At 41.0% G+C, this 144,179-nt stretch overlaps 3 protein-coding genes across 6 annotated transcripts; 1 reads left to right on the top strand and 2 right to left on the bottom strand.

The window, feature by feature from the left end:
- Window positions 1-9,450: 9,450 nt before the first annotated feature.
- On the bottom strand, window positions 9,451-42,998 carry TGFBRAP1 (transforming growth factor beta receptor associated protein 1). The gene is made up of 12 exons (XM_039549186.1): window positions 42,915-42,998; window positions 39,530-40,231; window positions 31,956-32,150; window positions 30,829-30,983; window positions 25,097-25,179; window positions 19,092-19,433; window positions 17,680-17,737; window positions 16,181-16,324; window positions 15,062-15,208; window positions 13,583-13,742; window positions 11,552-11,985; window positions 9,451-10,929 (listed from the first exon to the last, which is right to left on the bottom strand). The coding sequence occupies exons 2-12, from the start codon at window positions 40,212-40,214 to the stop codon at window positions 10,741-10,743; spliced, it is 2,592 nt and encodes an 863-aa protein (XP_039405120.1). The 5' UTR covers window positions 40,215-40,231; window positions 42,915-42,998; the 3' UTR covers window positions 9,451-10,740.
- A 3,635-nt stretch (window positions 42,999-46,633) lies between these two features.
- C1H2orf49 (chromosome 1 C2orf49 homolog) lies at window positions 46,634-58,786 on the top strand. Its single transcript, XM_039549197.1, has 4 exons — window positions 46,634-46,796; window positions 48,659-48,825; window positions 53,954-54,323; window positions 57,251-58,786. Exons 1-4 carry the CDS (start codon window positions 46,656-46,658, stop codon window positions 57,305-57,307), a joined length of 735 nt encoding a protein of 244 aa, XP_039405131.1. The 5' UTR covers window positions 46,634-46,655; the 3' UTR covers window positions 57,308-58,786.
- A 2,100-nt stretch (window positions 58,787-60,886) lies between these two features.
- On the bottom strand, window positions 60,887-115,183 carry FHL2 (four and a half LIM domains 2). Of its 4 annotated transcripts, none has more exons than XM_019282936.2 (6): window positions 115,128-115,183; window positions 74,062-74,236; window positions 67,124-67,298; window positions 63,318-63,487; window positions 62,497-62,683; window positions 60,887-61,767 (listed from the first exon to the last, which is right to left on the bottom strand). In XM_019282936.2, exons 2-6 carry the CDS (start codon window positions 74,215-74,217, stop codon window positions 61,616-61,618), a joined length of 840 nt encoding a protein of 279 aa, XP_019138481.1. In that variant the 5' UTR covers window positions 74,218-74,236; window positions 115,128-115,183; the 3' UTR covers window positions 60,887-61,615. The 4 variants fall into 4 exon arrangements, with proteins under 4 accessions (XP_019138481.1, XP_019138480.1, XP_019138479.1 ...); XM_019282935.3 differs by lacking the exon at window positions 115,128-115,183 and adding an exon at window positions 112,853-113,659; XM_019282934.3 differs by lacking the exon at window positions 115,128-115,183 and adding an exon at window positions 98,413-98,510.
- Between the last annotated feature and the right edge of the window lie 28,996 nt (window positions 115,184-144,179).

Here is a 144,179-nt window from a genome sequence, read left to right on the forward strand (position 1 = left end):
GAGGGCCACTATGTTTGAGAGTACAGCCCAAGACTTGCACGTGGGATGAGCCAAGGGGAAGAGAAGAGACAAAAAGGGGAGAGATTTCACTTGGCTCTTAGGACCACCATTCTCAATGCCCCAGTGGCAGATGTGGGTGCCACCAGCCAGGAAGGGAGTCCTAAAAGCTGAGTGGGCACTGAGGGAATCTTATTTGTCCTCTGCCTTTTATTTCTCTTGTTCTGTTGTGGCTGTTCTCCTGCATTCTCTCTGTAAAAAATACAACCTGAATTGTGCTAAACCTTAAATAATAAATGTAACTACTTAAAGCACTGACACTGTTCAGGTACAAATTTGTTTTTAAACTCAGGCTTGTAAGCTCAGGGCACTTGGACAAGACCCCTGACATTTTCTGTGGGCATAGGGTTTTTTTCAGAGTTTCTAAAGTACTGTTGATGGGAGAATGTAGTGTGACCTTTTTTTAAACACTATTTAAAGGGTGAAACACTAGATATATTGATGCAGTGTGCATAATTTAAGAAAGAGTGAATTAATCAGCTTTATGTGTTGGCTGTGCAAGAATGGAACTTGCATTATTACGGACCACACACTTTAATATATGGTACTGGAAGACAGCAAATAGAATAGAAATGTCCCAAAAGTGACTAGGGCAAGGAGCAGGGAGGAAGAAGACGTGCTTCCTGGTAGCATAATTCCACAGTGTTAGAGCTCTTTTCCAGCTAAGGCTGGAAATTTATTCTCCATGATTACATGAGAGGAGAAATGTACTCATCTTTTGGGGCACATACTCAGGTTTTAAAATTTTCTGGTAAGAATCCACATAGAGTGACAAGCATGACCTGAATAAACATCACCTCTGCATAGTATTTACCTCCTTATGCCATGAAAGATAAAGCTGCCAGTCTTTTTTATTGTGTGGATTTGTTCGGTGACCTTCACTGGTGCCACCAGCACATGTTGCTCCTGAGGCCAGGTTGGGTAATTTGGTGGAAGAAACAGCTCAAGTGCAAGAGTGGTTGTCTGGGGCATCACCAAGTTGGCTGAATGCTGTGAGTCAATCTTTCTCTCTTTTATATAATATTGTCATTGCTCTGCTGTAGGGTGTGTGAGACTGAAGCTGGTACCCCTCTTTGATGCATCTCTTTGTCGCTGCACTTTAGGAAGAGCAGTGTAGGTACTGAACAGGTCTCCTCTTGGGTGCCCAGCCTCCCACCTGCTGCTGGGCCTGGCTCAAAGAAAGTCTCTGTCAAAAAGGCCAAGTGAAGGACAGCCTTGGCACCAGCAGGTTTTGCTGCACAGCTGAGCATGTGGTACATTTGCCTCTGACTTTTGTGTTCCACAGTGCTGGAGCTGCTTCTCTCTCTCCACAACATGGGGCATCTGCAGGGAGCAGAGTTATACTGGAGAGGACTGGTTATACTGGAGAGGACTGGCTATACTGGCAAGGATGGGTTACACTGGTGAGAACACACATGTTCTGGTGCTGCCTGCTTTCTTTACATTGTGGTTATATCACCTGCTGGAAAGTACAGTCAGCAAGAGCACAGTTTGAGAACCACCACTGTCACTTCACAAGTAAGGCATGACAATATTCCAGGAGAAATGAGGTCATTTTCTACCTGGGTACAGCTTTCTTCCCCTTAAATGTTACAAAGAACAGGAAAAAAGCTCTTTGTATGTCAGAGCATTCCCAGTGCTCTGACAGCAGGAGGACAGTTGTGTAAAACTGCAGCAGGTAATGATGCATAAAATAAGCATATCAAAGCTGCTAGGTTTTCTATGATTTTCATTGCTGGGACTACCAGAACAAGGCATTCTATGAGTTTTCTGGGATGGGTCTGACCCGATGCTGCAGGTAGCATACTACACTTAGGTGCTGGGTTATACAGCACTCAAGTATCTAGATAAGACATGATGGATAAATATGGATAGGGCTTATCTTTTCCTTCATGTCCCCCAGCTTACCCCCACCAGAGATACTTGCTATTTATTGTATGATGCAAGTCAACAGGCAGCAGGGCTGTGTCCTTGGCTTCCTCAGATCTCTGAAGAGCTGGACAGAATGTGACAGACCTGCTTACAAATGCCTTCAGACTCCTTTTGGTATTAAAACACTAAGTCGATGCATTAGATATTGCTTCCTTAGTAAAATTGTTAAAGACAACATTTCACCATAGAGACTTCATTAAAGTAGTGGGTGTATGAAAACATTTAAACACAAAAAGATATTGCTACCAAGTAAAGAGACCATGAATTGTTGTGTTAGAGCACAGCTTTGCTTTTATTTAATGCAACATTGTTTAATGAAGTCAGGAATCTCTGTTTAGTTTTACTTCATTTTTATCTTCTAGCATTTTACTAAAGTTTAATGTCAAACTGCATGAAGTTGATAGAAGACCGGAGGGAAAAAGTCATCAAACCCAGGCAAGGGAGCCCCTGAGGCAGGGCCCAGCCTGCACTGGTCCAAAAGCCACAGAGCTCTGCAGCCAGGAAGACATAGAAGAACAAGGTGTGGCCAAGTAAGGAAGGTGGCCAGGGACCAACAGAAGCCTGGGGACAGAGCAGACTGGCAGCCCCTGAGAGCTGGAGGAGCATGGTTCATTCCCAAGGGGGTGAGAAGCGGGTGAGTGGACTGAGCTCTGCAACTTAGGAAGTCATTGAAGTTTGTTCTGCTTTGACAGAAGTGAAAACCTGACTTGACAAGACACAAGGTGGGGAATTTGCTTGCAAACCTCTAAAACTTTCTCCCTACTCAACTCCTGAGCTTTTTCCACTTTAAAATTGTTCTGGCTCATGATTTCATGAGGCCTGACTTTTGCATTCAGAGCCCTCTTGGTACTTTTAAGGGCACTTGTGTTGGAAAAAAGGCCCTGTCGTCTTTTTGGCTGCTTTCAAATTTTGTCATGGCATGGCTTCAATTAAGAAAATCTTCCCCTTTTCCCTTCCACAGGGAGGGAAGTTATCAGCACAAGTGATTATTTGTATGAAACCCTACACACTCTTGTGATTTGATATCAGGCAGATAGGAAAACTAAAAGTGTAGGGTATTGAGGCATTGATAATTAACAGCAGCTTAACAAGAGACTCCTCCCTCCTCTGGGACTGAGATTTCTTTGGTTTGTAGTTTTTAGTTTTGACCATCTGTGCTGGTTTTGGATGTGATAGAGTTAATTTTCTTCACAGTGGTTGGTATGGGGCTGTGGTTTGGATTTGTGCTGAACACAGGGTTGATAATACAGAGATGTTTTTGTTATTAGTGAGCAGGGCTTACACAGGGCTGTGTGGGGCTTGGCTGCTGTCTGGGGTTAAACCATGACACCAGCACAGTTGTATGGCCATTCACATTACAGAGTGAGCAACTGTGAGGAGAGGTACTGCTGACACACTGACTGGAGTATCTGGAGGGGATGTACTGAGTGGCTGCTATCCAGAACAAGAGACTTCAGGAAGGTTTTGAAGCAGGAACACTAAAACTTCTGCTTGACAAATCAGCATGTCACAAAAGGCCATAGAGATGCTTTGAAATGAGATATGACAAGTTAAAACCTAAAGATGGATCAAAAACGTACAGAAATGAAAACCTCCTTTCGCTTCGCAAATATAAATCCCCAGTGAATGACATCTTTTAAAAAAGCAGATACAAATCCATCCTGTACTCCTCCCTCCCCATCTTCAACTGCTTGTGATTCAAGTAGAAAAACCCCTACTTCTGTCACACTCTGAGATCTTTCTGGCATGGCACTGCAGAGTAACCTTGTATGTTAGAGGGACTAAAGGGATTGAAACATCTTTGCATGCTGTCTGTGACCTTCAAACAGATATCAAGAACTTGCATTTTATTTGAATATACTTCTCCAGGTTAGAGAGGCACCAAGTGCATAATCTTGAATCTGTCACCAGTAACTTGCTAATTTTTAGAAATTCCCTGTTTATTTAGTCTTTCTGTAATATTTGAAAAAAAATAAAAACCAAAACAACAAAAACCCAAACCACAAAACAAACTGAACTATTTATTCAAGACAAATGTACCTTTTAGCCTTTTACCTTTCTTTACCAGAGAGTATTTTGGATGTTTAAGCAATATATTCCTCTGGCAAAGACATGACAAGAAGACACTTGGACCCTTCCCAATTTGGTTTCAAGCTTGTCAGCACTGGTCTAAAACAAGAGAAATAACCCGATACAGGGTGACCCTGAATCAGATTGGGCTTGGACAACACCACCTCTGAAGAACCTAGCCAGCCTAGATTTTTCTAGGATTTTAACATGCATTGGGATGGTCAGACCCCGCTCAATGCAAATACCACGTTGACAAAGGTGGTTATGGGACAATATCTTCAGGGGGTTATTGGCAATTATAGGCACTGGTAATGATGTTCATGACTGCTATTGGACTTTTAGGCACTATAATCAGCCTTGTTATCTACTGAAAACCTGCCATGTGTTCAGCCATCAGCTTTCTGCTGGCAGCCCTGGCCTCTGACCCTATGCTGTCCTGCAGCTACAGTTGTTGCAGTGAACTGGACCTTTGGGACTCATTTCTGCCTAAACTCAGCTATACTCTATTGATTACTTGTCTTGGAAGGAGTTGCCATCTGGATGATTTGCATGGACCATCTTCTAACCACTGTCTAGAGGCAAAACTAGCTGAAATCCCACTGTGCTGGAGTCACAACTGGGTTTTGGGCTTTTTTTAATGCTTTCTGCATTACCTTTCGATGGATGGATGGATGGATGGATGGATGGATGGATGGATGGATGGATGGGGAAAAGCAAACCGGGCCTCTCCAGGGTGTATTTCCTGCTGGCTGAGCTAATAAAGTCATGCTTGTAGCATTAGTTTTTCATTCCTTTCAGCATCATGCTGCACTAAGCATCTGCAGCCCAAACACCCTCTGTAAGAGCATCCTGAGGACCCACCAATGTTCCCGCAGCCTTCGCTTCAGCCAAAGGAACAAACTTCACCTCATAGGCTGTAGAAACCTTGTCAAGTGACCACAGACCTAACTTCACAACAAGAGCCCTTCCCTGTAGCTCCCACTGTGTTGGATTTTTGCCCCTCTGGATCCCCAGTTATGCTGTGCACACAACCCGTCCTCAGCATCCAGGAGATGCCTGCAGCACTGCCAGTGCCTGCACTGCCTGGCAGAGTGGGGCTGGAGAGCAGCTGAATTAGGTCACACCTGCATGTCCTAAGCACTCCTTTAGCACTTCTCCTTTGCATTCCTCTCTCCCTCCCCTTGGAGATCACACGGGTTTCCTTGGCTTACCACAGACTCTTTACCAGCCCTTACCACCCTTCCTTTCCTGGGGTTTCCTTACCAGCAGGTCCTATAGTGCCACTGTGGTGGCTCCTGCCCCTCTTGCTGGAACAGGGGAGCACTTGGTCCTTTGGCCCTGAAGCCAGGGCCATCAGTCCTGAGTGGTGAGGAGGAAGATAAGGAACACTGCTGCCTTCTGCAGGGTATGTAAGCACCAGCCTCACTTCCACATGTCAGGGATCTGACTCCTCTGTCAGTCACCCTGATGAATCCTCTATTTATCAGTAGATAATCTTTTCCCTTCACTTGGACATTCACATTCCAGGGTTTATTTATCTATGAATCCATGACAAATGTAATTAAAAGATTTTTTTTTATTAAAAATCAATATATTTATACATTTGTACATTCCACATACTGCTGTGTATGTTCACCAATATAACCACTAAGTCCAAAAGCCTTAACAGTACAGACTTCCATCTGAACAAATTTACTGCAGGGGAACTTCAGTTTTGAAATCAATCATACATTACAGAATGTTATTAACTTTTCTTCTTTTCCCTTAAAAAGTAGCAGCACATTTAATTACCAGTGTTCACAAGGCATAAGCCCCAAAGTGTTGTACAGCAAAATTAATTAGCAAATACAGGCAATAGGAAGAGAGCTCACAATGAAAACGTATTAGTTGCTGCCTGTTATGAACAGCAGGATGTTAATAAAACACTTAGAGCCACGCTGAATAAGACTGCAGCAAACCGAGAAGAGTTATAAAATCAAAAATTCCTTCTTGATAGAACTGTATAAAACAAAATATTTTTAATAGGATTCAGGATAGGAGTCCTGTGAAGAACAGATGTTGTTATAAAGACTCAGCAGTCAGGATAATGCTTGTGTGTTTAAACATGTAATAAAGTTCTCAGAAAACATACACATATTCCATCCCTACCACCACCTTTCCACAGCTCACATTAGTAGGGCTTCATGTGGCTGAATAATAAAGCGACATTTTACTGAAAACAGATGTGGTCCTGAGTCCCTCAGACCTCTCAAGATTTGTACCCATGTCAGTTAAGTGCTAGAAGAGTGACATTAATCAGGTAACAAGGGCTGGAAATTTTCTGGAGATTGGGAGCAAGGGAACAAAGAGAGAAGTTCTCATTGTACGCTGGAATCTTGTGCACACCTGAGCAACCTCAATACGGGCTGCCTGAACAAGTCAGTTCATAGGTACCTGTGGTGTGCTCTGTGTAACAAATCCCAAATGCTTATTTCCCCCTGGCTTAGACAATATTACAAGGATACTGATCTCAATGTGACAATGTATCCGTTTAAATAAAAAACAGGAAGATGTAGCCGAATCCTTTCTCATGAATATACAGCCATGAATCTTATTTTGAGCTGAGTGCCAGATTCTGAGCAATTTTTTTATTAGGGTTTTTCCTCTTTTTGACTTAAAGAGGCAAAACCTGCATATGATGATGTACACACGTCATAGGGAATTTTTATGTGAGGAAGCGTGGAGATATGAAAGTGTAGAAGAAGGTTCAACAAGTGCTTTTTGTATGTACCATCATATGTTACAGTGGATTACTAAAAAAAAAAAAGTCAGAGCTGCAGTATTTCGATGACTGGAGGCTACATGTTAGACAAATGTGTTTTGGTATCTGCAGAGACATCAGTGTAAGAGACTAATCTCATTTATTATGTCCTGAATCACAGACACGGTGTCACATTAAAAAATAATCTGCACTTCTGTTTTGGTTTTCACACATACAAAGCTGGAGGAGACTCATTGGAAAAAGTGAGAGAGATGAATTACAAATAATTTAGCAACAGCTAAATTAAGGAGAAATATTCTGGCAGAATCTCCAGTCTCCAAGGGCAGGTCTAAGACACCACATTCCCTAACTGGAGATAAAAAGATCACATCAAGCTTAAACTTCCAGAAAGCATTTTATTTCCAAACTAGAAGAATGCTCAAAGAAATATTCCTCTTTCCTGCCTCTCCTCCTTCACAAATGCAGTCATGCAATTAATAACCAAATCTGGTTCCTTCCCTGTTCATTCCCTCCGTGCTGCTGCAGCCATACCAGAACTTACCACAGTAGCAATGCTGGCCCAGGATTGCAGGGACATAAACCAAGAATGATCAAACTGACAGTGCCAAAACAAAAGAAGGAATGAGCTCAGGTTCCCCAGAATGAAGCTCTCTTACCCAAGAGGTGTTCAGTTGTCCCACCTAAGGAAATCTGAATGCAGACCTTTCATAAATTTCCTGGTGACAAAGCACAGACCACCACACAACCACTCTGATGTGGGCCGACATCTCCTCTGGTCGAGAATTATCCCAGTTGCTCGCATACTGGACACACACGGGAAGAGGATCGTCCACCTGCCACCTCCCTGCTGAGCTCTTGCTCTGCCTCAGCCTCACACTGGTTTCCTTTGCTTTTTACTTTAATTACCATGGGATTTCCATATAAATTATTCAAATGAGTTCTAGTATAAAACTTAACAAAGCAACATATGAATACAATATCAAGTTTTCCAGTCCACGCTTTGGGGGGACTGGGCTTAAAAGAACTAGATGCCCCCAACTTAAATATTAATCACACTTTTGATAGCAAAAATGCTACCTTGCATTATTCTGATTTCTGTATTTGTTCTATACATACAATTATTGGTTTTGCTGCATTTTAGCCAAAGTACATATCTGCAAAAAGATATTGACTATTAATAAGGAATTGTTTAATCTTTTATGGGCATATCTTTTCATGCAATAGCAACTGAGAACTTTCCTGAGGTCTGGAATGATATGATCTTTATTCCATTGCAGCAGTAGTTCAACACTACTAAGTGGCTAGAATTACTCTAAATCATGGAGAGGGGTCTTTGTTTTAGTACCTCCTTACTAAATAGAAAAAAAAGAGAATACTGAGGATGCTGGCAGCAAAAGAAATTATTTCTTATGAAATGCAAGCTAGTGTACACAAAAGGTTTATAGGGTCTTTTTAAAAATTACTTCCACTCTTATCAGCAAGTATTTTGAGGACAGGGGACTACAGATTTTTCTACATCATCACTGTCAGTTGTATACACGATGTTCAAAACCCATGACTACAAGACAGTGAATCTGCTTATACCAGTGTCACAGCAGAATCACTCATGCCAGAATTGAGTCAGAAATGCCCACACTTGACTTCTTTCTAAGTGTCTCTCACTAAACTTGGCTTACACGTCTTAGTACAAAGCACTACAAAATTCCTTAGTCAGGCTTTTAAAAATAAAAAAAATTCAACACAACAGTTATACCTTCCTAATTTCAAAATCAGGAAAAAGAAAGACGCAAAGGTCTTTTGCTTTAAAGCAAAGTACTCCCCACCTTGAGTACAGCTCTGCAACCCACAATACAAGAAGGATGTTGAGCTGTTGGAATGAGTTGAGAGTAAGGCCACAATGATGATCACAGGGCTGGAGCACCTCTCCTATGACGACAGGCTGAGAGCTGGGGCTGTTCAGCCTGGAGAGAAGGCTCTGGGAAGACCTTACAGCACCTTCCAGAACCTGAAGAGTGCCAGCAAGGGAGCTGGAGAGGGACTTTGTACAGATGCATGCAGTGATAGGGCAAAGGGGAATGGCATTAAGCTGAAGGAGGGCAGGTTTAGATCAGCTATCAGGAAGAAATTCTTTACTGTGAGGGTGGTGAGGCACAGGCACAGGCTGCTCAGGGAAGTTGTGGACACCCCATCCCAAAGTGTTCAAGGCCAGGTTGGATGAGGCTTTGAAGAACCTGGTCTAGTGGAAGGTGCCTATGGAAGGGGGGTTGGAATAGATGATCCTTAAGGTCCCTTTCATCCCAAACCATTGTATGTTTCTGTGAAAAAGAGATGGATTTCTTTTTCCCCTGGATGAGGTCTGGTTACCCCTCCTTGGAGGCAGCACTGCACTTAGAAGGCAGCTTTCTAAGCCAGCCTTTCCGTACAAGGAGGCTGCATATGGACAACACTGAGCACCATGTGGGGTGTCCTGTGTGGGGCCAGGAGCTGGACTCAATGATCCTGATGCACCCCTTCCAACTCAGCTTGTTCTGTGAATCTGGAAAGGATGATGCAGACACTCTATTCTGCTGAAAGCCTCCACTGATTCGGAATTCTGAAATGGGGAACAGCGGTACTAACTCAACTGCATGCTGGTCAGTAAGCCTGGTATTTATTAGAGCTTTACAGAATTAAAAGAAATGTTTTCACTTTGCAATACTTCACTTTTATTTAAAGTTGTCATTTTTTTAACCTCTCTTGGGGGAAGCTGTATCTTTTAAATTAACTGTTTTAAAATAGTTAAATAGCAATGTGAACACATATGAGGGCAGTTAAGTAAGGGGTTTGTGTTATTTGAAAAACTTTAGTTTACAGAGTATTTAGTAGACTGTAACAAATCCAGTATCCCTGTAGTGCATTTTTGTAGATTTCTTACAATTTTATACCTTCTTTCTGTAGTTTTGATTGCACAAAGTCATCCATAAGCACTAAAACCATTTTTGTGGAGTTCCAACCTGCCTAAGTTATGTTATAGCAAACACTTAGCACATAATCTGTACACTTATGTATCAGCTACATCTTAATCCTCCAAAGAAATGCTAGAATGATAAGATCAATTTATTCAACTGTATGTACAGCATATTTGCATATCAATAAATAAATCAATATTAAAGTTAGGATCTCTTCCCCCATATAAAAGTGACTACAGTCTGACCAGACAATCTTTCTTTTTTTTTTTTTCTTCCAAGCTCACCTGTGTGTTTGAGGCTATTGGTTTCCACTCAGTATGTTACAGTAACTGCAGGAGCAGAAACCTAACAGAGCAGTGCTTACGTTTAAATTTCATATAGCAGGTGGATCGGAGGGAGGTACTAAAAAGTGCATCAAAAGCCAACATTTTGTAGAGCAAAAAAAATGAAGTTTATAATGTGATCCTGGGGAAGAGAATCCAGCCCAAAAGAAGACATGCTGCAGCAAACACTATAATCGATGCACATTTCTGTCTTCATAGCAAGCTGCATGATGCTGATCTTGTCCCACCACTCTTCAAGAATTCCAACTCTAATAGATGCCATCTTCCCCTCCACAAATTTACCAACACCACAGTCAGTGCAAAGTGACAATTCTTAAAATAACTGTTTGCCTTCACTCTGTAACATTCATCCTCACTGTGAAGAAAAGGCTCCTTTTCTCTTAAGTGTTTATTCCTATTCACAGAAGAGCCCATATTTGCACCTCTCCATGTCTGGTAGTGAATTTTCTTTTCTATCTACATTCATTAGAAATCAAAAGGGTAAGTAGCAGTATTTCATATTTACTGGAAGTCTTCCCATTAACCCAAAAACTAGCTGTCCATCTTGATTTATACTTAAAGTAGCTGCACTTTTGTCTTTCCAGACCACTTTCAATGGGGTATAAGTCATGGGAATTGTGGGAATATTTCAAGTCTGATTGCTGGAGCTGGGAGAGTGATGAGTCACATTGGAATTGAGATGTCTGTTTGCAGCACAGTGTGTGTGGGCCATACTCCCATTCGGGTATCTTACAAACACAGGCTCGCAGAAAGGATTTTGGCACACCTGACACACCTTCTTGTCTGAAAGAAGAATTGGGGATCCTTTTTGTTTAACCTAAAGAAAGGGGAAAAAAAATCCAAATGTGAATCTAACCAGAAAGGAAGGGAAATGATGGAGCATAATTGCCACTCTACCAAACAGATAAAACAAAAACAATTTTAAGAATCTGCTGTGAACTCTAAGCAATATTGCCCTAGCTAGGAATAGAAGACAGCTTCACAACTGAATTTACCATTAACAAAATCTACTAACAAGCTTCAATTAATACTAAGTGCTAGATAATTTTTTTAAACAAATTTTGACAGGTGACATTGTAAAAAAACTGAATTGGAAATTCTGACACTCCCTCCTAGTGAACAGAATGCTAACTCACATTTGTTAAAAGTTTCTGCAAGAACTTTGTTAATCTGCAAATCCCAGATTCACTTCATATTCAGCCCAGAAGCTCACCAAGGTTATTCCTATTTCAAGGCCCCCACTTTCCCTTTTGTTTTACAGAGAAAACATACAATTAATTTTGAATCTAGTAGTCATGGCAAAAAACCCCTAATAAATGCCAAAGACATGAAGACAACTTTTGTACTAATTCTTCAAACTTCTTTTGATGACTGTATATCAAAGGACTTCATTGTAAAGCTTCAAAATGCTTTTATTTTAAAACACCCCAGTAACCTACCTTCTCGTGCTTGTAGATTAAGTTTTCAGCTTGTGCTAACCCAAGTGCCACCTGAGTCATTCTTTTTGTGTGAATGCTTTGTCTCACTGCTCCAGCCAGGAATGGGGAGAGGAGCTGCACTGACCAGCTGTCAGGCACCACCTGCAGAACTAGACCTGCATCAAATTCCGCAGCATGGTTATTCAAGAGATCCACAGCAGCCATGACAAGTGCACAATCTGAAGTGCCTGGAGTTAAATACACTGACAGCAGCATATGGAAAAGCCTCTGTCTGTACTGCACATCTCTCTTCTCAGAGTTCCATATACAGTATTCTTCAGCAGCACGGAAGTCCTTCAACTCATGGACAAGGATATGCAAAGCCTTCTCGTGTTCTTCTAATTTCCCATATAAAATTGCACTTTCCATATGAAGGTCTGTGCCCTGGATTTTTTCTGTTAAATGAGAAACAAGGCAATATTTGCTCAGTGGAGTAGACAACTGCTCCCTCTCCCAGTCAGTGCAACTGTAGAGAAGACAGATGCTTGTAAGTATAGGAATGCCCAGATGTATGGAAACACATAAAATCAGAGCACCACAAAATATGGGACAAAGAAATTACTAAATAATAATGATGAACCAGTGTCACTGACATCTTTTAAATTCTAGCAGACACTGCTACCATGTATAATGAGCTGTGAGATGAAGCTGCAATATTTTTAATCTCTGCTTCTCCCAATATAGGAGGTCACAGAATAAACTCCATAAAAGACAATAAAAATCAAATAGTACATCTCTTTAAGAAAAGGGCACTACGAACCCTTAATCCAGTTTAAAGTTTAAGTGTCACCAACAGGCAGATAGAGTGGCAAGTTAATCTGACATTTCAAAATTAAGTAGAAAATCATCTAATTATTGTAAAGGTGATAAAGATTTGGCATAGGCCTATGTAAAATGCATGGAAATACCATGTTTTTCTCACCAAAATGTTTTGTTTATCAGGGAAGAACACACTAGCTTGCACTGATCTCACTTTTATGTAATGTAAGAATTGTCAGGTAAGAAATCCTTTATTTTGGAGTACATGGATTTCAAGAGGGTAGTCCATTTTGTAACTCTTGCCCTGAAGAATTTGCTTAAAAACTAACTAAAAGATGAAAAAGAACAAGAGTTTCAATGACTGTGCCTCAGTGACTTGTACATTATACATCATATAACATTTTGCTGCCTGGAAAGGCAAGGAAACATTAAGCATTGGTAAATTATTTTGGTCTCTACTCAACTATTTTGATTTCCACATACACTGGATTTTTTTCCACTGAATTTCAAAAAATCATTTCACATCTTTCAGTTCAATAACAAGTCACTTCCCTTTCATCCACTATTCCATCATTCTTCAGCCATAATCCTCCATACCAGAGAGGATTTAATTTAAACACCTGGCTTGCTTAATTGCACTGTATGTTTGCATTCCAGTGGATAAAACATTAAAAATTAACCAAGATAAGCATTGACCAAGGAAAATATTTAGCTGAACTGTTGTTTGCCTTATACCAACAGTAATATGTATGTCACACTTCTCACTTAAGAAGATGCTCATATTTTTATTTAACATGAACCCCAGAGTGAGTTTCAGGGTTATGGATAACAAACAAGTCCTTGGCAATTAGATTCCTCAAAGTTTCACTTCCATTCACTAGAAACAGGCTGCTAAATAAATAGACTTGTAGGTCTTTCATTTGCAAAAGGTTGTTACAAGTTACATGCTCATCATTAAACAGAAGGTGACCATTAAGGAAATTATATTTGTTCTGGCCAACTGGTATTCTGTCTCTGGTGCAGTGGCAAACACACCAGTGGAGCTATGGAGACCAAGGACAACACCAACAGATATTCTTTCTAAATTAACCTGTGTCTGTTAGAAACACAGCCTATCAAACAAACACACATAGAAACCCTAGATCTTTTAGTTTTCTATGCTTGCAAGGACTATTATTTTGTGTCCAGCTGGAAATGACATACAGCATTTACAACAGACAACATGCAACCTACCTAAAATAAAACGAATTCTATAAAGATCAGATTTCTGAAGCAGACTGCGAAGTTTCAACAGCAGTTCAGTTGTTTCTGTACAATTATCTGTGGTCACAGATTTTAGCTGAAGTATTGCCTCCAAGTACAAGACAGCTAGATGAGTATGGTACTTTTCTTTCTACAGATGAATAGAACAATGTTAGCTCAGTTTGCAAAGACGATCTCTTGTCCCCAGCAATAACACTGATGAATATTTACTTAATTACATAGAAATGTGGTTTAAGTTATTTAATTTGAATTAATCGCAAAGTATTTTGTCCCTACAGATAGATAACTTATTTCAGAGCAGCCTCACAAACTACATTGTAAATATGGGATCCCTCATATTCAGGTACGTTCTTTGACCTTTTCTATTTCTGCAATAAAATCTGACAAAGCCACCAGAGGTAGAAAAGCACTCTGAAGGCACAGTGCTTTCTTTTGTTATCCACGATCAAATATTCATGAAAACAAGCTAATGATTTGACTGTTTTAAACATTGTCACTAAAACATTCACAATAATCTAGTAATTTTTAAAGACCAAATTGATTTATAACCCAGCCTTTACTAGCAGATAGATCTAATTGTAAAATATTTTCACAAATATTCTACAAGGTGCTGTGTTTAACTCAAAAAGTTTGTTGGGAAATATCCACATCATCAGAGACTAATACATTCATCAGTCATGGTATAACACACTTGCAATACCAATAAGGGGAAACCACTGATCCGATATGTATTTGAAGAATGTGAATTAGTGCACTGACCATCAGTTCTGCAGAGTTCTTTCACTGTTCATTTCCTTGCTTTATTTCCAGGTTAAAAAACTTCTGTGCTTAAAATGTCTCATAACCAAATACATAATTTGGCTGCTTTTGTATTGAGCTAAAACCCCCAAAGGTGTAATACACTGTCACTTAGGACTTGTGAATGCATCTTTTGGGCATTCAACATCAAGAGTGGTTTGGAATTCTAGTGAAGGGTGCATGGTTTAATTTGATTGCTAATTGTTCAAATCTCTCCAGAAAGACAGAATAAAACATTCTCACTTGTAAAACACTGAACTAGCAATTTTAATATATTGCTGCCACAGTGCAATAGGATCAGCAGCTGCTCAACCTTTTGTTGATCATTTCCCATGATCTTACCAGAAGGAGGTTTGAGCCCCATCAGTGAAATAGAAAATTATGCAATAACCATATGTAAAAAACCCCCTACGTCTGAGGGAACACAAGCAACTGTCTTGCTATCACAAGCATTGAAAAATTCAAAATAATGAAGGTATCCATGCCTCACCTTCTAGTTTAATCTTAAAAACACTCCTAGCCTACTCTGAGTACTTTTGAAAGACTTCATATTATGCCTGTTTCTTCCAGACATTGCCTATTTTCAGGCTTGTTGATTATAATCTGCATTCTGAATCCTATGCCTACTTTTAGCATTCTCACAGAACTCACCTCTATTTTTCTTTCCAGTACTAGATGTTCTAGATATTTGACACGTGCTTTAGGATATTTGTTAAGGCAACTGACTATATCATCTGGATTAATGTTGTTTTTCTCCTGTTCTTCCAAAGGTCTTTTAGTGAAAATCTGTACGCCAACCTAGAAAGAGTTAATTGCATTTAGGAACTCAATGGCAACCATTTTATTAAATAAATATTTAAAATGAAAAAGGAATAGCATTTGTTAATACATTGTTCAGGAAGATAAACAAAACCCTGCCCAACACCAGAGAATTACACTACTCTGTGCTTATCATGGTCTCACTCACTCCTATCTGCACTACCTCAATTTGTAGACTATACATTGTCCAGCTGATAAACTTTGGCTTGGGCACAACTTCCACAAAAAATATCGAATGGATCTGCACAACAGAGAGACCAGAATGTTCTAAGCCTCTTCACATGTGATGACATAGACGGAGCAAGAGACTTTTGTAATTAAACCAAACCAAAAGCTTAGAAACCTGCCACTGCGCAAAGTAACTAAGCTTAAAATTAATAAAAATCAGGCAGCAACAAGTTCCAACAGCACAGACTGTCTGATACAGCATCAAACATCCCACTTAACAGCACACATACTGATGGATGTTACAATTATTTTGTTTTTTAATTTTGGCAGATTAATTTAATTCTTTTAGCAATGAAGTTTCGTCTTGAATGGGGGCTATTTAGTCCATGTCCTGGTGTACACAGATACCACCCATCCCCTTTAAAATAAGAAGCAGCAGCAACAGCTAACCTGTCAGGTGATTTATTTATTTATTTAAAGATTTGAAAATTATCTCAATAATGAATATCTCAATATGAAGAAAAAAGATGACATGCTGTATTTTTCCTACCCTAAACTTCGATTTCAGAATAAAAAGAGGCAATTTTCACTAGCACTTGCTAATAGAGGGACTTGGAAGAATTGAGAAACCTGCAAGTTTTCTTCTGCTGATCACTGTTTGACTGGCATTAAGTATGCTGCAAAAGGTCCAATCAGCTATCAAGAAAAACCAATATTAAGGGAAAGCCAAACACCACTGCAGGGAAATACTGATGTTCTGTGAAAAGTGTATCACTCACAAACCTCTTCATTTTTTTGTAGAATCCATTCAGAGTACTTCCACACTAGGTCCTGGTCCGAGCAGAATGTAAGGAAGTCTACTATGTACTCATAGAGATCTGAACGTGTAGAATCTTGAATATCTCCATCAACTATTTTCACCCATAACTGCAACAAAAACACACAGATTAAAGTGATTAAAACATGTACTAGCTCTTCCACCTCAAAATTTATGTGAGCTACTGAAAGACCTAGTATAAGACTTGTGGAATTAGAAAGAGTTGACAGGAACGCAAATTGCAAGGAACATCGCTGGTCACTCGCTTTTGCCATCACACCCTTTTGCACCTGCCATATTCACCCAATTCAGACCCCATATCATGTGGGCTCTCATTGTGAGAGCGACTAAAGGAGGTACACTAATCACAAAGAAAGCTTTTATCAAAAGTTCTTTTCTCCAATGCATAGTATACTTTTCATGTGTTCTGTGTGTGCAAGATGAAAAGCAAATTATACAAGCAATTTGGAAGAAAAACTGGTTTCTGCTTTTCTTTCATTTTGACTGAAGAACTGCAAGTTCCATGTGATATTGTTTTTATGTACATTATAATTGCAATTAAAATGTGCCACACCTAGCTGACCAGTTTAGCAATAAACCTTGTTTTTTCCAGCATCAAGATTCTTCCAAGATTTCTTACACATGACAAATGTACATACTGTTTTTGTTGCCCTTACTGGTTTTCTGCCCAGGTCATTATTACTATTTATATAACTGACCTGAATGCATCTGATGGGGTTACTGTGATTAATGTGTTCAAGAAGCCACACAATAAGGCAAACTTAAAATACTGGATATGGTCTGAGACACATACTATGCACTCATCAAGAATATACTGATTTCTCCAGATGAAGTTTTGCAGACAGGAACAACAGAATTATTTAGTCTGCAGTGTACAGGCCACTGCTAGTATTAGTGACATCAGCTGGAAGATCCCCAAAGGGATTACTAATCCATCTAAAACCCATAGATCTTGCAGAATGTGTTCACTCTTCATCACCAGATAAGGGAGTAAACTCTCAGTCGCTGTCAGTGTCTGCCATTAGGTTACAATGCTGTTTTGCTGTGTGTATACAGATCAGTCAGCACAGGGCATGCTCCTGGAGTCCCATAAATATCTTTTAAAGTGAGTGCTTGATTATTTTAGCACTTCTGTCCATCTTTTAGGAGTATAAACATATGTTCTGGTATGTACAGTTTTGCTTTAAAAATATGATACAAGCATCTAAATAACTGCCAACTTCAGTAAGCTCTTCAGACTTTTCACATTTCGCATATTATTTTATTCAAGGAAGTCTTAACATAAGTTTCAAGTTATAATATATTTCTCATATACACACACACATATATACATACACATCACAACTTTTCAAACAGATAAACTAAGACCTCAAATTTTTTTATCTCAGACCTAAAACAGTATTTTGGAATGGTTTACAGATGATACTAAAAGCTTTATTCTAACCTGCAGTGCTGCAGCATCCTGACCATTGTAGTGATACAGGAGACCAAGTGCAAAATACCTGTAAAGAAAGAAAAAATTAATATTAAAATTGCTAGAACTTTCCCACTAATTTCATTATGGACTGATTAGCACAGAGTACAACAAATAATGGCTTACAATGACATGTACATGGCCATGTCTGTACTTGAACAAGTCTCTGTAGGCTGTTTTTATGAATCAAAGGAGAGAAGTTCTGCCCTAAAAGTGTGTCTCTGTCACTCCTGTAACTAGAACCTGTCTTGGGGACTAGAGCCAACTTACACTAAGTATGTGCCCAATTAGAGATATTTCCCACACCATTCTGTCAATTTTATGCACAGACTTAACACCCACCTCCAAGCAACTATTGCTCCAATAGTTCATCAGCTGTCATTAAATCAAATTTTATTATGTGTTTATTTAAAACTCTGTTTTACTATCAGAAACTTTTTTCTTTACTGTGGCAGGGAGTCGAGTCAGGCAAAGAAGAGCTTTGTATGGTGCTATTACAGAGTGGGCTTTGTGTACTCTAGGAAAAATACAGCCAAATTCTGTAATGGCTGTCCTCACAGAACAATGTTCTAACATTCATTCAATTCAAAAGTTTGCCACGCAAACCACACTTACCGAAAGGTTTTAACAAAACACCTAAAATAAATGAAATTACCCTAAATACAACCACAATGAAAGATTCTGCCTCACCACTATAGCTGCTACTACTGCACCAGACAGTTTAAAGCTAAAGAAAGGAAAAGCAAGATAGACATACTAAGGCTGGAGTTTGTATTTTACACATTTACTACCTAATGTTTCCTGCTTAATGAGAGTCAATTCTCTGCCCACTGGCATTTCTGGTTTGAAGTAATTTGCAGTCATCTTAAGGAACCTCTTTTTGGTCAATCAGTGGAACACAAAGTTTGCAATTCAGAACTAAGAGCTCTTTCCTTGAATAAGCAACTACAATTTCAAAGCCACTAACTGGTTAATAGCTTTTACCCAAGGTAGTGCACGCTTTAAGGCATCTTTGCATTCTGTGTACAACTGCTGCAGCCATTCAACTCCCCCATTATCACAAGGGCAAACAATTAACTTTTCCCTCCCAAGCTTGTACCAATTCTTTATTTTTGTACTGGATACAGAAACTTCCATGGAGAACTCTGCGTTTCATTTACCAGGATAAGACAGAATGCATTTCCTTTACCTCAGACTGTCAATTAATAGCTTTTCACCAATATTTTTAAATGCTAACAATGTTAATTCAGACTGAGTCGTCTTTTGGACAAGTGTAAGCACAGAAACTACAAGTACTCAAACACATTGTTCTAGAAGCCAAGAGCATCTAAGACAATTTTTCCTCTGGTCCAGAAGGCGTGATAATGAAAAAATCCACTCACTTTTTGTGTTTTTCCAGCCAAGCAGCACTATCTGTTAGAAGACAGAAGTTCTCTGAAACTAGGAGATCCAGCAGGCTTTCATGATTTGCCTCTGCATACAGCTTGAGTAAAGCTGTGTCGATATCCTCCTTGTAGCCATTTGCAACCTCAGTGCTGCGGACTTCATTCAAATAACTCATGAGGAATCGTTTGCATTTTGTCATCTTCTCCTGGTCCCCTTGGGTCAGCTGGTTCAGGTCCGCGTACTCGTGCAGAGGGGGATGAGACCGGATAAATGAAGAGGAAGTAGGCAACAGGAAGGGGTAGAGAGAGATCAGCTCCCGGACATCAAGCTGGCCGCTTCTGCAATTACAGTGTCAAACTAGATGAAGCAAAAAGAAAGAAAAAGTATACATAGGCACAAAAAAAAATGTGTGCTCACATATGCTTAGAGTCAGGACACTAACATGTAGTCAGTTTCTGGAGTATTTTTTGCTGTATCTATATTTATTTGTTTATCATTGTTCTTACTCCTCTAGACATTGGCCAGTCTCCAAATTCTCAGAGCTTTCAGCCTTTTGCTTTTGACCTTCCACAGCTCCTCTCTAGCATCTACAAAAATCAGCTGAACAGCCCTATAGCAGTCCTAGGACTGTCCTAGACTTCATCCATACATTGTGGGAGCTAGTCTTCTGATGGCAGCAAAAAAAATATAAATGGAGAAAGTGAACCCTTTCAGACAAGCCACAAAAGACTGTCAGTGTAATTCTGAAGAAAACAGCAACTTCCTGTACAAAACTGAAGCTTTCAGAACATGTGTTTGGATAATGAAAACATCTCCCCAGCCCTGAAATGCACCAGATTCCTCATTTGGCTCTCTTCCTACAGAGGTTCTGTAAACAAAGCACAGATACCGATTATGCATCCGTTTAATCAATAAGTCTGTTGTACAGGCAGAGGCCTTGGGTGCACATCTATGGAGGCTCCTCTGGAGTGGCTTTTCCACTTCAGGTGTGAAGGACACCCTATACTTTTATTCTGCAGCAAGTTGTAACATAGATACACCACAAAAAACATTTTTCTTTCAGCCTAGACTGAAATTCCTCAGGCTTTTAAAGAATGCTTGTTTTGACAGAGTAATTTTTTTTTTTTTTTTACACATGGTAAATAATCCCTAATTTTCACAGCTAGAGTGAACCCTCTTTCCAGGCCTTACTTTAGAAGAACAGCAAGACATCAGAATTTATATTTTATAGTATTTTATTTCACTGTCAAAGTTTTTATTCAGAATTCACCTTTAAAAATTAATGCTCCTGAAATGCAGGAAATACTGTCGCTGAAAAAAAAAAAACCAACATTAACTTGACATTAATCTTTCTCTAAAAGAAACCCTGTTTAGTTATTTTGTTGCAAATAACTTTTTAAAAATAATTTTTATCTATCTGGTGATCAGCAAACTCAAAGACTTTCTCTTCACAACTTTGATTGGAATGAATTCCAGGAAGAAATAAATGAAAACGCAGAAGTAGAAAAGCAGCAGATTTCTACAGGCAATAAAGTGTGAAAGATCATCATAAACAGGCTCATCCCTTCACTATGGGCACGCCGTGCATCGTTCACTTCTTTCTAGAGACACAATTCCAAAACAATCCAGGAAATATGAACTAGTAGGAACCATCACCATGACAATCCCTATTTAGAACTTTTCTTTCAAGTTAATATAGTCCTTTGGCTCCAAAAATCTATACGAGAAGAAGGAAATTCTGGGAGACAGCAGCAACAGCAAATTTAAAAGCAGCATCCTCTCCTCCAGAACCTAGTGACTGCAAAGCACAGGAGTAGCAACATAGCCAATAAAGAACCACAACAGACAAAAATGGGAAGCCTTCCCATGAGGAGAGGTTTGAACAGCAGGTTTTCCCAATTCATACACAGGAATCCTACTGCCTAAAACCTACCTCCACAGCAGAAAGGCCTACCTCTAACCAAGGGTAAAGCATTCAGGTCTACTTCACAGATTTCTGCAGTTCAAATTTCTTTTAATCCCTCTTTTGGGATTTGGCTTTGAAATTCTTAGATCTACATTATGGTAAGAGGCAGAATAACCAAGCAAGTTCTGTCAGTGTCATGACCTGATGGTTTCAAGAATATTTGAGTTTTCAGTATGAACTTAATACAGTAACTTAACTGCAGTTTTAGCTACTGCAACTACTCTGAAATTTCAAGTCCTGAGGACCACCAGATTAAATATGAGACACATCACACTAGAAAATTAACCCTATTTGAAGAAAGAAGAGATTTTTTCTCCCTCCAATCCAAATGAATCTTCTCTGATTTGTTTTAGAACAAAAGCTAACCCGTAACTTGAATAACATCCACAGGCTGCTCAAAATTTGTGCAGAAACAAGGAGTCTTAATAAATCTGGAGAAATTCAGATACAAACATTGGTTCCCTTGCTGGTTATGCTGTCAAGTATTTGGAGATGGCCTAAGATTGAGTTGGAGACTATGACCATGGAGATGGATGAAGTTAAAAAATGCTGTATTTAATATGCCACTTTTAATACATTTTAAAACATTTTCTAACTTCTACAGTAGCTTCTGAGTCCTTTCATCTTACCATCCAAGTTTTCCTAGATGATGAAGTAGTCAGCTACTTTACCTCTGACTTCACAGATTCTGGCCTCAATGATAATCTGTTTCCAAAAGGAGAATGAGCTTTCAACCTGGGCTAGCCTAAAGCCAGGGCTGTGAATCATCTGTGGTTTTCTCAGCAGGTCTAACTCGAGCTCAGCTGTACAATTTTGTTCCCCTCACAGCAGTGGTAAGCAGCAATCAAGCAGCCTCCTAAAAGCACCACATCATCCACAAGCTTCTTCAGAAAAATACTAGATACTAAACAATGACCCCACCTGCACGAATGGCTAACATTCAACTCAAGACTTATGGCTCCTGGGATTTGTGGATGTCTTGTGGACCTTTTCATCACATCTGGACAAGACCCTTTTAGAGCAGCTACAAAGGATCTCATCTCTTTTGAAAAACATGTCTGAGCCTTCAGCTTCTTGCACCTCAGGCTCAGCAAAATACAGACAGGAACTTATCTCACAGTAGAAAACAAACTCCTAAGTTGAGACATCAGTGTTGTGAGGCAACTTCCCTTTGAGCAATTCTGCATTAGTTCTCTTTGGGCTTCATATATATAGACAATGCAACAGGCAGAATCTACAAGTTTTCAGGAAATTTAGGTCTAAATTCAGAACCCCATATCTACAGATATCAGAGATGCCAAAGAAGCCGACAGTGTTAGCTGTTTTGCCTAAATTGATTGTATTGGAAGCTTATATTCTTGAATCACATTTAAGATGCAAATTCCACATCATTCCTACTTCTTATTTCTCCAGGTGTAAGTACCAGCAATTTTTTAACCTCTTCAGTGTAGGAGAGACCTATACCTAAAGTCTCTCTATAGGCTTTCCAAGGTGAGAAATACTGTGTAAAGAGTTAACATTTTTATTTGTTAAAAAGAGCAAAGTTCAGAAAAGTTCCAGTATCCAGTGTGTCAGAAGGCAAGCAATATCTAACCAGTAAACACCGAAGAGAACTGGTTTCCCTGTGACAACTGCCAAACATCTCGGTAAGGCATGTAAAATTCAGCAAATGGCCTCCTAAAAAGCACTGTTTGGTATAGCTCTAATGACAGCAATGTGAAATAGTATAAATCACAACTACATAACACAATCACAATTTTGTTACTGCTAATAACAGATTTTTTCAGACCAAAGAAGCCCTACTCTTACTTCTCACTCAGTTTTAAGGTTAATGGATCTAGCTGAAGAAATTTATCCTCCTTTTGTTGAACTATTTGAGTTTCAATAAAGCTACCACTTTCTTCTTTTTTGTCAACCTTCTTCAGTAATCAGAAGCATCGGCATTAACCACAAGGAACTTGGCAAATTATTCCTCTTAAAAGTTCCGGTCTTTAAGAACGATGAATTCAAGCATAAGATATAACAGTTTCTTGACAAGGTTATCCAAGATGGGTAATAATGCAAGAAAATGAAGACCTTTAGTATAATTCCCCCTGCTAACCTGTAACTGTCAGATATTTTCCAAGTAGTGAGATAATCTCACCTCATATTTAGACAGAAGCAGGCCCACATACCACACCAAGAACTCTGAGGTACTGCTGCTATCCTGTTTCACTGCTTAAATCTGTCTTTTCTCAGGTACCGAATTTCCCTTTGACATTAAGACTGAAGTTATTTCTAAGACAAGGTTGAAACATCTGCAGAGCAACACACCGGGATGGGAGGAAGTGCTTTCACAGACTGCCACTCCCTTTCCCATTTTTCCTCTGAGCATCAGTAAGTTTAAAATGAACAAGATTGATTGAGACTGTCTCAGGGCACACGGCGCACCCAGCTATTACTCTAGCTCGGTGTGCCCACCAGGGCTAAACATCAAGGAACATGAGCTCCATAACAAGTTTTTTCAGAGTCACCAAAATACTCTGCTTAGCTGATGTATGGCTGGACAGAAGAAAAGCACAGAAACTTATTCTGGCTTTCTTCCCTGAGCAGACACCAGCAATTCACAAACCGTTGCTCTGCTTTGGAGTTGCAGCTTTTAGAGGAAGGGAACACCCTGGGATGCTGATTCAGCTACAAAATTTGTGGCTGGACAGCACATTTTCTCATGAAGCACATTTGTTTCTACAGAGGAGCTCCCACAATCCTATTCATTAAAGCTTGTTTGTCAGATGGACTGATAGTGGGATGGAGGATGTGTAACAAATCTGGGCTCCTTCCACCTGCGGTAGACCTCCCCACAGGACACATTTCTCTCTTTTCACTGTTCTTAAAATAGTTTTAACTATGTACAGCTTGTACTTCTGCTTCAGATACACAACCCAGGGGTCAGATACACAAGTGTCTGAAAGTTCATAAGGGTGGAGAAAGACTGCAAGTTGCTCACTAATGACAAAAATTACTAGGTGATAAAAAAACTGGTTGTGGCCAGAACAAATTGTCATTAAATGCTGTTCAGGCCTTTCCTGTCATTCCTTCATCTTTCCTCAGTGTACACTGCTCAGCTAAGCCCAGTGTCTCCCATTATGAGCAGGAGGAAAAATGGCAAAGTCCCTCATGAGTAGCAACATTCCTCAAAGCTTTACTTTCCTCAACGCATTTCCATAAACCCAAGGACAACTTTTTTCCTACACTGTAAATATGCTTGCGATATACTGAAAATCGTCTAACCTTAATCCTATTCCATAGACTCTAAACTGATTTAAAGTGAATTTCAGCAGATAACAAGGAGAGTTATTTTATGTGGTCAGCATGCATTCCACTAACTACAGAGAGTGCCACATCACAGAATGAGACATGGCTAGCAGAAATGAAATTATCAGGTAGAATAAAGATAACGAGCAGCATTTTCTGAATGAAAGTGGAATATCAAGGTCAATTTATAAACAAGTGACTGCTGAAATGGCTAAATCGGCAAGGTTAATACGGACTTCAAGAACAAATCTGTCTTCTGGAAAAGGTCTAGCAGAACAAGTGTTAAAGCAAATTCAATATCAGCATCCTCATAAAAATTAGTGCAATTGTGTCAATAATATTTAAATTGTAACTAATAGGTAAATTATACCTTTTGTTAAAAGTATTAAAAAAGAAAAAAGGAACAAAGCAATATTCATGCTGTAAATCACAGCACAGACTCAATAATAAAGCCTTGACCTTCATGGGATAAATTTAAAAAATTGCCATACATACAACACTCAAACTCTTAATGCTACTATATGTTAGCATCTCCAAAAAAAAAACCAAACCAGTTGCATTAACTCGTCAGCTCTAAAGTTGTTTCAATGCTATTCTGTTCTTAACCCCAACAAAACCATTTTATCACAGTGAACTCACATCGACATCAAAAAACATTCAAGCAACTAAGTTTTTCAAACCAAGAACACTAACTCCTTATTTAAAGAAGGTAAATTATTAAATTTCTTGTCACACAATTACCTGAAGAGTTCTTTTGCTTCAAGGAACTGAAGCTGTGCAAACTGTATAAAACCTGCTTGCTGCAGGATTCGTTTGTACATTACCTATAAAAAAGAAAGAGGGGGAGAAAAATATTTATTATACTTGTATTTATGCAGTGCTAGTTACTACTGCAATAGCTGCCTGCCAAAAAACACCAAACACATGATCTTCAACCACACCTGACAAGTCACAAGCAAAATAAACCTTGATCCTCTACATTTTAATTTATGTACCTGAATATATTGAGTCTGCTGCCCAGACTCAGTTTCTTACACAAATGTGTGTGAACACAACACTGCTCACGAATACTTAGTAAAAGCAAAGTCAACAAACAGCAAGTTTAAGTTTTCTTGTTCAAATAATGACTTATCTGACATCATGCTGACTTGCCTCAAGTTTTTTCTTGGGTTATTTGCAAACATAAAAGCCAATGGTTATCTTTGAAGTTCCCCACGATTCAGTAAGTGCAAGAAATGAAGATGGTCCCACTTGACCACACACAGCCACTTCCTTCCTGTCTCATCTCTCTGGTGCAGCAACCTTGCTGGCAATTTTCATAATCTCATCTCCAGCTGATGGCCATATTTCTGACTTTCTGCCAGTTTTGTTATTTCGATTTTTTTTTTAATAAAAAATTCTTTCAAAGCAGTTCAACCTATCCAGTATGTAGTACATTATGCAATGTACCATAAAAATATGGTTAAAAACCAAGTAAACCATATGGAAAGTTATTTGTTACGAAGCTTTATTGTTAATGTCACACCTAGACAGAAAATGTTTAAATGAAGCTCAGTAGAACGAGAACACAAAAACTACTTTAAATGATAGGTAGTTATTAAATCTGAATGGTCAACCAATTACAAGATTAAATGAAATCCTTGTGCTCAGAGTATTTCCAACAGGAAAAGAGAAGTACTAAAAGCCAGGAACCTAAACTGTGCTCTGCAGAGCATTCCCATTTATGACAATGCTGGTATTTTGGCAAATACACCCAGCTACCTTCACATGTCCTCAGTTTGTCTCTTCAACTTGCTCATGAATACACAGCTTTCTAATGTTTCACACTGTACATGAAAGCTGTTACTAATATTAGACTTTAAAAAACGATTTTCAATAAAAATATCCAGAGAAACGACAATACTATAGGAACATATTCCAGACAGGAATTGCTGAAGAGCACTAAGCCTCAAGTACAGTGGGACTGACACTCTAATTGATGATTTTTCACCTTGATTAAAGGTTATAGATTTGCCAACAGAAAAGCTTGGCTTCAGTCCATTTAGTCTGTGAATGCTTTACTAATGGTTTGTCTTAAGGGAATACTTAATCTCTGTTGTTTGCAAGTCTCTAAAATGCTTTGTAAGTTTGTGGGACTTTTCTTGCGTCCCCAGTGCCCAGGAGAAAAGGGTAACAGAGAAATGTTACCAGGCACACTTTTTCAGACAAATACAACAATATAAAATTAAATTAACAATACTTCATGGCATCTTTATATTAACTAATGCTTTACATTCAAGTGTAATAATTAAAAATAGAGTTAACTAAAGCTAATAGAGAATTTAATTACAGTTACAAAGTAAAACTTCTTTAGGGGATTAACTCACAAAATAGCCAAAATATTTTTGATTTCTGACAGTGTTATTACATCAATACACAGTAATGTGTGAACTGATGAATACCCACTTGGTCATCTTCCTAAGGACACTGCTGAAGGATTTCAATCTGCAAATATTTGCATCTCGTGGCAGCAGAAAAATGTTAAAATCCAGCCTGACTTTCCAGGGAAAGACTTCTCACCCTGCTGACTAGTATCAAAAGTAGATAGGCTGGATTCCCGCCCTCCCCGCCCCCCCCCAACCTGTTTTCAATTTTTGCAATGGAGTGATCACTAAAATTTACATATTTAGTCAATTATGATATTGTAATAAAATTTGAAATAATCTCACTGAAAGCATTGCTTTAATTGCAGAGCTTAGTCTGCACAGCATTTTTTTAACAAAAACTTGAAAAGAGCTCATTGATAGTGTAACTATAGGCTGAAGGAACCAGTTTTAAATTTGAACTGGTAAAGTAGTTATTCACTGTCATTTAAATGTTGACATATCTTCAATTTTCCTTTAAAGACATGAAACAAAAAGTTGTGGAATATCTACAGACACTTTCAGAACTTTTTAAAGATGTAATGATGAGATAAGCAGTATCCAGGTAGATTTTTAGCTGACAGTATAAATACTAGATATTAAGATGCCCTGGGGTAAAGATTATGGAAGAAAACAGACCAGACTGTGGAAAATCCAGTATTCCCCCTTCTGACAGATTTTTAAGAATGGGCTAGACCTACATGTCAAACACACACAGTTAACTTCTGTTTATGACAGAAAAAACACCTTCTGTTCTTCCAGATCCGTTTGTCAGATCTGGAACAGGCTTCTTTTCAAAAGGTTCTAAGCCACACCCAGTCAAAATTCAACACGTTGTTTAGTCCTTTATAATTTCTGAAGAACCACCATAGGACTTGCAATTCTTTAGGCAAATTCTGCACTGTTGACTGAATTCACAGGAAAAAAACAGTAGCTACAAAAACATGACAAAAGTTTTGTATTAATTCACATCTGAAAAATCAATAGGAAAAAGAAAGGTGACTACTGAAGCTGTGATTGCTGTAGTGAAGTCTTAATTCTCTCAACTACTAAAAAAGTCTTTTCTAAAATAGTCAGAATTACCAACTATATTGTCCAAAAGAATTTTTCTAGAATGCCACTTTGTCTTTTGGTCAGATTTGGGTGCAGTTAATATGTTTTTTGAAACTAAAAAGAATTAGGAAGAAAAAAAAAAAAGAAAAGAGAGATACCTATGCAAGATGTGTGTCAATCTAACCAAGGTCTTCACTACCATCAACCATGATTTCTGCAAACGTCAGCTGTCCTGAAAAATTAATAAGTAGTATTCAGTCATTTCATGGTGGCATGGTAGAAAGGCCTTTGTATTCTTCTATCAAAAATGATATCCAGCAGAGTCATCTCCTTGGAACACTTTTGCTTAGCATTTTTCACCTAGCCGGAATTCCTGATGCTCAAAAACAAAGAAATTTTCCTCTGATATGGCGGAGCTAAATTTGCAGTCTGCAGGGACCACAAGTTAAATAACAGGTTAGAACTACTATGGCATGACCTGCTACTTTCCAGTAACTAAATATTGACTGTACAAATAATTCTGAGAGTACAGTACTTCACTGCTGCTATTCCACCATCATTCTGCATTACCAGCATATATTTATATATATTTATGCTGATATACAGAGGGAGAGCATGCACCCATGTATGCATGCAATGACAAAGTTTTGAACTGTAGGGGAAAAAAAAACCCCCATGTCCTCAAGATCTGCCCTGCAGCACCCTGAGTTCAAGTCACTCATTAGATGGCATCAGCCATTGCAAACTGCAGAATTAAAGCATCACGTGACAAAGGGAACACTACACTTCATGAAACAGACAATAATAATCACTATTACGTATGGATAGATTATAGTGCCTGGATCAAGTGCCTTAATGCCAACCCTATGCACTCCTTCCTACTGCTTGTACAAAATGGCAAAATAAGGCCTTTAAAGTGTCAGCGGCTCAGGATTCAGTAATGGTTGCAAAACAGATACCTGAAGATACCTATTAGAAGATACCTATTATCTAATAGATATCTATTATCTGCGGATAGCTCTCAGAAAGGAGTTAGAAATGAGTGACTGTGTGATTAAAGTATGCCAAAGAAATGTTTCAAAGACATATGTAAGGCATTTAATTTGTTGAGCTCCATCAGATTTGTATTACGTAAGACTACAGTAAAGAAAGTCTGACGTGCCTGTAACAAACCTGTAACGACAACACCAGGTACCAGCGTCACCACAGAAAACATGTTACATTTCCAGCTACAGATAAGCTCTGAAAAACTGGAGTAATGTCTCAACAACTAAGCCAAGTTGAGCCATTTTAATACCAGTCAGTGGGAGACTCCACCAATTCAAGTTGGTTAATATCAGTTTGCAAATACACTCCAGAAACAGAACAGGCTATTTTGCTCGCAAGTACTATGTTTTCTGGTTTTCAGCTGTAGCATTGACTTAAAGCAACTGAACACCCTTAAAAGCACACTAAGTTAGAAAGAGTTTACAATATTCTAGGAAACAGAATAATTTCAGGAAGACCAACACTGTGCACTTAAGACATTTGTGAAAAGAAAGTAACTTATTTTAGAGACTGAAAAATTCTAAACACAAGAAAACTAAGATGGAATGAGATTCTACGTCATGTATTTTAGATAATGAATTGTGGTTCATCCTGTGGCAAAACACAGAAAGTCATCTCCCACACTAAATCCACGTAAACTGTAAAGAAATAATTGGAAAATTACAGTTCATCACACATAGAAGACATTGCTTAGATTATGCATCCTGCCCCCACAGCAAGAGTTTTGTTTGCTTCTTTAAACAGATTGGAAGGGAAAAGTTGGAAGTGAAGATGCAAAGCAAAACACGCTGGAAACTGAACTCTATATTTTTCTAAGTACTTTTCAGCTTCAAGTACTTTCAGGTAGTTGGACTTTCACAAAACAATGGGAAGACTTTTCTCAAAAACTTTTTTGGTTCCAGCAATCACCTAGCTGCTCATTTAAGAGAGGAGTTACGGATCAAAATGAAAGCTGATACAAGTTTCATTTAATTTAATGATTGCCTTTCAAGTGCCTTGACTGAAACTGAAATGAAAAAGAATTAGAACCTTCTTGAAATAAAAAAAAAAAAAAAATCCTGACAGTCTGAATAACTTTGAACCATTGCAATCCTGTAACTTCCACATGTTCCAAACTTTACACCTTTCTAAACAAACCAGAAGTAACACAACTGTTTTAATGGCAAAAAAATGCTCCAAAGTATATTAAAAAAAAAAAACCACAGATTTTTCTGCAGGTCACAGATCAAATTTTTCTTTTACAATAGCAAAGAAACCAAGCCAAATATTTATTCACCTACTCTATGAGTAGAGATGTCATGCTGCTTTTTACAATTCTCTAAATAGGAGCGAATACAGTAGAACATGTATTGCAATATAAATCACAGGTAGAAGGGAGTGAGTACAAATCCCTAATCAACACTCTAATCAGAGAGTTTGTAAGACACTTTGCCACACAAAAACCTTTGAGTTACACAGCAGTACAAGTGCTACTTGTAAGAGCTTGGAAGTAGGATTTATTTGCTTAAGATTTCCCATCACTTAACTTCGAAGGTAGGTGCTACTGTGGAGTTTAGAATATGATGAGAATCTTCAATAAAAAATGACACAATTCTAATTTGAAATAAAGTATACATTTTTAAACAGCAATAGCAAATAATAACAATCTAGTACTAAGGAAGAATCCCACTGGATTTTCTCTCACTAGGTTTTTTTGTTTTGCTCTGTTTTCAATTCTCTCAAGTCACACACTTGAAAAAATTCAACAAAACCCCAGAAGAACAACAGCATTCAACCCTGCCAATGTCACAGCCTCTACAAGTACAAAGCAATTTAGCAGAATACCTATTTCCTCAGGCTGAAATCATAACAGGTATTACAACTTCTCTACAATGTAAATCCCTCCCCCACCCTCTCCAATCACTTGGCCAATGGAATACATGACACCACTGTGAAATTTACATTTTCATGAAAATTAAAGGAAGGACAGACCTGAAATTTCTCTTTTGGAATATTCCTTCGAGCTCCTTTTGCTAGAACAAGGGCTTCTTCCACTCTGTGGCTAGCTAGAAGATCCTGAATCTGTTTTTCCAAAGGTAGTGGAACCAAGATATACACACCCTTGTTAGTAGCAACAATCACCTTTCCTGGACAGAACAAACAGATATATTCAATTTACAGCCTCTACAGAAAAAAAAAAAAAAAAATCAGAAACAGGCTTTAAGATACACAATTTAAGATACAAGAACCTAAACAGTGTTAAAGTCCCAAAAGTGACCTTTGCTGCTTACCACATTTACTACATAGTACAGTTTGCCTATAAATTCCAGCTCAGAAATACAGAGATAATGGTAAATTTATTTAGTTACAGCAGATTTTGTTCTACTCTAAGAGAAATTGGCTAGAATCACTCATGATGAACTAAGCTGGTAAGGTCACTGAAATTAACGCCAGATTCCAGAGAGTAGGAACTTTTAACTAACAGGTACTTCCCCAGGCTTACATTTGAAAATTTTAAGCTGTACACCAAATCTAGCAAGTAATATACAGTTCACAGTGCTAGAGTTTGTAGCTTTTCTGGAAAAAAAAAATGTAGTAGCATAGTATATTCCACACTTAAGAGTTCTCAATTGAAGAACGGATCAATAGAAATTTTTGTACTTTTTTGTTTAATAATTCTATGTGAAAGATCCAATTTTAAACCTCTTACACAGATATTTCAGAATTTATTATTCTTTTGTATTCCTTTTTAATAAGTTAGAAATTTGTCAAGATAGTCAATGGACAAATACCTGTAGGTCACAATTATTGAGTTGTAGCATTAAATTAACATTGCTCCTTTGAAAGAAACAATCAAGTTACAAGATAAAGCTCTAACTCCAGAGACTCCTACCCAACAATTAACTTGACAATTACAGCACATTTAATGAGCATACATTTTGTTAGAAGTGTGGAATTTTGGATTACTGAAGTCTGCAAGGAACGTAACCAAGAAAGCATTTGCAATAAAAGTTTCAACAGTAAACATACTTGTTAGATACTTTGTTTAAAAAACAAACCCAAGTGACTGCAGCTGTTGTTCCAGAATTACTGATGCGACAAAGTGTCCTTTTTAATACCTTCAAAGTCCTGTAGAATGTGACCTTCTTTAAAAGGCAGGGTTTGCTTTTGCTGCTGGTCCAGCATGCTGTGCACCGTAATGAACTCATCATCGAGAGCAACCACGTAAGGAAAGCACAAAGCTGCCCCAATCACATTCTCCGACCAGTGCACTGGGGCACGCTGCGAAATCCCATCTACAGTAGCAAACATGCCTACAAAAAGGGAAAAACAAAGCCTGAGGCTCATGCTAGTTGAAGACTGTTGTTTTCCCAACAGAAAGCATGGGTACCAAGGTGCAGCAATGGAAAGTCTCAGAGCAGATGCAGTATCAGGCAGCATGATAACAACACATCACACCTCCCTGGACCTGAACTGATATGTTGGTTAATTCAGTTCAATTTTTTTTTTCATCCTCTGTCAGCACAGGAACAGACAATGCCAAAAACTGAGGAGAGATGAATACTGAAACAAACTAGCAAGAATTATTCAAGTTTAGTAAGTTTAAGAGCTTTCTTATAGGAATTATGCAATGTAGTTCGAATTCATTTCAGAACAGTAACGCTTATTGAGATCCAGCTTCCAAACAATCTTGCCTTAGCAGGAGCTGTAGACCTGCACCACCTGACCAATCCAGCAGTGCAGATGTGTTTGTTCTTGTAGTGTCAAGTGTCTAAAGAGCATTTTAGTGGACACAATTGTTTACCACACTTCTTCACTTTTGCTACAGACAACATTTTCCGAGAACAAGGGCCCATCTCCTTGGGATGAGTCACTTCCTGTGAAGCATCTGTGTTTTCAATCATTTGAAAAAATGCAGAGGCTGTGTATAAAGCAGCACAGAGTAAAGACTTTCTATTATCCCAGTGATAACTCCTATGCTGTCTTCAGAATAACCAGATTAAAACTTCAGTTAATTTGCAGGGTGGTTTTTTGTCACTACCTTTCTTCATATCTATTCTGTCCTCCATTCTTCTCCTACCTTAATAGACTTTTAAATTGCTTTGGGACCATATGCCACTGGTTCTCTTCATGCTACTTGATACTTCCCAATTCTGAGACATTAACTGAAGAAAAATTTCAGTTACAATTTTCAGGCCTAGTTCAGTAATCATTTACCAGCTGAGCCATACTGAAGCACAGTGTAAACTTCTGTTCAAAATATGAATTCACACCTCTTAAAACAAGTATTCTCATGCCATTAAAAAGACATGCCCATGAAAATTGATCTTTGGCAGCAGTGAGCCACTTGACAGCTGGCAGAATAAGTCTGAGCTCTAAAGAACAGAAGAGATTAAAAGATTATGTTATTCAATTTACAAAATCTCTTCCAAACAGAGGATAATGAGGCAAGGCGAGCTGAGTACAAGGACCTCCTTGGAATGAAAAAAAAAATAATAAAAAAAGGAAAAACAGAGAAAACAAAACAGAAGGTTGTAGATTTGTACAGAACTACAGTATAGACACTAAGCTTCTGGATCCCTTACAGCAGCTTTCAAATGATCAGACCTTTCCCCTTGACTAAGGGTTCTTTTTCACTACAATGATCAGCTTTTCAACCAGAGCACCTTACAGAAAATACTTTCTGGGTCATAATACATAATTCCTAATTTACTCTCTAGATCTTGATATTCTTATGACTCAGAAGTAAAATTTTATGTAAGGCAAAATGTACTGTCCAGTTTTAATGGCTTTCAGTTGTTATTCCATGATATAATCCCATTTCAAAACATGGGAGAAAACCTGTACTAAATACATACTAATCAGGAGTAAACTTAGGGCTTATTCTATTTGAAAGACTAATTCTTAGGCTTTTCTATTTTTATGATGTTCTAACACAAATAATTATAAACCCCATACTTTTTTAAAATGAAAAAGTTCTTTTTTAAGTAATTTTAAAAATCCTTATGGAAGTGAAAGGGTATGCATTCAAGTCAATGTCTCTCTACATCCCTCTGCATTCAATAGCTAGGGCTTCTGTGGCAGAATGATGCATTTTCTGTCTTCATCCAGCTTTCACCTAAGGATAACAATAAACATAACTACAATCAGAAACCACAACCTTTTTATAGTACAGGAATGCATTTGATGAAACTTGAGATGAGGCCAGAAATCAATTCCGTATTAAAAATTGCGCAGGCTACACAAGGATTACAAGTTACCCAAAACAAAGCTACACTGCTTTCAGCACCAAGAGATACAGAAATGTTTTGTATCATCTGCAAACTTGTTGAAAGTGTGCTCTTCCCTACCAGCCAGGTTGTTGAAATTATGTTAATATTGACCGCGCATTGGCCCCCTAGGGTACAAGACTAGTGACTGGTCTCCAGCTGCACTCTGACTCCACTCTGCACCGCTGACTATGAATCTTCCAGCCAAGCTTTCAATCCACCTCAACTGTTTCTCCAGCTCATTCTTCATCCATTTGTCTACAAAGGATGTCATGGCAGAGAGCATCAAAGCCTTGCTAACTTCACAGGATCACTGCTGTCCCCTCATTTGCCAAGACAGCATGTGATCACAGAAGATGCTCAGTCTGGTCAGGCCATTTCCCCTTTTTAAATCTACACGGATTACTTCAAATCACATTCTTGCCTTTTGTATATTTGGAAATAGCTTCCAGGATTTTCCCAAATCACCTTCCTGAGGATTAGGGTACAGCTGGCTGTAATTCCCTGGTTCCTCTCTCGATCACCTAAGGCAGGAGTGAAAACATTTGTTTTCTTCCAGTCCTGAGGAACATCCTCTGATCTTCACAACCTTTCAAATATAATAAAGATTGGCCTCACAATGACATTGACCATCATCCTCAAGCATTCATGGGAACATCCCATCAGGTCCCATGGATTTGTCTGTCCAGTTTATTTAAATGTTCCATAACCTGATCCTTCTCTGCCAAGGGCAGGTTTTTGTTGCTCCAGATTTTCCCACTGTTCCGAAGGGCTGATGATTCCTGAAAGAAGGTCATACCAGTAGACTGACGTAAAGAAGGCATTAAGCACCTCAGCCTTTTCCATGCCCTTTGGCATCAGGTCCTCCGCCCCACTTACCAGTGGGCTTCCATTAGACTTCCTGTGCTGCTTATATGCCTGAAGCTCTTTTTGTTGCCCTTCATGGTGCTCAGCAGAGCCAATGCCAGATGGACATTGGCCTCTGCCCTGGTTTTGGATAGAGTTCATTTTCTTCTTAGCAGCTGGTGTTTTGGATTCAGTATGAGAACAATGTCGATAACACACTAATGTTCAACAGAGCACACCCCTTCATCAGCTCCTCTGCCACCATCAATGCGCTCCAGAAAACTCGTGGACTGCTTGTCTTTGCTGTGCGGCCCCTTTAGCAGGTACTGGAGTGGTTCAAGTTTACCTTAAAAATCAGGGCCTGCAAACGTAGATCTCTTCCCGTTACCCAAAGGTCTCACCTACACCTTCTTCCTGATGAAGTGGTCCATTCCAGGCACTCACCACAATGTCAACTATGTTAGTTTGCTCTCTAACCCAAATCCATAAACTCTCATCTGCCTCCTCCTTTGTTCCAAGGCACCCCACCACATCTTCCTACTGCTCCCATGTAAAGGGTAACCCCCATTTCAGCTCTTAACACGTACCTGTGCTGATTTCCCAGAAAAAGTGAGAGTTTCCACTACCATGATGTTTTGTAAAGACTTCTTTCTCTGCATATGCCTGAAACAGAACTTCTTCAGCTCTGTTTACTGCTCATGAAGTCCCTAATCACACCATCTTGCACTGATTTGCTTGCCAACACAGTCTACCACCATCATGCCTAATCTAAATCCAACTCACCATGTTGCTCAGACAAGTCGGCAAAAACGCTTTTGCCTCACTTGACCTGGGGGATCCCATCTCTTCCTTAAAGAGGGATCCATAGTCCTAAAAGACAAACCCCATTACCACAAGTTGTACAATTGGTTGGTGATCTGCACAATCCACATACTCCTCCTCAAGATGTTCTTCCCTACCAGCTGGCTGGATGAGAAAACCCCCATCTCCAGTATGAGGGAATCTCCCACTACTATTACTTGCTAATTCCTCTGGTGCTCCTGTATTGTTCAGGCTCAGATGATTTGTTGGACAGAACTTCTGCTTTTCATCTGCTACTGTAAGCACTGAGCATATTATATAGATGTAGATCAGCAAGCAGAGAAGGAGAATTCTTCCAATTATGAGAAGTCATGAGTTTCCAGTGTCAGCCATCACAGAACAGCAGAGACAGCCTGTCCTTCCTCTCTGTACAGATGGAGGTTGAAGGCTCATGCCTGGGTCCTGGAGAAGACTCAATTTCCTTTTTGCCATCGCTGGTGTCATGTATTCTGCTGACTTCCTACTGCATCTCGTTTACTTGGCAACAGAAGTCCTCAATCAAGTACACATCTCCCATGGGCAAGGACAACATTTTTCCTTGGTCCAGTCTCAGGAAGAGGTAGGAGGCGCTCTGTTCAGCTCAAGGTGTGAGGAGCTGCACCCTCCATTGGGAGCTCAGCCTGAGCCAACACCTCTGACCTTTTGGGGCAGTTGCTCCAGCTGGTGCTGGGAAGCATATCCTGTGCCAATATCAAGACATGTCTGCTGTAATTTTAAACACTTAAAGCCTCTCTAGAGCACGAAATCTTATTAAAAACATGCAACAAGAGCTTCACCAACTCGAAAACTGAATTTTGGTATGCAGTTTCATACATATCAGATAGAATTGATTTTCAATTGTAAATTAACTAATTACTGGACAGAATGAAGAAGCACCAAAAATGAAGCTCCTCCTCCTTTTGGAAGAACAAGCTAAATACTAACTGCAAGTAAAGACAACAACGTACCAAATGGCTAAGGATTTGCTATGAACAATTCTAACAATCAGTTTAAAATCCAGAGTCCAGAGAAAGAAAAAGGTTACATACACAATAAACTCAGAGAAGTTTTACTTTATCATTTTGAGCACTTGCTTTTTGCCAATCTAAATTCCAGTCTTAATTCAAAAGCAAATTAATATAAATAAATGTCACTTCAAACACTCTAAAGCCAAATATATTAATGCAGAATATATCCACCTCTGTAAAAGAGGCTGAACTTAGCATAGATGCTCTACCAAGTGCCAAACCAGCATGCCCTAATCAATGAGGCATATGAAAGCAAATCAAAATCAGAACTGAAGATTTACATCAAGCCTTTTCAAGTCCATTCACTTTACAGCAGAGGCCCACCTGAGATATCAAGATGCACAACGCTTATCTATTATAAAGGTGCCCAACCATGTTCATAACTTCAAAGAGACAAGTGTTAAAGACACTAGGAATTCTACCAAGGAGGAACAGTAAGATGGATAATACTTAGTCAAAACATCAGTGGGAAGGCAATAGAGAACAGGAGACAAAAAAAGATTAATTAAGCAAGGAAAAACTATACTATTGACAGCAAACACCCTATAAGGTCTCTGAGGCAGTACAAGAAAGAGTTTGCCTGTATCATGAAGAAAAGAGTAGTTTATAGCATGTTTACAGCAGCAGAAGTGCACTTGCTTAAGATCTCCCGTACCAGACATTCTAACCCCAGGACGTTCTACTTACACAAGGATGTTGGACTTTTTAAGTAACCTTTTTTTCATGTATCTCTGTTACAGGACACCAGACAAAAGCAAAAGTCAGACTAAATAAAATTCTGATTTCTAGCTAAATACAATTATGCTTTTGAAATTATATTCTTAAAGGAAAAAAAAAAAGGAAAGAAAAGAGAAATTACTTAAACAGAATTGGTTTGACATATCTAAACAATTTTTAAAAATGAAAATAAGAATGGAATCTTCTTATAAAATCAGCTAATTCACAAATTTTAACTTCCCTAGCACTGCTAAAAAGTTGATGTCCACAAATACACGTCCACATTTAAAACAACTAAGAGCTTTAATAGGACATGGACAGCCAAAATGACTTAGAAAAGTTCTGTATGCAAAAAAAAAAAAAAAAACCCAAGTTCATCTTGGAACATCTTTAACTCACATAAACTCAAATTCTACTGAGAGTCTACTTCTTTAAAGAAAAGCTGGTGAGTTGATGTACATCTTGCATTCTGGTCACAAAGCAAAACTTCAATATAAGCAACTGATTTTCTTTGAAATTTATATTGGACACTTGATTCTCTTTGGAATTTATATTAAAAAGCCAGAACCCAAATTAAGAACCTAAATAGCTGTGAACTTTGTGTCATGCTATTCCTAATGTTTCAGGGAAAATACATAAACCACACCTCCTGAAAGGAGAGTCATATGGCAAACAGCATGAAAGCCTTCTGCCTGTGGTCTGTCAGCTCTGGGATACTGCAGCTTTTCCAAAAAAAGCTCAAGATTACCGACCTCACAGCATATTGTTGATTTAGACAGATTACAGTAGTCCTTACAGTCATCTCTTAGACAAGAGCATGATTTCACATGATCTAATTTTAGTTTTGCAATACTTAAACTATCTGTAACACAGAGCTGAGAAATACTATTAAAAAACTAAGCAAATGGGAGCATTAAAACTAGTAGTATCTAATAACATCTACAGTTAGGACAGCATTTACTATTATAGGAGTTAGGATGCAACTTGCTTCCACTAAAATTTCTTACTAACACTGTAGTACAACATACCTACTTGTGAATCTGTTAAAAGCTATAAAATACACTTCATATTGATGCCTTTTCCTGGTCTTAAAATCAAGAGTCAAACACATTTAGAAGGGGAAAAGGGATTTTACCTTGGTATTTATTTTAGGACCCTTAGGTGCACTACGTCCAGGTTGAATGCACCCCAATGCACACTGCAATGCCCACACCCACAACAGATCTGCTACAATATTATAGGTCTTATTAATCAGCATATCTATCAAAGATTCCCCAATGAGAGGCTCGAGTGAGCCCCCCTCTCCAAGGAACCTTCCCCTGGATGGTTCTATCTTAGTTTACAGAATATGTTCTGGAGAGGACCTTGGGGTCTGGGGCACACTGATCCCTAACTACGAAGCTTCTAAAATGTTTAGTTTCTCAGCTTGACAAGTAAGTCCAAGAATGCAGGCAAAAAGCACTAAGAATACAAAAGTCATAAAAAGGTATAAAAGAAAAGGCAAAAAATCATCATGGCATCAATATGAGCTCCTCTGAATAGCAACTGAGGAAAAAATTAACTCATCTACACTAATGTAACAATTTTGTAGCAACATGGGACTCCACATACCAAGACCCACTAGTCACTACAGACTGTGTATCAATCTCTGAAGTTTCACTTGGTACCCAACAGTTTTTTTACTAAGGGCTGCAAGATACAATGAAATGAAGCTTTCTACACACATGATGAAAATAAAAATAATCATAGATTTTTGTGCATTAAAAAAACACTTAGTGTGGTTTTTTTATAGTTATAATAGTATTATAGAGTTATAATAGTACTAAGTACCATCTCCCTTTTTATCTCAACATTCCAATATAGACCTGTGAAGGAAAGCATCATTACTATGCATAACACTTAATTAGTAAATCTTTGCTTCAGAAATTCAGAGAAATTAAGAGAAGTTAAAAAAAAAAAAAAAAGCAAAAAAATTAAAATCCTTAGTCTCACCTAGGCCTCCGGGGCCAGCCAACAGAAACTCTTGTCTGCCTATCCTTTTCACAATTGGCCGTTTCTCGTCACTGCAATATGGAAATAGGTCCTGGGAGACACCAGTATTATAATTCAAAATTATATATTGTGTAGTAAGGGCAAGGCATAAGTAGTAACCATCTACAGCCACAGCACAGGGTTGTTCTGGAGTAAACACTTCCTTCACTATCTGGACTCTGTCTTCAAACACCATGAACATTTGAATGGTCCGACGTTTGACCGAGATAATGCAAACTTCAACGCAGAAAGGATCCCCACTCACAGGGTTCTCATTCAGTGTGAACGTCACAGCTCCTTTGATCCTAGCACCAGTGGGGACAGGTTCCAAGTTGATCATGTTCACTAGTGTTATCGTGTTGTCACAAAGCACAAGCAGTCTGGTGAGGGCAGAGGCTGCTTTCAACTCGCTCACAGGCTTCTTCAAGCCCAGGTATTTGTGTAGTTGCTTGGTGGCAGCAAAAGTTATTTTTCCAGCTGTCGATACCTTTTCATCCAACAGAAAGTGATAGATAAAGCAGTCATTGGTTCCAATATAGAGGTTCTTCCCACAACACTCAATGCACTCGATGTTGATGTAATTTTTGTCTCCCATTAACATCTCCCGCTCAATAGCAGAAACGAGCTTGAAAGCTTTAACGCTCATTGTGTCTTCTGGGTGATCTAATTAAAGAGAAAAAAAAACTACTGTTTACCTCTGCACTTAGAATCAAGTATCAGAGGTAGCAATTTAACATTCACCAATACAAAAACTTTAACAAGTGCATTTTTTAATAGCCTATACTCTATTTCCAACCCAACTACACAAGCCGGTGCAAGCACATTAATAACCACAGAAATTAATCAAATGGTATGCTTCCACTTCTAACCTATTCTGAAACAGATTCACAACAGCACCCAGCTATTCTGAAGTGATGCTTTCTCCACAAGTAACCAGCATGTTATTGGCTCTCTCAGACACTCTGGTACTACAAGGGGTTATTGCCAGTACTTAGTCACTTATAAACCTGTCATGCACAGGTTTCTATCACCTATACACAAAAACAGACAAGCTTCAGGTCTTAGATTTCCTAGGAGGCTGCAAGGCATTTAGCGCTATTAGTTAACATCTCATGCTGCTTTACACTCCATTGTAGGCCTATTAATACACAGTCTTTTCACAAAATATCGCAGGTGTATTCCATTTTAGCATATATTTTACATTCCTTACTCTCCAGCAATCAGAAATACATACTTTCCAAGCCAATTAAATAATAACTTATACAAGGTATCATCCAACTCATAGTAAAAGTTGTTGGCTTCGGTTGTAGCTTGTTTGGGGTTTTTTTTAAATATCTGCAGAGTGCACAGCCCATAAAGCATTCATTAAGCTCAAGATGCAGTATCACAGAAATTTAGAGTGTTTCTGTTCTCCACTATCACAGTCATTCCAAAAGTCTGTCTTTAAGTGCTAAGCAGCACATCTAATATTTATTCTACAAACTATACCTACCCTTCTGCAATCAAGCACCATCAAGGGAGAGATGCAATTTATGAAGCAGATAATAGTGTTTTAAAAACAGTCCATGCAATGTTACTATACTCCAGATATATATAACTTCTGTTATAAGAAACCAGCAGACAACTGTGCTCAACACTCTAAAGAAGAGCAGATGAGAAAATGCTGACCTTGTAACAGTCACTTAGCCAACACAGGGGAAGACACAACACCAAACATCTGGAACATACACAACTACTTCTAGTTCACAGTACAATGGTGATATAAAACATCAAAAGAAATCTCTGTGGACCAACAGAGAAACCAACATCAACAAAATACTCCTGTGAACAAAACTGAAACTAAACACAGTCAAAACAAATTTAGTTTCCAATTATTACGTCTAACAAAATTTGTTTTTGCAAGAGAACACTAAAAACCATGGTAAAAAAAGTTCATAATCGAGTGAGAAAAGGTAAGGTACACAACTTGCAGGTAGCCATGAAACAAAATTATATAAAACTAAGATTATGGCTAGAAGCAAACCATATTACCAAGATACAGCATTAATGCCAAATACTTCCGAGTTAGTTTTTTGGGTTTTTTTCAGAAATCAAAAAGATTTTAGTTTGGGCTTCCAGGACATTTTCAAGTTCCATCCTTACCTGGAGTGTGAATTACTGTTATGACCTTCAACAAAAAAACTGCAACCAAACAAACCCAGGAAGCACTAGAGAAATAGCCAAAGGTAAAATGATAACACAAGTCTGGCAACACAGCCATGTATCCTCCAACATGATCAAAAGAAAAACAGCATTCTAAGTTAGAGAGATCTATCCAAATGTTGACTGCCAAAACAACCCCAACAGTTCTTAAGAGGCCATGTGTAGCCTGAAGTGATACACTACTGTCTGCAGAGGTCAGGCAGCTTTCATACCTGAAGTTGCCAAGGACTTAATTAATGTTCCTGAAGCCCAAAGTAAGAATATTAATGTATGCCACTGAGAGAAATGCAGAATTTGGCTCCTGACCAAGATGTGTTAAAAAGTCCACACAAATTTCCTACATGAAAGTAGATGAAAAGTAAAAGTATGAAAGAACTCTTAACAGATACATGACTCCTGAACAGAAAAAACAAAAAAATCCATACTGCTACATAAGTCTGGCAACAAAGAAATAAATACATCCATTCTAGGAAAAAAAAAAAAAAAAGCCATGAGAAAAAGCTTTTAGGAACAAACAATGCCAGCACTCATGACCTGGCTGTAACTTTTTTTTTAGCATTTATCTTGTTCTTATTTATGAAACCTTAGGGGCCTGTGAGCACTGTAAAGGAACAGGTTCTGCAGAACATGCTGTTCCTTTGAAGTGGAAGAGGCCACCCCATAGTTACAGATAGCACTTTTTATAGTACATTTGTATGTTCAGAATTCCGGAAAACAACACAATGGGAATGTTTTGCTGTCAAAGAAAAATAAAGCAATAATCAAGTAAATTATCAGTCTAGTAGACACTGATCTGTAAGCGCAATAACAACCCCACACGCACTCATTTCCTGCAAGAAGTGGGAAGCAGCTCTCCCCCGCTCCAGTTAAGCAATAACCTTGCATTACACTGTGCTGGCCCCTGCCTTGGAGAGCAACACCCTGCCTCCCTCACCCTGCACGCACTCCTACACCCTGTGCGGGCTCTAATTAACCCGTGGACACGATTCTCCCGAGCCGAGGAGCCCCCGGGAGGACAGGGATGCGCTGCCCGTCCCCTCACACACACCGCGCGCAACCAGGCCCGCCACCGGCCGGCCCCGCCGCGCCCGCCTCCACCCGACCCGACACGGAGCCTCTCCCGCCGCCCGCCCTCCCGCAGCACCTGCCGCGCACAGCGGGAGCCGGGCCCGCCGCTCCGAGGCCTCGCGGTGCGGTGGCGGCGGCCGGGGCCGCCTCGGGGCGCGCTGGGATCCGCCGGCGGCGGGCGGGGGGGAAGCGCCGCTTCCGGTGCGGAGCCGGCCCCGCCCCGAGCCCGCGTCACCGGGACGGGGAGCGGGGGAGGCCGCGTCCGGTCACGTGCGGGAGAGGCCGCCCTCACCGGCCGGGAAGCGCCCGAAGTGCTCCTCAGGCAGCTCTACGACCTCGCATCCAAGAGAAGAGACTAATATAGATATATAATATATTTATAATAGAGACATAAGAGAGTCCAAAGCCTTGGGATTGTTGGACTTAATAACAGCGATAGTCTAAGTCTCAGATCTATTGTAAAAGATTTACAATAATGCTATTTGTATATAGTATATAAGTGTCATATATTATAAGAGATTCATACCATTCCTATTATTTATATATATATATATAACTCTCAAGTATTATATGTTAAAAAGATAAATTACTTGTCGGTAGAATTGCTTGTTAAAGTTTAGAGCTTGACATGCCTCAGTGACCTAGGAGGAGGTTAACAAAGCTTAGAGAGAAGGGTGAGCTACTGATACAAAGAATGCAGACTTTATGTGCCACAAATATATTTGGCAGAATTCCCAAGATAAGGAAGAAACTAACAAAGCCTGCTTAACAACTCCGCTGAAATCAGCTCCGACTGGGTAAAAGGTAATTCCAGCAAGGGGGAGAGCTATGATCACTGACTCACGGCCACTGGCCCAAGAAATTCACTGGCTCAAGCAAAGAGAACCACTGAGCGTGCAGGCTAATTAGCCTGAGAAGTGAGGGGATCATTAACCAATAGAAGACTAATTAATAAAAGAACTATGTAATTTGTAGCCAGTGAACATTAATGCCTTTGTTTGCTAAAGTATATAAATAATGAGAAGCTTTGATGGTCGTCATGCTGGCTTTGTGGATTTGCTACCCAGCACGCCTTTCTGCACAGAACTCTAAATAATTCAAATATCTCAGTTCTCTGTGTGTATTGGCCTCTTGCACACTGGGTGAAAGAAGCTATTTTGGGAAAACACATACAGCTGCTGAACACATACAGCTAAAGAGGAATGTATTGGAATGATGTAAAGCATTCTTTTTCTGATTTTAATATCTCAAAAAGAAAAATAATGGGAAATGGTACCTGGTATCATTTATTTAAAATTACCCTATTGCAGTTACAAAAAAATACCCAAAAAATCTCTGCTATGAAATGCAATAGGATCACTCAACAAATCTATGAAAATAATATTGCTTATTAAAATTCTATTATTTTTACAGCGATTGGAAAAGAAACATTACATTTTTATCAGACTGTTTACGTTTCATCCCTATCAGAACTTTATTGTGAGAGGACATTCTTTGGTTAACCAAAGAGGAAGTATAATTTTGGGTACAAATGCCTACAAAGTAAATAGTAACATAAGAAAATCACAGGGTAAAAATCTTGATCAGCACAACTAATTTGGTTAGCAAGGATATGTTTCTGTGAGGACAGAACTTATGAAGTACTTTAGGAAGAGGGAGATGATCCATGTAATTTAGAAGAAAGTAATTTCATTCATTGAAATAAGCGCCAAAATATAGGCTGAACGCTCACCCTAGAAGCTATATTCATTTACAAGATTACTTGAGTTCAGTTGATTTTGTGACATAATTGGCTGAAGTGAGAAATGAACGAGAAGATGAAAATAGAACTAGTCTGTAGTTGTGTGCCTACTAGGCACAGAACTATAAAGTTAGGGCTTTGGGCAGTTGGCAGCGCCAGCACCCAGCCTGTGCTTCCCCTTGGATGCAGCTTCCCTGAAGAGGAAAAGCACAAGGGAACAAAGTGTATATACTGCCAGAAGACACTTTTGAGGAAGCCATATGACATAATGTTACTACTTACTTGTACACTTAAATGATTTTTAAATATTGAAAATTTGAAATTATGCCCTTTGAAGTGCTGCATCTATGTAGCTATAATGTGACTTGCATAGTCATATATCTGCAACTCCTTCCACGTGGATGTACTTTTATTGTGTTACATTGTTGCCTGTGCCTTGTAATTCTGTAAAATGCGTCAAGTACTTCAAATTATCTTGTAATTTTATGTTGTAACAACTACATGGTTATTTACTCATGTAACCATTTGTAATTCCCTATTCTTCTTTTGAACATGTGAGCAGGTGACAAACTCCAATGGGCAGGCAGTTATTGTACTTTCGAGTTACAAAGCAACTTTTGTTACTGCATATCAAGTGGCGTTAACCAGTGGGTGTCGCAGCTATGGGCAGGACGGAGATCCTGTTTAATTCCGTAGCAAAGTGCCGGCATGCAGCAGCACAAAGGCTTCATACTCTTGTATGCTGATAGAGTGACAATAAAATAGATGTTCTCCCAGTTCAATGCTATCACCTGGGGGTTGACCTCATCTTATCAGCAACACCTAACTCCCTCAAGGGCAGAGAAGCCTTGCAGAGAAACCCAGACAAATTAGAGAGCTGTGCAATCACCAGCTGTATGAAGTTTAACAAGGGCAAGTGCTGGATTCTGCACCTAGGATGGGATAACCCTGGATGTACAGACTGGGGAACAAGAGGCTGGAGAGCAGTGCCATGGAAAGGGACCTGGGGGTCCTGGTGGATGACAAGATGAACATGAGTCAGCAGTGCCCTGGCAGCCAGGAGGGCCAAGCGTGTCCTGGGGGGCATCAGGCACAGCATCGCCAGCCGGGCAAGGGAGGGGATTGTCCCGCTCTGCTCTGCACTGGGGCAGCCTCACCTCGAGTGCTGTGTGCAGCTTTGGGTGCCACAATACAAAAAAGACATTAAGCTACTGGAAAGCATCCAAAGTAGGGCCACGAGGGTGGTGAACGGTTTTGAGGGGAAGCCGTGTGAGGAGAACCTGAGTTCACTTGGTCTGTTCAGCCTGGAGGAGACTGAGGGGAGACCTAATCGCAGTCTACAGCTCCTCATGGGGGGCAGCGCAGGGGCAGGCACTGATCTCTTCTCTGTGGAGACCAGTGACAGGACCCAAGAGAATGGCCTGAAACAGTGTCAGGGGAGGCTTAGGTTGGATATTAGAAGAACGTTCTTCACTAAAGGATGGTCAGGCACTGGAACAGCCTCCCCAGGAAAGTGGTCACAGCACCAAGCCTGGCAGATTTCAAGAGGCATTTGGAAAACGCTCTCAGACATATGGTGTACTACTTGGGGCTGTCCTGTGTAGGGCCAGGAGCTGGACTTCGATGATCCTTGCAGGTCCCTTCCAACTCAGGATATTCTGTGATTCTGTGGGATTCCCTGCATTTCTCCTGACCCAGCTGCCGCGCCGCCCCGGGCCCCGCTCGCGCCGCCCCGGGCCCCGCTCGCGCCGCCCCGGGCCCCGCTCGCGCCGCCCCGGGCCCCGCTCGCGCCGCCCCGGGCCCCGCTCGCGCCGCCCCGGGCCCCGCTCGCGCCGCCCCGGGCCCCGCTCGCGCCGCCCCGGGCCCCGCTCGCGCCGCCCCGGGCCCCGCTCGCGCCGCCCCGGGCCCCGCTCGCGCCGCCCCGGGCCCCGCTCGCGCCGCCCCGGGCCCCGCTCGCGCCGCCCCGGGCCCCGCTCGCGCCTGTGACGCCACTACGCCGCGCGGCTGCTCTGGAGACGCGTTTCCCTCCCCGCGCGGGATTGTGGGAGTCCGGGAAGGGGCCGCCGGGGGAAGAAGATGGCGGCGCAGGGAAGGGGCCGGCGGGGCGGCGGCGGCGGCGACGGCGAGGAGGAGTGGGGATCTGGGCATTCGGAGTCGGAGCTGTTGCTGCACCCGGAGCTGCTCTCGGAAGAATTCCTGCGGCTCACCCTGGAGCAGGTGCGTCCGGGGAGCCGGGCCGGGTGGAGCGGCGGCTCCTGAGGCGGGGCGAGAAGAGTAACGGCGCACAGGGAAAAGCAGGCATCAGGTCGTGCTCTGGACACCACAGACTTGCAGAGAGGAGGCCCTGGCGCGGGAGATGTCTCTGTGTCTGCAAGGGGGCTGTATTTGAACACCGAAGCTGCTAAAGAGCAATTTGCCCAAATCGAGACAGTGTCTGTATATAGTAAAACTGGCGGTGAAAGGAGCTTTACATTGAAGTTGCCACGTCCATACCCAGTGTATCCTGCTCTAGATGATCCTGCCTTTGCAGGTCAGTTGGACTAGAAGATGTCCAGAGGTCCCTTCCAACCCTAATAATTCTGTGGTTCTGTGAATTAACGAAATGCAGCCTATGTAATCAGTCAACCTAATGCTTAAATGTGTAAGCATTATGTTTATTAATACTTGATAATTGAAAAAAAAAAAAAAAGAGTTTGAAAGTGAGTTATAAACAGTTTAGGACCATACAAAGCTTTAGTTGATGTTGTTTGGAATACTACTTACTGCCTTGGCTGAAAATTTTGGGTGCATGAGACAATAGTAATCAAAGTTTCAGGGTTTTGTATAAATTCAAAGAATTTTCTTACGCTTTTGTCCATGGAGCCTATATGGACAGGTTTCAGGCCAACGTCGGAAGTCATGAAGCGTTGCCAGAACCAGTAGTGGCAGAGGCTTGACCTGCTCTCGGTGACCTCGATTTGTAGGATGTTAGTGGAGTTCTTTTGTCATTCCATAAATTTGGCATGCAGTACCATGAAGTGTTCACAGCCCAATACACGATTAGGAAGAAAACTACTGATGGTTCCTAGAATCACAGAATAGTTAGGGTTGGAAGGGACCTCTGGAGATCATCTTGTCCAACCGCCCTGCCAAGGCAGGGTCAGCAAGAGCAGGTGACACAGGAACACATCCAGGTGGGTTTTGAATGTCTGTCTCCAGAGAGAGACTCCACGACCTCCCTGGGCAGCCCGTTCCAGTGCTCTGCCATCCTTAACATAAGGAAGTTCTTCCTCATGTTGGGATGAAGCTTATCTCCATTATTCTTTGGGAACTGGGAAGAAAGCACAGCTCTACATCTGTAAGTCTGACTTGCATTACATTCTAGTTGTCTGTCTAGTGTGAAGAAGAGCTCTGCTATTGTAGTTGGATTCAGGGAAGTGTGTTTAAGAGTGCGTGAAAACATCAATCATCAACAGTATGTCTATCACAACTTTTCCTTTTTTTGGCTGCTACTTTCCTTGGGAAAACTTGGCAGAATTTTGGGTAGAGAGGGGCTGCAGAGCTGACCTGTGTGGGCAAAGGTGAATAACTGCTCAGTGCTGGTCACAGCTGGATCCATGTGTCTCTCACACTGTTGAAGAAAGCAGCCCATCACACCCCAGAATCTGAAGCAGAGCTGCTCCTGGCACCGGTACTCAAATGCACTTAAAGAGCAGCAAACACTGGGGGCAGGAGACTCCCAAGGCACATGAGGAGACGTGAAGACGTGAAGAAATGCACTTGCAGGTGGTGAAAAAGAAACCACTAAGCACTGACCAAAACATCCTGTGGTTCCCATTACCTCACTGAAGGGATAGACTGAGTGTAATCCACACAGAAAATGAAGGACGTTGACAGCAGGAAGGTAGGAGACCAGGCTGTTGATGTCACTGGGCAGTTCATGGCCTCTCCAAACTGATCACCCCAACCAGCCCTCCACTTCTGGAACCCTGTCCCAATACAGTACTTTACAGTGGATTTTGAAAGAAGGTGTTTGCCACTCAGATGGTTGAATATTGAATTTGCCATAAAAATAACAATTTTTTTTCTGTTCCCCACAGAAAAATATATTAGTTGAAAATGATGTAAAGATGGACAAAGATGGGCTCACTGATCTCTATATTCAACATGCCATTCCCCTGCCTCAGCGTGACTTGCCAAAAAGTAGATGGGGGAAAATGATGGAAAAGAAAAGACAGCAAAATGACTTGAAAAGTGAGAATAAAAGGTAATTTATCTTTATTGGGCCAGACTTGGACAATTTGGGACAATGCATTTGGTTTAATCTTTGCCTGATTAATGAAGCTTGTACAGCTTTTGGACATTGTTACAGTTTACAGAGAATGCTGTGTTAGATTGCTTGTGTCAGAAGTGTTAGATTCTACTACTGCAAAAATAGGAAAAAGGGGAAGATAATTTTTTTTTTCTTTTGTCATCTAAATGTTATTAATGCTGTCTAGCTTATAGTGCTTCTTTTCACAGAACCAGTGAATGGTTTGGGTTGGAAGGGACCTTTGATGGTCTCTATCTAGTCCAACCCTCCTGCAGTCAGCAGGGACATCTTCAACTCTGTCAGGTTGTTTAGAGCCCTGTCCAATCTGATCTTGAGTGTTTCCAGGCATGGGAAATCTGCCACTTCTTTGGGCAACCTGTTCCAGTCTTTTGGCACCCTCCTTGTAAAAAACATTTTCTTTATATCTAATCTAAATGGACCCTCTTGTAGTTTCAAACTGTTACCCATTGTCCTATCACTACAGACCCATCTTTCTTATATGTCCCCTTTAAGTACTGAAAGGCTGCAGTAAGGTCTTCCTGGAGCCTTCTCTTCTCCAGGATGAGCAACCCCAACTGTCTCAAGCCTTTCCTTTTGATCATTTTTATGGCCCTCCTCTGGAGCCACTCCAACAGGTCCATGCCTTTCTTGTGCTGAAGGCTGCAGATCTGGATGCAGCACTCCAGGTGGGGTCTCACCAGAGCAGAGTAGGGGGACAGAATCACTTCCCTTGACCTGCTGACCACGCTGCTTTGGACACGGTTGGCTTTCTGGGCTGCAAGCACATGTTGCTGGCTCATGTCCAGCCTCTCATCCACCAGTATCCCCAAGTCCTTCTCAGCAGGGCTGTTCTCAATCCCTTCACCCCCAGTCTGTATTGATCCAGGGAATTGGCATTGTTTCTTCATACCCCCAGCATGTGTCGATAATGAATTATTGGTGCATTTCAAGGTACTTTATAAGGAAGAGAAAGGAAATATTTTTTGTTTCACTGTATAATTGCTAATTAGTAATCATGTTTGTAGTGTTTAAGGAAAGTATTAAGAGCATAGTTAACTATCCCTGCTCCTAGACAGGGGTGGCCTACTCTAGAGTGAGGGGTGCATGCTGCAGCAATTTTGTGTGTCTTTCAAAACTAACATTTGCTTTCTGAGAGAAATATTCTGCCTTGTTTTAAAAATCTTTCTGTTTGTATTTGCTCAGAAAGCAAAAGTTTGTTTTACTGAATCTCTTCACTCAACCTTCCCCCTGCCCAAGACTTTGACTTTGCCATGTGATATGCATGAGTGGTGTTCTGATATGTTCAGCAGTAAGTCTGAAGGAAAGGTGGATGGAAATTCCTGTAGTTTTTCAGTATTACACCTTGTTGATGTCTTGAGTCTCTTTTAGCTTTACTGAGGTTTCTAGCTGTGAAGAGCTAAACAAATTCTGTCAAGTGATTTGGGTTTTTTTAGGTTTTTTTAGTTTTTTTTTTTAAATTGTAGCAGTGGCCAGAACACTGAGCTGTCTTATATCAGGTTTATTTTCCATGTGCATAAGAGGTTATAGTACCTCAGTTTGTTTACATCTGTGGACTTGAGGATGGAAGTGTGAGGTTAGTGTTTGGGTAGGAAACTGTTGGTGTGCTGAAATAGGTGCAAAAGACCTTTCTATCAAAGAAATAAAGATGGCAGGCTGGACATTTTGGACAGAAAGAGGCAATTTTAATTTTTAGGTGGGAGGATGGCTTCATCCAGAGTTTATATGTACAGTAAGTTTAGGGGCTCTTATTTTGGTACACTAAAATGCAATAATGGTTAAACCTAGGCCATAGTTTCTGGGAAAACAGTAAGTTTAAGGAGATGAGTTTAATCTACCAGTCTGCTTCTCTCTGCCAGTTGCTCTTTGTACTTAACATCTAGCACATTAGACTTAAGTCTTTTGCTCTGTTTTTAGACAGTCTTAAGATTTTGCAGCAGTTACTGGTTTTGCTTTTATTACCTCTTTCATATTTAACAAATGCACTGGCAAAAACTGTCTAGAAAAATTAATCTTTTACTGCTAGTATTACTAACCCTAAAGAAATGAAGGAACTTCAGTTGTCTTTTTGGATATTAAGATATTACATTTTTCTTCGTAGTTGTGTGCACCACCTAAACAGAACTGACACAATGCCGCTGCGCAGAGGAGGAAGTAGAAGTTGGTGTTCTTGTTTCTAAAAAGAAAACAAAATGCCTAGGTATTTTGAAGCTGTAAGTTATGTGCAAGCCAGGGATGGGAGCTCAGTGTGCTGTTAGTTCCGTTTAGAAATCAGAGAGACTGATGGATTGTGTGAACAACAGGAGTTCTCTGATGAGTTTCTCTGTGGAAAGCACAGCTTTACAGCGTGCACTGCAATTAGTATGAGGCTTGAAGACTTGATCGGCACAGCTCAGTGTGTGTTGGCTTGCCTCTAGTAGTTACAGATAGAAGATAAAAACACATTGAAATTTAAGAGTCAGTGTTGAATACTGCGTTTACTTTTACTGCTGGTAATTAATGTTGTGCTCTAGAACACTTGCTGTATATCAGCTGAGTTGAAGTAACGTGTTATACCTCAGTAACAGAGCTAAATATCTGAGGTTACATGTGATGGTTTATGCATCTCATTACTGAATATCTGAGCTTGCAGGCAATCATACCAAATAAAAACAAGCACAGTCTCTCCAACTTCAGATATTGTTTGTGTGCAGGGATGGTTAATTTTGTAGATCCGCAAGATCATCTTGCCTACTGGAAGAAAGAGGATAGTATGAGTCTCAGAGAGTATATGTAGTTTCTGAAGTGCCATCATATCTGAAGACTCACTGCAAATGCTCAGTCTCCAGGAGCACTGTGCTGTGCATGCTTAGAGTGTGGTCTTGCTTGGGCTCATTATTTCTGCACAGTCACCTAAGAGGCCACTTCAGTGTCCCCTGAGAATTGCTAATGTGCTGATAATACTGAGTTCAGGGTAAAACATTGTACTTCTGACCAGTGTCAGATCTTCGCAGTAAAGGTGAGCACCTGCCTGTTTTGGTAAGAGGCAAATATTTGGGATAATCAGGGTGTGGAGCTAAAGCTTACATTGCTCTCTGGTTTTAGGTTGCTACCTTAAGTTCTAGACTAAGATAGATAAAATTAGGAGCATTTTTCATTAAACTGTCGTAATGATTGGAAGTTGCCCAGAGGCCATCTTGGCTGCATGAGTAATCATGTGAGTGGAAACATATAATGAAGCTTTTGATTCCTCTAGTAAATCTTGTTTTCTTTACCATGCACTACAAAGTAAACAGCAGGGTTACAGCATGCCCTCCATCCAGCCCAGTCCAAAGTGTGGATAGAACATTTCTCTAGGATGTAAATGTACACTGAAATACAGGTTTCGCAGAGGGTGTCCTGCAGAAAGGGACACAATCCCAAAATGGTTCATTTCGGCCCCAGTGTCCTCCCTCAGAAGAGTGCTGGCTAATATGAGTCCTACTCTGTAGCTCTTAAACTGCCTGTACTTGATATAAACAAAGCAAACGTCACACCCAAAGTCCTGTGTTGTTCTGTGAGACATGTATCTAAAAATTGAATGTGACAATTCTTGGTGGGACAGTATCCAAATTCTTCTGGAACTTTCCCAAAGTGTTTCTCTGGGAACGTTATTTGTATTGTGGCATGTGGTCATTTGTACAAGTGCTACAATTCTAAAATTCTGTTTAGCATAGATAACAATCCTAGAATTTTAGTTAGTTCCTAATTTGCCACTCTTCACCAGTCTGAATATATAAAAAAACCCCATCTCCATAGAAAAAGCAGACTGGTTTTGTTAAGGTAGGTGACTGAAAAAAAAGTCTGACTAAGGGCTGAACTTTTTCTTGCTTTATGAGCTGTGACTAGTTTCATCTTTTTTAAGAACCCCCCGATTTTGGTAGAAATTATGCAGGCAATTTCTTAATGTGTGAGGGTTATCAGCTGCTACTAATCTAATGTTGTTCCAGGCCCAACTGATTGAGTCTTTGCTTGTGGCTTAATTTAAAGTCTGTTGAGATACCTAACATCAATATTGTCAGATTCATCAACTGCAAATTAATGGATATATTAATTTGTTGCAAACAGTGTGTTCTACTTTTATTCATCTGTTTAGAATGAGATGGCTAAAGAGTCAGTGTATACTGAAAACTGAAGTTTCTAAACAGGCATATTATATACCTTAATGGTGGCTTGGGTTTTTTATTTGTTAAATCTGCACTTTCCAAATACTTTCTCTTTGTCATTCTTGAGCATTGCTTTTTTGAAACTCTGAATTCATATAGTGTGAGTTATGTTAGCTTTGTACTTTATTTTTTCTCAGTCAAGATGTTTTCTGATAATACTGTTTTGATATTAGCTTGATAGTATTCCTTTTCATGAATCAGTGGTTACTAAACTGGACAGCTCTGACTACACATAGGCTTAAAGGCACAAACTATGAAAAAAAAGTCATTAAATCCACTTAGGGTTCCTGTTTAAAGACAACTTATTTTTAAAAGGTATGCTTTTTTTGCTTAATGTTTTTATTCCTTGACTAACAATCTTTTGGATTTACCGTAACATTATGATTTTGAATAAGATTGGAAACAGGGAAATTAAGAAGTAGCAGAATATGAGATGCTGTTCTTGCAGGTAAGGCAGCACACACTTTCTCAAATACTCATCTGTTGAAATACTTAGCACTTACTGTCTCTGTAGTTACTCTGAAATAGCTACAGTGGTATAAGCATAGAGCTTTTGGTTGTACAGCTGTAATTGTCTGCTTAGGCAGTTCCTCACACAACTCTTTTTGCTGAGGAGCACTGGTCTTCACACAGTCCCCTGTGCCTTTATATTTTGGAAGTGACTTTTATTGCTTTTTATTTTTATTTAAGTATATGTAAGTGTATATAAATGTATTTATTTTTATTTAAGTTTGGAGCATCTCAGAGTTCAATATTAGTATTTTGGGATATATATTTACTTTAGACAAGGTAAAATTCATTTTCGCTTCTCATATCATGGATGTGCTGTTTTTTGATCATCTAACATATGTTTCTGAGAACTTTATGATTTGTGTTTTCAGTGTAACAGTGGAAGGTTTAAGGAAACGGCCATTAATTGTATTTGATGGCAATTCCACAAGTACAAGCATAAAGGTGAAGAAGACTGAGAACGGAGCTGCCGATCGCCTGAAGCCTCCTCCAGCTGGAAGCACCACCAACACAGTTAGAAGATTATCAGTTCCTTCAAATGCCTCAACATACATTTCAGCCTCCAGTTTGTCAGAGGACGCTAAGCTGGGAATAAGGAATAATGAGGCTAAGCAGAACAATATTTCAAAGACTGACAGCAGCGTGTTGACTAGTCTGAAGGTTTACCCTTTGTCTCCAATAGCAGGAACTACTGTTGTGAAGTTAAAGAGGTCTGTTCCAAAAGAGGAATCTGATTTGCCGGTATGTTTGTGCAGTATCTTGTTTTGCAGCTTTTATTTTTTAAATTGAGATTTACAGGAACCAAAGTTAGGACGATTTTATTTTAGAGTAACAGTAGAGTATTTGGAAACAGACAAAAGTGGAGCTAGTTTGGGAAATATCAGAAAGAAAGAAATTTGTACTTGCCCATAGGAAACTTCTGTGTGAGAGATGCAACTCTACAGAAAACATGCATGTAATTTTAAAATGAGTAAGTAAGTAATACTTAAGGTGATGCTGATAGCAGTCAAAACACAAACTAGTTCTACTGGTAGGTCTGAGAGAAAAAACAGGTATTGTAGAAGAATATGAAAACAGCCATGAGGGGAGGACAAGTGATTTGTTTTCTCTAGCAGGGAAGGAAAAATTAAATGATTTGTAGCAATCTCACGTGAATGGTTGAGTCGGACAGGCTTTCATTTGTCAAAGTAAAGGAAGCGATGTTTCAGGAACTGGAGTGAGATGCTGAGAGCCACAGAATATATCCTTAGAGGAGGAATGCCATCTGTTTTAAATGTCACACAGCAATTGGCAAGCTAGAGGCAGGAGCTGGCTGTGTAAATCTGGAGAGTGCTGATTGGTTGTGGGTCTGAATGAGAAGCCATTACAGCAAACCGTATCAGTCGAGGTGAGATGCCAAAGGTCAAGTGCTCTCTTTGAGATGTGCAGAATCCTAATCAGATACCTGGGCTTCTGAAAGTGAGAAAGATGTGCTGAGATCTTGGACACAAAGGTGCTATTCTCACCTAGAAGTCTGATGAGTGAGTTGTTAACCATAGAGGTAAATAGTCACCTCATTTCTGCAAGTTAGGTTTGGCTGCTGACAAATTTTCTGTGCATAAGAGAGCTACACTACAGATGAGGGTAGAATGAAGGTGGTGAGCTTAAGTGATGAGTGTAGAGCTAAGGCAGGATCTGTGAATTCGGCAAGGCATATCTCTGAAGGTGTAGGTAATGGTGCTGAATGTAGCTGCCAGATGGAAACAAAGAACAGTGGTTTGTTTTGATAGTGGTGTGACTAGGCTGAAAGGACTTGTCAGTGAGCAAGGAGCAATGGGCCATCTCTTAAAAACACGCGACGATATAGGAATAGGTCTTAACACTTGTGTTGTATTCATGATACATGATACAAATGAAGGAGTTTTCACATTTCCACTGGAATACAGGAATATCTGGAATGAGTCTGGGCTTCAAAGGAAGAAATAGAAATAGCTGTTGTCAGTTGAGCTGCAGGGGGAGCTTTAGAGATACAGCATGCAGTTACATTGATTAGAATTTTCCCAAGACATGAGACTGAACTTCTGTTTTCTCAATATTGCCTCATGAAAGGCTTTTTAATAATATCTTTTTTAAAATCCTTTAATGAAAGAATGCAGGTAATATCCTGGTGTGTGGATTGGTACATTCCATCAGACTTCTGTTAAACATGAGTACCTAAACACGTGGCTATTCTGAAAGACAGCTTTAGCAACTTTTAAAAAAATCATGGCTGAGGCTCTGAATGGAATTTATGCTTGAGAGGTGTGTTTCCTACTACCTGTATTACTAACTTTTAGTATTTAGAACTCTTCCAAGTATTGCTCAGATCTGAACCTACAGAGCTTTTGAAACTTGTTTAGTACACACCTCTCAGCTTCTTTATATTTAATTTAAGTGCTCTGTAGACACAGTGATGACATTTTTAAGAGCCAGTGTGTGACTGACACTCAGAAGCTGTGACCTCTGACCTTTGACTTTCTATGTTAGCCACAGTTTAGGTTGTTCCAGTTAATACCTGTAAGTTCAGTCATGCCTTGGTTGGTGTTGGTCAGACACATGTGAAGTTAGACAAGTGTGCTCTATGGATGTTACTTTGCCATCTGAAATTAAAGAATGTGCTATTGAATAGTAAGTGATGCAGTCAGGAAGAATCAGTGTACTTGGCAGATGGCTGTAAAGCCTGATCTATTTTTAGTGTAATGACAGTAAAGACAATTCTGTCTCCAAGCAAGTGACTGTTCCTTGACTTGCAAGAAAAACTTAATGAATAGCACAGAACTATCCCTATTATCTTTGGGTCTAATTCCCTTAAACCTTTCAGTAGTTGCAGTCCACAGGATTCCTGTAAATAAATTAACACTGAAAGTCTTTTAAAGAGAAGAGAGATCTCTAGATTGTGCTCCCTGAACCAGTGTGTTGCAGTATGTTCTTGAAAACTCATATACCTGTCTTTGCTCTGCTTATGTGAACTATTAAAGCTCTAATTTCTCAGATTTTTAAAAAAAATATTATTTTAGATGATGAAAGGGAATTAAATATTTCACTGCTTCATCTGCCATTGCTTTTCTTTGGGCCTTCTTGATTTTACAGGTTTCTTGGGGCAGGGGGGCATGAAAGATGAGTTCATCTGAGGCTTTGGCAATTATTTCTCTTCTTTTTATCCAGGTCATTACAAAGGAAGACCAAATTTTCTTTTTCTTTTTTTAATGTTTTTACTATTTGACAAAAGTAAATTGGTTTCCTAGTTGTGTATTTGGGGTTTTTTCCTTACATAATCCCATTTAACAAGTATTTTAAGAAGACAACCTGAAAGAACTTTAGAAGTATGTTTTGAAACTCCAATACGTACCCGTTTCTAAGCTGCATAATTGAAAGAAATTTTTTAATATATAAGAATATTTAATTGTAGGTTGCTAAAAACCAAAACACATGTGTGATTTGCAGGTAGTTAAATTCATTGGCTCTGTTTTTGTCTTCACCAGAGAAGTTCTGTGATATTTACCTTTCTCCACAAGATGGCAATAGAAAGCTGTTGTAGTAGCCTGTAGCAGAATACTGTACTAGAGCCAGATAGAAATATGTCAGATTAATGACTGACTCCTGTTTGCACAGTATCTCTAAGAATACTTGTATATTTTCTTGTGTTCCAGAATGACCTAAAGCCTTCGGAAGCAAAGAAGAAAATCCAGCATGTTACATGGCCATGAAGTAGCTAATGGTGCTTGAAACATAAATATTACTTCCATATTTTCAAATAGATAGGTCATATTTAAACAGTTTAAATAAAATTATTTTAAAACTTACAGAGATTCAGATTGCTGTGGAGTTGTTTAACAAGTTTAACAGCTCCCTGTCGTAAAGCTGGAGTCACTATCACCAGTCACCTTAAAAGTATCCACTCTTGCACACCAAGTAGTTAATTACTTCTTTAAAAGGTGGTGATATTACACTATGCTAAACCCCCCACTCTTAGTTTTCAAGATTATTATAGTTCATCTCCTCCATGTCACTGTGATTCACACATTGTTTCACTAAGATTCAGTTTTGCTCCATGTCTGTTTAAATAGTTAAAATAGCTTTTGAAATTTAGAGTGATTCCTAGAGCCTTCTTGGCTTTAAAAAGGTAATTAATTTAGGTGAGAAAACTGACCATTCTGCTGATAAGATAGTCTACAGCAAATTTGTTTCCTTTTTGTTGCACAGGGGTGTAGAATTTGCAGTTCAAGTTAGGTTGGTAATAAGAGATGAACTATTTTAACAGCATTACTTCAAATTGAAGTTTCTCTTGATATGTGAAATAAGGAATGCACAGATGGAAATATGTGATTAGACTGTTTGATATGAAACTTCGAGAGGAAGTAGTGAATGGATTAGTGCCATGTTCTCTTAAGTACACAGGCATATTTTATACATGCATAAGTGTAAAAATGTGCCAATGTAGCAAATTTGGTTGTTTTCCTGGTTACAATCGTGCTTATAAAATATGGAGAAAACCAGCGGAATGTAGACCAGTGCTTTCTCAGCTTACAAACAGTTGGGAGAGGGATGTGGATAGGAAGACAGAAGTACCTAGAGAGCATTAACAGATGTAATTGCGCTCTAGAAAAAAACCCACAAACCTGTTTTTCCTTCCTTTGATAATTTAAGATGGATTTTGGTTTTCTGTGAAACTTGATGTTTCATCTGGATTATTGGTAGTGCCTTACAGGGCAACAATCCAATTAAGTTGATGGAAACATTTTTATTAAAACTCAGTGGCTCAGGGTGAAGCCAATTTAGATAAGTTTTAGATATGGATGATAAATAACAACAATGCTCCCAGACTTGGTAAAACAAAAAATCAACTTCTGAATCCACTTGGTTAAACCCAGTAAAAGAAGCTCAGTAGTGATCTGAAAGCTTGTTTACATTTTTAACACTGGTTTATATTGAAACCAAAACTGTAGCTTATTTCATTACTCTACAGAAGTTCTCCGTTTACTGTTATGATGTAAAAGGCACTTCTTGAATGCTGTAAAATGGTAAGAATGTGTGTTTTGAAATGGTGTGCTGTTTCCCTTTTACTAAACACTTGTGCAGTTTTTGTACTTGAGTACAGCAAACTTTAACGTAATGTACATTTTGTATGTAAAGACTTGTCTTTTAAGTAGCCTTATCCTATTTAAATAAATTAAATTTAAAGCAAACAAAACAGTGCTGACTTGTTTTTGTGATGTAATTAGGCTTGTTCAGTTTATACAGTTATATTTCAGTGGACTTGAAGTGATCAGCACTTAAAGCTTACAAGATAAAAGGGTCAGTAGCTGCTTCGCAGCTGTAGCAGCAGTTAGCATCAGGTGAAGTGCTGGGTTTTGCACTAGTGTCTGATGGGAATTCTGTTTTGTGGCTGGCTTCTTGTCAGTGGTCTAGAGTCTAGGATGGATTTTACGTAGTTCCAGTTGCCAGGAGCACACGTGTGTTGGTATGTGTTGAGCAGGGGTATGCAGAACTGCACTGGAATAATAGCATGATGCTGCTGTTGCATGGTAGCAGTCCTCTTTCCAGGCTGGGATGCTTTCCAGCCTTGTCATTTTTCACCTACCTTTCCCCAAAGCTGGGGCCGTTTTGCCATCTGTTGTAGCACTTGGGAGGCAGGGTGCAAGCTGTGCTGTTCCTACTGCCTTCTTAGAATCAACAAGGTTGGGAAAGACTTCCAAGATCATCAAGTCCAACCTTCAACTGAATTCCACATGCACACTAAGTTACATCACGAAGTTCCATGTCTACCCATTTTTTGAAGACTTCCAGGGATGGTTGGTGACTCCACCATTCTCTGGGAACCTGTTCCACTGCTTTACCATATCCAGTCAAGGAAATTTTCCTAATATCCAGCCTGAACTTCCCTTGTCAAAATTTGAGGCTGTTTCCCCTCGTCCTGTCACATGCTGCCTGAGAGAAGCAGCCAAGCCCCACCTTGCTCTGATCTCCTTTCAGGCAGTTGTAGAGAGCAGTAAGATCTCACCTCAGCCTTCTTTTCTCCAGACTAAGCAACTCCCAGCTTCAGCCCCTTCCCCAGCACCTCTGCCCTTCTCTGGACGCACTCCAGCACCTCTGTCCTTGTAGTGAGGGGCCTGAAACTGAACACACAACTCAAGATGTGGCTGCTCATCAGTGCCAAGTACAGGGGCACTACCCCTTTGGCTCAAAGTAATCTTTCTTCTCTCAGCAAAGTACTAGAGCAGAGCTGCAGTGTGCTGGGGGATTGGCAGACCCCTGAGGAGAGAGTGTTTGCCCTCCTTTTGGAGGTGTGTATATAAAAGTGATGTTTGTGGCTATTAGCCACAACTTTCATCTTAGAATGAAATCACCAAGGGATAGAATTTATTCACTCAGTGAGTTCTGATTAGCGCAGTGTGCACTTTAAAAATGTCAGCCAGCCAGGTTCTTCAAATGGCATGCAAGAAACTAAATCTGATCTGATACATCTATTTAGCTTGTTGAATTAGTGAGAGGGGAATGACCTGTGAGCGCTTTGCACTTGGTACAAAGAGACAAATTCAAGACTGGTGTCAGAAACTAGGAGCAAACTGTCCCTACCCAATAACACACAGACTAAATATATTCCTAAATCTTAGTTTCACATCTGAAGATTCCTGTTGGAGAACAGGAACACCTGTTGGAGGTATGACATACTTCTTTCCTCGTTTTTCTGGACACAAATGAATTCCATCTGGAAGGTGTAGTGGGACTGTACATTGCATAACATGGCCATATTTCTTGCAGTTTGCTTTGGAAAAAGGTTTATCTTCCTTTGTGTTGTTTCCTTTTGATGTTATTGTCCTGCCAGCATGCTGTTGCTGACAGTTGCCTCTGTGGCAAACATGTAGCAGAAATTATGCTACAACAAAGGGTATTTATGTATCCCAATAGAGAACAAAATTAAAGCATGCCCTACTATAGAAGTTAAACTTCTGGCTTTTGCAAAGATAGATGTCTTTTGAGTTGTCTTGACCTCCTTTCTTGCTGAGAAGAAAAATATTTTGGGTTTGAGTTTAGAGCCTATGAACACATTTTTATCAGCTGCAGTCAGTTCAGTGTTTTCACACGCATGTTCATGTTTGCTGATAATTTTCCCACTGACTTCAATTAGTAGAAGACTATGTTGTAAAGCAGGCCCCTTCTCAGAATTGTCTAAGCTTCACACCTTCAAAAACTGCGTGCAAAAAGGGTTGTGTTTGTATGCATTGTGTTTCTTCAGAATGTGAAAACATTTTTGTAAATATTATGTAAATACAATTAAGCCACAATCACAGTTTTGTCTTAAATGATTTTATTTTGAAAAATACAATGTGCAGTGTGATGTCAACTAACTGTAATACTGACACTGTCGATCAGAACTTGTACTTCACACAACGATCAGCTAGTCATGCAATAAAATATGTACCTGTCATGAAGCACTCCCACTTCCACTGTTTCATCATTGTCTCTTTATGGCATGTCACAAATCCATGTACATTGAAACACACTCTACTTTTGCAGCCCTTCTACAGACTTGACAGCACACACTAGTCACATAGCTCAAGAGCACTGGGGTGAGACCAGCCTTATTGGAATTGAATGGCCTTTGCCATTAATTTCAGTGGGCTGAAGGCTTCACCCTGAATATCCACCTATGAATGTATTGTGTGTGGCCATTGTAACCCTTGAGCTGTATCACTTGCTTGTAACAGGAATATTTTTTTAGGAAAAAAAACACCTTAAAAATAGTATGTTATGTCAAAACCAGCCAAATAGTTTTATATAATGGGTTTTGCATTAGTTTTCGTTACTGATAGAAATCTTAAACCCCAACACTGCTATTACAGATTTTCAAGTTGTTTTCCCTCCTGATTTGGAGAGTATAAAGAAAAAGGTTAAGTAATGTTAATAGTACAGTGAGACACAGAGTGGCAAAGCTAGTTCTGAACATCCATGTGTTTCAGACTATATTGCAAGCACAGCTTTCCTCCCTTCTTCCTCACCTCTTAGTTTGAGCTTTAAATATCCTTCCCACATTCAGGGCAAAGGATGTCATCTCTTTCTGTGAGGAAGCCACGACCCACCAATGAAAGGGAGCACTTCTTACAGTTAAAGCAATCATTATGCCACTGCCGTTCTTCAAAAGAGATGTACTTGGTTCCTCCGAGTCCTGTTTGAAAAGCAAAATCATTACGAGAAAAGAATAGTAGGTCAGCCATCAAGTGATGCAGACTGACATGGAGATCCCACATACAGCAGTGAAAAAATGCCATTGTGACAAATTTGTTTGTTGCTGTGCTAATTTTCCCACCCTTATTCTGTAGTGACTAATATTTTCATCCTCAAATACTTCTGTTGCTTTCAGCAAAGTTAATGAGCAAGGCTGTCATCCCTAGTGGTAATGGCAGAAATGAACTTCCAAGGGATGGCCCTGCAACATACAGCAGAAGAAAAGCAAAGCACCTGCCTCTGAATAGAATTCTGATAGTTTTTTACAGAATGTTTTATGGCATCTGAGTATGTTAATTTATGTTTTGTAGAAGTTCATTTAGATAATTAAAAAAAGTTTGTCATGTATCATGACTTGATTCATAGCTCTGCAGGAAGAATGCCTCAGGAAAAGAAGCAGGTTAGTAAAAAAGCATTCCAGAGTTTGAGGCTATGGCAGTTATCATAAGGTGTATTGAAGTTGTACAAAAGAAAAAAAAAAGGGAAAAATATCTCTTAGGAGTAACTGTGTTTTCCTTAACCTCAAAAATGACTAGCCGGAGTTCTGTGAAAAGATTTAGTTGGGCATATCTTGTACCAGGTGAGACTTTTTGTTTAGTTTTGCTTTCAGTAGCAACTCAACACACAAAACTGCCACGAAATGTAAAGGCACCAGCCATGAGAAACCTACCACTGATTGGGTTTGTGCATCCAGCACACTTTTTGGCGTAGAGGTTGCAGAAGCAGCTCAAGCAGTATGCAAACTCATCCCGGGAGGTAAAGCGCTGTCCGGACAACTGCTTCTTGCATCCAGTACACACGAAGCACTCCTTATGCCATGGCTGCTCCCGGTAGGTAACTCCTCCTGTAGTGATAGCCTGTTTTAGGAAAAAAAGGACAAGAAAGTATTTTCTTAAGGGTGGCAGGTTCATATTTAGATTTGGTAAAGAGGAAAGGTGATGAGGTTTTAGTGGGTGGGAGGAGGGGAAGAAGGCTTAACAACAGCAAGATCATAATTTTGCTTGGAGTTGACCTTGAGATAATCATGCAAGTGCTTTATTGTAATTTCCTAATTTATAAAAAGAAGCCCCATACTAAAAGTACTTTATTCTGCATATATTGTAAAATCTCAATTTCAATTGTACTCTGTTTTTCAAGGTACTCTTTGTATGTTGCTTTTCATATGCATATACTAGAGTTTGTCTCATTACATACCTTCCCCTGTCCCTTTCTTCATGGTGGAGGAATTACCTGATGTGTTTCAACTTCACTGTTACTTTCTTTGGGAAAGACTAGTTTATTTCATATTGAAGTATTTACTTTCTGCTTCTGCAGACTTTGTCAGGGAGTTTTCTCTTACCAGTAACCAGAACTGAAATTATATCATCTCTTAAAATCAGGTAATTCTGAATCTTTTTACACATACATAAATGAGACATTTTACCTACTTGGATATAAAATGGGATGGAATTCAATCCCTTAGGTTTCAGGTAAGCAAAATAATAGCACTACCTTCTTGCACTGGACACATTGCATGGCAAACTGCTTTTCATAGCAGGGTACACAAAAGTTTTGATTGTCCTTAGGGATGAAGCTCTTTGTCCCAATAGGCTGTTGGCAGCGGTAGCAGATAAAGCAGGTCTCGTGCCAGCTGTTGCCCTTGTATTCCATCTTCCGAGTACCTGTAATGAGACCAGAGCATCAACTGAACTTCTGGATGAGATAGATGCAATTCGTAGCTCTTGGTTGCCTGGCAGCTGGCTGTCAGTCAAGAAGCATTGCAGCTATGAGCTAGAGGCTATTTAATGTTCCTAACAGCTTTGCATGACATTTGGTACTATTTTAGGTTTTTGGAGAGCAAGTGGTTCTTCTCCTGCAAAGAAGAGAAACATTTATTGCAAATAGCTATAGCCTAGAACAGCTTTTTGTGGTATTATTAGGCAAATAATGAATTCCAATGCACAGGAAGATTCAAGGGAATTGGAGAGACACCAATAAAAGCTGCTGTTAGTGCTGAGCAGAAGTAAGGCCATTCCTCATTAAAGATTGACATCATTCATTCCACAACTGTTTTGTTTCTTTTTCAAATAGCACCAAGGTACGTGGTTAATTACAGACTCATAGAATTATTTGGGTTGGAAGAAACCTTAAAGATCATCTAGTTTTAAACTCCCTGCCATGGACAGGGACACCTCTCACTAGACCAGGTTCTTTCTCAGAGCCTGATCCAACCTGACTTTGAACACTGCCAGGGATGGGGCATCCAATTCCTGGCAAGCATCTTACCTCCCTTTCCCAATGAAATATAGTTACTGTCTGAGACAAAGGATTATTTCATACCTGCTTGGGGGCCTTTTTCTTGTTCTCACTGAGGTGTACTATAAGTTTGCAATTGTTTCCAGCTGAGCAGCACCTATCCTAAAGGTCTTTCTGTCTCTTGAAACTTGCAGTAAGAAAGAAGCTTTCTCTCTGTTTTCAGTTGTATTGAAAATATGGGTGAAATGTGGCAGGGAGAAAAATCTTTAGACAGTCCTTTATTGAATAGCAGAAAAGTGGTATGGTAGTTAGTAAATTAATGCACTTCTCTAGAATGTGATTTTAAGGTTCAGATAGTGTGCTTTGCAGATTCAGTTTACTGTACGGCAGGTAGACTCTGAGCCCTTCCAGGAAACTGGAGATGCCCTATTATATGGATAAATTTCTTTGGACATGGTATGACTTCCTATGTACCAGTTGGAGTCAGAATATTTAATACTGGCCAGAAGGATAAACAAACAAATGTTGTTTCTACAGTTCTGCATCACTCTTGGAGCCTGTAACAGCAAAAACAAAGTGAAATGCTTGGAAGACTGACAAGCTGGTTGAGTTGGCTGATGATGAAGAACCACACTAATGCCTTTGATGCCAATTCTCCCCGCCCCTATTACTGCAGGGTGAAGTTTTACCTTTTCTCCCCTTCTCAAGCATTAATTCATCTTTGTTTACTAGTTGCATATTTTTCTTCTTTTATGATCTCATTAAATTCTGCTGAGAGGCATAGTTCAGGATTTATTTGGTGTTGGTTTTTGTTTTAAATTCACTTGCATCAGTAGTAAGTGAACTGCTAATTATCTTTCTTTCTGATGCTTACATGCTTGAATATTTCTGTTCCATTTTATTAACAGACACCTTCTAAAAATTATGCCCTCTCTATGCTGGTAAATTCCTATATCATGCCAAGGAGCAAATAAATCAGTCCTTGAAAGAATAATATTCTGGAAAAATGAGATGTAGATGATTTTTTTTGGTAGTCTAGAGTTTTATTTTCAAATTTTCAGCTGTGCTGTCTTTGGGATGGTGTTGTCACTGAAACTCAAAGCAGGCAGAGCCCTGTTTGTTAGCTGCTAGAGTGAAGTCAGCGTGAGTCATGTTTGCAGAAGGACTGAAAGACTAAGCTTGTAATCACTTAAATGGGCACATCGTGATAAAGTTTCATTACATCTACGTGGTACATTTAGTGGCTCAAAGCAAAGGGCAAATTTAGCATTAACAGTCTCCACAAAGGGTATCCAGTCACTTGCTGGTTCTTTCAAAAAGAGTATGCCTCCATTGGTGACCATGTTCCTCTGGTGTAGCTTCTGTACCACCGTGGTGTGCTGTGTAAGTAGGAAAAACACGCTGAGCTCTTCCAATATGGTGACATCTTAGCTATCTTGGGTAAACAGCTAAAGACCAGCAGGTAGTTGTAAAGCTTACAAAAATTAATTTCTTCTCTTTTGGGTTATAAGAGAAGAAGGGATTCTCTGTGTCACTGAATCCAGCCTCCATTACTATGTTATCAATGTATAGCTGCCATAATAGACAAAAAGAGATCCATTCAGTAAATCACTGATAACGGCAATGAATCTGACAAACAGTATTAAAAATATATACACATAAAATTATAGAATCATATACTCACAGAATAGTTTGGGTTGAAAGGAACTTTTAAAGATCATTTAGTCCAAGCCCCTACAATAAGAAGGGACATCTTTAACTTGATCAGGTTGCTCAGAACCCCATCCAAACTGACCTTGAATTTTTCCAGGCCTGGAGCATCCACCGCCTCCCTGGGCAACCTGTTCCAGTGTTTTACCTTACCACCCTCATTGTAGAAAACTTATTCCTTATATCTAATCTAAATCCACTCTCTTTTACTTTAAAACCACTATGCTTTGTTCTATTGCAACAGGCCCTGCTGAAAAGTTTGTCCCTGTCTATGTTATAGGTCCCCTTTCAGTACTGAAAGACTGCAATCAGGTTTCCCCAGAGCCTTCTCTTCTTCAGGCTGAACAATCCCAACTCTCTCAGCTTGTCTTTATAAGAGAAGTACTCCAGCCCTCTTTGTGGCCCTCCTCTGGACCTCCTCCAACAGTTCCATGTTCTTTTTGTGTTGGGGTCCCCAGAGCTGGATGCAGGTGAGGATCTCTCAAGAGCAAAGTTAAGGGGCAGAATCACCTCCCTTGTCCTGCTGCCCATGCTGCTTTGGTTGCAGCCCAGGATACAATTGGCTTTCTGGGATGTGAGTGGACTTTCTGTGTCATATAGTTCCAGCTTTAAAACTAGCACTGGCTATTCCCAAGTATGTCAGTTTTTATTCCTGTGTCAGCAAAAGGGATGCACATGGAACAACAGGAGATGCCTAAACTCGGTCATGAATAGATAGGGTCATCTGCTTTTAAATATTGCAGTCCTATTTCATCATCAAACTTCATTTTTACACCCCAGGAATAAAATGTTTAAAAAATAAAGTGGTTTTCTCCTCTTATCTAAGACAACCAATGTCAGAACTAGCTGACAACGTAACTAGTAATCATTATGGAGTGTGGATGAGGATTCTACAAGTTGCCTTTTAATATTTTATTTCTGCACTGATAGCACTTCAACTTTAAAGCCCTCAAATCTCACAGAATGCTATAGTATTGACATGAGAAGATGAAATTTTAACAATCTATTACTATAACCTCATGTTTCATGTTGAAAAAAAAAAATAGCTCTTTCCTAGTTCTTCACATCTTTGTACTCAAGAAAGGCCTCAGAGGCACTTTGGCCAATTTTTCAATTGTCTGAGAGAAGCTAAATTTAGAGTAATCACACAAAAAGTTTCACATGAATGCAAGTTCTGCCATGAGCCATTATGAATATTACATGTTCTGGTCATGGAAGTGGCCTAGAATGCACCATCACCAGTTTTTTATGCAGTTCACCATGACTAAGCAGAGATAGTCAAGAAAAAACATTTCTCACAAATATTGCTGAATTTGAGCTTGATATTTAGTCCAAAAAGTGAGCATCCTAACCTGGCATAATAGTCTTCTTGCATTCATTGCATTTGGAAGAGTATTCATTGGAGTAGCAGTCAGTACAAAGCAGATGTTCCTCTTTTGCAGCGAAAGGTTTGTCCACCAGTGAATTCTTGCACTGGAAGCAGTGGAAGCAGGTTTCATGCCAGTGGCGGTCCTTGTAAGACAGATCCTATAGAAATCCAAAACCACAGAGTAAGTGGAATGAATAGTTTGCACAACTGGAAGCTCAGAGAATGCAAACACATCCAAATCTGAACTGCAGGGAGGAGCTGGGGCTAATTTGCACTGCTCAAGGAAACAAATGTTCCAACGAAGGTGAACTTACTTTGCTGTGATAACCAAGAGCAGCTCATGACAACTATCAACCCTTTTTCAGCTCAAGGTAACCTTTCTTGTGACAGAGGAACAGCTAGTTTCATTTAGGTATTTCCTTTGGGAATAAAGCCCCACTTTTGAATCAGATTAAAGCCTGTTAACCTTACAGGTGTGATTGACTTCCCCTGTTTGGTTTAACTATTGCTGATTTCTGGTTCATTCCATAGATATTTACTCCTGAACAGAAACCGTTTTTTCCCAATTGCATTCTGGTATTTTTTCGACAGATTTATACCAAGGGTGGAATGAGTCTGATCTCTTTGGGGTTTTTTTCACTGCAACAAATTTTTACTGACTCTTGTGTTCTGGTTTACCTATATTTCAGATGTGGATGGGTCTGAAAAATGCAAGACCACATTGTACCTGCATCCAGGGATCCAGAATACTGGCCAAGGGATTAGTGTGGGCATGTAAGTATTTAAAATACTCTCCACAGTAACTCCTTTTATTATTTAAAAGGAACAATCCTTCTCAAAATTGTGACCAAAATTGTGACTGTGCTTTTTAAAATTTAAATTTTAAGGTGGCCTAATCATGTAACAGTTAACAGTGTCTTTGGACTTCAAACAAAATAGAGCTTGGATGATTCCAAGAAACAGTGTCTTCCCCAAAATATATAGGCTCTGGTTTGGGTTGGAAGTGTGCAAGGCTAGAATTGTCATGAATAGGGAGTATAAAAACTCAGCAGAAATAACTTCTCAGGTTCTAGCTCAAGATCTACTGTGTATTCATTGCAGGCACTAAACAAATTGGATTAACTGAAGGAAAAGAGTGAGTGGCAGAACATCAGATTTTTTAGTCATGTAAAGCATCTCAAAGGGTTCGTACCTGAACTGGCCTAAGCTGTGCTGTGTCAGTCAGTACAGTCACAGGTAACTCCAAACGGGCAATCTTAGCCCAGACCAAACAAAAGATACCACAGATTTAGGCTAACCTAAAATAACATTGTGTCTTTGGGAGCCTTGTTCCCATGAATAGCTAGCAGGAAACACTGAAATAGTTTCATCTAGGTCAGCTGATATATGGTAGCATGTTAAACTTTACTAATTTCTGTCGGAATTTGACCATGCAATTAAGCATTTTTGTTTGGATATCTGTGCTACTCACCTAAATTTTTTTGAATTATTGTGAGTAACAGTTGATACCCAATGTATTTTTCATCTCTGAGATTGCATTCTGTGACAGAATATCTAAGACTTCTAATTTACAACTTTCAGACAGTTGTTTATTCAGCTCATCTAACAATTTCAGCTACTTCCTTTTGAAACAGCATGAATTTCTCACTGTAAAATTTTAATCTTTTCTAATAGCAAATTCAAACCAATCTTCTTTGGAAGTTATTTACAATCTATTTCTTCTCTTTAAGTGAAATTGAATAGCCTAAATCTGATTTCATATTATATTTTCAGCAGAAAAATACGATATACAGCCAACAGTGTTTTCCAAAATGTGAAATTTGCCTTCTAGAAAGTAGAACAACAGATCCGATTGTCTTTCTCTTGTAACATGATGTATTCAAGTACTTTTCCTCACTTGCTGCCTTTTTCTGTTTTTGCAATTTTCAGCAAGCTATTTTTTTAATATCCAAAATTAATGCGCTGATGGCTGCTTATTTTATCAATGAAATTATACCCTGAAGAAGGTGCATGCCTTTTTGAAGAGGAGTAATGAAGACAAAGATTAGGTGTCAATAATGAAAGATTTGATTCCTGAGTCAGTTACGATGGCAAGATTTTACAAGCAGTAGCTGGGTAGGTGACAGCAGCAGATATTTCATCACGATGAAGTGATGAAGCACAACTACAACAAAAAGTACCCAAGATAAAAAGTGGATTGAATAATCTTTAGCTACTCTGGATTACTACAACTACTATTGTCATTGAATGTAGAGAGAGTCTAAGATGTCTGGCTTTGTCAGTAGAATATTAGACTGATGAAATGGATATTGCTTTCTCTCTCTGAATCTGTCACATCTGAGAGCAAGGAAGTCCAAGGTACTGATTAAACCATTTATGCATCCTGAGTGTTCTAAGGTCACTGAAGAGGAGGTTTGGTCTACTTCAGCATGTTGTATGTATTACTGGAGCCTTTGGCTTGTCCATAAGATGTGGATGTATTGATCTGGAGCAGATTCTACACTGGAAAAATGTGCAAAAACTGACTTAAAGCTTTCTGAATATCAGGCTGCTCTTCTGTTAAGCTGAAAGAACATCAGATTTAGTCTAGGCATGTGAATTCTAGTTTATGCTAACTGACTGTAGCCCAAATAAATCTGTTCCAGCAGAAAGTACAAGTGATATACAACTAATTGCTGTTGTATTTTCACTTATTTTCTTTATGTCACCCACAAAGAAAACTTTGACAAGATAACTGTTAACACTGGCAAGATCATGTTTTACAGCTTCTCCATAGTTCTGTATAGTTTTGCTCCAGCACTGTTTATTTGGCCTCTAGGGTGGGACTGCATGTGTCTTAGAAAAGTGTGGTTTTTTAAAAAAACCCAGAAGACTCCCTTAGACTAGGGTTATCAGGTAGCTTGGTTAAGCTTGGGCTCCTAATACCCTGCATTTATATTGTCTTCTCCTCAGGCTTTTTAAGTCTAAGCAAGCTGAAGCCATTATGCAGTACCATTTCTCTTGAACTGGGTTTCAACAGGAACCCAGTAGGAAGAAGGAGATGAGAGAGCTTATTCCCAGAACAGTAAATGTATATGTTGTTCATGAATGAAGACTACATTAGGCTTTTTTTGCCTGCCACAATGGTCTTTTCAGAAGGTTGAATGTAGGAAATGGGCTATGCCAACTAAATGCTGTGCAGATTTTAGCTACACACACCCTGTAACAAAACACTTAAGTATGTTAGACTGGAACATACCCATCAAAAACATGTTGAGAAAAGGTAAAAACGAGCAATATTGTGCTGGACTCAGCCCCTTATGTGTATGAGAAGATGTTAAGATATCCACTTCTTTCACCATTTCACTTTACAACAATTAGTCTGAGATTCAGTAATGAGCTGAAAAAGTGTTGTGTGGCAGGACAGGATTTAAACATTAAAAATGAGAAAAATAATTACTTTAACCCTTTCCTGATCCTCCTTACTGGAGGTTTTATTTTTTTGTTTAGTTTATGTGTGAGACTGATCCTTTTGAGCAATTTTTGGCCTGCATGCTGACACAGTAGCTTTATGTCACAATCCACTTATAATTTAATTTTCACATTTCACAGAGAGAGTTTTCATGCCCTTCATCCTGCCAAGGGCAACTTGTGGACTGCATTAAACACAGGATTACTGTAGGAATTTCCTGTATTTGGAATGGTTTCTATAGCATAGGATCTGCAAGGAAAGTATTAAAAAAGCCAAAGTCCACCAAAAGTAACCCTTCAGCAGTTAAGCAAATGGGTACATGATGGATGGATTTCCAGAAAGAAGCATGAAACTGTAGGTGTGGTGAGCATTCACCAGCAACTTAGCCAATAAAATGCCAATTTTTCCTAGAAAAAGTAAATTTCTCCTATAACCCGTTGGCATATGGATAATGTGTAATAGGTGTGAGAGAAATGGCACCATGTTTTCATACTGCCTGCTGGTGCCTCCTACCACTCAGTATATGAAGCTTTTAATTGGTCTGTGAAAGTTTCATGGACATCAGCCAGAATAGTTTACAGTTAATGAAATGGCCTGTGCCCAAAGGTGTAATTCAGACACACATTAACATTCCAGGATTTTTTGGTGGAAGACACTTGTTCTTTTAAAATAAAGAACAAATTAGTTACTACTCAGTTACAATCACAGTTACCCATAAACTACCTTAAAAACTAGAAAGATATTGAAAGAAATTCTCCCCTGACTTGAATTCAAGGAATGTTTCTCCACAGCATTGTTGCCTTGTGGGGTCTCTGTGCTATAGCTAAAACACAATGTGAAAATCTGGCATCAATTTCATCCTCTCACAGTCCAGTGCTGTCAGAATTCGAGTATTTACCAGAGTCTGAGTAGGCTTAAGCTCAACTCAGGTAAACTGATGCTGTGCACCACTGCTGATGCGCTACAGTAGTGTCAGAGACAGTGAAATGGCTGTCCAGTTCTCAGCACCTGTGGTATCACTCGGGTGTAACCCTGTCAGTGATAGAAGGGTTGATTGTAATTGGGAGGGTGGGAAAGAAGGAAATTAAGAGCATCTGGTTCTCAGGGCAGATTTTCTCAGTGTAGAGAAACAATGATGGCCAAGAAAGTACTTGCAAAGGAAAATCTGATGTGAGAGCTACATGGAACTTCTCAGGTTGTAATGTGGATGTAAGTGTGGACACCACTGCCAGATGCAGAGGCCTGGATGTGACCTTTTCCCATGACACTGTCACTCCATTAGGTTTTTTCTTCCAAATGTTACATTTTTAGGTTATGTCGAGCACACAAACAAATTGGAGTCCGTTTCATACATGCAGTAGACACACTGGTCTCATTCCCAAACATAGTACAATTTATCTCCTTTGTTCAGGTGAAAAAGTAAATACATACATATATGTATGTGTTCTATTTCTTGTCTATTTATATAGCTATGTATCTGTACAGTTTAATGAGAAGAAACCTGATTTTTTGTGACGGTTTCATGGCAGAATTACACTCAGTCACACAGTGCACACACTGCGTTCAATACTCATCTGGTGTCTGAGGCACTTGTAAGGGCTCTCTCAAATGTGTCCTCTAGAGTCTATTACTGTCATTGAAAAACTGCTCTAGTTTTCATCTCAGAACATTCATAGGATCTCTTTTTCTACTAAGTACGGGGGGTTTTTTTCAGAAAACTTGTAGGAATTTAGGTTTCAACTTTTATCCATCTGTCAGAATTTGCTTAAAATTGGTCAACAGCTTCAAAAGCTACAGCATAAAGCATGGACAGGCACAAATAGCAGTCAGAGAAACAAAAAAGTACATGTTTGTTTCTGACACACTTTATAGCACTTTAAGAAATCTTTGTTTACTGTCTCTTAGATGTGTTTTCCACATATAGTTCTGGTTCTTTACATATATAAAATATTCTTAGATTGCAGACAATTGGGGCTTTTTCTTTTTTTTCTATTTTTTCTATTTTTTCTGATATTAGAGTGTGTCTCACTTTAAAGTAAAGAAAAGCAGTATATCAGATAACACCCACACTCCCTAAATACATAAATCTGGGTTGAAAAGTTCAGCCTGATTAATTCCTGAATACTTTGACCGAGATTTGTTGAAGCTGGTCCAAGTTTTTAAATTCTTGACTATCAACACATGGAAATATCTTCTCAGGAGATTAGAAAGAGACCTTAAAACAAAAGCACATTCTGGAACGGGGCAGAAATATTTTGCTTTTTCAGGTCAGGCCAGGCCAGCTGTATCTCTTCTCTAACCTGAATATTTATGAGCTGTAGGAAAGCTGGCAATTTTAGACCTTCTTACAGATTATTGCCAGTTCCCTGTCTTAATGGTGAAACATTTTTACCTTTTTAAGGCTTCTGAAAGGGACTTTCCTACTGATTTGCCAATAGGGTGTTGTAGATTGATTTGGAAGGTGTGAGACATTTCTTCTTTCCAATCTGAGTAAGCATATATTTTTATATCTCTGAACTAGTAATTGAGTGGTAGTATCACTATTAGGAGTTAATTGGTGCTTCTAGAGGTATGGATCAGCAGTGGGAAATCAAAAATCAGATCCCCTTGGGTCAGTGAAGAATCCTATGGCCATGCAATACAAATTGCAGTTCTACCACAATCTCACTCTTTCAGTGAAAATCTTGCCCAGCTTTGAACAAGTCAGTTTTGTGCAAAGGGGGTATATATCAGATGAAGTCTGTTGGTAGCAGTCCAACAGACAATTCACTGGATGGCTCCCCTGTCTTCATCGGGCAGGATGAAACTTGCATGAACTCCAGTTGTTTTGATTAATTTAAAAGAAATGCACATGGTCACACCTGATCTGTACCAGGCAGGTGTTTCCAAGTGTTGTAGCAGTGCATAACTCAAGCTAGCAAGGCGTCTGCTCTGTCCATCCCATTCTTTAATTAGATTCCACTATCGTAATTCTGTACTTAAAAGGCAAATTTTTCTAACTCTATCTGATTTATTGCTTGGGTCAGCATTATCTAGACTTCTGTGATCTCCAGGTTGGCACCTTGTCTTGAGTGTGTCTTGTCTCTTAATGACAACAGAAGTGTGGTCACTGCAAAGCCAGCAGTGGCTTAGCTCCATCTGACCCAAAGGTAGGCAAAACCAGCTTCTGTCATCCTTCCAGATCCCAGCTGGCCCTGAGGACAGGCTCTCCCAACGAGTTGCAGAGAATTTCTTACATCAGAGCCTCAGATCTTTCTGTGCTTTACAGGAACATATTTCTATTACCATGCCTGGTAAAGAAGGGTTTGCCAAGTAAAACAATACAGAACAGATACAGGGGTCCAGAAAACATGCTCTCCCATCAAAAGAAACCCATGTGTAGCTGTTAGGCTGGATCCTTACAGATCTCAGAGCTCTGTATCCAGGCTGCTCTGTCAAGATTTCTATAACAAGACACAAATCTGACATACCTTGCAGTCAGCACCAATAGGTTTTTTGCATTCCTCGCAGGTGTTGGAATAAAGATTTTCATAGCATTTAACACAGTAGGGGCTGTCCTCCTTCAGGATGTACTTCTTACCAAACAGAGACTCTTTGCAGTAGTCGCAGTCAAAGCGTTCAGTCATGTTGGTGTCTGGAGTCCAGCTACAAGGACAGGAACAGGCACATGTCAGACTGAGCTACACTTGACCCAATCCCCCAGGAAAGGTTCATCAATTCTGGTTTATCACTTTGTACCTCAGTTTTAATCCACCTTTCAGTCAAATAAATGAACACAATAGGAAGGAACAGGACTATAAATTTTGCGGTGCAGGGCAACGAAAACAGCCCATCTAATTCAGCCTTTTGCTGATCCATCTTTGGTCAGACCTAGTGTTAGAAATGAGGGGGAGGAGTAAACCCTGAGTCTGAAGAACTCCCGTGGGATTTGTGAATGGAATTTGACCTATAGGTCTGAAAAAAGAAGGTGTCTGCCTAGGGGATGGAGGGAGTCAAGTCCATTAAGAGGATGAGCCAGCTAATCTTCAGAAGCAACATCTCCTGCATAAGGCAAGAGAAAGGTTTACATTGCTTGTAGACTTCAGTCACAGGCAGCCTATCAGGCACCACAGTTATATGCTTCTGCACCTTCCTTCTCTGCATTCTCAGTAAGCCAGTGTCTAGCAATCATTCTCCCACAGGCAGACACTGACCCTCCATCTCTGCTCGTGCATGGGACTATGTGCACAGGAGGTGTAGGGTCAGTGACTCTGTGTCTGATTCTCCTCTGATGCAACCAGACGAGTTATCTAACAGCTGTACTGTATTGGGACACAAATGGGAGCTAGGTGTCCTGGCTCAGACAAATGTCAAACAATGATTATGGAAGAGAAAAGGGAAGAAACTGTTTATGATGTTTCAGCTTGTCTGAATAAGGGACAATCACTGTTTGCTCCCCAGGTTTTGTTACGTCTCTCTCATTTTCTGGATGCACACACAAGCAGCGATGACACGAATGCCTTTGATAAACTGCATGAATATTTATTATTGCCTGGGACAATTTATTTTGGGTTTCATTAGAATCATCACCTTCTTTCTTAACCTGAGGCTTGCAGCATGTGTTACACCTGAAATTTGTTTGGAGGTTACAGCTGGAGCAGGGCATAGCTGCCTGCTTAGGAAAGGGAATTTCCCAAGCAGAAAGTACATGCCACCTGGACTGCATGATCTTCACAGCCTGCTAGGCTGCATCTCCTCTTTAAGCCATATCTGATCTATAAATCCTTAAATGTTTTGAGTACTAATAGCTTAAGTGACTACCTCTGTCTTTCATGCACAAGTGACATTCACAGCAGCTGCAGTCCTATTGCCAACTTCAGCTCTCAGTTTTAAACATAATGTTGTTACTTGCTTAGTGTTCTTGGCACAGGTCACTGGATTCTGGAGTTTGTCCTCTCCTTCTGGCAGCGGGAGCCACCCATAGGACATTCTGAAATCCTGAGTTCTCCTCCAGGATTTCAGTCTTTATTATTATCTTTCATTCTGTCTAGCTGGGATGTGATTAAGGTTTTAGGGCTGTCTGAATGGACAAACTTTATTCTGATGACTAGAAAGCGTTTTGTTTTTTAAATGGTCAGTCAACTGCTGAATTTTGTGGTGACTAGTGCAGACTGAGGGGTGAGTGCTTTTACATGTGTGAAGTAGGTAAGTGATGTCTCAAATGCTGGAAAGCCTTATGAATTCCAAGTAACTACTAAAGAAGAGAGACAAACTACCAAACCCCAGAATGTGCTTAGAGGAAGCACAATCCTGGCAGCTGGTCATGTTATGCTACTGATAATCCAGGACTAGCAGTGCAACTACTTTGGCCTTAAAGATGGTCTAGGAACTAATTAACTTTCTTATCCCAGAGGGGAGCTGGGAGTATGTAGAGTGCACTTTGTCCTTAAGGAGTAGTGAGGATCACAGGACTGATAAGAAGACAGAAAGTAAGAAGACAGGCTGGAGAGAGAAGTGCAATGGCTGCCCAAAGCTCCCCTCCAGCCCATTTCCAACAGCAGGAGCCAGCAATGGAAGTATAAAGCAGGAGAACAGGGACAATAAAAAGGGACATTTCTTCAGCAAGTTAGTCTTCTCTTGAAGTAGCGGTGCAGGCTTTACCAGAACTTTTAAAAGACGATCATAGATTTTCCTCTCTCTTTTGAGCCTGTTTACACCCCTAACCTATATAATATGTTTGGACTTTCCCAGGAAGGAACTAGAGAGGACTTAATTTCCTTCTGGAGTAATTTCAGCAAAATGAATGGAGTCAGATCAATGTCCACTGAGTTGTATGTGTAGATGTATGACTAAGTTTGAGAGGAGTGATAGCTTTTGCTCAAATAGTCTGTTTATGACAGAAATCTGTACTTTTACCAGGTTTTACTAGATATTTTTTCCAAATGATGGGATTTTGTTGCCCATTTAATGTGCATTATTGTTAAGTTAAAGTGTGAGCAGAAACCACTTATGACCTTGCATTTGTCACCCTTCCTCAGAATTAGTTCTTTCTAGTCCTGAATTAAAAGTAGATGTGTAATACTGAAGAGTGAAAAATTTCTCTGCAATGATGATGTGTAAAAGAAAAGCTACAGACTGTGATTCCTTTGCAGGTTTATACCATTTCATCCAAGGCTGCTAAATGTAAAATATAGAAGTGCATTGTGACTGGAAGAAGGACGGTTCCCTTAGAGGTGGACATTCCTGTCTCTTGGTCACAGGACTTTTCATCTTCAGTGCTGTATTGTCTTCTGGGTACATTTCACAGGAGCAGAGGCAAGCATTATGTAATATATTTATTTCACAATTCATATAATAATGTAATAATTCAACAATTCAAAATAATTCAGCAATTATTTTACAGTTGCTGCCGCTATTTCAGAAAATTCCTGGGCACTGCCCTCCTATCCTGAAAGGGATCTAGTTAAATGTGCTCTAAGATTGTCACAGGGCATTGTCCCCCTCACCCTGAGCAGTGAGAGGCAGTCCTTATTTCCACAACTCAAATGGATTTAGGGATGAACTCTGCTCTATGAAGACACTGCAGGGGCAGCTCTGGATGAGATTCAAGGAACAACTCTAGAGATTTGGGAAACTGAAAGAAAAGAAAGGAATTTTTCCAAGATCTGCATTTTGGGTTTAGTTATGTTAATCTTTCATCGGATCTGGGATCAATTTTTGATCAAATATCTCTTATAGATAGGAATTCAGGTTCATGTGGTTTCGTTCAGTAAGCTGGAATTCAGGGTGAAGCATACCTGTTTAAATCCAGGCCTTGGACTGGATCTCATGATCTACTATGTGGTATTTTGAGCATATTGTACAGGGCTTTTTCTGCTCCAGGGAGAATTAAATGTAAGGTAATAATGGGTCCTATGTACTAAATACTAGCAGGAATTTCAAACAAATAATTTCACTGTTGTCTTACAATCAAGAAATGTGAAATCATACTGAGCAATATTTTTGCCTGTCACTTTGTACACATGGTCCTTTACATTGCCAGTCCATCAATTCCTGTTATACAAAATCCCCTCATGTTTGGCTTTGTGCAGGCTTTATCCATTGTTTTGGGCTTTAAGGGAAAAAAACCAAAACAAAACAGGAGGCTTGCACAGTTGTGGATGGACACAAATTGCAATTCAACCTCCTTGCCATTGATCTATTTCTTTCTCTTGTGTTTGATACTTGTTGACTGTAAAGTGTTGTGGGACAGAGCTCATCATTACTACACCTCTTTGTGGTAAAAGGTCTTTAGATTTTATCACTGTAGTCATTCTATAGTTATGCTTTTTTCAGATTGCTCTCAACATAATCATGAAGGAGAAATTGATTTTTTCTGCCATTCAGTCTCCCTCCTACAGCATCAGACATAACAAGTACATCTCCAAAAGGCAAAGAGCTTTCTGTTGCATGCCCAAAAGAGAAGCTACAGCTTATGGCAAATGTTAGTACTACCCACACTGTGTCTCCCAGGACGTAAGAATTGGCAGGAAAATTACCAAAAATTTAGCAGACTGATTTAAATTCTATGCTTATTTTCTCTTCTTCCCATGCTGGCTCAGTGTCATTTTACTAGCAGCAATTCCTAAAGGTATCATATTAACTCATAAATATTAGGTCTCATCATGTCATTAAGAAATTATCCAGTGTTCTCCCATCCCATGACACTTTTGACTGCTGAAAAAACAGACCTTGCCTGCTTTTTCAGCTATGTCTGCAAGCCTAATAAATGATGTTGTGTGCATCTCTTATTTCAACTCTTCTTAGGGGTGTTGAGCGCTGAGAGGGGCAGGTGCACATGTGCAAGAGAGAGAAGGAGGCCAAGGGAAAATATCTAAAACATGTAGGAGTTGTTTAGTTTATTCAGTGAAGTTCTGATCTCTTGTTGTAACAGTATTTGGAGACACAGAATTAAACCCCTGTAGATGCCAAAGGGGGACTTGCTGTTGACTTAATTAGGTCAATAGTGCTGGGGCTCTCTCTGCCTGTGCCCCTGGATCAGTATGTTGTGCTAGCCACCTGCACAGGAAACATAAGCTCTTCCTTCAAAATGTACACACGTTTCTCCCACCTGACTATTTTTCCAGAAGAACAGTGTACATGGAGAATTTTCTATCTGTTTATTTCTCTTCCCCTGAGGACGGAAGATTTGTGTCTGGCAACTCCAGTGACATGAGCCATGCAGGTCTAGAGCATTTGGAAACAATTTATGTTAATGCTCCAAAGGCTGAAATGCAAAGATTTATTTACAACCATGAACTGACGGTTCAAACTATGCTGGTCTTTCTGGCAAGAGGTGATTTTTTCCCTGTAACTTAGCTGCTCCTACCACATTCATTATCTATCATCTTGTTGCAGCAACAGGAAAACACTCCTGGAAGACCTAACCCTCTTTCCAAACCAGACCATAAGGCCATGCAAGGGGAAAAAGGGGAAATCTAATTTTATTTCTTTTAATTTACTTTAGAAAAATAAGAGATGACCATTTTCATGTAGTACTGATGAGAGGTGGGGGAAAGTTATATATGGTTGGAATTCACCTGAACCCCAGCATGAGAAAGCTGGTGTAAATACACATCACCAACGTCCAAAGCACTCCTGTGTGTTTAGATTTACCAAACCACATTACAGGCTGGTAGCCCTCTTTGTTTGGCTGTCCAGGTGTTTCTTATCCTCTTCATCATGGAATAAGTGCCTACAAACACTGTCATGATGGAGCAAAGGAAACCTGTGTGCTTGGAGGTCCTGCTGGCAATAAGACCCTGATGCTCTGAGTTGCTCGGAGCTGTGACCCTTTAGCAGCGGCTCCTGGCCATGGGGAGCCAAGCCAGCTGATGCACAGAAGGCAGGTCTCCCTCCAGGGGCCACAGAAGGACATTTGCTGCCTTACACTAAGGCTGGCCAATGAAAAGGCTAGCCAGGCTGTGAGGGACAACTGATCTGGGTTAATGCTCAGCTTGTAGATGAGACAGGGATGCTTAGGCAGATGTAGCTGCACTCCTTCTCCTTTAAATTTTTAAACTGAGAAGAAAGCAGAAGCCTTTTTCTCTTGCTGCTGCTATGGAAGAGCAATCCTGAAGTAAGCACATCAAAAGAATTTGACACTCTGTCTTCAAGGAAACAAGACCCTTATGATATGTCATTTCTCTCCCAGAACAGCCCTGTTAACAAGCCCAGAGTGCTTACCTGTGTCCACATCAAGGTTAAGATATAAGTACTCAGTTACAGAGGTGTATATTGCTGTTTCTTAAGCTCAGAGTAGATATTCACAGATGTCTTAGAAGCTCTTCAGCAAAAGCCAGGAACATTTGCTTTAATGCTTGAAAATAATAGTAATAATAACAACAAAAAACCAATAAAAAATTGACCCCAAGTAAAATATCCCAGTCATGCCTTTAGATGCTAAATTTTAAAAGCTATTCAAAGAAAAAAAGTTTAATTTTTAATAAAGTTACCTTACAGTATTCTTCAAAATTAGATTTGGATTTTTCCAAGGACTCACCTTCTTTGGAAATGGCTGACTTATGCGTATGGTATAACATTCTGATTTCTTTTTTAGAGTTTTTTTATCTCTTTAGAGTATTTTTCTGACCAGACAGACTGCATTAACATATGCAGGTAACCAAAGCACACCTGGTTCCTGTCTGGATTGCCCAGTCAGCCTATCATGAATTGGAAAGTGGATAGTGTGCTGGTTAAGATTGTATTCCTTCGCAGAATATAAATAATAAAAAAACCCTAACTGAAAATGTTTCTTGTGTGGCAAGGCTCCTCATGCATCTGTCTAAAGTAATCCCAGTTGTAGTAGTGGAGAAGGAGCACTCCACTTGTGGTTTCTGTGTGGTTTATTGTGTTCGGCAGTCAAAAAAAATCTGTTCCAGTCTAGAGCCACACCAGCAGAGGTAGAGGAAGAACCGGTGGTAATACCTACAAATGCCACAGAAGAACTGAGCACTGACACTTTGTACCCCACGGAGTTTACTCTGTGGTGTTCTCAGGCTGATATTGAAATGACTGGAGGATATATGGTCTTACCAATATTCCTACACATATTTCAATTACAAAAGGAGCCAATTGAAATAACATGCAGCATGACTTAAATCTGCCACAGCAAGGAAAAGCACAGTTCAAGTGAAAAGGCTTGCTCTTTTTTTCTGTTTTAAAGCCTTTTGAAATTGCTGTCCTCCTTCTTTCTCTTGCAGAATAAGCAAATACTTGCTCAAAGGAAAGGTTGAGTACTTGATACTGCTTAAGCATAAAAATTCATATTTCTAATAAGAACATTTGAGCAGATAAGAGAAAATGATAGAGGAGAAAAATATTATAAGATTAATAAACCTTATTATTATTTCTGGCACTATCCTGCAAAAGTAGTGTATAAGCTAAATGTCTGCAGACACGAAAGTACAACAAAGGCTTGTTTTTCCAGAAAAGGATTGCTTTCTCTTATTGACAGGAACACTGCTAATCTCAGAGAAATTAGACTTTAAGATAAAAATACCCAGAAATGCCATGTGCTACCGTTCAGTCATGTTTCCAAATTTTTCTGTCTTTTTGAAATCCTGTGTACTACTACCCAGGGCACAAAACCAGAACAGTGTCCCAAATAGCCTGTGTTTCCTTCTTTATAGAAAGGATCAAAGAAAAGCTGGGACGACTCTGTGGAAGAAGAATGCTTTATTATTTGTTCTGGCCTCTAGCAGCGTAGCTCTTGTTCTGTTTGCCGAGGTAAGACCACAAAGCCCCCTTGTGTCTAAGATAATTGGCATGTGTGGTTTGGGGGATCAGTTAATGTATGTCTGCTGTGGCAGTGAATGCCTCAGGGCATTTGGAGCTATCCAAACTTCCCTGCTGCCATGCCCGTGGCCTTCCAAAGCATGACAAAGGAGGCTATGTAAACCTTGGGGGGCACCCATTCAGCTGGGCACATCTTAGAAAACCAGATTGATTGCACCTGGGTGGAACCAGTTTGGCCCAGTTTTTGGGGGGTTTGTGGATGGAGACTGGACACAGAGAGCAGAGAGAACATCTACTAAGGTTGAGCCAAAGTACCTCTGGTGCGTGGGAGCTACAGAAGGGAGCACAGAAGGACACAGAGAGCCTGGTGACATGGACATAGGAAATCTTTTTGTGGGCAAGATTCTTTCTAACTGAAGAAGGAAGATGTTGAATCCACCATGGAGAGCTGCACGCTCTAAATCTCAAGGGTGCTTCAGAGCAAAGACAAAATACATCTATGTGAAAGCTTACAGGTATTTAATGGCTTTATGCAATTTGCTGCTTTTATTATGCAAGATGAAGTGAAGAAGCAGTGGTGGGTTTTGAGCCCTTACACTTGTGTTTGCCAAGGGTCTAGAACTAACTCACACCATCAGAGTGATACCTTAGACCTTTCTCTTGAGTGGTTGATATATTTGAAACTTCAATTTCAAACATTTAATGTAAAACGGAGCATCGAATATGCTTATGTCAGTGGTATGCTCTCCTGCATTCCTCTTGCAGCGTATTATTACATGTACAGTAACCATTCAACATCCTAGTTGATATAATCCAGTACAAAATAGAGGGGTATGTGAAAAGGAACAAAATTAACTTTTTCACCTGGCATGGGTATTTTGATGTTCATCCTTAGAAGAAGGCTCTAGTGGTTTACAATCAAATTCTGTCTATATATAGCTAATTAATATTGTTGAAATGTTAATGCTTCAGTGGCTGTCAATGTATCCAAGATTTATTTTCATGAAACCTGTCATTACCCTGCCATTTCACACTCTCACTTGGGGTGAATCTGCATCACAAATAACTGTGCATATGTAAATGAAACATTAAAATTACACTATTAGAATTAATGAGTCTAAAAATGGAAATTATGAGATTCCCCCAGTCTCTGAAGCAGTACCCAAGTGAGGAAAGATGATTGCCTACAACACTACACCATTCAGAGTTTGTCCAGAGATGCTCAGGACAGATTTATCCATCAGAGAAACATGAATGAGACTTACACCTGAATGTCCCTGGTCCGTGGGGACCTTGAAAGAGCGTGAGCATGCTGGCCAGCAGCAACAGGCATTGCTTGTGGCTGATGGTCTTAACACTTATCTGACCTTCCCTTAACTCTGAATGTCCTGGCCCCTGTGAGATGAGGCAAGGCAGGGAGGTGAGGACATCAGCACGTAACACATTTCTTGGCTCTGACGCTCAGGGCTCAATGCCCCGGAGAACTGAGCCAGGAGTCCCTCTAAGGCCCTGGAGAACTGAGCCGGGGGTCCCGTGTGCATATAGGTCTTTGCAGCCTGTCTCATCCCTTTCTTTTGGGATGAAAGCTTGTGTTTGCAGAGCAGTGCAGCAGAAACTGTCACTAACCCTTACAATTGTAGGACTTGTACTTTGCCACCAATGTTTTGGGTTTGCTTATTTTTTTGCTTCTGACGTTCCAAGCACGATGGAATACTGGCAGACTGTGTTGTGTGTGATCAAAGGAGTTGTCTGATCTCTTTTCTAATGGTGTGCCATCTGGGAGAGCTAATGTCTGTATGGACAGGAAAGATTTCAGGCAAAGTGCTATCCCTAGACTTCTCTAACAAATGGGAAACAGATCATTATTTGTACCTGAGTACTTCAGTTGGGAATCACCATTACATGCTCTTCACGGTAGGAACTTCACATGGCCAAACAATATTTGACATGATATAGCCACTGCTGTGAGATAACAGTGATTTCACAAAAGCTAGTAATATTTTCCTGTAAATCCAAACCACCTGGAAGTGACTATTTGGTCCCTTGGGAGCACATTTGGCAGAATGGTGAGAACCAAAAGTAACTATATTTTATCCCAGCACTTTAGCCATCTTGGGCTTTTCCAAAAGACCACAAGAACTGGTCCACGCCCTAGCCTCAAGTGTGCTAGTTAGATGGAGATGTCATATGGGAACCCCAGGTAACTTTTACAATTTGATTTCTCAACAACATAATTTTGTCTTTTCAGCTGCCCCACTCACCTCAACCACATGTTGGTTCACAAGCCAGAGATCATTTTGCCCTGTGGCTAGGGTAAACTATAGTTTTATTGATGCTCTGGTCAGATTTTGATAGTAATGCTATTGGTGCATCAGGAACTGAGTTTTCAATATAGCAACTCAGATGTTTTTTAAAAAAAATTTTCTCCATATGTGACCAAGAATTGGTCAGGTTCTATTTAAAAAAGCAATCTTTAGAATCCATCCTTTCCTAGGTATATCTACAGGTGCACAAAACAGACATAAATTTTTGTAAGATAAAAAAATACAGACCTTTTTTTTTGCCTTCCATATCCAAATGCCTGAAGCAATCATTTTCAAAGTTTACTATCTGGCTGATATAAGGCACAGAAGATTTTGGCCAGAAAGCTGGGAGTCCCATAAATTTATGAACTGATGAAAATAGGGTTCACAGCAGAAACCCAGAGACAACCTTAACTGTAGCATTCTTTCACATTTGGATGCATTTGTCTATCTAATAACACAGCCTTATGTTGGTCCCTTTTAGAACAATTCCTATTCAAGCCAACATATAAATACGCAAAGCCATCAATAAAGGTTACAGCTATTGACCCTGGCAATCTCAGTGTCAATTAGCAATCTCAGTTAATATAGCTCCAGATTGGAGTCAGGGGAGTAGCAATCACAGACCGACTGACTTGCTGCTATATATATTTTTGTAAGGTTTGCTGTCTCATGACTGTGTGTGTCTCTGTACACAGCAAAGCTGAAATATGCAGGTATCAGGTCAACCAAATAAAAGCCATATCCCTTGGGGGAAGCAGAAAGTTTGGAACAGCCATCAATGCAGACAATGAAAGTTAGTATTTCCTTTATTATGTACACAGAGAAATCCACCTTAGCATACAGTAAGGACTGGGTTATTGTGGCTGCACACACATGCACACAGAGAGAAGCACAGAAAGAAGGAATGCAGAGCTATTAATTGGGATTTGTATTCTAATTTATTCTCTCCACATAAAAAGAAGAAATACAATGCTGATGGCTCCCCGTTTCTCCCATACACAATCTGTCCACACTGTTTGCCCGCAAAGAGGAAAGGCTACCTTTGTTTCATTTGCATCTGCTCTTGCTACAGTACAAAAACGCTCCTTTGTTGAGCTCTGCAGCAGGAGTGCACGGAGGTGTAAGGAATCTAAGACCCCATCTTCTACTTTTTATCACTTCCCCAGTGGATTACACACACAGCACAATACAGTCATTAAAAATAGTTACACATGAAAAGACCCAGCTCCTCATCAGCTCGCTGATGTGTCACTTTACTGACGGACATGCAGCAGTAATTGCTGTGATAAGAAATTTGTCGTTTTCTCCTCCTCACAGCCCTCCCGGAGCACTCAGGAGAAAGGGGAACCGGCAATCTCTCTCCTTGCACCCTTCCCCAACAACCCACTGGGGCATTAAACAACCCTCTCCTCCTCTCTGCACCCTTTGTTTAAAGCGACACCTCCAAAGATATGTTCTGTGGGTAGTGGGAGGGAAGGGGAAAAAAGGGATATTTACTTACAGAGCAGCAGCGGGCAGTTAATGCCACCTCCTGGACCGGGGACAGGGGGTCACATCCATTAACAAATGTGCAAAGAGCACACTGGCCTGCTTGCAGCGGAGAGCTGTACGGCCAGCTGGGGCTTTCTGCTGCCTGCAAAGAGCGGCTCTGCCGATTCCAGCTCTGCAGTCAGTGTTGTGTGGAAAGAGACTGCTGCCTTCCCCAGCCTAGTGAAACCCCTCGCTATCATTTTACCATATAAGGAGACAAAAGCATCGGAGACTCTCATTCTTTGAAGCGCTCTGCAGCTGGCATTCAACACTTTTCTCTATTCCAAGGGTGTCAATACTTCCCCCTCCTAAACATCTTGTCGTTCTTGGCCCCCTTCCTAAAATAAGGCTCCCTCTCCCCTCCTCCAGCCTTTGTTTCTCTAAACCCCTGATGCTTATTAATAACATGGCTTTGCTAAATCCAAGAGCTCGCTCTTTACCAGAGAGGTTTTACAGCAACTCAAACCCAAGCATTTGTAAGGCTCTTCACCTTGCTGAGAGAATAAAGTCCTTGCTTAAAATTGGTATGAGGTTTTATTTGTTTTGGTCATTTTTCCTGCTTAGTGTTTTGCCAAAGAAGAGTGAAACAACCTGTCTCTCTTCTCCTTTGTGGAGAGGTGCACATTTTTACAAAGACCAAGCGTGCGGGCATTCCCTTACAAGCATTCAGACCCCAGCCTAGTTTCTCTCCACCCTTATTTCTTGCCAAGCTCCCCCATAATCAGGAGGAAAACGAACAAAAGCAGGGGAAATCAATGAAACCAAAACCATCCATCTTTGTGTAAGAGAAAGCCAAAGGAACAGATTGTCTCAGCACATGCTCAGTATCCAGTCGAGAGCCCTGCCACTGTGCACATGGTAGGAAGAGGGGGAACTATTAATCCCACTATAACCAGGAACTACTTTTTCTGATACCAAATCCAATTTCATCTATCAACCATTCTAGCAGAAACACATTCTGCTAATCAAAACAGTGAGGGTCCTGGGAAACCTCCCAGAGGGAAGAATTTGGATCAGAAGCTCATGGGAGATGTCTGCTCTCTGCAGCTTGAGGGGTAGGCTGGGAAGGCATTTTGGGGTAATTCTTCAGTAATGACTGGTGCTTGCCAAAGGGAGGAGCTTTAGTATGAATGCTTTCAACCTTAAGGAAAACCAGAAGGATAAAAATGTAAAGCCCATTAGCCCGAGACAGTCTTGCTGTTGCTTTGCATCCAGAAGATGCCAGATGGTCCAGTTTTGGACACTGGGTTCTGGCATGTGCCTGAGCAGTGGTGTAGATGTGCACATGGGTTACATAAGGGTTTCTCCTGCAAAACAAACTTATGCCAGAGCCCTGACCTGTACTTGCTGTCCTCTTATGCACCCAAATGTAGTCAGATTTGGAATGGGGGTGAAATGTGTTAGTCTCAGCGCTACTTCAAATCTAGGAAAGCACAGAATAAAATGGTGGAAAAGGGCCATTCTTAGTTCTTCTATCAGAAGCTAAATCTCCTTTACAGATGTGAGTTATTTTGATGATCAGCAATGATCTGTTTGTCAGGTGATCCAGCCTTTGCTGTTGAGTTTTCAAAACACAGGCACCATGCCCTGGAGGACTGACAATGGGCATACAGGATTAAGGATGCCATGACAATTAAATCTTATTTAAATCAAAGCTGCTGCACTCCCCAGCCACATGGGGAGTCCCTGACTCTTCCCTTGTACTCGCAGTGGCACTGTAAAATGAATTAAACCAGAGAGTAAACAATTTTCACTGAACCCACGAGCTGTGTTGGAGCTGCACCTGTATCTTGGGAAAGCTACTGGTTGGATTTCCAGCCCCATCAGTGACTTGCTAGATGCCCTTGGATGAGACTTTTCATCTTTCTGTTCTTTAGCTTCACCATCTGTAAATATAAAGCTCAGGACAGCCAAACGCATGTGTAAGTTGTTAACAAATTTACAAAGGACTAGTTAGAGCATAAACATAATAGGAGTAATAGTTTCTTTCTTTTAGATTAAACTATTGCACAGTGGCAACAATGATAATTTATTTCCATCTTAGTTACTGTTCTTACCTCAGCTCTGATTTAGTAGTGCGCATTAAAGAGAAAGAAGGCCTTGAAGGTGATTAGAATTGGGATATTTGATTCAGTTTATTTCCAAAGTTTTCTAAACAAACTAAATATTCTGAATGTGTTAATTGATTTTGTTCAATTTCCATGATATTTTTATTTCCCCATCTCTCCATTGACAGCTACTGCAGCAAGTCTGACAGAAATTTTTTGATGATCCCTGTGGTCATACAAGACAAGTGTGTTCCACAGTTACAAGTTTAAATATATACTGGCTCCATCTGAAGTGATTTAGTTTATCTGTTGCAGCTCTGGGTTGACTTAGGGGAGCTAAGGTAATTTTTGCCTAATTTAATATAACACCTCTGATTCCGTGAAGGCAGAAGAGCCTCTGCCAATTTACAACCCATTGATTTGTGGGCTCAATATGGGACTTGACACTCAGCAGCTACATCAAGATTGTGTGGAGCTGTGGAAGGGGTGAGGAAGGTTACCAGACAGCTTCCCTCATCCCAAGATGAGGTGTATGCACTCCACCAAACACTGCTAGGGAAGGTACAGGGAACATCAGACCTCTTAGCCTCCTTCAGTACCACTCACTCCACATTTTAGCTGGCAAATAAATATTCATCAGTGATTGGCAGCAGCCCCCAGCCCCTTTCCCATCAGAATCAAATCCAACTGGTGTGGGTGGGTGGGAGGGCCCCAAATTTAATTAATTTTCAGAGAGATGGGGAGGAAAGGGCAGGGGTCCTTTCACTAACAAATTTATTATGTAACCCACTTCTTATTTTTCCATATATATATATATATATATATATATAATATTTTATTTTTACTGCATTGGTTCTCTGATCATCCCAGCAGAGATCAGGCATCTTCAAGGCTTCAGAGGAGTCAATGCAATGAAAACAGGGGCAGTGCTTCCAATAGGGGGCCTAAATTAAGAGTGGAAATGCAAGTACCATACAGTGATTTAGAAGCTTATCCTATGGTTTATATTCTCCTCATGTACATAGCATTTACATAGCATATATTGCTTGTTCTTCAGTGGTCCGTGTGTTTAACAGGTTAATTCTATGTGTAGAATGCTGTACCTCTATATGGGAAAAAAGGTGGAAATATTATCCTTTTCATAGCAGGACTTCTCAGTGATTTTACTAAGCCTTCATAAGTCTCACTTCAGCTACTGGGCTGATGCTGGAATAACTATAATTTCAGCACTTATCTCCTTTTCTGTCTGAAAAGAACGAACTAAGAAAAGTGGTGGAAAGAGACAGCTGGAAGTGGAATATTTCTATTTTCCCCAGTCTGAGACACAGAGAAATATAATGTGTCTGAGAGAGCAGGGGAGAGGAAAATATACACTTTTAGGTTTGAAAATGGCTAAGCTACTGGTTGATTCTTTACTCCACCAATTTATCCTGGAAACTGTTAAGTTACTTTATCAGAATTGAACTAATCTCCTTTTTGATGCTTGAATCTGTATAATACAAGCTTCAATTGAATATGAGAGGGTGCATTTAGGAGAGCTGCTATTTTTGGCACTACCACTTAGGAAGTAATGTAGACTAGTGCAGATGTTGCATTTTAGTTCATTAAACCTAAAATAACAGCCAGGCAATATTAAATCTTCCTGAAATTTCATTCTCATAAGATGGACACACATATGTATTTTTCCCAACATTATGACGAATATGCAAAGGATAAAAAGGTTTTTTCAGCATGCATTTTCTTTCCCAGTTCAGTCTCCAAGTCACAAGGCTTTTTGAAATATTCTGACCTTCCTTTCATCCCCTAGGTGACTTGAACCTCAAGTAGAAAGACACATCAGGTAAGAAATACCAGGGTTTCTCAGATTCTGATGAGGGAATTACAGACATCTTTGGACAATCCATTAAAATCATCCCAGCCAAGGCAGATAGAGAAAGTCTGGCTGCTTTGGGATGATTCAAGACTTATATTATTGATGTTTAGCCTAAACCAATGTGGAAACATTAGTGGTTTAGAAACTCCAATCTAATCTGTAAAAAAGAATACTTCCATGTTTACTTTATTAATATGTTTGAAGAGTTTTCATGTACAGTGTTAAACAATTTTCTACAGTAATTTAGAGAAAGGTGACATGGTTCAGTAGCATCAAAGACCTTCTGTTTTTTAAAGGAAAAGCTATCTTTAGAAGGATAATATGATGCTATGTGATAAGATAGATGATTGAGACTCAAATCCAAGTGTGTCTCTGTGACAGAAAGGTCTGGGATGGAGCCGAAAGCATTTTAGACCATTATGGTCAGTTTGGAAAAAGATTTCATTAATTTTTTAAAGTTAGTCAGGACTTTCAATCCAGTTAGTCCCAGTTTCATTCAGAGAAATCTATCTCCTAAAAGAGACATCCCAAAGTGAATGTGGCAGTGAGACACTGGTCACCATGGGGTCTGTCACTTTCTGTGTAATTGCTACCATGACCTGCTCTCTGTGGAAAATTGAGATGTAAGAGAGAGTTTGCAATGGATGACCCAGGCAGAAAGACAGCTGTGTCCCTTTTTCTGCTGCTTTCATCTCTCCCAGCTGAGTAGACAAACAGCTTTTATCACTGATGTGCAGAGGAACACAATTTGATCACAAAGGAGAAGTGTAGTGGTGCTTGATGAAGAAGCAGACAGAATACCAGAAGACACTTCAGGGATCAACCCAGCATTTAAAGGAACGGTATCTGCTAAGGAAAATCCCTCTTGTTGACGGCTGAGTTTCCAACAGCTTGGAAAGCTGAGGCACCATGTTACAGGACTGGCAGGTCCTTCACCGGACAAGCAACATTGTCAGACAGTCCATCCCAGGACCTCATGGATTAAAAAAAAGCCATACAGGCCATTGCAGGATAAAGACAGCCCATCAAACAACTCCCTAAGCAGTAGCTGTCTGTACCAGGTGGGGCAGCCACCCTGAATAGCCCTCACCAGGCTGAGAACTGCATAAAGAAGAAATAATGAAGAGTTAAAACACAGAGTGTGAAAGACAACAATTCTTATGGAATACAGTCTTTCCCCCTACTTTCCCTAGCATCCTTTCTCCTTTATTCCCCTTACTAAGGAGCAGATAGTGCCTTTAATTTTAAGGAAACTAGAGTGAAACATTTTGGTCCTTGCCATCTTCACATTCCTTCTGATTCTAAGTGTTCACTAAACTCAGCTCCATAATTTTTTCATCTGTAACCAAGGGTAGAGATGTTGGTGGCATGTGTTTGGAAGTGTTTTGGGATAGAGAGACGACCCCCAACAACAGGTAAGGGGTCTTCAGATGATTCTAAATGATGGTAGAGCAGAGACCTATGCATAGGTCTATGTTGCTTCTTTCCTCTGGATTCAACTTGACTGCCAAGCTGGCCCTGAATGTGACAGACAGGAAGAGACTTTTGGGTTTCCTACTCCTGCAGATGGAATCTGGGATGTCAAATTACTACAGACGTTGCAGTAATTGCTGGTCTTCTGATCTGGCAAATATTACCCCTTAATTTAAGATTTATTAATTTCAGTATAATCATGATTTATTATTCCATGTTCCAGACGCATGAAACAAACACACTGTGATTGTTCCAAGCAACGAATCGCTCTGTGTTCCTGACAGCACCAGACTTGCTATTATGTAAAAAATAGCTCATATTCCCTGTGGTGTTCCCAGCAGCACGCTTAAGCAGTTTTAGGCAAAATCCCCTTTCCATAGTCCTCCCCCTCTCACTGCCCCACTGCTCATAGCTTTTTCTCCAAAACCTTACTTCTGTGTGTACAATTTGCTTCTGCTCCTCTTAGCTCTTTTTCTGCCTGCATCCCTGATATCTCTTATGACCCTCTGGAAACAACCAACAGCAACATTTGAGACTACCATTTCACTTTATCCGACAACCAGAGGCCTCAGGAACCTCTGAGCAAAGAGAGGTTCGAAAAACGGAGTAGTTGGCAGACATCTTAAGAACTTATCTAATTTCCAAGGCAGAAGTAACAATGTCTAACTCATTCCTGGCAAATCTAATTTGCCCTTATGGATTAAAATTAGGACTCCACAACCTCCACAGATGAAGGAAGGAAGGGAGGAAGGTTGGTTCAGACTAAAGTTTTCAATCTAACATTCATGCCTACAAAGGATGAATAGTGTCAGGCAGAACTTGTCATTTGTAGCTATTCAGATCACACCACAGCAATATGAGAAACACTGAAGAAAGGGTTCCTCCAATTTGTTATGCTGCTCTTGGGAAATGTCTTGGGAAGAAAGTGAGAAGGGAATGTAATGATATCTCTTCATAATACTCTGCCAGCCTCCAGCAACTTTTGGCTTGGGGGTTTCTCAACCTGGAGGCAGTATCCATACTGAGTATCACTTTCATGAACTTGCAGTTCCCTCCTGATTGCCTGAAAGAAAATTCACAGTTTCCAGTAACAGATAGCTCTACTCTGTGCTGCTGAAGAACCATCTTCCTTGTGTTAATTTTGAACATATTACCTACTAGTTTCATCTGAGGCCTCTTAGGTCTTACCTTTGGAGATATAATGAGCAACTGATCTTTATTCATGTGCTACAGGCTGTTCACATCTTTGTCAATCTTTATCATATCTCCCCTCAGCCATCTCTCCTAGGCCAGGGAGTCCCAGTCTACCTATTCAGTCTGTATGAAAGCTACTCCTCATGTCATATCATTCCTCCTCAAACTGTTTCAATACAACAATTTAGTTTTTCAGGTGATGTGGCCAAAACTTTAACATTCAGTTTACTTTTTTGGCTGCTTGTGACCAGTGTACGTTCTGTTGTTTTGGGTTTTTTTTTGTCAATCTATATAACCTCTAAATTTCACACCCTGGTAGATATCTCAGAACCATTACTTTACAGCTAAAGTTACATTTTTCCCCCACATTCACTGTTTTATGCTCATCTACATTCATTTTAAGATGTTGTTCTAGTGCCTGTTGCCTAAGATCCTTTTCTCTTATCCTGTTTCTCAGTCTTAGAAGAATTTCCACTAATAATCTCCTATTAATCTCTTTAATGTAAAACCTGTCTATCTTTCAATTTATTTTATGCAATACATGAAAATATCTTCCCTCTTATCCTATTACTGCTTAAGTGTTTTTAAGAGTGTGTGGTGAGGGCCCTTACTGAAGACATGGAAAAGGACAAATAGGCAGATGCTGTCAACCAGAGATCTCCTGTATCTCCATGCTGTTTATTGTCTTACAGGAACCTGATGGATTTGTAGAACATTATCTCACCTCACCAAGCTGTATTGAATTTGTCCCAATGTGTCATATTTACCCAGCTTCTCTACCCTGCATAGTGATTTCTACTAAATTTGTCATTCTTACCAGGCTCTATTTCTCCCGTTTTCTTTTGGAAGCATTTAAAAAGGCTGATGCTGTATTGGATCAGTTCTAAGTCTGTTTTAAATAAGAGGCCACGGACTATTATTATTTCAGCTAATTCATCCTTCAGTCCCTTTAGATCTGTTGGATGAACACCATCTGGTTTTAACATTTTCTTCCTATTCATTTTCTTTATTTGCTCCACACCTCTTCTACAGACACCAGCTTGAAATAGATCCTCTGACGACACCCATAAGGAAGCATTCTGCTGCAGAAAGCTCTCCAAGTTCCTCACAATGAACACAGGAGCAAAAAAAGGAGATCATTTAGCCTTTTCTGTTACAGCCATCTCTTCCTCAAGGACTGGTTATCTGTTGGCCCTATCATTCCCCAAACCCTTTAACTTGCCTAATATTCAAAAGAAGCATACAGCTGCAAATCACTTCCCAGATTACTTCAGACTCATAATATTTTGATGTAAGTAGAAACAGTCACCCTCTCCAATCTGACCATGACTGGGGATATCCTATTTTGCAGAAAGACCCTTCTGTATGGCAACAATTATTTTTCTTCCCAACTATTGTTTGTATATACTACAGATAAAATGAGAGAGTCTGAGATGTAGGCTCAGACATATATTATGACTGAGTATATGAGCTTAGATTGTGCACTTTGAAGTAGAGTCCTTGCTGTTGATCCTCTTAGGCCTGTGCTTACTTTGAACCCTATAAATGCTCAGGCCCTTTAAATAATAGGATTAAAGAAATCATTTGGTTGCTGATGTGAATTTGGTATCTAAAACTTCACATAGAGCTGAAAAAATATACCATCCATTGTCAGCCTGATAGGCATATGGATTGTGTTTGCCCCTGCCAAGTTTATATTCACATGGCTGTCTAGTGGAGTTGCTGTCTTAATGTAAATGAAATTCAAACGTTGTGAGTAAAATGAAGGAAGGACTTGCAACAATGGCTTGTCTTGAAGATAAAGTGTCTCTTGCTGGAAGATAAGTAATTTTTATGAATCATTAAAGAGGAGTCAGAACTCACATTATGAAGCAGTGCTAGTCCTTTTACTTATCCCTAATGTCTAAAAGTCCAGTGAGTCCCAGCTGGGTTGCTGCAATGCAAATGCTTTATGTGACTGAGCACTGCCCATCTGTCTGTCCCTGAAGAGCCTGTCCACAATGATGCTGACTCTTCCTTATATCCAGAAGGATTTCCAGGAACTCCTCATTTGCAAGGAAGAGTTTCTAACACTTGGATATCCAGAAAAAAATGTGGAGAAGGGACTGGCTTGTCTGGCAGCAAACACAGCACTGGCAGACAGTGGGAACTTCACTTGCAGGAGAGGGCAGAGGAAGACCTGTGAGGAAGGAAGCTGCTCTGCCTGAGTGCCTACGGCACTTCCACAGCCATGTTCACACTGCTTCTTCTGCTGGCTTTCTCTGTGAGCATGCCCTGGACCCAGAGCTGTTTGCTCTTTCCTTTAGAGATCTGCAAATCCACCCTACATTTGCATTGGTGAACACAGGGTGAAAAGGCAGAAAGGAACCATGGCTGCCTCAGATCCGGCCCTTAGAAGGCCCTTACTTCTCTTTTCTGAATTAGGAAAAAGTGCTATTTTTCTCCCCTTAAAGGATGTTGAGAGAAGAAATACTCAACAATGTGAAATGCAGGCCACGTTAGCGCATAACACACAATGTGTTTAACCTGTGCTCAAGCGAATTCCTGAGTGGGGCTTACATGGTGGAGTTGAAAACTACAACAAACAGAGTTTGTTCTGAGAAATTCCTGTTTTATTGTTCTGTACCAAAAGTGCCATGCTGTATCTCTCTCTTTGAATCCTAATTAGTGTTCCGAGCCCCGAGTGTCCCACTGCCTTCTACACCCAACGTGGAGCCTGTGAGATGTGTTGCAATGGAAACCATGCATAGGAAATTAGGATACACAGCCTTTAAAATATGGGATAAATAACAGAATAATGGGCTTCTGTGTGGCGGCATCTATGGCTTGCAGGTATTTCTGTGTTTTCATATGGTAATCTCTAGGCATGTTGGGCTTTGCTTCCCTAGCCACTGACTAGGGGAGCACTAGTCAATGCTGTCAATGCTTCCCTCCTACAGAAAACATGCAAATTTCTAGGGAGGCTTTGGTGAAAATCTGCTTAGCTTGACAGGGAATATGCTGGTCTGAAAGCCCATTAGCTTTGATTATGGATTGTCTGAGTAAACTTCTGTCTCCACGTATGTGCCCATTTTATTCTCATGACAAAGTACTTCTTTTCCTTTCTAAAGGAGAGTTTTACTCTAATTTTTTGTGATATGGGAGTTCCACAGACACAGGAAAGAAAAGAATATTATAAAAGAGAACCTGTATAAGTGGCCTTATAAAAAATATTACTGAAAATATGAAGTGAAATTGAGGGAATTTTTTTTCTTCTAGCTCTTTCAGTTTCACTAATTCTTGGTAGCATGTCTTAACAGTAGCCATTAAATCAACCTGCAGCAGAAACATTTTGAGTTTTATGGAGCTGATGGATCCCTTTGAAATATCTATGGTCATCCTCCTTCCATGTTTGTCAGAGGGAGTTGGGCAAAACCAGGCAATATTGCTCCAGCTGCTTTCAGAAAAACTAGGACTCTGTGTAACATGACCTATGCTTCTCAAAGCTGATCAGTGTTAGGTCATGAACATTGTTGAAACAGTGTGAGATTTATCAGCATGAAACTGTACTCATTGTGATATAAAGCCAAAGATAAAATATTGTAGTCAGTAATAATTCATCTCACTGAGAAACAACTGTGTCAGAGTGTCTGTGGTTTGGTTAGACAACACACAGCTACAAAAAAGGAAAAATGGTAAGAAAAAATATGAAAATGCACTTTTGTGGTACAAATCTACACGAGTTTGGCACTATTAAAATTAGGAGGAGAAGAAAGAGATCTGAGTTTTGTTAAAATAATCCATGGATGCTTCTGAGAGAACTCCCATTGATATCTGTGGGGCCACAATTTCAGCCCCAAGTCAGTATTCACAGTCACTTCCTTCTCTGGCTTTCTTCCTTGTAAAATAGCCTTTTACATTTTCTGTATTAAGGAAGTGTTTGAATGAGCCTGCCCCCTCACAGCCTCTTGCCAGCTGCAGTCAAAGGTCTGCCTTGTTCTGATGGCTTGCTGTTTGGAAGGGAAAAAGTAAAGTTATTCATACATTAATTATATTTTTAAATGCTAGGTAAGAACAAAGTATTATTGTTGGAAAGACTGCCTTTAGAATGGCCTCATTTTGGAAACAGGCTTTGGGTCTTTTTGTTGAATTTCACTTTTAAATTCAAATCCAGTGAAAAATCACAGCATTAGTATGTATGTTCCTGCATTTTATTCCAGCTAAAGACTTTTGGCCAACAGAGTTTTTTTAAAAAGCTAATGCTTTGCTGCACATGATTGGAATGCTGCTTCTGCTCCTTGTTTTTAAAAGGGAACACTGTCAATACACCAGTGGCTGCAGTACTTTAACACTAAGTGCCCAAACAGGATGATTTTCTTATTTTTATTGTTTTAGCCTGAGGCTTGGAAGATAGACAAAGAATTTGAGGACATGAGAAAATTTCTAGTATGAAAGAGGCAGGAGTACTCTATTAAAAAATATGAGTTTTGTACATGTTTTCTTTATTGCACAATTTACTGTGCAAGCACATCAGTTTAGCTTAATAGAAAGATCTTGTAATATCCAGACGAGTGAAGGCAGCTGCCATGTCCACTGGTCCCGCTCTAAAACACTGCACTCTCTGGTGGGATACGCTGCCTTTGAGCTCTAAGTAACTTAGGAAACTCATCTCACCAGTGCTGGGGGCCAGAAGATTGGAGCTCTGAGCAGATCTGACCAGACCACAGTGTAGTGGCAAAACGGTGACTGCTGGAGAACAGGGAGACATGTGGACGTGCTGGCTGCAGTGTCTGGAGACATTCCAAGGCATCCATGTGGGGACAGTAAGTACCAATATAAGATAGGTGCATGTGCAGACAGTTTGGTATTTTATATTACTTTATTCTTCCACTTACATTGTGTGCTGTTCTTGACCTGAAAGGTGGAGCAAACTTGTCCCTAAGCATGTTGTCTCAGTGCCATCTACACTGTCACAGCCCCCACCAGGATAACCCTGGAAAGCTAAGCCAGACATGACATATTACCTGAGCACATCAACCATGGCAGTGAGTGCCCATCACTGGTGAGGTTGGATACATGGGGGCAACCTTGGAGGCCATGTCTTTACTCAAACCACATAGGACACCAGGATGCTCCCAGGCACTGAGATTCAGTCAACCATGCTGGCTTGTTGATGAGATGCCATGTAGGGCTCTCCCCCTGGGCATGATCTAAGAGAAAATCCTATCCCTATGACGTGTTTTGGATGTATTCACTTGATTTCAGAGGCCATGAGTGTGTAATGGCTTGGGCACAGCCCCAGGGCTGCATTTGCCACAGGAGCACTGCCAGGCACATTGTCATGGCAGAGCCCAAGAGACAGCCCTGGGACCAGACCAAACCGCTGCACCAATTGCACTGAAGTAAACACCTACCTCTCATCTAAAGTCAGTGCATCTCCAGCAGCTTTAGACCAAGTAATCATCTACCCTTCTGCCTTTGAAATCCTAATGTAGGATCTGACCTCAATACCAAACACTTTGAAGTGGGCAGTCCTTTCCTACAAGCACTGGCTTTGGGTCAGGTCTAAGGAGTTCTACTCCTCATGGTACCAGGGACCTGAGATCCTGTCAAAGCCTGTGAAGGATTCAGCATTTTAAAAAAAACTTTCTTTCATTTAATTTCTTGAATAATGGAATAGTACACAAACTCTAGTGAAATCTGTGATAGCTTCTGCATTTAGGCTAAAAGTAAATTAATATTTCTTACCTCTTTGTCATATTTTGTGATCTTTGGATTTAAAAGCCTTTGGTTGTAAGAATATTTATAATAAAAATGTATGTGTAAATGCATCTAAACAAATGTACACACATGCACAAATAATCTTATTTTCCCTAAGAGGTGCTCTTTTATTGTCTTCATTTGAAAATTAATGCTCTCTTGAGATGAGTTTAAAAGCAATTTAATGTTACAATATCCTGATTATTGGCATTTGGCAGTTATTGCTAATGCTATTTTACAGGCCAGTTTTGATGGATTCCTGCTTTGACATCCAGTTATGATTCAATGCTTCGCTTTCTTTTCCCTTTTCCCTCAGATGCTGTAATCCATAACAAGTAATTGTTTAAAATATGAAATCAGCAAGTATCGCCTGTAATTTTCCTTTTTTTCTTTCATGGCTACTAGGAAATGGTCTGAAAGAGGAGAAAAGAGTAAAATGTTCCTTCTGTTGTCCTCTTTTTTTTCTACTATTTATTCATTTTCCAAACATTCAACATAAAGAAGAAAATGCTGATAGAGGGGAAAAAACTCCAAAAACTCATTAAAAGCTTTCTGCCTGAAGTAATTCAGTTTGCTCTTCAAACCAGGGAAGTGTCTATAGTTAGATATGGCTGTGTTCCTTGAGAACATGAAGACATGACAGTGTATTATTAGTGAAGAAACTAAAGAGCAGCTGTTAGTTAGCACCTGGTTCGCAACAGCAGAACAGGAATACAAAGAGAGACTCTCTGTGCATGCCTTGGTAGCAAGAAAGGAGCAAACATCTTAAAGTCCACTCTTCCCGTGAGAAAGCAGCACTCCCCTCAAGATGTCTATGCAGAGCCCTGAGAAGTGATGGCAAATAGCTGGAAAGGAAAAAAGGGCTCAAAAGACAGTGAAAATCAAAACAAGGCACTATCTTACCTTGCTGCAGGTCAGTGCTGCCTCTGCTCAGGAGTCTGTGAACGACAGAGGACAGGACAGACTTGCCTCTTTATTGGATTGCCCAAACTCTATGTTTCATAATTAGACAGTTGGGCATCCGTGCTTCGGGTGAGCTATAAATATGATATCTCCAAAGCAGCAGCCATGGGCAGGAGATAAGGACTGCAACATCTCTGTGCTAACCAGCCTTTTAAGGCATCATGGCTAGAGCTGCATGAGGGCCCCGATGGAAAGGGCTGTTGTGCTCTTGAGTAGTGCCAGCCCATCACTTTGCTGCATTTGGGAGTGCCTTCAGAAGGTGCTGCAAGAGACCCCAAGGAGATGGTGGTACTTCAGGGCTCAATATTTTGGCTGAGATACGAGAAACTCTAATTTATTAATCAGATTATTTGTCAGGCCTTTGGGATTGACAGAAACACCTTAAGAAGTGCTGACTGCTCTGTGGATGTAACAAACTCTAACACCCCTTCATCTGTCTGTCTGTCCGCCCCAGGTGTGCAGCCCTGTTGCAGGGTAGTTTGTGTCTTGTGTCCTGCCTTGTTTTTGCCCTGCACCTCCTTGCACAGGAAGCTGTAGTGACGCCTCACTACAAAAGACAGCAGCTTTAGAGATTAGCCTGACATCACAAAGTCAGGCTGTGTTGTCAGTAGCTCAGTGGTGAATTTTCTCCCTTCCTGCTGCAAGGTAAGTGTGATGATGAGTGAAGGGGACACTTGTACGTGAAAAAAGCAAGAGGTTTGAGATGGAAAAAAGCTCTTCCAGTAGCTCCCATGGGGAGAGTCTTGCTGGGTGTGGAGGAAAAGCTGTCCAAGCAAGGCTCAGTGTAGAGGTGGGGTTACAACCTGCCTACCTCCTTGCCAATATTGGGTCCATCTCTGCATTTCAGTGTACTTCTGCAGAGGCAGTTGTAGCAGAGACATGGTCCTTGATACAAAATTGAACTGTTTCAAGGGGAGGAAAAGGAAAACCTCTTTAAGATGGGGAGGTGAAGAAACAGCAGCAGGCAAATGACTCTCCTTTCCACACCAGCATACTCATCTGAGAAAGTACTGTGCTGTTGAACTGAGGCTGCCAGTTTTTCCTCCTCCTGGCTGAAGAAGCAGTACTTGATGAGAGATTCAATTTCTTTGCTGGATTTATTTATTACTTCCATGGTCCTGAAGAAAACCTCATTCCCTTCATCTCCCTCTTTTCTCTCTTTTCTTCAGGGGTTTGTTTGAGCAATAGTCCTTAGGACTCCCACATTGTCTCTGAGCAGTTTGGGCAGCAAGTGTAAGTCAAGCTGCAGAGACTGGATACTAACACAAACTGTGTGCCAGGCTTTTTGGCATGACAAACTGATTTATGGTTTGACGTGGAGCCCAGTCAGGTTCTATGGTTTTAACTCCAAACCAATGAGAAGTTGGCATCTGAGGCATTCATCCTAACATTAAAAAGATCACAACAGCATGTCCTCAGCCTCTGCCAAGCAGCATGATTTGACAGCCTCAGTCAAGCCTCTGAGAGAAAACGACTTTCACACATCTCCTTTTATCCATGCAGAAATGCCTAGCTTCCAAGCACTGTGGATGAGGAGCATGGCCTAGAGACTTTGGTTAGGGAGATAAGAAAAATATCCCACAGATTCCTGGGGAAAGTATTGTTCCTCCTAGATCTAGTGCTTTTTGCCTCATGTTCCTTTAGCTACCATGTAAACAGTCCTTTCACATTTCCTAGAACAATAAACAGTTATGAAAAGCCGTTTAAGAAGCAAAAATGGGGTAGTTAAGGCATATGTTTGGACAGCTCTGGAAAGCCTCAACCTTTTCATGTTAGCCAATTTTTTTGTTTGCATGATTCAAAGGTCCGGCTGGTGTTGTAGAAACAACATGGATAAATGATGGTTGTCCCCTGGCCCAGTCCAGGATGTTCTGAGCACTAATGACATGTTTAATCCCCAGGTGTTAGCCTGACTGCAGAACATATTTGGATCTGGTGTACACATCCAGCATCTAGGGACCAGCTTGGGATAAATGTTGCCTTCCAGAACACTCAATCTAAAAACCTGAGAAGGTGGATTACAGATCTGCTAATGCAAACATTACTGCTTTTCCCTCTGCTAAGAGCAAATGTTCTCTAAAGCTGGTTACCCCACGTTGTCCCACTAGTGTCATTTTGGGTGCTGCTTTACTCTTGAGGAGCCTCACCAGGGAAAGGACTCCTTGCAAGAGGATGCTGCCAGAAAGCTAAAGCATCAGCAACATGTCAGGCCTTGATCCTGTGCTCCTGGCAGCAGGTAACAGCTGAGCCACTTCCTTGAGATGGGCAGGGGAATGCCCCCACACTCAGGGCACCAGCACTTCCAAGGTACAGAAAGGTGGCAGGCTAACAGTAGAGGAGAGGTATTCCTGTGGATGTTGTCAGAAGCAGAGACATCTCCAGGTGTCTCAGCTATACAGTGGTATTGGAATTTAGCCTTTATGAAGACGGATGGGGGCTGAGACTCTCTATCCTAAAGCAGTGATGGTATTGCTTGGCACAGGCCCCCTTGCCATTTCCATGGGGCAGTAGCCTTGCTGCTTCCACAACTAAGGCACAGGCAGGCAGCAAAGCGAGAATTTCAGCAGGTTCCCTACTCCAAGGCAATGGGATGTATGTGTACAAGAAGGGCTGCTTTACAATCACAGAATCATTTAGGCTGGAAAAGTCCTTTAAGATAATTGAGTCCAAATGTGCTTTAGAAATAGAAAGGAAATGCTGCAAGCTGTAAAGCACAGCTCCTGTGGAAACCATACCAAGGTGCCACTAGCCATTCATTGCTCTGAGGTTAGAGGTTTTAGCACTAATCCCTCTCAATCAGGATTCACCCTGCCGTTCTTTGCAAGTCACAGAAGATGCCAGAGTCTGGGCATCCAAGAAGAATGTAAATGTTCAGGATAGGTTTAACAAACCAAAGTCTAACTAGCTTGCACTGGTACTGTCTTTACTAAAAGAAGAGTTCTACTAATAGATATTCATAGGAATTCATAGGAATCTGCCCTTGCTGTCCTGACATTTGTGTTCATGGCAGGTAGCACAGCAATTAAAACTGTGTAATGATGTTGTTGAGCCTTTAATCTAATTTGGGGGATTTAGAGGTGGGTTCCATACATATGATATTGACTGCCAGAGACTTAGCAGCAGAGCCAGAGGGGAAGAGGGCACCTGTGGAGATTGTGCTGGTAGTTGATATTTTGCAAACACTTCACACTCAGGTCCTCACAGTGAGGAAGATGGGATTAGCATTTGCTGTTATGAACAGGGGATTCATCTGTGTTAGCAAGACATCCGCCTGTCTGCTTCTTCTAGCCCTTCACAGCCACAGGTCACACCAATGCCTTCCAAATTAGACACCTGCACATAAAACTGCACACCTAGCTCCCCCACACCTGGGGGAAGAGCATGCTCAAATGCCAACCCCCACGGAAACCTGCCCACAGCTTTGGCCATCATCTGACATCTTCAGGCCTTCCCAGACCTGTGAAAATGTTTGTGGCAGGCAGCATTTGGGCTCTAGCAACAGCAGGCTCAGGGATGCCAGTGAACTCCACATCTCTGGGAATGGGGAGTACCTGGAGGGTCCCAACTCCATGTCTCTCCTGGTGGGCATCTCTCCTTGTGGACACCATTGTGCTCAGACTGTGGAGTACAGGTGAGATGTGGGTGCTTTCGTACGAAGCAGCAAAGCATGGTGATTTCCAAGGGCCTCATCTCTGCCTGATTTCCCCTCCTGCCCTGTGTTTTGAGCTGAAGTTCCAAGAAGATGTCATTGCTGCATGATATGCTCAGGCTTGAGAGCAGGTTGAAACACTCGGAACCCTGTGACCCGCATGTTTTCCATGGATACTCTCATCAGCAATTCACCTCTCCCAGTTTTTGCCATCAAAAGCTGTCATTGGGTGTAAGCCAGTCACCTGTGTGCTTTCTATTGGGACTGGAGGTGCCTATCTCCTGCTGCTCACTACCTGGTGAGAGAAGATGGCTCACACCAGACTTTCACATAAATTTGGTCACCAGATAACTTCTGGTCACTGAATTTGTGTGAAATATGCCTCACTCAGCATGAGATGCCCTGGCTTTGAGTAGTGTGCCACAAAAATGCCTGTGTTGGGTGAGATGTAGGTTAACCTAGCCTATTTTCTTGCTTCCAGCCAGCAGTTCGTGCTTTGGAATATATATATCCCAAAACAGTTCCTTGAATTCCCCACAGGTTTTGGGTTGGGAACTCTCTGGGACAGAAGCAAATTATATTTAATGACCTTGATGCATTTTTTTTCCTTTTCATTCAGTGAATTTCCTGCTGTTTCTGATCCCAAACTTGAGATGTCTGTTCTCTCCCATGCCCAGCCTCTGCAGCTTGTACCCCGGTGGCTGTCAGAGCTCAGAGCACAGGCAGGAGACCTTCCCCTAGCACAAACAATGCCATGTTTGGGTAAATGATGCAGATGTGCCTTAGTTTGAAAATTCAGATGTCCAGCTCTCTCCAAAACCTCTAAAACCAAACTTTGCATGGAAAACTTAGGGAAATTTTCCCTTTCTGCCTCTCTCCTTCCTGTGTCCCACTCACACTGAGGGAGATGAATCCAGTCCCCAGGCTGCCTTTCTGCGCCTACTTAATAATGGCCCCATGTCTCAGGGTTCATTCTGCAGACCTGATGGTACAGCACTGACAAATGTCCTGAGTAAAGAGAGAACTGGGTGGTGACTCTTAAGACAGAGGAAACTCTGGATATATTTTCAGAGTAGAAACGAAGTTGGAAAAGCAGAAATCATTTCTTCTTCACTCCTCCATTTATGTGTCCAGCAAATATCACAGCTCACAAAAGGTCACTGCTCTTAGCAGCTGTTTCATGGCTCCGTCTCTGCCCTTTCCCATTTTGGCTGAAATACTCGTTCAGTATGCTTTAGCTGCTGTTTTTGGATCATGCTAAGACTTCTTCAGTCCAAAACTAAATCTACCCTCATAATCCACCAAAATAAGTCCTTACAAAGCTAAGCAGGCTTCACTTAACAATAATAAAACCTTTTGTGGTTTTTAGTGACAGAGGAATCCAAGTGATTGCCTGAGTTCAAAGCAGATGAGAGGAGCAATCCCAGTAACATTGAATTTTGGTGCCCTGTTTGCCAACTTACTTGCCTGTTTGAACTAAAGCCTTTACCCCACTCTACCTAACTCCACCAGTGAGTATATGTGCAAAAAATTCTTTCAGGACTCCTTTTAGAAGAGATGCATTTTCTCCTGAGGTAACCCTTATCTCAGAGAAGTACTGTGCTGTGACGCCAGCAGCGGGATCAGGAGTTGCCGCTAGCAAAATGAAGAAATCAAGAGCCCAGCCTCCTTTGCCTGCCTCCAAGTACGAGGTTGTTTGTATGGATCAGGAATTTTAGCCTAAGCAGTTTTATTTTATCATGCACAAAGACAAGAGCAGATTTTTGTAATAGAAGCTGTAAATTGCCTTAAGCACGGGTGTAATCAGCAGCCCCCCCATAATAAGTAATAATAATCCCAGCTCTGACATTAATTCATGGTGTGACCTTGGACATGACACTCACATCCGTTACCCAACCTGGCAAGAACATTCAAGTCCCACTGAAGGACAGAGATGGTGCAAGTGCCAAGTGCTTTGAAAAGTAATCAAATTAAGCTCCCAAGGGCTCAGGTTTCCCACTTGTAGGGGAAATTTTGGAAGAGATGACTGCTCAAGAACAAGGTCTGAAAAATACACTGAGATGATAAAAAACCCCAGCCCTCAGTGGTTTGGAGTTTTCCACACCTCCACAGACAGTAAAAGGATCTTTCTGTCAGGAGCAATTTCCCTACAAAAAGTCCCATGACTGATAGCTCTTTCCCCATGTCTTTTGACTCAGGTTTCGTGCTGAGTGAGGGGTACCTGGTCCCCAGAAGAGGTGCTTCAGCACCTCAAAATCATCCTGTCTGCACCCATTACTAACCTATTGCAGTCAATAGGTTGTTCTTAGGCTATATAAAGTAGGACTTCAGATGTAAAATTAGTATGACATTCTACTACCTTCAAAGGCACTTCCCAAAACAGTGTGCAAATAGAAACTAGGATAATGCACCTGGAAATGGTGATAAATCTAAAATCTTGCACAAAAATATTTAAGCCTTATCTGTGTCTGCTCACTGTGAAGTAGGGCAGTAACCCCCTTTCTTGATATTGCCCTAATGTAATCCTGGTTAGCCTGCTGAAGGCCATCATGTGCAATTTGAAGCAAGCCCAGTGACATTAAAAAGTTGTGTTTATGAAGAGCAGCTGCTGGTGTTACAGGGTATGTCCTTCCTTCCCCTGAAGACACAACCAACTGGTAACCCAATCTTTGCTAGAACTTTGCTGAAAGAAGTGCAGCCTAGGGCTACAGTGTACCTGCTAGGCTCTTTAGCACAATGAGAAGAATTTCACTGTAGAGCCTAGATTAGTCTGGATGCAAGCGCTCAGATTAATGTCCAACCTGCCACCTGCCACTGCCCCAGATCCTGTACGTGACTACAATAAACTTCAAATGCTTCTTTTCTCTTCTCATTGGGTCACTTATTTTCTCATCCATGACATAAAAAGTCTGAAGATGATTGAATTAATACTTCATCTGTTTCAGTGATGCCTTTCGTGAGAGCTCATAAGGATCTCACTGGTGGATGAAAAGAGTTATGTATATTAAAACTGCCAGTAGTTTTATGCTTAAGTTTAACAGAGAACATGATATTTAGCAGGAGGACAGCTCCTTATGCCACCTCAGTTGAACAATAGCTACTTCTGGCACCATCAGGGTTGTTCAGATCTTTCAAAAACAATTCAAAGACAAATTATCAGCTCTATAGGCATGCATTAATTTGAAAGACTTGACAGACATATTTAGCTATTAAGTTTTTGGAGCACAGAAATCGAAACCAAAGCATGCTGAGCAAGTACATGACATGTCTTTGCTATATGGACCTTCTCAGCCAAAACTAACTAAATTTTTACACACTGATCAAAAGAGCTCTCTAATTTTCAAATTGTTGGGAAAAAAAACCCCACAGTGTCTTTCCTATGCTTTAAAAAAATGCACTTACATTCAATATGACTGAAGGACAGTGAGATTAGAGTCTTCATCATGCAAAATCTGCATTCTGTTTTTGCACATACCCTGGCAATGAATTTGCTGACCTTTTTCTAATGCTACCTGTATGCATACCTCACAAAACCATCATCCAGTGTAACACTAGACCACCTCAGTATTACCACAATTTTCTTTGCATTTTCTTCCATGTTCCACCATCTCTTTTCCTCTTAGCTGCTATGGCTGGCACACTACGTCTCCCCTGCTTCCTTTCTGCCCCAGACACCTGCAGTGTCAGCACTGTGGTCTTCCAACCTCCCCTCTCCACTCAAGCCATGAAACCTGCAAGGTAATCCTTTGAATTGCTGCCTCCTTAGCATCCTTGCCACCACTTCTTTCCCCTCAAGGATTAACAGATGTTTCCTCAAAACACCTGCCGTTTTGCACCTTCCCCTCATTCCCTTCATCTCCCCATTTAACCTTATTTCCCTACAGCACATTATTACTCTTCGTTTGCCATTGACAAATGTCCTTGTGGTATTCCTCACCTATCCAGCCCCGCACAAGCTGCACGTCTGGCCCCGTTTTGGCAGGGTGTGCCAAAGCAGGGCAGGAGCTGTGGCCATCTGTTGCAGCTGTTGTTTTATGGCTCCTCGCCGCACTGGAGCAGCCCCCGTCTCTCAAGCAGGAGGGCTGCAGAGGGCAGTTGAAATCAATAAATCACCCAGACATGCCAGGTATGCCCAGGGATAGCAATAAGGGCAGCTGCTGAGTGTAACCCAAGCACATCTTGGAAAACACTTCCGTAAACAAATCTGCCATTGAATTTTTGGGCACAAATATTAAATATTCTGGACAGCATGCTGCCGAGATGGAAACGAGAGGTTCACAGCTCTCTTTGATCTGTGATTGTGCTAAATTTAGCTCCTGCTCAGCAGGCAACAATGCTTCTTCCCATCTTTTAGGAAAAAATTGCTCTTTTGCAAGAATGTATTGAGAAGAAGGTGTTTTTCTGAGTCTCTGCATGAGCTATGGGCATTACCTGCAGTTTGAAATTGATCTTGGGCCTGAACAGATTCAGTAGTTGCCAAATCTAAAGAAATATGAAAAGAAAGACCTCCTGGCATCATAGAGTCTAGAACTAAGGGAGATGAACAAATAGAAAGAAAGTGAAATTGTTATCTCTGCCTTGCATTCTGAAATGCATTTAGAACATTCAGCTCTGCATATCATCACAACAAATCCTAAAGCAAGACTGGATCCCAGACCTGTGGTCTCTCTGACTGTGATGCTGCTCTGGTCCAGATCTTTTGTTATGTCAGGAAGGGCTCTGGAGACAACTTCGCCTTCCGTAAATAAAATTTTTAGTAAAAAAGATATTGACTATTGGCAGATATTGATGATGATATTGATGATGAGAAGGAGAAGGAGGAGGAAGAGGTGAAAGTGTGGTAGGGAAAGGCCAGGGGATCCCAGAAACACAGCTCTCGAAGTACCCTTTCTGGCACTGTTGTTTTAAAGGACTGAATTGAGAAGTCTTTCACATATGGGACCTTTGCTGCTATGATGAAAAATGACTTGCATCATCTCTCCATGTGACTCAAGCAGTTCTGTTCCTTTTCAAACATGTCAGCAGCCCAAATTGCTCAGCTTTTTCTTGGTAGCTCTGTAGATTTGAATGCCAGAATCTTATTGAGGACAACCCTTTCTGTATAACACTGTCCAGCCAGAAGTGCTTGTGAAAAAATGAAAGTTATTTTCTAAGTCAAAACCATTTTTCACAGAGATGTGATCATGTTAATGTCAAACGACCCAAAATTATTCCTCCTGTACGTGTGACTATTGCAGAGGTATCTATAGCCCTTACAAAAGAAGTCAAAACTTCTGCCATCAGCAACTGGTTTTGAAACTTTGCAGGTGAGGATTTTCACCACTGTCCCATATGAAAACTAAACACAGGGACTGCTTGATGCATCAGCTAATATGAATCCTGGATTTGGGAGAACAGATGAAAAATAAAATTGTGTTAATAGAATATGGAGTATGATAAATTATTTTTGGTTTTAATGTTTCCCGGAAGTCTCTCATCCAGTACATCAAAACCTTTGAAGGAAGAGGATGCCATCTTGGTGTACTGCAGGGTCATAGATCATGCCAAGCATTTTCATGTCATTTTCATCCTGAAATAATTTGATTGCCATTAATTCTTGTCTCAATACAGTCAAGATCTAATTAACTACATGTATTACCACCGTTTATATCTGCTATGATTGTTAACTTATTCATATATACTAGCTGGTGTTCTCAGTGTATAAAAAATTAATGCAAGGAGGCCTGAATCTTGCTCTGCCTTTGAGGAGAAGCTCTCCTTCACAGTCAACATGCATTAAGGTAAGTAGCAAGATATTTGGTCTGGGCAGAAGAACACACCTATCCAGCAGGCACCAACACTTCCCAGCTCAGGCAATGGCATGAGTGGGAGAGGTGTGATGAGGACCTGAAATACCCTAGGGGAGAAAAGAGGTGTGCAAGGACATGCATACCCCTGAATAAACATCCCTTCTATGAAATACATGCTGTGGACCAGGTCTTGCTTAAAGACAAGTTTCCAGCTGAAAGGTATGTAAGCATGCTGAGAGCATTTTAACAGGATAAAACAGATAACAGAATAATCTGTCTGCAGCTGTAAGTTTTCTTTTCTTTAGGCACAGCTGCCTCCAAATAAGGAGATTGTAATGCTGATCTTTGGATTCCTGAATAAATTCATTCCTTACTTTATCTTCAAGCCTGTCTGGTGGTAGGAGTGATTTAAGGATAACTGGCAAGCCACCATCATTCCATTCCCATAGAAGCCACAATTCACTAAAGGGGGGTGGATGATTCTCCTAGGAAAGATACAAAGCCAGAGGTAGCCAGATGCTTCTCCACAAGTTGCATGAGACATTGTGAAAGTTGATAATGAGGCTTGTAAAAGAAGTCTTCTTGGGACACAGTCTTCACCTCTGGAAAGCTGGAAAAGTGCCTCAGCAAGGACCTCCGTCAAGTTCAGGGTGCTAGGGTTGGCTGAACTTTGTGATCTTTGGGATAGAGAGGAGGCTGCTGCAGCTCTGTGTTCATGGGTCCAGCCTGTAGTGAGGCTGAGCATATATTCCTGATAGGCAGACACCCACATGCACACAATATGCACATTGCTGGATATGCACATGCTGGATATCCACATGCACATGGATCAGCACAAAGGGGAATCAGTGCTGTTATCAGTATCACCCGCACTCACACAAACATGAGCAGCACAGACAGCCCCACCTTGTTGCCCCTCTCTGGGGAATCAGGTCTGAAGGCTGCTTCTGGGATATAAACACAATGTACGTCACTTCAGGACATACTTCAGGAGCTGGTCGTAGACACCCTGTCCTCCACTTGGCACCTAGCTCCCAGTCTCCTCCAGCTTGGATCTATGAGCCTGAGAGGTTTGTGATTCCTCTCTGGGTACTCGTACTCCCTAATCCTACCAGTCTGGTCTGAAGCTTGGCAGCACTCACACTAAATGGCTCAGGACAGAGAATACACCCTCAGAGAAGACAGGTAGAAATAAGATCTAGTGAAAATACCAGATAGGTGGTGGTGTAGAAGCACCATCAAGCTCCATCAAGCAAGTGTACACTCAATTGGGCCCTTTTATCTCCATTCCCCCTCTATTTCCTCATGTTTGTTATCCCCACAGTTCATCTCAATTCCTTCATTTTTCCACTTCTCGTCTTTCCCATCAGCATCTCTTACTGAGACCCACATATTCCCACATTCCCCTGAAAACCTACTGTGAGACTTTTTATCCAAGTCTCAAATTGTCCCTCCTGTGCATACTGCATTAAGTCCTGCATCCTTTTAGGCATTATCTCCCTATCCTGTGTATGGCTCTCTGACCTGTTGGGCTGTCCCATCATGGGGTGTTTCTTTTCTGTTGATGGTGGTAGGGAGTTGATTCACTTGGGCCCTATTTTCACTGCTCAAGTCACTAGGCTGCCTCCATCTGTCATTGATCCTTGCCGCTCTTACTTGCCCTTTAGACACATAATTTAACACATAAAACCTAAAGTTGCTCTTTGGGTGGCTAATAAAAGTAAAAGCCAAGCAGAACTTCCCATAGGGAGCCATACTACATGCTCTCTTGGCACTCCTGTCTCCACAGACTATATCTAAACAAAGTAAAAGTACCTCTTAAGCACAGAGGAATACCTGGATCTCCAGATCTGCTTGCACGTGTAAGACTAGGTTTCCACAAGTAATTTTGATGGATTCCATCCTGGAATGTCCAACTTGAAGTACATAAAAGAAGCATGATTTCTAGGGGATTCAAATGCCGATGAAAGTCAGTCCTCTGAAAGCTTCATATGCCCACAGAACAGAATCTATCCCCTCCCCTGGAAGCACAAGTGCTGCATTTATCCTCAGCACCTCTGCCTCACATACTCCTGGAACTGAAATAACCCTAATTGCCATAATTTAATTAAACTATCAGTTTGAAATGTCTGACTGTTGTATTGAGACTGCGTGGAAAATATGAGGGCAGATAATTGTGTTAGCTAGGAATAATCAGACAGCTTGCAGTGTAAGAATAGAAAGGCTGATGTTAAGCACAATCCAAGCCAACAAATCCTGAGGCTATGGCATTAGGCTGGTTCTGTTGTGGACTGCTGAAGAACTGAGGCTGTAAATGTTTATTTTAAAATGGGCATCCAAGGTGTGCTCCAGATGATTTGTTACTCCTTACTGAGGTTCTGTGTACTCCCTCAATAACCACTATTGACATTAGCCCAGCCAGTGCTTGCTACAACCTGAGCAAAGCCATTTGTAGGAGGGAGAGCGCAGGACCTGGGCTGACTGTTGGCAACATCCTTAGGGACTGACCACAGTTAGGGAGGCTTTGGCCTCTTTTATTCATACTCAGATGACTAACCACAGTTAGGGAGGCTTTGGCCTCTTTTATTTATACTCAGATGGCTTTTTTCTTTACAGGCATTATGTTTACTTTCACCTCACTCAAACTGAAGAGCTGTCCTGTGAGAAAGGAGACCTACCGTGGCAGCTGCACGACGCTCTCCACCTCTGAGAAAGCTTTATCAATCCACTGTACCACAGGTGGGAGCTATGCTGTATGGTTTTCTCTGAGCTTTCCAGTGTGCTTTAGCAGCAGAGAATTCTCTGACAGGGCTGTGGTAATAACCTTCTACTCCATCATCCTTGTCACTTCAGCCCTACTGAGTGGTCTCCCCACCCTCAGCCCATTCTAGCAACTCCTGCCCAGGAAGTAGGGTAACACAGCAGATCTGATATTTGGAGTGGCACAGCTGGAGGTGGCTGCTAGTGGGGAGAAAGCAGCACCACTATGTTTGCTTATCCCTTATCAGCATACTTTGAATAAAAGACCATAATCCTTGTTGATTATATTGACATACATTAAAAAGAGCCTCTACCAAGAGACTGGGAAGTCATGGCAGCTAATTAGTAGGAAAGCCATTAAAAGACATTTTATCTTAAAAGTAGCAAGGTGTGAAAACTCTCTGTTTCTAAGGCTGACCAGTTGTGTGATGTCAGTTCTAAGGCAAAATCATAAAGCAGGCTGCTAAAAGCAATCATTAAAAAGCAAAAATCTTGATTTTCCAACTGTTCTGAAGATGTTGTTTTTAGGGTGTGTGCTAAATGCATCTGTGTGCTTCTAAACCAAAAGATGTGAAAGGAAACAAATGTGAGACTTGTATAACATCAGCAGCTTGCCTCATAGGGCTTTCACACTGGGAGTCTACTCTTTGGGCTTTCTCAAAATGGAAAAGCAAAGCTCAGTTCAGCCCAAACACAACCCAGATTATAAAGACTGACTTTGGACCAGGCCCAGACTAAAACAAGTCACAGCTCTTGTTAGCCCAAATCAAACCTCTGCCTTTCCTGCCATTTGCTCACCAGCTCCCAGGACAGTCACAAGGATTGCCATGGGTTTGTAAACTCCCCTGTGAGTCTGTAGGATCAGGGGTCACCCTGGTACCTCATTCTGCTGGTCACCTTCTGCCCCTCATGACAGCATCTGCCCAGCATGGCTCTGGGGAGGGGACATCTGAGCCTGGCTCTGCAACCTCGTCCTGCCCCAGTGCTTCTTGCTTTTCCTTGCCCTTCAGGAGCCCTGGCTGACAGCTGAGTCATGGACTGCATTACTCTGCAGGAGCTCCTGCTGCTCCATTTCAGCTGTCTGATGGGTCCTGCAGCCAAAGGCCCTGTGGGCTGTCCTCCTTACAAATCAAAACAGGAAGAGAAATGTAACATTAAAAATAATCCAGGCATTAGGCTATGAGTTGCTATGGGGAACAGAAACCCAACCAAACAACAAGAAAAAGAAAACCCCCAAAACTTCCTAAATGCCATGGTATCCTAATTATCTCTGCCTGAACTCTTTTCCTGGATCTCTCCAGGAAAAAGAGTCAGTTAATCTTTTTACCCTTCCAGGTTGTTGGGTAGCTTTTGGGAATAATCCAAACTCCCCTGAAATCAGTGAAAATTTTCCAAGGTCTCTGAATCAAGCCCCAAATGCAAGGTGGTACAAAGTGTGAGTGTCCTGCCTTACACTCCAGCTGAAAATACACACATTCTATAGGTGCCACGCATCAGTGCTCAGTAAGTAGTTCTTTCCCTTTCCTTGTTTCTCCAGTGCATGAGCAAGTCTCTCTGATACAGTAGATGAACCTCTTCCCAGGAAGGACAGGTCTGGCTCCCTTCTAGCAGTGAAATTGCCATTAGCAGTGGAGCTGCACAAGACAGGAGTGGTCCTTCTCCTGGTCCTTGACTGCGTAATTTCACACAAAACCCTGTTTCAGCGACTTTGTCACCCTATGAGACACTTTACCTGCTAACACCATAGGTCTCTGAATAGTAACCCCCCCACTTCTGGTCAGGCTGAAGAATTGTGCACAATCTCTGTGAATAGTCACCAAACTGCCCATATGGCCCAGGCCATCTGTGTTTTAAACAGTCAGCCTTTAAATTACATTCTCCAATCAGCGAACCACCTTAGATAGCACAATTTCAGTGGCAGCCTAAGAGATGAGACATTGACTGATGCCACAAGCAGATAAACTTCTGCAGACCTGAGTGCCTGCTGATGTGATCCCTTGCACCAAGGTTTTTAAAGAGGGCAGATAAAGATCTGGCCATAAAAATAGTTTCATGGGCAGACAGGCAGAGCAGTAAAGGATAAAGTGATGGGAATCATTTTAAACACTCTAATTCATTCAAATTGCTGTGTGTTAGACCAGCTCTGCTTGCAAATAGCTGAGGTGAAGGCAAAAAAACTTACCTGTGACTTTATAAGCTCTGTTTAGTACAGTTTGTGCCAGGCACGGATCAGGACAAGGTTTGCCAAAGCCTCTCATGAAGGTCTGTCATAAAGGCACTGAATTTTGGAGCAAAAAATACACACTCCCTTCCTCACTTAGCCCCATCTTCTAGTGAAAATGAACATCACAGAGATGTAAGGATAACCCACATCAAGCCACTACTTGCTATATCAGCTTGATTTTTCCAGAAGTGCTGCCTCAAGCAAGTTTCAAAATTTAAATTTCTGATATTCTTATATTCTTCACATTTCCCCAAAGTTGTTTTTTTCATTACGTTTTTTTTTTCTAAGCTGTTACAACTCCCTGAGAAATTCAGATTCTGTGTGGCTTCTTCCAGCTTCTTCCTCCTGACCATGGGACTCACTGAACACCACAGAGTCATAGAAAAACAAAGCTGGATCCTCTGCCCCTGGGCAAGATCAGCTGCAGACATACAATTTCTGACAGATGTCCTGACAAAATGTTATCTTGTTCTTATTCAGCAGTCTTCCTGAGCTCTGTCAGCCTTTTCGGGTCATGCCTGACTCAGACCGTTCGCTCAATCCATAAATAAAAGCTCATGAGTCCTTCTGCAGTCAGTGGAGGTCTCCGGAAGGTGGGCCAGAGGTGGCTCAAGTAGGGGCACATGTGTCCTGGACAGGTTAGGTTAGACAACATGAACACCCTGCTATGTGCATTCTGTAGTGTGCCAGGCTGGTTTGGAATAAAAGTCTTCTAAAGGTTTTCCTCTCAACTCCTGCGGTGTGGTAAAGGCCAAAGGGGTGAAGAACATCTGGCCAGCTGTGTTGCAGTTACTCAGAGAGAACAACCAGTAGTGGCACCACACGTGGAGACATGCAAAGATAAGAAAGAAGAATTTTTTTTTTCCCATCCCAAAGATGTTTGTCAAAATTCCTCTTCTTGGTACCAATTATTTTGAAAGCTTCCCATACGAACACACCACAAGACAATGAGAGTGGTCTGGGGCTCGTCCTCAATCACCTTACATCTTCACTTCCGTGCTGTGGGCAGGCCATCCCACATTGATTAATTATTGCTATTATTATTGTTATGATTATTGCTATTATTATAAAAACTGCTAACAAAGGTAATAAATATAGCCCCTGGTTTAGGTTGGCTTGTATCAGCATCTCCCTTTTTAGAGGAGTAAGGTCCCTGCTAAAACTTCTTCCTGCCTACAAAACATTATTCTGAACCACTTCTTCCATCATACTCACAACAGACACTTTCCAAATAGTCTAGTTCACCAGGACTCTTTGGAAATATCAGATGTGTATTTTGTGAAGAGCTCCTCTTTTTAACAATAGATTGTTATTTCAAGCAAACAGTTGGTGAGTCTCCAGGTTTTGGCAGTGGGTCCTGGCATCTTTGGAAAAAAAAGGATATTTATGAGCAATGCTGGTGGGTGGAGGGGTGTACATCAGGCATGTAAAATGCATACCTTGTGGTTTTAGTGATGCATGAATTGCAACCACTGAAGGTAGTGAGGTGCATTCCAGTCACTGTGACAAAGGTAGCAGGCAGAGATTTGCCTTCCTAATTATTTATGGAAGTCTGGTGTTCCATTGTGCAATGCTGTCATGGATAGATTTCCTTTCAGAAATGCACTGCAACATTAGCTGCCCCTCCAAGCACCCACGCAGTCATTTTTGCATAGCTGAATGGTGACATGACAGAGGTGCTATTTGTTGTACAGGTGTCACTGGAGTGTAGGGCACTTGGGAGTGGCTCCCTGTGCTCCCCAGGTACATCATGTTATACCTCAGAGAATCCATGGAGCGGGGACATGTAGCTGCCCAACAATGAGTGTCTCAGCCTCCATATGGGTACAAATCCTCTCCCTCTTGCTCTTCCTTTTGGTTTTTCTCTCTTCCCTCTCTCTTCACTCCAGATTACACTCTGGTCAGTTTTAACATATCACCTGCCAGGCATCTTTGAGCTATTATCAGATGGCTTAGGTGAATACTGCCTTGTCCTGGTCTTAGCTGCTCATTCTTACCCACAACCAACCTTCCCTGCTAGGCTGAAATAATTTTTTTCAAAAATTTGTCTGATTTTTGGCTCAGTGAGTCACCTCAGGCACCATGTACAGCCCATGGAGCCCAAAGCACCATTCAGCTTACCTGAAAGTGTAGGGACATCCTCTCTTATTAAACACCCTCACTATTTTAGACAGTGAGCACTGGCTTAAGCAAAACAAGACAAAACACCCCAGATATTAGCTAAAAAGGCTACCTCAGAAAAAGAGTTGCTCCAAGTCAACCTTCAGGTGGAAATCATCCTTGGTGGAGCTGGATTCAGAGAAGGAAAAGGGCAAGAGAGCCTGTGATTCACAGATAACTTTTACAGTTTTCCCCTTTTGCCACTCAGTGCTTTTCACACAGCTGTAGCAGCACAGCACTAAAGAAACTACAGCTCTGCCTGCTAAAATAAAGCTACTCCATGCACATACAGGGCTGACCTGACATGGGCTTGCAGCAGAAGGTTTTAAAGGAGATCTGCTTAAAGCCTGCTTGCAGATGGCAGGTCATTTGCATGTCAGAAAACAGTCCTGATGGAAACAAGTAAGCATAAACACCTACCCTTTACAAGCCTGCTTTCATGCTCAAAGAAACCTGATGCTCAGCCATGTGGAGAAATCATTTCTTTCCTCTCCACAGCAGAAAGTTCACTGAAATGGAAAGGAGCTCTTACAGCTGAGTGCTCCAACTGGAATTATTAAGTATTTTTAATAGCTGGCAAAATGATGCAGTTTATCTGTTATCATGTAAATACTCTGTACTAAATACACGAAACCATTTTTTGCAAGATTAGTTTGGCTTAGACACATACTATAATAATTAATTTTAATGAAAATGTGTAAGTCTGAAACAGGATTTAAATATTATTTCCTATCACTTTAGTGCCTTTGTATAAAGGTGAATGTGATCCTTTATGTTTAAATGGTTTAAAACACCCAGTTTAAACTGCATTACACAAGAACTTCCGTGTTGCCATTAATAGCCCACGCTTAATTTGAAGTACAGAGGAAAAATAGTAATCAAAACCTGAATTTCCAAGCATTTTCTATTTTAAACACATCTCGCTTATATTTAAAAATGTGATTTATTTGCTAAGTTAAGAGAATCTTGAAAAAAGATACGGAAAGCAGAAGTTATAAAGCATACAGTTTACCTTAGCTGCCTCGAGGAGTCCCCCTATAACACACGCTTGCCTGGGCTTATCCTTTAAAACTGAGTTAATAGGGATTTAATACAAAAACAATGCCACAAGCTTACCAGACTGGCAGCCCACAACTGTCTGCAGGGATGCCCTCCTTCTGCATCCTCATCACTGCTGTCCCTGCAGACAGTGGTGGCCTCTTTCCCCTCAACACCCACATAAGGCTCACCCGGCACCAAAGAGGTACCAAGTGGGTGGGAGGAAACATTTTCTATTTGCAGGACAAGGGGGCACTATATTTTTAGTACCTGGATCCTTGCCTATCCCACTGTCCCTCTGGGATCAGCTTCCTACCTTGGTTTTTGAGTCCATGACCCAACAGTTCCAGGAAGAGACCAAAACCTTCTTCTCAGCACTGAGAACTGTACATGCTCATGGCATGTTTCAGCCAATGGACATTCACACACATTTAAATCTTGTTCTGGCCTGGGGTCTTAAGCATGTGCTAAGACTTTAGGAACTGGTTCCAGGAAATCAGTTTCTTAATTTGCAAGCCACTGCTCAGCAAAATGCAGACATTCGTTGTCCTTGAGCTATTGACACTCAGCCTGAGGACTCTATAGTAAAAGTTTAGGGTGGTCTGAAAGATGAAGCTGGGGGGGATCCACTGAGTTGTTCACATTTGGTCACAGCTCTTTTTCTTTCACACCAGAGGCAGGTGGTTCTCCACAGTGAAGTTATGCTCCCAGCAGAAGCTCTTCAGCCTAGCAACCCCTCACCTGTGGGCATGATTTAACAACCCTCAGGCCTCTGCTGGAGGTTTTAGCCTTTTACTGTGGAATGTTTTCACCCTTCAGTACATTTTAATCTGAAAGAAGTTAAACCACTTCTATCTACATGCTTCAATGATTTTAAAATATGATTTTACGTTATATGAACAATTGGTTAATACTGTGCAAGACTTCACATCCTGGAAAAAAGTCTGCATTTTTCACCAGCCATCAGCCCTGCAATGACTAGCTCCCCAGAGCTGTGAGACTGTTTCATAAGCACACAGCAAGGTGATAAGTCTGGCTCTTGCAGCAGGAGCCACCTGCATCCCTCTCTTCTGTAACCCTGTTAAGGCATGGCAGTGTGCCAGCAGGGAACAGGCATCATGGCTGGGGCCCTCCCTACCTGGTCTGCTGGTGGCTGAGTCTCTACCCTCACAGTTCCTTCTCCTGTATGATAAGTAACCCTCTGTTTGTAGTTCTCCTCTGCTGGAGAAGATGATTTGTGTTCCACCACCTAAGTCTTCTACTAAGGGATGGCACAGGAGAGCAGAAAACCTGAACTGTGTGAGTTAAGCGTGTGTTGCAATGGCCACAACTGTGATGGAGGAGAGCCTGTTTCCGAAATAGGAGCCAAGCATGTCTAGTAGCCTATAAATAAACAACTTTGGGGCCCAGGCTTTCAGACACTTGTATGTGTCACAGAAATGCCCATTACAGCTCTTCAGCACTTTAGAACTGAAGTTAATAGCTACAGGCACCTGATGGGGAGCAAGAATGTAGAAGACCTGAGATGTATAGCAGGTCACATATGACACTTGTAAATCATGATAGAGCAACTTCACCCACACAGACAAATGAAAGAACTAGCAGGAGGTTACCTGTGCCTCATGTCTAACCCGTCATGCTACATCTGTCTTATTTTGGGCCCACAGATGCTGCCTCTTAAGGTGGTAGCTGTAACCTAGGCTATCTACTGTAATCTGTCCTACTCTAGCTGCCTCAGTTGCCCTGCCTTCTGTAGCCAGAATGCAGCCCTGAGCACTCCCAGTGACCACCACATGCCTGAGGGATCAATCACTTTCCAGGACTATCAGATAAAGAAAAAGGGATGGGTTAAATTGTCACTAAAAAAATGCAGCAAAGGTGTGATTGTGTCATTTGTCAGCTCAGTCTCATGTGGAGATACGCAGCATAGGTACAAGGTACCCTGAAGGTTAGATGGACTGCCAATGCTGATTTCTCCAGGGGTGTGCTCTAGATGAAGCTGTACCCTACATCACAGTCTGCCCTGCCATTGTGTAAAAAGATATCTGGGTTAAGCAAGCACAGGTAAGCCTCACACCTTCCCTTTGCATGAAGATGTACTACCAGAGAGCGCTGCCTGAAAGCTTGTATATCTTACTTGTGCAAGCTTAGACAGAATCATAGAATCGTAGAACCATCAAGGCTGGAAGGGACCTCCAAGATCAGCTAGTCCAACCATCACTGTAATCACCCCTAAACCATATCGCCAAGTGCCACAGCTCCTATTGATGTATCTTCATTTCAAAGAAAAGGGAAAGCTTTGAGGAATTTTTCCTGAAGTAATTAATTTGCTTTTTTCCAGTCTCCTAAAGCCATTCCTCTGCTCACTGGCAGATCCATTTCAGTTCACAAAGCAGCATTTGTAGGTGGCAAGTCTAGCTGATCTTCTCAGTGTGGCATGTGTTTCCATGGATAACTCTCCCCACAGCTACACCACTGTCAGCAAAACCCACTCCATCTCTCCTCCTGCCCAAGCCCCCAGATGCCCACCTCTGCTACCACAACACAGGACAGATCTGGCTCAGCTGAGTGGGTACAGCTCTGCCTGGGTCTGTACTGAGACTACTGAGCTACCTAAAAGTACTCTTTAAAAAATAATAATAATACCTGGCTTGTTCCCTTGCGTGGTTCAGTGTGTGCTTCCCCCCAAAAAATGTAGTAACACAAGTAAAGTGGGAACATGGCATTGGAAACTACTGGTGAAAGTGGGAAGGTTGGCAGAGGATCTTCTAGCTGGAGTCACCACAGAAAGAAAATCTGTGGTATCACAGAAAGCTTCCTGCACCATCGGAAGCTATCATAGTCAGAAGGTTTCAGGCTAAGTCTCTGTCTTTCCAACTGTCTGCTTCCAAGAGATCAGGAGAAAAATCAGTACAGCAGTCAACAGAGGTGGCCAGAGAGCATGGTGTGTATCTGTAGGCTTTTCCACAAAAAGATCTTCTAATCTAACACCACACAGAGCCCACAACTCACCCTACAGATCAGCATTATCCAGTGTGGGAAGGTGACAGGACTCAAACAAACAGGACAGCTCAACAGAAGCCTTCTGCTACATTTAGGGTATAACATGGTTCTCACATTACGTTTCTTCTCTTGACAAGAGGGCATGAAATCTGCCTGAGAGACTCAAGTAACAAGAAGAGTTCAGTCTCAAGATTACAGGAAACAAAGTATTGGGACCAGTTTGTGCATGGGGAGCAGTACTATTTTGAGCACAGCTTGGGAGAGTGCTTGTTCAGTGCCATGGTTTAGGAATGGTACTCCCCAATTCAGTGTCCCCACCAAGACTCTCTCAAATCACTGCTCTCTCTTGATCCCACTTCACCTCCCGCTTCCCATTGTGGCAGGATGGAATTGAGAATCGGAGGCACAAAATGTGAAGATCACGTACAGCTTGAGGAAAGAACAATTTACTGGAAACAGCAATGAGATAAGAAAATAAACATTAACAGCAACAGTATTACTAACAAAATTATACAAAAAGAGACACTGATTCACATGCAAAGATGCTCACCGTGGAGGCTCTGACAATAAAGATACCAAAGAAAAAAATACAGGAGTTTTTCCTCCTTCCCTCATCACGTTAACAGGGGCATATAACAGAAGACATTTTTTAAACAAATACAAACCACAGGGTTCTTACAGAGTGTTATGATCTTATTATTGAGAGGTGCCTCTACCTCTATGAATGAACAATAGTTATCACTTAAAAATTTCCATGTTAGCCAATTAATGAATTCCAATGCTCCTTATGTCTTCCTTCGATACCTCATGCTTTCATATATCAACAATGGAGAGGTCTGCATTAAGCTGTGAAAAAGCTTTGTGCCATTCAGGACTTCTAGCATCAGTGGATTGATATCCCCTTTCGCATCCTGACAAGTTCAATTTAAGGAACACTTTGGACCCAGACTATTCTTCTGCTTGCCATCACGGTCTCTGAACTGCTGGCTATTACTTATTCTTGTGGTCGAGTCCTTAGAAGGCCGACAAAGGGTCAAAAAGTCAAGACCTCTGGTTGCTAAGCATGAAACAAAAGATGAGTCCAGAACAGTGAACCTTCTCCCGAAGTGCCTGCAATCCCATTCAGAAGAGCAGGAGAGCAAAGGGTCCCTTTTCACTGCATTCATCCTGGAGACAGGCTCTGCTGTGTTATTCCCCAGTGTCTTGCAGCAGCTCCCTCAGCAGGAGAGCTGGGGACTTTGGCCCCTGAAATGCTTCCTAAGTACTGCTTCAGAGCTCAGGCTGCTCCTGCAGAGCCAACCTTTGCCATCCCTCCCCAGGAGCTGAGTTTCTAAGAACACTCTCTGCTGCCTATCAGCCTCATTTCAGAGGTGATGAATTGCTGTTGATACCCCTCCTCAAGTGACCCAAACACACCAGGAGGAGTTGTGTGAAGCTTTGACATAGATAAGTCAGGTAGTGGTTATCCACCATCATGTGTCTCTCATTAGCTATTAATTAAGCTAAGTAAAAGATAAACATTGTCTTTAGAAGCCATTTCCAGGTATTAAGGGTTTGCCCTCACTCTATATCTATACCCTAGCACCTGCCAAAAGCAAGTTAAGTAGCTCTTTAATTCTTTGGCTATAGGTTTCACACAGTATTTGCTCTTAATTTTAGAAATGTCATCCTGCATTTGGAATGGCTGAAATTTTATGTCATGTTCAATTTTTAGCAACCTGCCTACTGTCAGTCTACACCAATGACAGCAACTAAATCTGTCAGGGAGTCTGAAGAGGATTTCCAGGAAAACCCTTGGTAGGATGATACAGTGCATTATTTGAGTTGGTGCTGGTCTATCTTCTTGGATCTGAAGCCAAATGCATATTTTGGCTGATATGGGGCTTCCCCCACAGCCACTGCTTCTCACGTCTTCTGCAGCACATGTGATGGCTCCTAGCAGACCCTAGGCTGTGGGAACCTGTTGGAATCAGGTTGGACATGTGCGTGCCCACATGAGCACCTTCCAGCCCAGCGGCCTGTTACTCAGATCCTCACATCCTCTGATCCATCCAGCCCCCAAACACAGGTGTGCCCATGGAAGCAGAGACCTAGCCAGGACATGTGGATGGCAGCGTCAGCACTGCATGGACTTGCTTAGCTGTGTGGTTCTCACTCAGCCCTCAGTTAATGTGCTTATCTTCATCCATCCTGGGAGTTAGAGGGTGGCTGGGGCATTTTTGCAGGTGAACCATCACCACATGATCCATCTGCTTGCATCCGGCCATGGAGGTGTATTCCTAGTCAGAACTTAGCCAAGGGCCTGGCTTTCTGCTACTGTGTCAGTGGGCTCTGGCTGCCTTCTGGTACCACAGGCCATTATTCTAAAATCTAAAAGTCAAGCATCTGTTTTTGTGCTATGTTGTTCTTCTTCACTGAGACATCAATATCAAAGTCAGATAGGGAGGAGATGGACCTTGGCCCCAAAAGCAGGAATATTTCCTGCTGTCTGCTGTTTAGACAGCAGTCTCAGGTAGTGTCAGTTGAGTTTAGTCTGTGTTTTTGATAGAGGAATACTTGGAACATTCCAAAACTGCAAAATGTGCAGAAAGCTTTCTAAGGAAAGGAAATAGTTGCTGGTTAAAAATGATGGTTTGTATTCAAATAAGAGCTATATTTTTCAGGAGTCAACAGAGGATAATGCTGTTGCCCTAAACCTGAGTAAACCTGAAAGAGGATACAATAAGATACACTTTAATTGATGATGTATGTCATCACAAAACTCATCCTAGTGATGCCTCAAAGGAAAAATTCATCTGTGCCTTCCTTCTTCTCTACTCTCATGTCCTTTCCCTACTAATTACTAAATTTCATAGAAGTCTGAAGAGAAAAATATTAAAGAATAATTTTATTTTTTAGATGCTGCACTCTTCCCTATTTCTTTGCAATCCCCATGCCGTATTTCAGCATGTACAGTCAGTTTAATATGTTTAGCAAATTGAAAGAAAATATTTATAACATTGAACCTAATGGACATATCTTAATTTCGATTATCTTGACAGAGCCAAGATACCAGATTTTTTAAGATACTAGGTTTTGAAACATCTGTGCCCTGAAGATCCTTGAGTGCTGGGTGTGAAACAAGTGAAGCTATAGCTTTCATCTCAAAGGGGTTTAGCAAAAATTATGTTCAGAGTTTTTTCTCAGCCTCTCACCTCATAGAATTTTTTTCTATCTTCATCCACCATGAAAAAAATTTAAGCTGCAACCTAAACTAGCAATATATCTTTGTGGATCTCCTGTCTAAGGCTTGCCACATGAAGCAGTGCTTGCTCAAGCCTAGCAAAGGCTCAGCAGTAGCCATGAACCATTTTGCAGTGCAGGTTCTGCCTTAGAAGTGAAGGAATGAACTTTCAGCTTTGGGGGTTCATCATTGCTAAGGCTCATGGATCTTCTCTTCCACTCTGCTAATGGTGCCCTGAAAAGCAATACAGTGGAAGGATTTTGAAAATCAGAAGTAGCATTTATTGTTTTGCTTGATAGGTAGGTGAGGCTTTGATCTAATGTACCTGTGCCCGTCTCAATGCATGGTATCTTACCACCACTGTTTTCCTAGCTTTGCCTAGACGCTCCACTCTGAAACAATTCCTTTTTAGAGTATCTCCTTGCTTTGTGCCAGGCACTTTGCCATCCGCCTGAGCAGATGGATATATGCATGCCTCTAACAAATGTGACCTTGTTGAGCTGCTCATCCTTCATGTCTGAGCGAGATGTAAAACGTTACACCCACTACCTTTCAGAGGGCAAAAAGCCTCCAACGGCGTGCACTTGCTGTGCTGTGAGGTGTCTCCTGGTAACGCTGCCTTGATATGATCAACACTGCAGCTACTGCTTCTCAGCATCTCAGCGTTGTTATAAAGCATATGCTTGCCTGCACACCAACACCTGCTCTCTCTTCACCTCCTGGAAAACGCACCTGGGGGCTGAATGTGGGGTGCCGGGAAGGAGCCATGCACAGCAGTTGCTGTCCTTTTGGCAGTCGTTGAAAAGGGAACGTGAGAGATAAGCACAAAAATAGAAAGGTAATGTGTGAATGGAAAAAGAGGAAAAATGCAGGTTTGTAAATAGTTTTGCTCTGTGACTTGATCCTAAAAGGAAGTTCTAAAAAATGACTGCAACTGCTGCAGCGTAACTGGGGTTTGTCTCACTTTATACAAGATAAAAGAAAGTTGCAAGTCCAAATTCTGTGAGCATGACCAAAGAAGTAGAACATGAACCTCCAGAGAGTAATTCATCTGACCTCTCTTAGGTGCTTAATTGCCCTCTGGAGCAGCCTATTCATTCCTAGTAAAAGAAATTATATTATTCTTAGCTCTAGATGGCTCCAGGCAGTTGCTCACAGGAAGCTATTTCAAGCTACTGGATATACCCTGGGGTCTCTGAGACCCCTGCACAGGGCAAGAGGGGGGACACAGGAGCTGGAGGTGGCCTGTGCTGTTGTGGTTGCCTGAGGGACCCCAGGGCACCACGCAGAGTGATGGGCCAAGGTGTGGGCAGTGGAATGAACTCCCTAACCTTCAGGTTCTTACATCAGGACTGGTGAATCTTCACACAAACATAATACCACCAACGACTACACTCAGCCCTTTGTCTTAATAAGGATATAAATTGTGCCTGTTATAACTCCATGAACTTCAGGCAACCAAGCCCCACCCCTGTTCCTCTGCCAAAGTTCTCTGTAGAATGTGAGGTCCAAGGAGTGCTTCCACTGTGAATCACAACTGAGGGCCACATTTCAGTGCCTTACAGGTTACCTTCCCATCTTAAGCATCGTCCTAGTAGTGGAAGAGTCTTGAAAAGTGGCAGGGGAATCCGAGGCAAGGGCTGCAGAAATGTGAGGCTGGGGAGTGGGGAGGATTGGCAGTGAGCAAGGAAGGGGTTGCAATGACCTTTGTTCCATCCTAAGCCTTCTCTCCCCTCCTCCACACATCTTTATAGCTTTCACACCCTCTTCATCTACTACTGGCATTTCTTTCCAAGTTTTGTAGCTGCTGAATACAAGGAAAGGAAGAATATGCAATTAGAACATACTAATAGAATATACCATTAAGGATAAATAGGAATTTTTGTCTCTGTATTCACATAAGAGGCATCTGGCACTACAATCATTTGAAATTGAATTAATCTAGGCCTTTTCAGCATATTTAAGACTGTTGAAGCCTGACAATTGGCAAGAGAATGACTTGGCTTTCATTTTTCACCCTTTGTCTTTGATGGCGGGATCCCACTGATGCAGTGGGATAAGGAGTGAGCTACCAAAAACCTCACATTTGTTTTTCAGACAGGGCAGTGTGGCTGAATGACAGCAGCTCTTAAAAAGTATTAGCTCACTGAGCAGTTGTAAGCAATAGACAAGAAAGTCTTAAGAGACAGACAGCCTAAAAATCAGAAACAAGTTAGCACTTGGGACAACTTAAAAGCAGCTACTGATACCCAATATCTCTCCTTTGTTGGAGGTGGCGAGGTGGCTGCCAGCCAAATGTGTGTTCTCTCCTTTTAGGGTGTAAGTCCCTGCTGTCGGCAAATTGTTTTCATGTTTGGTAAACCAGCCAACTTGTGACCTATTAGCTGCTGACAAGTGAAGAGGGTGCTCTTCTATCCTTGGTACAATAATAAAAAAATAATAGGCCAGATTATCAAATCTGATCTGGCACTTCTGTGGTGTTCAGGAGATGAAAAGGAGCTGGCAAACACAGAGCTGCAAATGACCAGCAAAAATGCCTCTCCTGGCCTCCCCAACTCACAAGAAGAGCAAAAATTTAGAAGAAGCAGGTGGAGATGTTCCCCATGCAGAGCTAAGTTTAACCCAGGTCCCTGCATCAGTGTAAGTCTTAGCCCACAGGTACAGACTGTTGAGAAAACACAACTGGACTCATCCTGGTAGCTCTCATTTCCTGAAACAACCTAGAGCAGACTGCAGGTCAACCAAGCAACTCTGACCACATCTTTCTGCCAAGCAGCATTTCTTGGGGTAATCCATGGAGGTATGGTGCTGTGTCTGAAGAGGGGAGGAGAGATGCTATCAGCAGCTTCTGACTAATGTTTCAGCAGTGAAAAAGGAAGAGACCCTTTTCCCACTGCTCTAGACCCACAAGAAATTTATAAACTGCCACTTTTCCTTCCTTCCTTCCTTCCTTCCTTCCTTCCTTCCTTCCTTCCTTCCTTCCTTCCTTCCTTCCTTCCTTCCTTCCTTCCTTCCTTCCTTCCTTCCTTCCTTCCTTCCTTCCTTCCTTCCTTCCTTCCTTCCTTCCTTCCTTCCTTCCTTCCTTCCTTCCTTCCTTTCTTCCTTCCTTCCTTCCTTCCTTCCTTCCCTCTTGTAAACACCTCTCTTAAAAGGGGCTTGAGATTTCTGTCTTCCTCCTTAGCTGCTCTCCCCATAGACGAGGGACAAAAGGCAGTCTCAGAGTGGGAGGCATCTCCAGGCTTCACTGGAAAAAAACAGAAGAAAAAAACTTCTTTTCTGGCAAGGAAAATGTTGGCAGAGTTAATCATTGCCAGTGCCAAGTGTTAAGAAAAAGACAAACAATGAGGCAGATTTCAACAAACATGAGATTAAAAGCAGTGCCTCTGGCTTGTGTTAATGGCCTCCTGATACTCAAGCTGGTGGTGCTAAGGAGAGGTTGCATATGTGTGGGAAGGGAAATATTAGATGTTACCCTTACAGGTTTGTTTCACCTATCACAAGGCTGTATGGTGTCTTTTTAAAAAATGAAATCTGGGATTCTTACTCAGCCCTGTATTTTCAGAATGTGAGGCTTGATGTAAAAGATAAATCATTGAAAAAAAATGATAGTCGTCATGTGCAACACGTTGTGGTCTTCTCTTAAAGACATCCGTATTTCTCATTAAAGCATCATACAATAATCCTCTACCACAACTAAGGCTTGGGAGAAGCAGGCAGTAAATGTCTCAATTTTAGATCTTGTGGCTCTGTAGACGCTGGTTTCCTCTGATCAGACGCTGGAAAACACCATAAGCTACAGGACCGAAATATTAATTAGTGTCCTGGTTCCATTATTTTTTGCAGTAGCTGGGAGGGGCCATGGCCAGGAGCTAGAGGCTATTCTCTGCCACCTCATCCTTGCCAGGCGTGGGGAGAAGGGACTTTCTCTTCCAGGGAGAAGGGCTTCCTTCTAGCCAAGCCAGGGGGGCAGAGGGAGCGCTGGGGTAACGCTGGCTCCGAGCTGGAGGGGCAGTGCGGGTGGCGTGGAGGAGGGACCAGTTGGTATTGGCTACTGTCAGGGGTTTCTGTGGTGAGCAACAGCTGGTTTAGTCTGTTAACCTACTGCTTTTGTGATGCCACGTTCCCCCTGTTCCCTGCCCTAGCCTTGGCCCCTCCCCCGGACCCTCCCTATTGGTTCCTGTACCCCAATCCTGCCCAGGGACCGCCCCTGGACCCCTGACAAAACCACCCCGCACCCACACCACGAGGTCTCTCTCTCTGCCGCTGGAAATCGCGGGGACAAGATCTGATTAAGGCCGTCTCAACCCTCATGAGAGACCCTTCTCACTTTCTTCATCATCACTGGCTGTAACGCTGATAGCTGACCAGAGCCAGATCGCGGGGCTGTCCGAAATGGACTTCGGGATGCGACGGGTCGTATTGCCCTGGGAAACCCTCGCTGAGCTCTCAGGGAGCTACAGCCTGCTAAGCAAAATCAAGCAGTTACAACAAATAGCATCTGTTTTCTTGTACCCTCTGTCATTAGTATTGCTACTCTTATTGTTCGTTTTCTTATCTCATTGCTGTTTCTTATCTTAACCTATGACCTTTACTTTTTGTGCCTCCAATTTTCCTCTCCAGCCCATCACAGGGGAAGAGGGAAAGGGGCAAGGAGGAGGGTACCAAGCAGGTAGCAGTGTGGTTTGGAGAGTCTCAGTGGGAACACTAAACTGGGGAGTACCATTCCTAAACCACAACAATTTGTTCAAAATCTTCCTTCAAAACTCTTTTTGGTGAAAACCAATGTAGAGTTTATTTTCCCAAGTAAGTGTTTGCTTTCCAAGATGAATATTTAATTTATTGAGGAAATAATTTTAATTAATGGAAACCTTGACCCTAGGATCTTACGAAAGCTGTGGTTGAGTTTGTTCCCCTGTGCCAGCTTTATTCCTACCATGTTCCACTGCTTCCCCAGGGAACACGACACTGTAGCAGCAGAGTTGCAAGGTCACAGGCGTCACTTGCCCAGCGAGCCTGCTGTGTATGGAAAGGATGTGAGAGAGCTAATAAACAGATCTCAACAGTCACTGGAGAGACATTTCTAAAATACGTTGGTTCTTGGTGGTGATATTTTTAAAAATAAAAACAATAACATAGATGTTTCTGTTCTTTTTTTTTTTCACACAACCAAATTTTCCTTGCAAAGTGAGAGGGAAGCATTGGTTTTCTCTCAGCTGGTACAAGCTATTTTTGCACCTGTGTCATTTGGCGCTCGATGCATTCATTATGTTTCTGTATCACCATAGTGCCTGAGAGCCCTGACAGAGACCATAACTTCAGAGAAACCAAAACATTTCTTTCTTGAAGCTGAGGTAGCAGATTTCTAGATGAAAAATAGCAAATCCTTAAATTTGTTTTACAAAATTCTTAGTACATTTCAGACCACAATAAGAATTTAAAATACAGACAAACTAAAATGAGGATGTGTTGAGATTCCTACCTATGATAAATTTGAAAAAATGCCAGTTTAGGTGCAACATGTACACCAGATACAACTAGAAGCAGAGACCTTTTAGCAATTAAAAACAAGTGCAGAGTCCTACTGTTCTATGCAAATAAAAAGTAAAAAAATAGTTGTTTATGAATTTGTGTTAGACTCAGCATTATCAAACAATACCTAAGCTCAACCCAAAACTTGTGCTTTGTTTGGGGCATTTTGGGTCAATTCTCTGATGCCTAATGAGGAGATAACTTCAACCCTACATCCTTTTAGGGTTTTGTTTCTCTAGTTAGCTGCTTATTTTCATGACTCCTGTAGGAAGAAAAAAAAAAGAGTTCTATTTGAGAGCACCACCCTTCTAAGAATGTATATGGAAATTATCAGGGTCTTCAATGATTGTTGGGTGATACACACACAGTGTGACTGGACAGAAGGATATCTATAACAATGCACCCAACAAGATGTTCTCCTTCCAGAGTTTTGTGGTGTCCAGCAGCCTAAAAACCTTTCCTATCACGCTCCTTTCTATCAAGTTAAATAGGAAAAGCACTCGAAAGATATGTCCCTATTTTTGCCTTCATGTTGGTCTTTCAAAACTTTCCCCAGAATCATCTCCCATGTGTTAAAGAAACTCCCACGTGGGAGGAGAGAAATAGTGCTGAGCAAGACCATGAACAGCATGGGAAGGCTGTCTGCCAGGTTGTGCCTCATCATCCTCAAATTCAGTTCTGGGGGAGTCATGAGTCACTTTCATGGATATAAAAGTAGAAAATTTTCACAAACCTAAGTAAAGATATGGAGTTTGACTTCCAGTTCTCTGCTGGCTTCTCAGCTCTATTTTTTCCTTGCCTGCTTTTCCATTTCATCCTTGGGTTTTCTCAGCCCTCATCTGCTCAGTAATTCTCTGGTTAGTGTCCATAGCCTTGTTAGTCTTGCCACTCAGATGCTACAGGCAAAGACAGTATGCTGATGTCCAGAGGAAAAGAGGATGGTGGGTAGATCAGATCATACCTCTGATACATTCATACCTGTGCCGTGGCTGATGTGCTAAATTGACTGTGGGTGTCTCCCTCCCGGGTACCCCAGAGAGTCCCAGCCACGCCAGAGGAAAGGCTGTCACCTCTCTGACAGTGTGCAGGAGATGGGTGAGGAGGAAAAGGAGGAAAGTCTTCAGGCAGAAGAGAAAATGAAATGGGAGATTTCCCTGTCTCTGGCAAAGGTTAAGGCAAGTCCAGAAAGGGAGAGGAATTCTGTCTGTCATTCAATTGTTGAGAGAGAGAGGGAGAGATGAAAAAGAGTGATACTTAACCTGATATGGCTGTTTCTGGTCCTTGAGTAAGGCAGGCTCAGCAGTTCCCAGTACAGATGCAGATGGGTTAGGCAGCAACATGGGCAGTGGGGTCAAAAACTCTTCAGTCAACAACAGACCCCAAGTCTCTTCCATGGCCAGGGAGAAAGGCACACCTACCCTGAAATTCAGTTCTCTTCCACCAGTGCCATTCCCAGCCTGTTTGACTTTAGAAAAAGAAGGACTTGACCCTTACTCATTGCCCTTTTAGTTAATAGCATAAAAGTCACCTCTGGTTTTGACAGCCTTTTAAAATAAGTTAAAAGTCACATGGACTCCAATATATGGTTAAATGTTGATCATTCTGCAGAGGTTTGATGTGTCATGGGACAGAAGGAGGAAATGGCTAATGGCCTTTTCTCTTTAAATTCATAAGGGAGGAGATGGAAGATTTTGCCTTCATCTACAGAAGTAACTTAAATGGTAAATCGGGGAAAAAAATCTGCATAAAGATGGTTTCACTGAACTACTGGATCATATGATTAATCTTCTTTTACTGGGTTTTATTTCAGCTTACAAAGCATGGTAACTGAGTTCTTTTTTGTTGTTCTAGTTCTACTGATTTATCTTTTCCTTCTTGCATCTTCCTCAAAGTTTACATAACAGTCAGTCTTCTGCACCACCTCAGCTAATTATATGAGAACGTCTAAGTCTTTTGATGAGGAATAAAAAGTATTGTTAGGGCATTCTGCTTATCTGTTTCTGATACCCATTTTAATACCTTCACTAACAAATTAGAGGGAATACACTCAAAGGTCGACATAAAATCCAGAACTAAAACAATGAATCAACAACGCCTTTGAGGTTTTCAAGTGGTCTAGAGGACTGAATTTTAGTTAGTAATTTCATTTAGGGAATGGTAGCTGATTGAAGATTATAAACTAAGTGGAGGTCATAAAAATTTCTGCCATACTGTGGCTGCTCATTAGCCATTGTGAAATAAAACCTGTTCAATCCACACACACTGCTACATCAGGTTATGCCCCTGGGAAATGTACCCAGGGAATAAGGCTTCTGTATTACTGACATAAAACTACAGCTGCTTTAGAGAGGAATGTTACAAAGCTACTTATAATCAGGGTCTGTCCATCTTTGCCATTATTTAGAAAACAGACTTCTTTGGGGAGGACAAAATTATGATGACATATGTCCAGAAGTCCAACCATCTTGGTAATCTGCCTCCTAAAGTGTCTGAAAATAAATATATAGGCATGAGTACAAGAACAGCAATCCTCCCCCACAGTATCCTCCCAGTATCCAAAAATGACTATCACATTCCTCTTAAAAAAAGAAAGGTATAGTATGTCTAGACAATAAATTTTTTAAAAAGTAAGACACTGCGTTTTGTGTGTTTCTGTTTAGAAATTATGAGGAAAAAAAAAAAAAAAAAAAAAAAGAAAAGGAGCCTGTTTGAAGAAACCTGATTGGGATTTTATATTTATAACATCCTGAAAGGCACATCTCCCCTACCTCCCCCTCATCCTACAGCTCATTTCAACAATCAGAAGGCCATACCCAAGCTCCTGCTGGACAGTCAACAGTGAGCATCATCCGCCTGGGCCTGCAAAGAGGCCAATTCCAAGTCAGCAAGTACGTCTCTAGGAAAAACATCTTTATTTTTTAGTGCAACCATTGTCCTGTGGCCTCTTTTTTGAAGTTTGTTGCTGAGCCTTTCAACAGTTGTGAGCATCCAGATGTCTCTCGTCTCAACTGAGAGAGCTTTCTGAGCAGTTTTCCTTGCGTGCCCTTCTGCAGTTCATAACTCTGACATGAACCATCTTTTCATGGGACAGAAAATCACTTCATGAAATCAGTAGGACAGCATTTCATGGATCATTAGGCAGCCCAGCACAGGAGGATTGTTTGGAGGAACAAGGGAAAATGGAGGGTACAGTGATGGAAGTTTTTACTCTATCATATCCTAAATCCTGAATGCTTGAATAATTTATGCTTATGAACAGATTCCTTAGTGAGAAGACAAAACAAAATCTGATAATGTTTCTTTCAAGCAAGTCTCAACAAAATCATAGATCTTGCTTGCCAGATAATGAGGCTGCTGTTTTTCCTTCTCTTTTTTGAAGGCATTGTATGAATTTTTGTAGTTTTGGGTTATTGCCCTGGAGAATGGCCCATAATTTGAACGACTGAACATACTGTCTTTGTTATGACTTTAAACGGAGTTGGTTCTAAATAAATCATGAATAACAAGAAAAAAACACAGCAAACAAATGCAGAAGCATCCATGTGACCTGACCAGACAAGACTAGCTTTTTGTATCCAAGTAAATCATGTGGTGGGAAGTGGATCTGCTCACACTGAAAATTACAATTAGAAGTCCTGCTAATTGCTGCAAACTTTACATGTCCATCACAGTGGTGGTTCGTGTGCTCCCTTACACTTTTCATGGCAGGCTTTCTCGGACAGCAGAGAAACCCCTGCCTCAGTAGGAAGGTCAGACAAGTTCAAAAGAGGGAGACATATGAGGCCAGGAAAGGACACAGACAAAGACATGCCTCCATATATGTTGTGGCTGCCTTGAGGGAGAGTTTCCCAACTTTCCTCCTCCAGCTTTTTTGCCAAGCCTGGCAGCTGCAGAAGGAGCAGTTCCAGTGGTCCCCAGGCTGAAGTTACTTCTGGACCCAATGTCTGGTATGAACAAATATTCAGGGGATTAAAAAAAACTTACAATGGTACAGAAATGATGCAGTCCAGCACCTATGAAGAAATGAAGAAATATTTCTTCATTAACTTTGGTCAAGGCCTACAGACTTCACGTTAATAAGATCTTTATCCCTGTTTTCTGCTTCAGAACTGATCCAATTAGGGTTCAAACCTTACCTGTTTTAACAAACCCTGTGCTGCAAATCCTAATGTGTAGGCGATGTGCTGATATGTGGGAATGAGGGGTGTACTAAAAATATAAACCTAGTGAAGGGAACAAAAAAACCAGAGGAGAAATACAGGGTGAAACAATCATTTAAATGTTAAAAAAGTAAGCAATGATTTGGTTCACATAAAGCAGGTACAGAAAATACTTCAAGCGTAATTTTTGTCTTTGTTATATCTCTTTGAAAACTACAAAAGTGTTTGTAGCTGGCTGAAGATCCTCTGGGAAAACATGTACACTTTAGCAGCATTATCTTCTCAGTCTGTTCTGTGTACTGCTGTTGTGACAACTGATCGGTTGCAGCCATTCCAGTTTCCAATTGAACTTGGATTAATGGGTCATTTTAAGGTCTTCTCTAAATCTATTGCACACTCCACATAAATTTATGTGAGCCAGGGTATTTTGGAAGTAAAGAAAGTGTTCTCAAAAGCCCATATATTGATATAGAATTTTAGCCTCATTGTGCCTTTGTCCTTTTTCCAATGGAAAATGGAGAAAAATGTAGTCCAGAACAATGTACAAACTTTCTCTGTTTAGCTGTATGGTGTTCACATTTCATTCTAGTCCTTCACAGTGTATAAACTTGAAGCTCAGTGAAATAAATGGGGTAGCTGGAATTCACAAACATAGCTGCAAATCCTATTAGCAGTTAAACACAGCAGGTCTGAAATGCACCCTGGTGTGCATGAAATCTACTGTGCAAACTCAAAATAATCACTTTGGCTTGAGTGACATTTGCAACTTAGAGGTAAAAATATTCAGAGAAGTTAGCCTTTTCCTCAAAGTGTCTACTAAGTCACTCGAAACTTAACATTTAATAGCAGAGAGAGAAAACCAGCCAGGGAGAGATCCTGGTCTAGTGCAAGGTTGGATTGTGACAATAGATGGGCCTGTTACGTAGCAACTAAAGAAAAGCAGGAGGGTGTTTAGCTTCCAGCAGCACTAAAGTAAACAGGTAAGAGTGTGAGGCTGGATGGGGATGTGCATCTGTTACACACTGGAAACTGTTGTCCGGGATATCTAAACACATTCCTGGGGCTCTTCCAGCCAACACCTGTCTCTTACATCAGTGCCTAGGTCTAACTCACTCGTATAAGCAACCTTATTTTAGCTGCTATAACAGGCACAGCACAGGAAGAAATACAGTCCATTTTTAAAATTAGGTATTGGTCCCAGAGGCTCAGCAGGAGACACTGCAGTGATGCAGACTACATGGCCATGACTTACTCAGTCTTTGTAGGACCAGATCTTCCATTTCATCCTGACGTGAGAAGGTAACTTCTTAATCTGCCTCACAAAGGCCACACTGCAGGATCTTTCCGAGGAAAGGGAAAGGGAAAGGAAAGGGAAATTGTTCCCACCAAAATATTTTCCCTTACTCAGAGACAACTAATGACAGCAAATGCAGCATTTACTTTTATAACTTATTCAGCAATTAACAATCTCACAGCCAAAAACATCTGTTCCTGTTTCTGGTTTAAATGCACTTGGATTTAACTTCCAGGTATTAAACCATTCCCTCCCTCCCCTCACAGGAAATTGCACACAGAACCTCAATCCCCCTTCAGTCTGTTTTTGAAGAATGAAGAGATTCTTCCTGTATCAGAGTACACGGCAGTTTTTCCAGCCTTTACTTAATTTTGGCAGCACTTTGCTGCAGTCTCAGTAGCCTTTCAAGTCCCTTTAAAAATGGGCACGCCAGAATTTTGTGCTGGTATCTATCTGTGTTGACAACGGAGCTAAATTTATCTCACTGCTCCTCTGATTATATACTCAGGATCTCAGATGCCCTGGGTGACTGTGCTGGTCCTTGTATGCCGTCACCTCTCAAATTGCTGTTAGGAGCTGATGTTTCTGAGGATACAGGTCCCCAGTCTGCGAGGATGACCTGGCTCTGTTCCAGCTGAGGTTCTTCCAGGTCTGATCCCCACTTGGCACTGGTATCAAAGCATGTTTTGGCTGTGACACCTCACCTGAGTGAGGTACATCCAGAACTGCTCATGGATGCCCTAGGCTGGAGGTAGATGTTGAAGCCCAGCCTCCTTGAGTGATCAAGGTTACTATCAGTCCTTTCCTCACCATTGCGTTGTGTCTTGCTTCATAACCTACACCTATTTCTAGAAATAATCTTATGTATGCTTCTCAATTTGAAGTGATGGACAGAGTTAAATTCTAATACAAATGCCTGTGGGACATGACTAGAAATGACATTTATGACTATCCATGGACAAACAATTTTTGGTGTCTGTCATACAGACAGTTTAGGGCATTTAGTGTATTATATTGATAGCACTAGCCCATGTGTCAGGTAGGATTTTTTTAAGGAGAATTCAAGTATACTTCTTATGCTTTCAAGTTCCTTTATGCCACAAACTTGTAATTTCATCAAAAAAGGAAATCAGACTTTCCTTATGAACAGCCAATTTTCCATAAGGCCATGTTGATCAGTATTGATTTAATACTCTGCCTTTGTTTCTTCTTTAATTTTCAAGACCTTTTATTATTCTGAATTTGCTAATGACTAATATCAGGCTCAGCAGCCAGAGTAAGTCTGCTGCTGGCACAGAATCAGCATGTTCCCACTCTTCTGGGATTTGCATGGGGCTGCAAGACCTCTACAAAATTAGTGTCAGAATAGGCCATCTTGCTTTTTTGCTACCACTAATAGAAATTCTCAATAAATTATCATCTTAAATAGTTTGCCATGTCCCTGTAGCAATTGGCTGATATCACAGCAAATATTTTGCTCCTGGTAGGATTAAAGTTCCTCTAACAGTCTGTGACTCAGGTAGAAGATAGGCTGTGCCACTGACCAGAGAGGCAGCTAGCACAGCACTAGCTGCACACGAAAGCAGATGCTGAGGAGAGCTGATAAGGACAGGTAGATAGCCGTAGGTACTCTTCCAGCAGCCAGCCAGTGTACTGGTATTTTCTCTTGTTTTTCTACACTGTATATATTCTGATGTGTATTAGTTGTCTCTACATTTCCTACACTCACCTCTCCATATATACACAGGGGTATGCACCCTCACGCACGTGTGTTCCCACCTTCACTATTAACAAGTTACTCTTCGACCAAAGCTCTGCCAATTGCAGAAGAGACATTTTTTAGCCAAGTCCTCTGGATATGCAACTTCTTTACCTGTTGATGGATCTCCCCTGTACCGACCCAGCAAGGTAATGCAAACCCCAGTTTAACATAAATGATTAATTGCCTCCTGCTGCTGGCTTCTTTAGGGGTCATATTGATACAGTTCCCCTTTTTTCCTTCCCGTTGAATGGGTGAGGGTCCTTAGAACAATTTTGCAACAGCACTGTGGAATGTATTGGTAAAGTACCCCCATTAATGTCTTGACTGTGCAGAGGTCTCTTAAAAGGAACAAGATGACTAATAGATGATAAGAATGGTACTTTTTTATGCACTACAATAATCTAATTAAAAGCATAAATTATTATATACTTGTAGACCAAACATGCATACCAAAGAGAGCATGCATGCAAGAGGGTCTGGGATGGGCTTGCCATTTGGTGAGTACACTGTACTAGAGCATGTGTCACTCATTTAATTTAATGTATGATTAAAAACTCCTGAACATGATTAGCACTTCTCTAATTGTGATTGATGTGAGATATTGTGCAGCAGCCTTTCCACAAGTGCAAATTTGTAATTTGTTAGAATAGAAAAGCAAATACATTTGGACATTGGCCACCCAATGTCTTGGAAATTTCCAGAGTCTTTTCCAGCAATGTCCCAGTAAGCCTCTAATTATGTCTGACATGAGTGGCTTTAACTATCTCCCTGTTTTTTTCAGAGCTGACATTCAGCTCTGAGATGTTCTCCAACAGGTGGCCTTTTGCTGGACAGTAATCAAGTGACACTGGTGACAACAATATTCTGCCCCATACATAAAATACAAGGTATGTGACAGTGTTGGGAGACATCATAAAGTACGAGAGGAAAGCATCCAGATAAACTCTGGCCAGATCTCTTTTTTTTTTTCCTAGTTTGCCTGTTTAAAGATGAGCTTTCCTGACCTTTGCTCTTTAAAAAACCTGGGTTTGCTAGCCCATTTGCCCGCTTCCACCTTTCTTTTGGAAAGGTGGAAGGTAATTTAGAAGGTAAAAAGGCATTTGGAAAGGTAAACACCGTATTCTTTTCTGCCCTCCCCAAAAGAAAAATGTTTGACATAAAGTGTCTTTTCTTTTTTAAAAAATAAGTCTTTTTTTGCTCTTCGGAATTTGTAAGTTTCTTTTGGGTTTGGACCACTCGGTGGAGACAGTGTGTCTTCATGTCATTGTACAAAACTTTGCTTTTTTTGTTTCATTAAGTTAAATCAAAACTTTGTGGGAGACGGAGCGTAATTCCTTCACCTTGGCTGGGTTGCTTACATCCCTTGGGAGAGTTTTGCAGAAATTTCCTGGACTCCTCTGGCTGTGTGGTGACCAGAGAAGCCAGCAGTGGTTTATGAGCCAAAGGCAAGGGGGTACAGTCTGTCCCCAGGGAATTAATAGGCAGCAGCCAGCTCTCCTGGGAAGCACAGTGCTGGCCATGAATTAATTCTGGGAGTTTGGAGAAGTCCCTTGTCCTCTGTGGGGTTTGAAAAATTCTCTGTGAATGAGACCTACACCCTGGGTCTCCTGGGGTGGCTGCTCCCCATTTCAGTACCCAGAGCAAGCCTGGGAAGGGAATAGCAAACACTCTGGGTTCAGACACACTGTCCTTTCCTCTCAGGGAGTTTAAATCTGGGGAGTTAAACCACAATCAGGCTTCCCAGCATCAAGTGATATTCCAAGGTAGCAGAGCAGATGGGACAGCAAGCCACCCATGCTGGGGGTTCTGTTCCATGTCACACAACATGCTGGAGCCACATGGCCCCCGGGCTGCCTTCAGGTCAGAGATATTTCCTCCCTGTCAAAGGGCTTTTAAATGAAATCTTCATAGTCAGCCAGCAGAGAGGGGTGGAAACTGGTACCTGAGTTCCAGCATTGTACTGGGGAAAAAGGAGGAAAGAGTATGATGGACAGGGGAAGAAAGCCAGGTGTGAACCCTGCTCCTTTAGGCTTGAAAGTCAATTGCAAGCTAGAAAGTTAGGTTCAGTGACCACGGTGGGAATCAAATAAAGGAAGATTTATAACTGTGTATTTGTTACCCTCACAGGCATTGCTCTAGCAGCACAAAAGGCCTTTAGACCATCACTGGTCTATTCAGACTGAAAGCCATCCTTACAGCCATGCTGTTCCTGTGACATCCAGCCCCAGATATCCGGCTGAAAGCAGAAGTTACGGATGAGCAAAGTACAGCAGAGACTACTGATGATGAAAGGAGAAGCAGATCTGCCCTCTTGTGTACATGGCATCTACTGCAACTTTTTCTAAATTAATCTGAAGTTAATTTGTTCCTTGTAGTAATAAATAAGGGAATGATATGAATGCTTTGAGTGTTTTAACCTTACCATAAAAAGAAGAATAAGAAAATAAAGGATGAAGGATTAGGTTATTTCTTGTCAGGAATTGGTTTGTAGACCTGAAGGTAATCAATGTGTGTAGTATGATCAGGAGAAGCTGCTCTGAACACTTAGGCTATCAAACAAGAAACTATGAAAATACAAGTAGTAAAAAAACCCTAAGAAGATAAATCTAATTGCCAGGGAAATGCAACCATCTGCAAAATTATTACCCATTAAAAGTAAGCTGCTTTTATTTTTTTTAAACGAGGATGCAAAATAGCTGGAGTGTTTTCATTGCATTCATCACAGCAGGAAGGACCAAGAGAGCTGAGGCAAGCATATTTTGCCAGTCTTAATTAAACCAGAGAGGGGCAGAGGGCTGCTGACTTCATAGGGTTGGGAAGGTACAACTGCGTTTCCATGTCCTCCTCCTTCCAGCTGTTTTCTTTTGAAGCTTCACAGACAGTTCCTTTAGTCCCTAATCTTCCCAAATCTCATGTACTAGACATGACACTTTTAAGAACTTATAACCTGGACAGCTTCTTTGGACACACAGATCCAAAGATCAGACTCTCAACAAAGAGAAAATGTAGCACAGGTTGTTTCCAGTGCAAAGCTCAGGCTGGTTTTGCCATGGTACTGGCAGACCAACCTGTCAGTTTATAACCAGCTGCTCATTTTCTGTTTGCAAACAATTTAGTACTGTCCAGGGCTGAAGAGTAGAGATTGTTCTGGGTTGGACTTCTAGGAACAGGGTATTTTTCTTACCTCTTTCCTCTTTCCTCTTTCCTCTTTCCTCTTTCCTCTTTCCTTTCATTTTTTTATTGGCAATTATGAAAAAACCCAACCAAAGAAAAAAAAAAGAAAAAGAAAAAAAAAAAAATCCAGGGCAGTACTACAGAAGAACCTGTCAGTAGATGGATTTACAGCTGAATAGGCCATCTGTAAATTGGAGTGAAATCTGGATGCAGCTTTAGAACATAGGCTACAGCAAAAGGTGTGTTTTCAATTTGTCACCACTGTTCTAACAATACTCCAGGTCTGATGGCATCAGTTTTGCTCTTCTTCACAATGAAAAAGCAATTGTACTCTGGGCCTGAGGACACAGTAATATATAACAAAATAAATAAACTCTTCAGCATCTAAGAATTCCATCTTCCACGGAAACAGTAAATGCTGTTTAGATGCATTTCCCTACAATTTTTACTCTCCTGATTCTCTTTAGAGTGTTTTTTCTAAGAGTCCCAGTGAGATCAGCAATAAAGCAATCTAATGTGAGTTAGGCTGTTTTGTCTGAAGCAAAATTACACCAGCAATAAATGTGACTTGGTGGATCCTATCTAATATAACTTCATTGTAAAACAAAACTGACATCCATCCTTACCACAGGAAAAACAAGAACAAAAAGTAAAAGAAGTAATTTCTGCCTTTGAAAAAAACCCAATAATTATTATGGTTCCTTCTTCTCACTCTTTAGCCTTTATCTACTTCAGACTGGTTGTTGAAGATTTGGGGGATCTATGGCCTTTTATGCTTGTTTATGCTATAAAGTTGTGTCTAACATCTGGGTTTGCAGTTTGAAAAGGTACTGGGGACAAAACTATTGAACTGCATCATGAAGCAGGCTGCAAAAGATTTGGTGAAGGGCAGATCAGGTGTTTTCTGTTAATTATTTCCCATTAAAAGAAAGGTCAAAATAAATACTCCTTACGAGTCCTCTTTACCAAAAAAAAATATTTAAATGCTTTTTTTCTTGGTATAAGATCCATTCTTTCATATTTGTGTGTGTATATATATATATGCACACGTATATACAAACCTTCCAAGTACCTTCCATTCTTCTGATATTTCTTTCTTCCCTTCCTAGGGGGCTGAAACTCATGCACAAGTAAAGGAAAACATGCAATATCCCCCTTCTAATTTCTTCTTAGGACACATCCTGCTGGTGGATGTGAATAAAGCAGCCCCCAGAGGAGGGGTGCCCTTGAATCCAGGAGAACTGGAAGAAGTGGAGGTGCCTTCTCACCTTCTTTAATTTGCCATCCGGACTCAAACAGAAGCCAAGACATCCTCAAGAGGTCTTTGGGCCATCACAAGAGTGACCTCATTGTTTGCTATTTTTGCAGAGATGTCTGGCTCACTTACAGTCATTACCGTGTGGATGATTTACAGTAAATTTTAAGTCCTATATTTTAAAAACGGAAGGAATCTGCAACAGAGTCAGCAATTGGTAATATCTGAATGACTAATAGCCAGCAGAGGTTAATGTCCCTTAACTCCCTCACAGGCCATCAACCCTGAGAGCTGATCATTAATTGCCTGCAATAGTTGGTGCCACGGTCATTACTGCTTAGTTATTCAGATGAAATGAGTAATACCAATTTTAGGACTTCAGTTTTCATAAATGGAGACCTCAGTCTTTTTTTTTCCCAATGCCCAATCTGACATTACTTTCCTCCCCACTTTAATAATCAATGTTTTATGCCCGTTAAGCTTTCATAAAAGTAAAGACTTTTCTTATGTATTAGACTATAGAGAAGAGAAATAACTGGATAATATTCAGTTATTGATGCATCACTGAAAAAATAACCACAGAAATCAATCATGGTAAGTAATAAATAAATGAATTAACTGGAAATTATAGGAAGAGCTGCATACAAACTGCAGAGCAGATGCAGTGTATGACTTGGTCCTACTTTCTGTTCCCCAGTCACAGGGATATGGGTCACTCTGAGGAACCTTTGAGCTCAGACTCCTGGGCTTCCCTTCTGAGGAATCACAAGGCATGGGGAAGCTTTGTTTCATCAAGGTACATAAGTTGCACAGGGTAATCTTCCAAAATCCCCACTACTTCAGCCTCGTTGGTTACACTGCAACATAATTCATAAGCCCAAGTTGCTTTAGGTTTGTCTTGATAAGAAAGTCCTGTAGAGGGTCTCAAAATCATGTGTTCTCATTTTTGCCCTGGAATACATTAACCCTACACCTTCCACTATTTTTTTTTTTCCAACAGAGGAAAATGTGTGCATGCAAGTCATGCACTTGGTATCACAGGTATATGTCCTTCCTTCCCAGGGGAAAAGTTTACAGGAAGTCTTTGGGAAATCAAAGCTAAATGCATGGTACTTGTTTTTGGCACCCAGGAAAGGTATTTAACCTCAAAATTACTGAGCTCAAAGTTCCAAATTCCTCCCATCCCAGATGAAACTTTGTGCAACAAATGACACACCAGATATGCCTTGCATGGATAACCACAAATAGCAATTACAGAATTACATCCTGGGCATGTTTTATATAGTGAATCTCTGTGGTGGGCAGAGTGGAAGAGGTCAAACTTGTCAGCCATAGCAGTTTCTCCTGCTTTGAAGATCAGAGAATTTGTCAGTTATAGAGTCAGGAGAAAAGAGCCCACGCACAACAGGCCACAGGCAAAGATTCAGGGAGGTTTAGATCCAGTGTGTTCATACACTTCATCAGAGATCACTTCTCTGCTAATCATTTTCCTACCCCGATGTACATCCAGAGTCCTGAAGCTTGTTCTCAAAGTCTATAATTCAGTGTATCAAAAATTCTTTGCAATCTGATTGTCCATTATAAAGTACTGTTGTGACCATGTTTGCATACGCTCCAAAGCAAAGTCATAAGACAGTTCTGAGTGCTTCACCTCTGACAGCTCTTTTGCCCAAGGCAGGCTGGCAGACCAGCACCAGGCTTAGGAATGTGTGTGGGGAAGAAGGGGCGGAAGAATGGGCATCATCACTTCAGCTGCTTTCATTATGAACACCGTTCTGAGCACTGCCTCTGTTTCTGTTTGTGTCTGTATGCATACAAATAATGGGTTGACAAATGGTGTGTATTAGACAGAGTTTGTCTTCAAAAGATGCTGCTGTTGGGTGTTTTGGGGACCTTGGCCTCATGTGCTTGAGAATGCCCTCTCAGTCCATTTGGAGAAGTGTCCTGCAGAATTTCGTGTTACACAGATCTGCTTCTCAATACAGCACTTTCTGCAGGTTCTGCTGGACAGAGTGGAATGGGAACTCTCACTTCCTTTGCACAGCTAAATGTTGTGAGAGCTTGTCCAGCAAAAACAAGGATAAGAAAAAGCATTTACTGGGGAACAGATGTAATATGAGCATGTTTGCACAACAGGGCCAGGCCGTGAGTTTGAGCACCATTCCTCCATACATCTGTGTGTCTTATCAGTGTTTTCCCTAAACAGGTTAGGTCAGTCAACCAGCAGTCCTCTAGACAGTGCCTAGATGGAACTCAGAGGTTAGGACGTGAAAGGACCATCCCAGCATGCCTGGGCGTGACCGCGCTTAGGATTTTTGGAAAGGAGGAGTAGAGAAAAAGCTTATGAGCCTAAAAACTGTGAGACTGCAAACTGCAAAAAATTGTAAATCTTGAAACTCCTCTGTTCGCTTTTTTGTTTGTTATTAGTTCCATTTTAAGTACTCTCCAGTGATGGAAATAGAGCCCCTGTTTAAAAGAGTTCACTGAGAAAATGAAGAGGCAATGCAAAACCTGAGGTAAATGAATGAAAAGAGAATGAGGAAGAAGAATGTCCCATGTCTATTTGGTTACAAACTCTTGACAGGTCTCCTGCATTCATGAATTTATGAATGCATATATGTATATATAGACATATATATATATATATATATATACACCCGTATCTATATAGGTATATAGATATGTGCATCATGGTCATCTTTAAAATCTAGCATATTATTGCTATCATATCGTTGTACTACTTGTCAGGTCCATGACAGACGTGAGCTTTTTGACAGGAAAGGATGAGAATGTAAAAACCTTTCTCTGGAGGTTATTTCATGCATGGAGAGCTGCAAAAGGGAGGGCAGCAGAATGAGAGTGGGAAATGGAGAATGAAAGGATGCCAAGGGCACTATTGGGATAAAGCAATAGGAAGAGAAGATCAAAAGATCAAGGACATAGGGTCTTGATAATGAAAGGGGGATACATGTATTTTTTAAGCTGTGAAATGGAGAGAAGACAGGTTTGGAAGATGAGGGGGCATCAGTGGTGCGTACAGTGGGACGGAGGCTAATCCATTCCTAGAAAGGGAAAAGCAGCTAAGAAATAATTTTGGTCCAAATGTTTAGGTTCTTCCTTCTTAACAAATGCTGCTGCTGCTGCTGCTGCTGCTGCTGCTGCAACCCATGGACGGTGGGTTTCCTAATATTTGCTTCTTGAAGCTTTTCTTACATTTAGAGTAATTGTCCACTCTTCCTCACTTAGTCAGGTCTCACACAATTCATCTCTGCTGTTCCAAAGACAGAGGTAAAGCCATGAATTTGGAGGTCAGGAGGCAGCACCACAGATGGCTCCTATCCGATTAGGCAAAGGCTGCCCACATCGCACATCACCTAACATGTCATGTCACAGATGGGACAGAGCTTTGACATATCAGGCAGGCATGTGTCACCCATACTCAAAGAGGTCCTGATTGCTGGCAAGCTGCGCTGCAACAGCTCAGCATCCCAGAGTCTCCTGTGCCCTGGGACCCCTCCTTTCAGACATCAGTCCTAATCCCTTGTCGTCCTTTGTATCAAGTAAAAAGAAATTTGACAGTATAAAGAAAACAGAAAAAACTTTAGACTTCTACCTTTTCCACTGAATTAATCATCTCTGGCAGATTTGTGGCTTCCTATGACCCTTGAGTTTTACTCTCTGCTAGCACATCAGGCACTGATTTTCCTCTCTCTTTCCCCTACAGCAAGCATTACAGTGATCTTCTCAACACTGACAGAGACAGGGCTTATTTCCAGTAAAAGGGCACCATACTTAGCTGTGCAGGGTAAGTGAGGTTAGGGAAATAGGTGCATGGGAATAATAAAGGCACAGAGGGCAGCAGACTTTCAATATGTTTACGCAGTTAAATGTAACAAGTTCAGGCACTATCATTTTTTTTCCCCCATTGTTCACCAAAAAAATCTCTTTATGTTGTTTTCTCTCTGTGAGTGCTTTCCTATTTTTCTTAACCTCTGCATTGCAGTGCAGCTAGGCTGTGCACACGAAGATAAACTCCTTGCCCTGGGGAAGATCTGAGATAAGCAGAGAAGTGACATACAAATGGCAAGGGGGAGAGAGCGATCTAATCGACTGGCCGCAAGCTTTGTACATTAAGATAGCAAAAGCATACACAGAAGAGGAAAGCTGGTTTCTGCTGGGAGAGGCACACTTCTCTCCTCCTTCTCTTCTTTGTCCTTGTCTTTTTGCCCTTGTCTCTCCCTCGTGCCCTTTTTTATACTTCCCGTGCTGAGATCATGTTAGACTTGTGAGGGCTGTGGCATGGCCTGTGCACATGCATCGGCCGCTCAGTTTGTTTTCTAATTTAGCCTGCTGCCTGTCTCTGTCTCATCTCATGGCCTTCAGCCTGGCACAGGGATGTCAGCTGTTCCTTGCTAAAATTGGCTTCATTCCTCTTGCTGTCTGGTGAATACCTAACACCTGCTGATGGTCTTTGAGTTTGAGCATTTTCCCATGTCTCCCATATTGCACATAGATATGGAAAATGGGCTATTTTTCGACTTCTCCCTTTCTCACACCTAAGACTCTTTTCAGGTATCAAATCTGAATTCAGCAATACCAAAGGACTTCATGCACTTTTATTTCTCTATATTGTTCATCTTTGGGTGGAGTTTTTGAAACTTCTTCAAAACCATAGGGCCATGGTTGC

The sequence above is a fragment of the Corvus cornix genome, chromosome 1 (assembly GCF_000738735.6).
Source record: "Corvus cornix cornix isolate S_Up_H32 chromosome 1, ASM73873v5, whole genome shotgun sequence".
Taxonomy (NCBI): domain Eukaryota; kingdom Metazoa; phylum Chordata; class Aves; order Passeriformes; family Corvidae; genus Corvus; species Corvus cornix.

Excerpts from the sequence above, each read along its gene's own strand:
- TGFBRAP1 (XM_039549186.1), bottom strand. The coding sequence starts at position 40,214 with ATGAGCGTTAAAGCTTTCAAGCTCGTTTCTGCTATTGAGCGGGAGATG. Across the intron at positions 15,209-16,180 it reads TTCTACAAAAAAATGAAGAG|GTTGGCGTACAGATTTTCAC; the intron begins GTTTGTGAGTGA and ends AACTCTTTCTAG. Across the intron at positions 11,986-13,582 it reads TAGAATTCGTTTTATTTTAG|AAAAAATCCAGGGCACAGAC; the intron begins GTAGGTTGCATG and ends CTCATTTAACAG.
- C1H2orf49 (XM_039549197.1), top strand. The coding sequence starts at position 46,656 with ATGGCGGCGCAGGGAAGGGGCCGGCGGGGCGGCGGCGGCGGCGACGGC. Across the intron at positions 46,797-48,658 it reads TGCGGCTCACCCTGGAGCAG|AAAAATATATTAGTTGAAAA; the intron begins GTGCGTCCGGGG and ends TGTTCCCCACAG. Across the intron at positions 48,826-53,953 it reads TTGAAAAGTGAGAATAAAAG|TGTAACAGTGGAAGGTTTAA; the intron begins GTAATTTATCTT and ends TTGTGTTTTCAG.
- FHL2 (XM_019282936.2), bottom strand. The coding sequence starts at position 74,217 with ATGACTGAACGCTTTGACTGCGACTACTGCAAAGAGTCTCTGTTTGGT. Across the intron at positions 67,299-74,061 it reads CTATTGGTGCTGACTGCAAG|GATCTGTCTTACAAGGACCG; the intron begins GTATGTCAGATT and ends GGATTTCTATAG. Across the intron at positions 63,488-67,123 it reads CAAGAAGACTATTATGCCAG|GTACTCGGAAGATGGAATAC; the intron begins GTTAGGATGCTC and ends GTCTCATTACAG.